A 144,179-nucleotide genomic window follows, 5' to 3' on the forward strand; every position below is an offset into this window, starting at 1 on the left:
AGAGATATTGTGGTCAATCGGCTATGACACTGAACCAGTCCAAAATACTATCATTGGTTCCTAATTTGAATGGAAGTTTGCGGACGATCACAACCTCTGAGGTCCCTGCGGTGAATCTTGAATGTGGCCGGGAATTTCACTACAGCTTCCTGTCGAGAGATTGTGGGACTGGACAATCGTTGGAAGGTGTTTTAAATTATTGAAAGAAATGATCACTTAAACGTTCAGTAACATGACGGAAGACTCCTTAGAATAATAAAAAACATAAATGGAGAATAAGTGAACAATTACACAGGAACAGAAACACCCAGTAAACATTAACAGACTCAAGGAAACACGCTGCAAACATTAACAGTCGCTCCGAATGGCCCTATAAATAATAACCGTCTCACAGGAACGCACTGTAAACATTAACATTCACAGAAACCACCTGTAAACATTAACAGTTTCACCGAAACGCCACATAAATATTAACAGTCTCACAGACACACTCTGTAAATATTAACAGACTCACAGAAACACTCTGTAAACATTAACAGTCTCACAGAAACAACCTGAAAACATTAACAGACTCACAGAAACAGATTGTAAATAACAATATGCTCGCAGAAAGACACTGTAAATATTAATAGAATCACAGAAACACTGTAAACTTTAACAGACTCACACAAATACACTGTAAACATTAACAGACTGTCAGAAACACTGTAAACATTGACAGATTCAAGGAAACAGCCTGTAAACATGAACAAGTCTCACAGATACACGCAGCAAGTATTAAAATACTGACATCATTCCATACTAATACATTGCCAGGCACTTCTTGTCAGCAACGAATCACTCCCAGAGACCCCCAAGATCTGTTAACAAAATGACAGAAGCATCCTGTAAATATTACCGTTGATGAACAGACACCCTGTACCAACAACAACGCTGCCAGAGACTTCCTGTAAACAATAACATACTCCCAATGACTCATGAATAGAAACACACCGATAGATTACAGAGATTAATATTAACATTCTCACTGAGACACTCTGTGCTTCATGGCCCACGGCCAGAGACACCCTGTGAACTGTAAAACACTCCCACTGATGCCAGGGATATTAAGAACCTGACAGAGACACAGGTGAATATTAACAACAATAACTCCCATTTATGCAGCGCCTTTAACGTAGTAAAACGTCCCAGGTCGTTTCACAGGAGCGATTATCTAACAAAGTTTGACACCGAGCCGCCTAAGTAAATATGAGGACAAGTGACCAAAAGCATCGGTAAAGAGGTAGGCATTAAGGAGCGTTTTAAAGGGGGAAAGAAAGGGTGAGAGGCAGACAGGTTTTGCGAGGGCACTTCAGAGGTTCGGCAGCTGAAGGCATGGCCGCCAGTGGTGGGGGGATGAAAAGCGGTGAGGGGATGAAAAGCGGTGAAAGGCAAGAGGCCAGAATTGGAGGGGCGCAGAGATCTCGAAGGGTTGTCGGGCTGGTGGAGGTTACAGAGATAAGGTGGGGCGAGGCTGCAAATGGGTTTGAAGACAAGGATGAAAATTTTAAAATCGAGGCGTTGCTGGACTGGGAGCCAATGTCGGTCAGCGAACACAGAGGGGCGGTTGGAGAACGGGACTTGATTCGAGTGAGAATTTGGACAGTAGAGTTTTGGATGAGCTCAAGTTTGCAGAGGGTACAAGGTTGGAGGCCGGCCGGGAGGGCATTGAAGTAGTTGATTCTGGAGGTAACAAAGGCATGGATGAGAGTTTCAGCAGCGGGTGAGCTGAGGCAATGGGTGGAGACCGGCGATGTTACAGAGGCGGAAGTCGGCGGTCTTGGTGATTGAGAGGATATGGGGTCAGAAGTTCATCTCAGATTCAAACTGGGCGCGAAGGTTGTGAACGGTGTGGTTCAGCCACACACATTAGCCAGGGAGAGGGATGGCGTCAGTGTCTAGGGAATGGAGTTACTGGCAGGGACAGAAGACAAGGGCTTCAGTATTCCCAAAGTTTAATGGGAGGAAATTTCTGTTCAACTAATACTGGATGACGGAGAAGCAGCGTGACAAAGCAGAGGCAGTGGAGGGGATGGGAGAGATGGTGGGGATGTGGAGCTGGGTCTTGTCAGCAGCCTGAACTGGTTCCTCCCGGACTGAGCAGGATTACGATTGCAACAACACATCATCAGTGGTGTGAAAGTAAGCTGTCTCACGACGGTCTAATCCGAGCTCCCGTTCAATATTCGAGTGTGAACAATCCAGCGCTGGGTGAAGTCTACTTCACAATGAGAGGAACAGCCGACATCGAAGGATCAAAAAGCGACATCCCCACGAGCGCTGGATCGCCACAGGCCGTCTGGAACCTGACGTTGTGTTTTCGGATGATGTCGGCGAGGCGCAGCATGTAGAGGAGAAATAGGCGGGGGCCAAGGAGAGATCATTGGGTTTTCCAGAGGTAAAGATGGAGGAGCAGGAAGAGAAGCCGTCGCGGGTGATTCTCTGACTCGACTGGATAGATGGGAAAGGACCAGGCGAGGACAGTCCCAACTCGGCAAAGAGTGAGGGGAAAGAGCGAACCAAAGTCAGAGGGAGAGAGAGAGACACACAGTGAAAGAAGTGGTGAGAAATAGAGCGGGACAGATTGGAGATAGTGTCGCAGAGAGAGAGGGGGAGAGAATTAAACAGAAACAGAGAAAAGCTGTGACACAAACTCAAACAAAGTACGAGAGAAAAAGAGCATCGCACATTGGTCAAGAATTAATCTAGAATCGCAAATAAGACCCGGTTCAACAGGCCCCCGTGAACCCTATTTTTAAACCTCCTTTTATTACCTCCTTTTTATACCAATTTTATTCCCCTTTTTAAATCCACTTCAAATTGTCATTTGAAACTTCATTAAACCCCTTTTAATCCCTTTTAAACCTCATTTTTAAACCCAACTATTGAAGCCATTTTGCCCCCTTTTTAAACCCATTTTTTGGAGAGATTGTCTTTCTCCAAACTCTCCCACTGTGGTTCCTTTTGAAACCCATCTCTTTCTCACCAAGCTTAGTCTCTCTCCGGAAACCTTTTTAAACCCGTTTAAAACCTCACTAACCTCCTTTTAACTATTTAACCTCATACACCGCTTATTACGATCGTTTTTAAAACTTTTCACCTCTTAAACCAAAATTTTACCACCAACCCCCTTTTAAACTTTCACCCCCGTTTAACTCATTTTGACCACTTTCCTACCCTTTGAACCAGTAACTTATTCAACGCGTTTCAACCCTCTTTTTAACCCGTTTATAACATTAGTCCCCTTTTAAACCCTTTTTAAGCTCTTTAACATTCTTCTTAATCCCCTCCTGTGAGAGAAGCAAAGCGACCCCCAGACATTGAGCACAATGGAGGTTTGCAGACTGGAGGAGGGGGCAGGGGCTCTGGCATCGGTGCGTCTCACAGGAAGTGACCTCACCGCGTAAGACACTGACGACTCACATGGTCGACTGCAACGCTGCTGACCAGCCCGCTCCGCATCCGACATTTTGTCCATACCCAGAAGTGACCTCGTCACGTCGATGCCAGCTCAACATGTCCGCAGCCGGGCCCAGCTGGGCTCCGCCTGCTGCCCCGCACCCGAGTGACCGGTTGAGGATTCACCTGGTCAGGTGAAGCCATCTCCCAGAGTGCAACGCGGCCAGAGCTGTGGTTCGATCGGGGCTTGTCTCGGCCGCGCTGCATTATGGGAAGGCGGGGTCGTCATCTCCGCATCCGTCCAACCAGCTCCTGAAATCCGCAAAACCGCCGCCCTCCAACGTGGACAGGCACCGAAAGGAACTGGAGTTGGGATTCAAACCCCGGGAGGCAACCAGGATCGCTCTTCGGCTCCTTCCAACCACCTGAACACATTGCCCACCCCATAAACTCCTTCCCACTCCCTCAAGCCCTTCCCCAAACACTGAACGATTTCCCTTAACAGCTTCCCAACCCCTGAAGCTCTTCCCACACTTTGAATTCCTTATACTCACAATGAGCCCCTTCCCATTCCCTGAACCCCTTTTCAACCCCATGAACGAATTCTTGATACACTCAACCGCTTCTCCTCCCCTAAACCCCTTCCCATCCCCTGAACCCCTTTTAACCCGCTGGTATGATTCCAACATCTTCCCCAACTCCTCACCATCCCCTGAACCTCTTCCCACTCCCTGAACACCTTCCCACTCCCTGAACGCCTTCCCTCCCACTGATACCCTGCCCCACCCGCTAAACCATTTCCAATACTCTCGACCACTTCTCCTCCCCCTGAACACCTTCCGACCCAATAAACCCCTTCCCGAGCCCATTAATCCCGAATCCCTTCCCAAACCCTTGAACCACTTTCCCACCCTCTGAATCCCTACCATCCACTTCCCACCCTTGAAGCAGTTCCCCACACCCTGATCCTCTTCCCCAACACCTGAACCCACAAGGATCTGCGCTGGGGCATCAACTTTTCAGTCTATTTATTATTGACATGGATAACACAATAGAGAGCCATTTATCCAAGTTTGCAAATGACACAAGGATTGATGCCATAGCAAGTCGTGTACACGGGAGCAGAACATTACAAAGAGATATTTGTAGATTCAGGGAGTGGGCAAAACCGTGGCAGATGGACTTCAAACCAGTTAAATATGAGGTCATCCATTTTGGACCAAAAATGAGTAGATCCTAGAATTTATTTAAATGGCTGTCATTCCCTTGAGAATCGAAGCTTCTAATTCTAATGGAAGATCTAATTGAAGCGTTTCAGATGATAGAGAGGAATTGTTTCCTCTGGTTTGAGAGTGCAGAACAACGGGAATAACATTAAAATTAGGGTGAAGTCAGATAGAACTTCTTCAAACAAAGGGCAGTGTAAATCTGGAACTCTCGCCCCCAAAAGCTGTTGAGGCTGGGGATCCATTGAAAATTCCAAAACTGTGATTTATGGACTTCTGTTAGGCACGGGTATTATGAGTTATGGAACCAATGCGGGTAGATGGAGTTAAGATTCAGATCAGCCATGATATATTTGATCGAAACAGGCTCGAGGAGTTGAATGGTCTACTCTTGTTCCTTTGTCCCTTGGTTCCTATGTTCCCTTGTAACTATGTTCCAATGGAGGAGGGGTGGAAGTGATTATCCTCGGGGTCAGTGCTGGGCCCAGATCCCCACTCCGTATATATCGACTGTTCGGATTTGCAATCGCCATCACAATCGGAACATTTGCTGATGACACAAAATTAGGAGATTTGACAGCCAGTAACGAAAATTTAAATGAGTTCAGGAAGACATTGATGGTTTGGACTGGAATGGATTGACAGGTGCCAGATGTCTTAATGTGTAGAAGTATGAAGCACATTGAATAATGGTCCAGCAACACCTCGAATTTAAAATTTCCATCTTCGTGTTAAAATCCTTCCAGGGCCTCGTCGCTCCCTGTCTCTGTATCCTCCTCCAGCCCTACAACATCCACCCCCTCCCGCCCCCGCCCGAGGTCTCTGCACTCCTCCAATTCTTGCCTCTTGTGCATTTCCGATTTTCATCGTTCCACCATTGGCGGCCGTGCCTTCATCTGCCTAGGAAGTAACCTCTGGAATTCCCTCCCTAATCCTCTCCGCCGCTCTACCTCTGTCTCCTCCTTCAAGACGTTCCTTAAAATCGACCTCTTTGACCAAGCTTTTAGTTAACTGTCCTAATGCCTCCTGATGTGGCTCAGTGTCAAACTGTGTTTGATAATGTTCCTTTCATGGGACTTGGGAAGTTTTGATATTTTAAATGTGGTATATAAATGCAAGTTGTTGTCGATTATAGATATCGAATCATAGACTCACAGAATGGTTACAGCACAGAAGGAGGCCATTCGGCCCATCGTGCCCGAGCCTTCTCTTTGTAAGAGCAATCCATTTACTCCCATTCCCCTTCTCTTTCCTTGTAACCTGACTATTTTTTTCCCTTAGAGTATTTGTCCAATTCATTTTTGAAAGCCACGATTGAATTTGCTTCCACCGCCCTTTCAGGCATCGCATTCCAGATCATAACTACTCGCTGTGTAAAAAAGTTTTTCTTCATGTCGCCTTTGGTTCTTTTGCCAATCACCTTAAACCTGTTCCCTCTGGTTCTCGACCCTTCCGCTAATGGAAACAGTTTCTCTTTATTTACTTCATCTAAACCCTTCATGGTTTTGAGCACTTACCATCTCCTTTCAAGAGATAGAGGCGGAGGGGACTAATTCGGTTATTCCAGTGATATGGGCCCAGGCAGATGAAGGCAAGGCAGCCAATGGTGGAGCGATTAAAATCAGGGGTTCACAGGAGGCCATAATTTGAGGAACGCCGTGATCTCGGAGGGTTGCCGGGCTCAGGGTGGTTACAGCGATTGGGAAAGGCAAGGCCGCGGAGGGATCTGAACACAAGGATGAGAATTTTAAAATCGAGCATTGACGGACCGGGAGCCAATGTAGTTGAGCGAGCACATGGATGATGGACATTTTAAAAGCTAAGCACCGTGTGCAGGATTGGAGGGACAGGGCGACTCGGGATAATTGGCCTAGGGCAGTGAGAATATCTCTTGAGCATTCAGATATTCAGCAGCTCAAAGTGGCAGGGAGATGAGATCTGTGTGTCAATTTATCCTGGCATGTGCAAAATCCATCGTCTCTCAATGACCAATATATTTCTTCACCTCTCCCTGCTTTCCTGGAAAGCGTTTTATTTTCCGTCGCTGCATTTGCTTCGAACATCTAATTCCCCCGGCATCTGGAGGAACAGAGGAAGATGGATTAAAATAATAGACAGAAGCAGAAGGAGGTGGCAGGTGAAACTGGCAAAAAATGTGAGTGTCACTTGCTTCAAATGAGGCCTGAGAGGCCGGGGTTGCCTTGCACCTTTCCAAGGAGATGCGTTGATCAGGTAGGTGTATTTTGGAAATGGAAACAGTTGCACCAGCAGCTTGTGATAGTATTTCCCCTCACTGTCCATTCCATATTCATGCCTACCCGCACTTGGTGCTTTCATTCTCTGAACACGTATTTCGTGTTCTGACAGTAAAAGCCAGCTTGTCTGGGGCGAAAGTGACCTGAATTTCAAAGGAACAATTAGGAAAAGCAGCGTTGGTCGGCTTGAAAGCAGTAAAATTGCAGCAGGTTCCATGGTGGTGAGGATTCGGATGCAGGTCGGGTAGGTTTCCTGGAAGGAACATAATAACAAGACTGAAAAATCACCTCCAGCCAAATGCACCAACAATTGTTCCGTCTTTGTAAAGGACTGAACGTCAGGACTGGGATTCAAACCCACGGCTCCACGCGGCCTGATACGCAGACGCCTGAGACTCCTGACTCCTGGGTGCAGTGGTCAGATTCTCTCATTTCCACATTAAAACCGCTCCGCCGCCCTATCCCCGTAGCCCTGCAATTTGTTTCCTTTCAAGTACTTTCCAATTCCCTTTTGATGACCATGATTGAATCTGCCTCCAACACTCCCTCGGGCAGCGTATTCCAGGTCCTCACCACTGGCCGCTGAAAAACGTTTATTCTCATGTCACCTTTTGTTCTTTTGCCAATCACCTTAAATCTGTGTCCTCTGGTTATTGATCCTTCTGCCAATGGGAACAGTTTCTCTCTATCTACTCTGTCTAGCCCTTTCATGATTTTGAATACCTCTATCAAATCTCTTCGCATCCGCCAATGTTCCAAGGAGAACAACCCCAGCTTCTCCAGTCTATCCACATACCTAACGTCCCTCATCCCTGGAATCATTCTAGTAAATCTCTTCTGCACCCTCTCTAACGCCTTCACATCCTTCCCAAAGTGCAATGCCCAGAACTTGACACAATACTCCAGTTGTGGCCGAAACAGCGTTTAATAAAGTTTCTTCATGACTTCCTTACTTTTGTAATCTATGCCTCTATTTATACAGCCCAGGAATCCGTGTGCTGTTTAAACCGCTTTCTTATCCTCCCTGCCCCCTTCAATGATCTGTGCACATAAACCCCCAGATCTCTCTGTTCCTGTGCCGCTTTTAGAATTGTGCCCTCTAGTTTATATTGCCTCTCCTCGTTCTTCAACCGAAAAGCATGACTTCGCATTTTTTTGAGTTAAATATCATCTGCCACGTGTCCTACTATTCCACCAGCCTGTCTATATCCTCTTGAAGTTTATCACTTTCCTCCTCACTGTTTACTACACTTCCAAGTTTCACTGTTGATCTGACAGTGGAACACTAACCGATGAATTAAATACTTATTGATTTACTCTCTGCACTCTTCCTCGCCTTGTTTTGAGGCTTCCTTTATAAAGAAAAGCTCAGGAAGTGAGGTGGAATCTTTGGAGAAAGAAACTGAGTTAACGTTTCAGATCGAAGAACTTTCGTCAAAAGTCTTGACGAATTTTCACTTTAATTTTAGATTTGCAGAAACCGCAGTATTTTGCTGTAAACAACCGAGATTGGCTTCACGCAAATCAGAATTCTTCTTGACAGACAAGGTCCGAAGGGAGGATTTACTGGTTACAGGAGAGCTGGCTCAATGTGACATGGATATTTCTGCAGTGAGCGACACCAGACTCTTTCCTTGTTTCCACAATGAATGTCGCTCTCTTAATTTTATTCACATTCCAACAGGATTCTGTGGATTTCTGAGCGATCATGAAAGGATCCCGCAGCGCTGCCTCCGTAAATAACAACAGTTCCAAGCCGCATTTCGAATGCAGCAACAAACCCATCAGTTTCTCGCTGATCCCCAGCTCCCGGAGTGAGTGAGGCCGCGATCGGTGCAATATTCAGACCGCCTGTCCGGCCTCGCTGATGTCATCACCCGCTGCCGACGGAAAGCATCGAATCCAGTCTCAGTCCGCGCGTTACTGCTCCTCCCCAGGAAAAAAATATATCACGGCGCAACCAAACCTCCACATACACCGAGATCAGGCACAAGAAAATCCGGGAAGCTTGGACCCTGGTCACTCGGTCTCCCACCAAGATTTACCGAGAAACAGAATGAAATTATCATTGGCCCACTGCGGGAAAACCAGTGTCAGCAGCGTAAGTGGTTTGGAGTCAGGACGGCTGAGCGATCTCAGGCGCTGCGCTCAGGTCGCAGTCTCTCCTCGAGGCGCAGGTTCGAATCCCCCTTCTGACATCTGGTTCTGAACACGCACCAACCTGTTCCTCGACCGGAGTTGATTTTTACGAGGAGTTTTGAAGAAGAAATTGTTTCCACTGGCAGGTTGGTCGGTGAGCAGAGGAAACAGATTAAAGATAATTGGTCAAAGAACCAGAGATGGATGATGGGGAGAAATTCCGTTTCCGAAGCGAGCTGTTATGATCTGGAATGCACTGTACGAAAGGGTGGAGGAAGCAGATTCAATTGTGACTTTCAAAAAGGGAATTGGATAAACACTGGAAGGGCAAAAACTTGCAGGGCTGTTGTGAAAGAGCAGGGGAGTGGGACGAATTGGAGAGCCGACATCGCCATGATGGGCTGAATGGCCTCCACCTGCGCAAAAAGATTCAACGAACGGTGAGGCGTAAAACTCCCAACGACCAGAAGATGGTACCTTTGCCTAAAACATTCTCGCTCTCCCCAGAGGACTGTTGGAATCATAGATTCTTAGAATGGTTACAGCGCGGAAGGAAACTCGTCGGCCCGTCGAGTCCGTGCCAGCTGTCTGCAAGAGCAATCCAGCTCGGCCGACTCCCCCGCTCTATCCCCATAGCCCTGTTCTTTTTTTCCCTTCAAGTACTTATCCAATTCCCTTTTGAAGGCCACGATTGAATCTGCCTCCACCACCCCCTCAGGAGGGTGATCATTCCTGTTCACCACCACTCACTGTGTAAAAAAGTTTTTTCTCATGTCGTCCTTATTTTTTTTTGAAAATCACCTTCAATCTATGTCCTCTGGTTCATGACCCCCCCCCCCCCCCCCGCGCGCCAATGGGAAGTTAATCTCTATCTACTCTGTTCAGACCCTTCATGATTTTGAACACCTCTATCAAATCTCCTCTCAATATTCTCCACTCTGAGGAGAAAAACCCCAGTTTCTCCAGTCTATGCATGTATCCGAATCCGTCATCCCTGGATTCACTCTAGCAAATCTCTTCTGTACCCTCTCTAAGGCCGTCACATATTTCCTAAAGTGCGATGCCCAGAACTGAAGACAATCCTCCAGTTGTGGCCGAACCAGTGTTTTATAAAGTTTCATCATATCCTCCTTGCTTTTGAACTCTATGCTTCTATTTATAAAGCGCAGGATCCTGTATGATTTCTTAACCGATTTCTCAACCTGCCCTGTCATCTTCAATGATCTGTGCACATATACCCCCAGATATCACTGTCCGATGAAATGCAGCCAAATTTGATCGTCCACATTTAATAATAACTTTGGTAACATCAGTGATTCACTTAATATTGAACTTTCCTGTCTCCCTCCAACCACCCCCTGCAGGTACTGACTGTCGCTGAGGGACGGCCTCCACAAAGATAGGATGCCTTCTTGGCCCTTCACCCCAAGGGCCTGAACTTGTGTCTCAGAAAGGAGACTCGGTGTTAGCACCTACCGCACTTTCCACCAGGGGGCACTGCTGACCAGGAGTGATCGAGTGAGAGGGGGAGAGATGGGGAGAGAGAAAGACAGATGGAGGGAGAGAGACAGAGACAGAGCGAAAGAGAGAGAGAGAGAGACGGAGAGAGAGACAGAGAGGGAGAGATAGAGAGAGACGGAAAGAGAAAACCCGACAGAGAGACAGAGAGGGGGATAGAGACAGAGAGAGAGAAAGTGAGAGAGATAATGAGAGACTGAGAGGGGGTGAGAGAGGCAGATCGAGGGTGAGGAAGATACAGAAAGGGAAAGACAAACACACACGCACACATGGAGTCAGAGAGACAGAGATATAGACAGTCAGAGATAGAGATAGATTTGGAGACAGATACAAAGAGGGAGAGGGAGAGATACAGATAGAGTGACAGATAGACAGACAGTGAGAGAGAGGCCGTAGAGGGAGAGAACGAGAGAGGAAAGACAGACAGAGAGAGAAGGGCACACACGCAGAGAGTGACAGAGACAGAGAGTGAGAAAAATAGTGAGAGAGAGGGGGAGACAGAGAGAGGGAGAGAGAGAGAGAGAGAAAGAGATAGAGACAGAGTCTTATGGAGGGACAGAGACGTAGAGAGAGACAGAGTTCAAGGACATAGAGAGAGACGGAGTGAGAGAGACAGAGAGAGAGAGACAAGGAGTTGTAGAAAGAGATTGAGAAAGGGTGAGGCAGAGAGATAGAGAGAGACAGAGAGAGGCAGAAAGGGACAGAGAGAGAGGAAACAAATCTGTAATGATGAACAAAAACAAAGAGAGAGAGCGAGAGAAAGGCAGATAGAGAGACAACGAGCGAGAGAGAGAGAGAGAGAGAGAGAAATAGATAGCGAGAGATAACGAGAAAGGGAGCGAGAGACAGAGTAGAGAGTGGGAAGAGGGGGAGTCAGTGAGAGAGAGAAAGACAAGAGGGGAGACAGAGAGAGAGAGAGAGAGACAGAGAGAACCACACAGGGAACGATATGGACAGACAGAGGAAGAGTGTGTGGGAAAGAAAAATACAGACAAAGAGAGATAATGAGCGAGAAACATAGAAACATAGAAAATAGGATGAAGGGTAGGCCATTCGGCCCTTCGGGCTTGCGCCGCCATTCAAAATGATCATGGCAGATCAATTAACTCAGTACCCTTTTCCCGCGTTTTCCCCATATCCCTTGTTCCATTTAGGATTAATAAATATATCTATCTCCTTCTTGAATATATTTAATGAATTGGCCTACACTGCCTCCTGTGGTAGAGAATTCCACAGGTTCACCACCGACTGAGTGAAGAAATTTCTCCTCATCTCGGTTCTAAATGGCATACTCCATATCCTGAGACTGTGACCCCTGGTTCTGGACTCCCCAGCATTCGGGATCAATCTCCCTGCATCTAGTCTGGCTGGTCCTGTTAGAATTTTATATGTTTCGATGAGATCACCTCTCATTCTTCTAAACTCGAGTGAATATAGGCTTAGTCGACCCAATCTCTCACGCGTCAATCCTGCCATCCCAGGAATCAGTCTGGTAAAGCTTCGTTGCACTTCCTCCATGGCAAGGACATCCTTCCTCAGATAAGGAGACCAAAACTGCACACAATGCTCCAGATGCGGTCTCACCAAGGCCCTGTATAACTGCAGTAAGACATCCCTTGTCCTGTATTCAAACCCTCTTGCAATGAAGGCCGACATACTATTTGACTTCCTAACTGCTTGCTGCACCTGAATGCTCGCTTTCAGCGAATCGTGTGCAAGGACACCCAGTTCTCGTTGCACCTCCCCTTTTCCCAATCTATCACCATTCAGGTAATAATCTGCTTTTCTGTTTTTATAAGGAGCTCTGAACCTGTACTCCTAGATCTCTTTGTTCTATAACTGTCTTCAAAGCCCTCCCATTAACGGAGTAGGTCATGGCCCGATTCGATCTACCAAAATGCATAACCTCACATTTATCGAAATTAAACTCCATCTGCCATTAATCGGCCCACTGGCCCAATTTATCAAGGTCCCGTTGCAATCCTAGATAACCTTCTTCACTGTCCACAATGTCACCAACTTTGCTGTCATCGGCAAACTTACTAACCATACCTCCTAAATTCTCATCCAAATCACCAATATAAATTACAAATAAAAGCGGACCCAGCACCGATCCCTGAGGCACACCGCTGGTCATGGTCCTCCAGTCCGAAAAACAACCCCACACAACCACCCTCTGTCTCCTATCGTCAATCCAATTTTGTATCCAATTGGCTACCTCACCTTGGATCCCGTGAGATTTAAACTTATGTAACAACGTACCATGCGGTACCTTGTCAAAGTCTTTGCAAAAGTCCATGTAGACCACGTCTACTGCATAGCCCTCATCTATCTTCTTGGTTACCCCTTCAAAAAACTCAATCAAATTCGTGAGACATGATTTTCCACTCACAAAACCATGCTGACTGTTCCTAATTAGTCCCTGCCTCTCCAAATGACCGTAGATCCTGTCTCTCAGAATACCCTCTAACAACTTACCCACTACAGATGTCAGGCTCACCGGTCTGTAGTCCCCAGGCTTTTCCCTGCCGCCCTTCTTAAACAAAGGCACAACATTTGCTACCCTCCAATCTTCAGGCACCTCACCTGTAGCTGTCGATTATTCAAATATCTCTGCTAGGGGAAGCGTAATTTCCACCCTAACCTCCCATAACGTCCTGGGATACATTTCATCAGGTCCCGGAGATTTATCTACCTTGATGCGCGTTAAGACTTCTAGCACCTCCCTCTCTGTAATATGTACACTCCTCAAGACATCACTATTTATTTCCCCAAGTTCCCTAACATCCATGCCTTTCTCAACCGTAAATGCCGATGTGAAATATTCATTTAGGATCTCACCCATCTCTTGTGGTTCTGCACATAGATGGCCTTGTTGATCCTTAAGAGGCCCTACTCTCTCCCTAGTTACTCTTTTGCCCTTTATGTATTTGTAGAAGCTCTTTGGATTCTCCTTTGCCTTATCTGCCAAAGCAATCTCATGTCCCCTTTTTGCCCTCCTGATTTCTCTCTTCACTCTACTCCGGCAATCTTTATACTATTCAAGGTATCCACTTGATCCCAGCTGCCTGTGCATGTCATATGCCTCCGTCTTCTTTTTGACTAGGGCCTCAACCTTGCCTTGCCACCTATAAAGATTTCTATATGTTCACACCCTGGTCGCTCCAGTTCTGCACCCACTTAATTCATATTGCTTCGCCTTATTCTCCCTTTCAAAATGCATCACTTCACAATTAAATGTTAGCTGCGTGAATTTATACATATTTACAGGTTGTTTCTTTGAGTTTGTCCCTGTCTATATGATAGTTGTGTGATTCTGCAAATACTGACAGGTTGTTTCTCTGATTGTGTTTATCTATATATGATAGTTGTGTGAGTTTATACATATTTACAGGGTGTTTCTATGAGACTGTTAAAGTTTACAGTTTTATTCTGCGAGACTGCAAATGTTTCGATTGGGTTTCATTGAGTGTTCAGATGTTTCCAGGGTATTTATCTCATATGTTAATATTTTATACGTTTTCCTTTGATTCCTTGGTGTCAATCCTTTGCTCCTTTTATTTTTCCATCCCCTCTGTAAACACCATAATATGTTTGGCTGGGTAATGTCACTCTTCAGAAACACGTTGTTGTTGTCTTGTTTTAGTTCAAGGCCTGAGTCCGGAGTAGCTCATCGTTGCATCGCCGGGATCCTTGCTTGGTAAGATTCTGCTAGTTTAGGAAAAGTTATTTGTCGTGAAATTTGTACCCTGATGGCTTGGGATGGAATAAAACAGAGAACCAGGTTCTGCGATCCAGCTTTTTTCTGCAGTTATTCCTTGCTTTTCTCTGTTATTATCTCGTATTTGTTCCTCCGCTTTAGCTCAATACAGGAGGAGGAACTCCGCTCTATCTGTTTTCTCCTCGGTATTTTATGGGCAGATGAAATATTTCGCATTCGCTTACCTTCAATTTAAAAATGTGGATTATCTGTTAAGCTATGTTCTAATGTAGAAAAGTGTTATTCTAACAACAAGTCTGTTTGTTAAATGACTGTGATTAATGTCAGTTGCAATGACGCTTAATTATGTGACTTGGGGATTTCTCCCTGCTTTATATAAAGAACTCTCTTCGCCGTTTCAACTCATACAGTCAGTTCATTGCTTTCAGCAAAAAAGCCATCAGGCACTCTCACAGAATTAAAATCATGGATTGGCGGTTCGATCTTCAATACTTTTTGCATCAAATTCGGATAATAAATGTATTTCAGGATATACAGAAGATTTACTATCCCCTCCTCGCTGCTGCTGGTGTTCCTCGTAAGTTTCTACGTCCAGTTATTAATTCAATAAACCATGTTTAACTGTAATATTATTCTTGCTGTTTACCTTGGGACATACAGTTTTTAATGCCATTCTGTGTTATAATTTTTTGTGTCTTTGTTAACATATTGATTGATAAATATACTGGCATATCTTTGCTGCTATTGGTGTGGCGGGTAAATCTCTATATCCAGTTGTGAATTCTGAAAATTATGCTTAACTGTGTTTCTCTCCTTGTCATTTCCCAATCTATCCAGGCTTCTATCGGCTATTGATACTGCACGTGATACCGTGTTACCAAGATTCAAATATTCTGTATCAAACTTCAGCAATGATATTGGACGAGTCTATTTTTTGAACAACTTTCAGTCTGCTATCTGCACTGAACGTTTCTAACAGATCAGACGAATGTGCTGTTGGCTTTGGACACTTTCCACCTTCTGCTCTCCATGGTAACTTGCACAGAGTCACAGGAGCAAATCCTGGCACATCACAAACACGCCTTTAAATGTCTGAAAATATCCGCAAATGGTTCAATTCCAGTCATAGTATCATAATAGGCACATCACCGGAGGAGGACATTCTGTCCATCGTGCCTGTGCTGGCTCTTCAAAAGAGTTATCCAAATAGTACCATTCCCCTGCTCTTTCCCATAGCGCTGTATTTTTTCCCTTCAATTGTTTGTCTGATACCCTTTTGAAAGTTACTGTTGAATTGCCTTCAGCCATCCTTTCAAGCAGTGAATCACAGATCATTACAACTCGCTGGGTGAAAAAAAATGTTTCCTCAAGTCGCCTCTGGCTGTTCTACAGATCACCTTAAATCTGTGTCCTCTGGTGACCGACAAGGAAACAGTTTGTCCTTTTTGACACTTCCAAATGCGTTGATGATTTTGAACAGTCAGTGTCTCATTTCCTAACATCTCCAGTTCTTTATTAGTGTCAAGGTTTCTGCCGGTTAGAATATGATTACAAGTATAATTTACATTCTCACAAAATGTTCATTCAGTTACATTGCTATATATTTATTTCTCATCTTTGTTTTGAAATTACAGTTGAAACCTACGCCCGTCTGGCACAATTGAGTGAATCTCTCAGTGAGTCCCAGAGTGACCCTCTATTGTCTTCTTCTGTACTTTAGGATAAGCGATCACAGCTGATGGGAACTGAAGTACTGAGGATAAGGAAAAAATTTGACAACCCCCCGTCTATTTTTCCATTCACGATTTTCAAACAATGGTGAAAAAAGTACCAGTACAAACCTCTCCCAATTATATTCGGATACTTTACAAAATCAATCACCGACCACATTGCCTATTGGATAATTCGTCTGATTTCGACAATAATCAATGCAATTAATGGAACATTACATGGTCAATGATATCACACTATTTGAAGTCACAGCCCATTCTTACTGATGTTATTGTGATGTTAGTTGGAAAATCTTCCTTTCACTGAGCTGCAATTTGTGTATTTCAACACAAATGTAGACAAATCAATCTTTAAAACACTTTTTACGCCTAGTTATCTTTAGAACTGCAGTGCACTTGTATTTATTATCTTAAAATTTACATGAGTGCATTTTAAATACAATTACTTGTAATTATTGCATGTCAAGGTTGCATTTTCTGCAGTTTACTGTTGCATTCATTTCAGATCTCAATATAATGAAACCGCATTAATAATCTAACCAGGAGCAGGAATCCAAGTGGCATTTTCCACTTCCCTAATACAGGGCACAGAAGCGAATCGCACCGCTCCAAATGTTGACTGATCCCGGGACACGAAGGATTCCTGAGAATTTCTGGTGTTTCAGTCCCCGTGACCTCGGGTGGTGTTTTTATCTGCTGGGCTGTAGGCAGCTGTAATTTAATCTCTCATTGATCTTACACCTGTTACTTTCATCATGTATTTATTCCCATTTATTTATTGTGTTCACGGATTATGTTAACAATAAACCCTCTCGTCAGCTCCAAAGGTAATGGAATTAGATTCTATTATTGAATGTCAGGAATGAGTTGCAGATTTCACTCTGAACTCCTTCAAACTGCTTTTTTGTTCTCAGCCTATTGGATAATTTCCCTGTTAATTTGCCTTCCTTACAGTTAACTTAGTGACGATTGTGATCCTGTCTCGGGGAAAGTGCGGTCTCTCCAAATGTGTCACTCGCTACCTGGTGTCGATGGCAGCGGCGGATCTACTGATCGTTATCATCGATCTGATATTCAGGCAGATTCCGATTGTTTATTCCGAACAATTTATTTTTCTATTGTACATTCCCGTGTGTAATATCCACGCCGTCCTGCTTTATGCAGCTACAGACTGTTCTGTCTGGTTCACAGTCACTTTCACCTTTGATCGATTTGTGGCCATTTGTTGCCAAAAGCTGAAAACTAAACATTGTACCGAGAAAACGGCGGCTATGGTTCTAGGAACAGTGACTGTGCTGAGCTGTTTGAAGGACATCACCTGGTACTTTATGTATACGGGTAAATATGAACTTGATAATGACCCGTGGTTTTGCTCTGTTACGCCCGAAGTTACTGATTCACAATTGTGGACAGCAATCGAACTGCTTCATTATATTCTCACTCCGTTTGTCCCGTTTGTTCTGATTCTGCTGCTCAATGCTTTAATCGTCAAAAACATTTTAGTGGCAAACAGAGCCCGCAGGAGACTCCGGGGCCACGACAGTGGGGAGAGTGCGAGAGACCCAGAGATGGTGAGCCGAAGGAAATCCATCATTTTACTGTTTGTTATCTCGGGGAATTTCATCCTGTTATGGGCAATGCTTATGATGCAATCTGTATGGAACCGTATGTATTATGTTCTTGGTGTTTTTTCAGCTCTTCCTAGATTTGTACAAGAAGCAGGATTTATGCTGCAACTTCTTAGTTGTAGCACAAACACTTTTATTTATGCAGTGACCCAGACTAAATTCAGAGACCAGTTGAAAAATGTGGTGAATTATCCCTTCACTGTAATTGTTAAATTCATTAAATAACGGGTTGAGACGCAGGTTTTTCTGAATAGAACTCAACTCTATTTAATATTGTGTCCAATCCAATCTACCCCGGTTTCATCCCAGAGTGACCAATGATCTGGAGAGAGGGAGTCTCAAATTTAAACCGGGCCATTAAAAAAATCTGCCTGCGCACAATCTAAGGTGACTTGTCGAATGAACGAGTACGAGTACAATCCCAGAGTTCGTCCTTCAAACACTTACATTCCCAGAGTTCGTCTAGTAAACACTTATATTCCCAGGGATCGTCAAGTAAACACTGACATTCCCAGGGATTGTCCAGTAAACACTTACATTCCCAGGGATTGTCCAGTAAACACTTACATTCCCAGAGTTCATCCAGTAAACACATACAATCCCAGGGATTTTCCGGTAAACACGTCAATTCCCGGAGATCATCCGATAAACTCTTATATTCCTAGGTACCATCCAATAAACTTACATTCCCAGTGACTATCCAGTAAACACTTACATTCCCAGTGACCATACGATAATCACTAATATTACAAGGGAGCATCTGGTATTCCCTTAAATTCTCAGGGACCATCTGGTAATCATTAACATTCTCAGGGAGCATCTGGTGAACACTTCAAATCCCAGGGACCATCCGGTAAACACTTCAAGGGACCAGAAACCATCCGATAATAAAAACGGTCATTCCCAAGGACCATCCTGTAAACATTTAGATTACGAGCGACCATCCAGTAAATAATTGCATTCCCGTTTATCATCCGGTTAACCCTTAAATTCCCAGAGACCATTTGGTATTCACATTCCTTCCCAGAGACCATTCGGTCAACACATCCCTTCCCAGAGACCATTCGGTATTCACATTCCTTCCCAGAGACCATTCGGTCAACACATCCCTTCCCAGAGACCATTCGGTAAACACATCCCTTCCCAGAGACCATTCGGTAAACACATCCCTTCCCAGAGACCATTCGGTAAACACATCCCTTCCCAGAGACCATTCGGTAAACACATCCCTTCCCAGAGACCATTCGGTAAACACATCCCTTCCCAGAGACCATTCGGTAAACACATCCCTTCCCAGAGGCCATTCGGTAAACACATCCCTTCCCAGAGACCATACGGTAAATAATTACATTTCCAGGGACCATCCAATAAACACTTATGATCCGAGGGACAAGCCGGCAAACACCTAAATTCTACGGGACCATCCCAGAAACACTTTTATTCCCAAGGACGATCCGTTAAACATTTAAATTTCCAGGGACCAGCCGGCAAACTCTTACATTCTAAGGGACCATCCCTTAAACAATAACCTTCCCAGGGACCATCCGACAAACATTTACATTTCCAGGGACCATCCGTGCATTACTTACATTTCCAAAAGACATAGGGTAAACATTTACGATTCACATAACCTTCCGGTAAACAAGAACATTCCAAGGGGCCATCGGTAAACACTGACATTCCGAGGGGCCAGCCAGCAAACACTTAACATCCAAGGGACCATCCAGTAAAAACTTAGATTCCCAGCCACCATCCGGTCAGCACTTACATTCCCAGCGGCCATCCGGTAAACACTGCTATTCCCATGGACCACCCGGTCAACACTTATATTGCTAGGGACCGTCCGGTAAACACTTACATTCCTAGAGACCGTCCGGTAAATATTTACATTCCTAGGGACCGTCCGGTAAATATTTACATTCCTAGAGACCGTCCGGTAAATATTTACATTCCTAGGGACCGTCCGGTAAATATTTACATTCCTAGGGACCATTCGGTAAAAAAAATGACAATTCCCAGGGACCACCCGTAAACACTCAAATTCTCAGGCACATTCCGGTAAACACTTCAGTTTCCAGGTACCATCTGGTAAACACATTCTCAGGGGCACCCGGTAAACACTTACATTCCCAGGAACCATCCGGCGCCTACAAACCTTGGACCTGCTTTAGCTCCCGCCCCATTCACACACTGGTCACCGGCACCTACAGTCCCAGGATCTCCTCTACCTCCTGCCCCATTCACACACTGGTCACCGGCACCTACAGTCCCGGGATCTCCTCCACCTCCCGCCCCATTCACACACTGGTCACCGGCACCTACAGTCCCGGGATCTCCTCCACCTCCCGCCCCATTCACACACTGGTCACCGGCACCTACAGTCCCGGGATCTCCTCTACCTCCCGCCCCATTCACACACTGGTCACCGGCACCTACAGTCCCGGGATCTCCTCTACCTCCCGCCCCATTCACACACTGGTCACCGGCACCTACAGTCCCGGGATCTCCTCTACCTCCCGTCTCATTCACACACTGGTCACCGGCACCTCCAGTCCCGGGATCTCCTCTACCTCCCGCCCCATTCACACACTGGTCACCGGCACCTACAGTCCCGTGATCTCCTCTACCTCCCGCCCCATTCACACACTGGTCACCGGCACCGACAGTCCCGGGATCTCCTCTACCTCCCGCCCCATTCACACACTGGTCACCAGCACCTACAGTCCCGGGATCTCCTCTACCTCCCGCCCCATTCACACACTGGTCACCGACACCTACAGTCCCGGGATCTCCTCTACCTCCCGCCCCATTCACACACTGGTCACCGGCACCTACAGTCCCGGGATCTCCTCTACCTCCCGCCCCATTCACACACTGGTCACCGGCACCTACAGTCCCGGGATCTCCTCTACCTCCCGTCTCATTCACACACTGGTCACCGGCACCGACAGTCCCGGGATCTCCTTTACCTCCGGCCCCATTCACACACTGGTCACCGGCACCTACAGTCCCGGGATCTCCTCTACCTCCCGCCTCATTCACACACTCGTCACCAGCACCTCCATTTCCTGGATCTCCTCTTCTTCCCGCCCCAATGACAGACTGTTCAGCGGCACCTTGAGTCCCGGGATCTCCACTACCTCCCGCCCCAATAACACACTGGTCAAAGGAAACTACATTCCCGGGATCTCCTCTACCTCCCGCCCCATTAACACACTGATCACCGGCACCTACAGTCCCGGGATCACCCCCACCTGACACCCCAATAACACACGGGTCACCGGCACCTACATCCCGGGATCTCCGCCACCTGACGCCCCATTAACGCACTGGTCACCGGCACCTGCAGTCCCGGTATCCCCTTTACCTCCCGCCCCATTAAGACACTGGTCACCGGCACTTCATTAATTTTATTTCCCTGTTTATTTTATTTCCTTGTACGTTCTCCAATATGATCAAACATTTGGTGCAATTAGTAGCCTCATATTATTTTACAACTTATAACTGCATGAGATGTAAACATTCACAAACGCTGTAAATTGAGTTCATAGACAGCATCAGGTTACAAATGTTTCATTGATTGCTGGATACACAGTCTTTGCAGCATCGCGGCCTGATGGAGAGAGGATCAGACTCTCTTTGACACAGGACTGACTCTGTTCTTAGAAAGTCTTCAGATCTTCACATTGGTCAGCGGCAACTGTAGTCCCGCGACCTCCTCTACCTCCCGCCTCATTCACACACTGGTCACCGGCACCTACAGTCCCGGGATCTCCCCTACCTCCCGCCTCATTAACACACTGGTCACCGGCACCAACAGTCCCGGGATCTCCTCCACCTCCCGTCCCACTAACACACTGGTCACCGGCACCTACAGTCCCGGGATCTCCCCTACCTCCCGTCCCACTAACACACTGGTCACCGGCACCTACAGTCCCAGGATCTCCCCTACCTCCCGCCCCATTAACACACTGATCACCGGCACCGACAGTCCCGGGATCTCCCCTACCTCCCGCCCCATTAACACACTGGACACCGGCACCGACAGTCCCAGGATCTCCCCTACCTCCCGCCCCATTCACACACTGGTCACCGGCACCTACAGTCCCAGGATCTCCCCGACCTCCCGCCCCATTCACACACTGGTCACCGGCACCTACAGTCCCAGGATCTCCCCGACCTCCCGCCCCATTCACACACTGGTCACCGGCACCTACAGTCCCAGGATCTCCCCTACCTCCCGCTCCACTAACACACTGATCACCGGCACCTACAGTCCCGGGATCTCCCCTACCTCCCGCCCCACTAACACACTGGTCACCGGCACCTACAGTCCCGGGATATCCTCTACCCCTCGCGTAATTAACGCAGTGGTCACTGGCACCTTCATCGTTTCATAATATAAGAGTAGGTAAATCACAGGATGAGGCCATTCGGCCCATCCTGCCTGTGACGGCTTTTAGAAAGAGCTTTCCAATTAGTCCCATTCCCTGCTCTTTCCCCATAGCCCTGATGTTTTTTTCTTTTAAGTATTTATCCAATTATCTTTTGAAAGTTATAATTGAATCTTTTTCCACCATCCTTTCAGGCAGAGCATTCCAGATCACAACAACTCGCTGCGTATAAAAGTAGTATAATTTTATGTCACAGCACAGAAGGAAGCCATTCAGCCCATCCTACCTGTGCCGGCTCTTTGAAAGTGCGATCCAATTAGTCCCATTCCGCTGGTCTTTCCCCATAGCACTGTATTTTTCCCCATCAATTATTTTCCAATTTCCTTGAGAAATATTGGATTGAATCTGCTCCCGCCAATCGTTCAGCCAAAGCATTCCATGCCATAACAACTCTCTGCTTAAAAAAAGTTTCCTCATGTCGACTCTGTTTCTTTTGTCAATTAATTTAAATCTGTATCCTCTGGTTTCAAATACGTCTGTCACTGGAAACAATTTCCGCTTATTTATTCGGTCAAAAACTTTCATGACTTTGAACACCTTTAGCGAAGAGTGCTGGCTTTTCTAAGTGCCAATTAATGCTTTCCAGGGTTATTGTATTCAATTTTTTGAACAGGCGTGTAACATTTGCAATTCTCCATTCCTCTGGCACCGCCCCCATATCTAAGGAGGATTTGAATATTGTCGCCAGAGCCTCCGCAATTTCTACCCTGACTTCCATCAGTAAATTGGGATGCATTCCATCTGGACCGGGTGACTGTTCTACTTTGAGTACTGCCAACCTTTGAAGTACCTCCTCTTTATCTATTTTAGCCTGTGCAATATCATTCCTACCTCCTGCTTGACTGCTACATTGGCAGCGTCCTCTTATCGAGTGAAGACCGATGCGAAGAATTCATTTAGTACCTCAGACAGAACTTCTGCCCACACAGGAAGATCTCATTTTTGTCTCTAATCGGCCCCACCCTTCCATTACCTATCCTTTCACTATTAATATGTTCATAAAATACGATTGTATTCCTTTTTAATATTGCTCCTAATCTATTATCACATTCTCTCTTTGCTCCAATTATTCTACTTTTCAGATTTAGTTTGGTTCTCTACTGTGTTATGAACCGTACACGTGTCATAAACCTCCTTTATCTGTTTCATTTTAATGTCCACATCTTTAGTCTTCCAGAGAGCTCTCGCTTTCGATGTCCTTCCTTTCCCCCGTGGGAATGTGTCAACTCTGTACCTGAACTCGCTCATCGTTCAAGGCCTCGCATTGTTCAATTGCTGCTTTGCCTCCCAATTCATGATTCCAATTCACCAAGGATTTTCAAAATGGAATTGGATAAATATTTAAATGGAAAATATTTAGGACCACAGGGAAAGAGCGGGGGAATGGAACTATCTAAACTCCGCTTATTAGAGCAGGTACGGGTTAGATTGGCCAAATGACCCGTCCTCTGCTGAAACCATTATAAAATTCGATAAGGCAAGGTCTCTTTTCAACTGAATGAAATTAGCCACCCTCCAGTTAAGTATTTTTATACTTGGTTGTTCCATGTCCTATTCAATAACGATTGTAAACCTAATAATATTGTGATCATTGTTCCCCAGGTGCTCCCCCAATGATACATGCTCCACCTGCCCACTTCATTCCGCAGAACTAGGTCCAGGACTGCTTCCTTCCTCATTTGGCTGGAAACACACTGATCAAGAAATTGAGTACATTTCAGGAAATACTCCACTGTTTGCCATTTACACTGTTACTGTCCCAGACTATATTTGGGATAATTCAAGAACCGCATTATCACTACTCTATAGTTCTTTCATCTTTCAGTTATTAGCCTGCCATTTGCACCTCTATCTCCTTCCCACTATTTGGTGGCCTGTAATATACACCCATGAGTGAAATCGCTCCTCTTTTGTCCCTTAATTCTAAACAAACAGATTCTGTCGTTGACCCCGCACTACATCATCCCTTTCCAGTGCTAAAATACTTTATTTGATCAAAACTGTCTTCGACCCATTCCTTTCTTCCCTTCCCTATATTTCCAGAATAGCGTATAGCCCAGAATATTAAGTATCTAATCCTACTCGCCCTTGAGCCAGGTTTCTGCGATTACCACTATATCATAGTCCATGAGGCGACTTGTGCATGGAGTTCACCAACCGTATTTTCCACGCTACCAGTAATTACACACACTCACTCCAAACACATCGTAGACTGCCTCATCACTTTGGCTCACTGCTTGATTCCTCCTATGTCTGTACTACTATTTACTCTACTGAAATTTGTCTCTCCCAGTCCTCTGTGCACCTTGTTACTCCACGCCAATGTTTCGTTCTGGTGCCCACCCATTGCCAAATTATTTAAAACCCTCCCCGACAGCACCAGTTAAACTCCACGCAAGGAAATTTGTTCCAGCTCTATCGAGGCGCAAACCGTCCAGCTTGTACAGATCTCTCCTGCCCCAGAACTGATCTCAATGTCCCAGGAACCTGACGCCATCCCTCCTGCACCATTGCTCCAGCCACGCATTTACCTGACTTATCTATGTGTAATTTAGTGCAAAATGTCTATAAATTAAAATCGCTTATCTAAAATTTTAGAGAACAAATCTAACTTCAAGCAGTGGATGAATCATTTGAAACCATGTATTTATTAAAGCAGCTTTTATTTATTTAAAGTGACATTCTTGTGATCGAAAGCAGCTATTCTTATACACGATATAGATAATTTAAACCAGCTTGTGGCAATCGATATCTATCACCTAATTTGAAAGCACTTGTTCCATTGTTTCTTATTATTTATATGTCCATGTTCAAGGTAACGGGACACTGACCAGTTCAATGGGAGTAAGGAGACAATGGATGTTCTTAAATGGACATTTATTCCTCACTCCCTCCAATTATATCCTGCTCTTTCACCGAGCTCAGTTGGTCGCTCCATTGCATCTGAGTGGGTCGTGGATTCGTTCTCCACTCCAGATGCTTAAGCCCACAATCTCGGTCGCCAATGCCGAGGGGGTGCTGCACTGTCGTCGGTGCCGTCTTTCGGATGAGACGTTAAACTGAGGCCCCCTCTGCCCTCTCAGGTGGATGTAAATGATCCCACGGCCACTGTTGGAAGAAGAGCAGGGGAGTTCTTTGCGGCGTCCTGGCCAACATTTATCCCTCAACTAAAATCACGAAAAACAGATCATCTGATCATTCTCCCATTGCTGTTTATTTGACCTTTTGGCTGCCACGTTTCCAACATTAGAACAGTGACTATTTTCATTGGCTGTGAAGCGCTTTGGGACTTCCCGATGCCCTGAAAGGCGCTAGATAAACGCAAGTTATTTCCTTCTGTTGCCTGAAGACTGCGTGTGATCTTTCCTCCGAACTTGTTCAACAGTCTCTCACGGGAATATCTCCGGATTCTCTCTACTTCATATACTTGGGATAATGGCCAGGTACTCAAATTGACAGGATATGAATGGTGGTGTCCCACAGGGATCTGAGCTCGGACCACAAATATTCACTGTGTTTATTAACGACTTAGATGTCGGGGTAGGGAGCCACATAGGCAAATTTGTCGATGACATAATGATAGGCAGCATTTTAAAAGTGTAGATAGAAGCATAGAATTACCGAGAAATATTAATAAATTAATTAAATGGGCAAAACTGTGGCAAATGGATCACAATGTAAGGTACTGTGAGGTCATCCATTTTGGACCTAAAATGATAGATCAAAGTACTTTCTATATGATGGAAAGCTCGAACCTGTGGAACTCCAACGAGACTTAGGGTTCCATGTACATGGATCATGAAAATATCATGGGCAGGTCCAGAAAATAATCAAAAAGCCTAATGGAATGCCAGCCTTGATTCTAGAGGACTAGAACACAGGGGGTACAAGTTACGATACAGCTACACAAAGCCCTGGTTAGACTACAGCTGGAGATCTGTCTTCAGTTCTGGACACCGCACCTTCGGCAGGATATTTTGGCCTTGGAGGGAGTGCAGCGTAGATTTACTAGAATGATAACTGGACTCGAAGGGTTAAATTATGAGTTGAGATTATACAAACTAGGGTTGTATTCCTTTGAATTTAGAAAATTACGGGGTGATTTGATCGAAATTTTCAAGATGTTAAGGGTAACTGATAGAATAGATGGAGAGAAACTATTTCCGCTGGTTGGGGATTCTGGGACGAGGGGACGGAGCCTACAAATTGGAGCCAGGACTTTCAGTAGTGAAGTCAGGAAACACTTGTACACGCAAAGCGTGGTATAAGTATGGAACTCTCTTCAACAAACGGCAGTTGATGTTTGTTCAATTGTTGATTTTAAATCTGAGATTGATAGATTTTTGTTAACCAAAGTTATTAATTGACTTGGATATGAATGTAAAAGGTATGATCAGTAAGTTCGCTGATGATACAAAGATTGGTAGGGTGGTAAATAGCGAGGAGGATAGCCTCAGTCTGCAGGACGATATAGATGGGTTGGTCAGATGGGCGGAACAGTGGCAAATGGAATTTAATCCGGAAAAGTGCGAGGTGATGCACTTTGGAGGGACTAACAAGGCAAGGGAATACACAATGAATGGGAGGACCCTAGGCAAGACAGAGGGTCAGAGGGATCTTGGTGTGCAAGTTCACAGATCCCTGAAGGCGGCGGAACAGGTAGATAAGGTGGTAAAGAAGGCATATGGGATACTTGCCTTTATTAGCCGAGGCATAGAATATAAGAGCAAGGAGGTTATGATGGAGCTGTATAAAACACTGGTTAGGCCACAGCTGGAGTACTGTGTGCAGTTCTGGTCGCCACACTACAGGAAGGATGTGATCGCTTTGGAGAGGGTGCAGAGGAGATTCACCAGGATGTTACCAGGGCTGGAGCGCTTCAGCTATGAAGAGAGACTGGGAAGATTGGGTTTGTTTTCCTTGGAGCAGAGGAGGCTGAGGGGGGACATGATTGAGGTGTACAAAATTATGAGGGGCACAGATAGGATGGATACTAAGGAGCTTTTTACCTTCGTTGAGGGTTCTATAACAAGGGGACATAGATTCAAGGTGAAAGGCGGGAGGTTTAGAGGGGATTTGAGAAAGAACTTTTTCACCCAGAGGGTGGTTGGAGTCTGGAACTCACTGTCTGAAAGGGTTGTGGAGGCAGGAACCCTCACAACATTCAAGAAGCATTTGGATGAGCACTTGAAATGCCATAGCTTACAAGGCTACGGACCAAATGCTGGAATATGGGATTAGAGTAGACAGGGCTGATGGCCGGCGCGGACACGATGGGCCGAAGGGCCTCTATCCGTGCTGTATAACTCTATGACTCTATGACTCTATGACTCTATTTGTGGCTAAGGCGAGTATATGGAGTTAGGTCACAGGTCAGCAATGATTTCATTAAATGACGGAAAAGGCTAGAGGGGGTAAAAGGCCTACTCCTGTTCCTATAATCCTTCGAAACCAAGAGAGGTGATCCCAGGCTTCAGTCTGTCCTCATCCAGCAGAGAGAGCTGGTCTTCCGCTGAACGTTCCTCACAGAAGTTGTCTCTACATTTCAAACACTGTCAGTATTGGATTCACGGACAGGGCACAATGAAAAGGAAACTTTCTTGCTGCTCACCTTCTGAATCCAGGACTTTGGCTTTTTGTTGGATCCTCCACTGTGAACTGGATATAGTTATAAAACAATGTTAGGCAACACCTTTATAAATCGCTGGGTTTGGCCTCGGCTGGAGCATTGTGTCCAATTCTTGGGCACTACACATTAGGAAAGCCTTGGAGAGGATGCAGAGGAGATTTAATGGTATAGGTCCAGGGATGAGGGAGTTCAGTTACGTGGGGAGACTGGAGAATCTGGAATTGTTCTCCTTGGAGCAGAAAGGCATAAGGAGAGATTGTCGAGAATAGAGCCAATGATAGGCGACTTCAACCGGAAAGAAAGTCGGTAACCAGAGGAGACAGATTTAAGATAATCAGCTAAAGAACCAGAGTGCGACGATGAGGAGAATTCTCCTTTGTTAGCGAGCTGTTATGATCTGGAATGCACAGCATGAAAGGGTGGCGGAAGTTGATTCAATTGTGACTTTTCAACCGGAATTAGATAAATACTTGAAGGGCTAAAATTTGCAGTGCTATGGGGAAAGAACAGTGGAGTAGGGCTAATTGAATAGCACTTTCAAAGAGCCGGTCTCAACAGAAAGGGCCGGGTGGCCTTTTCCTGTGATGTGGGATTCAACGAACGATGAGGTGTAATACTTCCTGCTTCCAGACAACCTTTGTCTGAAACATTCCTGCTCCCACCAGAGGCCTGTTGTTGAAATCCAGCTGAGTTTAACCCTCCGCATTCAACAGTAACTCTGGTAACATTAGTGATTCACATGATTTTGAAGTTTGCTTTTTCCCAGCCTCCCACCCCCATAGATACTGACTATCCTTGAGGGACGGGCTCCACAATGACAGGCTGCCTCATTGGTATTTCACCCCAAGGGCATAATCTCCTGTGTCAGAATGGACGCACCGTGTCAGCACCTACTGCACCTTCCACCAGGGGACCCTGCTGACCAGGAGTGATGGAGAGATAGAAGGGGAAGAGAGGGAGAGCGTGTGAGAGAGGGTGACAGAGTGAGGGAGCAAGGCAGATAAAGATAGAGAGAGAGGGTGACAGAGACAGAACGAGAGAGAGAGAAACATAGAGACATAGCGGGACCGAGAGAGACATGGAGAAAGGGGCTGATAGAGAGAGAGAGAGAGACAGAGACAGAGCGAGCGAGAGAGACGGAGAGAGGAACAGATAGGGAGATAGATAGAGAGAGGGGAGAGGGAGAAAGAGCGAGAGAGAAAGGGAGAGAAAGACAGAGAGACGGAGTGAAACAAAGAGAGCTGGAGATAGAAAGACAGTGAGAGAGACAGATTGCAGGAGGAGAGAATGGGAGATAGAGGGTGAGAAGGAGATCGAGAGAAAAATACAAACACTCACACACACACACATGGAGTCGGAGAGAGACAGAGAGAGAGAGACATAGAGATGGGGAGACAGAGAAAAAGAAAGAGAGTGGAAGGAGAGAGTAGGAGATAGAGGGTGAGAAGGCAACAGAGGGAGAGAAAGACACACACACACGACATCAGAGAGAGAAAGAGACAGAGGGAGACCTAGAGATGTGGAGGCAGAGAGAGAGCAACAGATAGAGAGAGGGAGATGTCGAGAGACAGAGAGAAACCGAGAGAGAGAGAGAGAGCCTTTTAAAGGGACAGAGGCAGAGAGAGAGGCAGACAGACAGAGAGACAGACAGAGAGACAGAGGGAGAGAGAGACAAGGAGTTCGACAGGGAGAGTGAAAGATAGATTGACAGTAATAGAGACAGACAGGAGTGGGAAGGAGAGGGAGATAGAGGGTGAGAAATAAACAGAGAGAGAGAAATACACACATACACAGAAATTAAAGAGAGACCGAGAGAAAGGGAGACAGAGCGAGAGGCACATATAGCGTTAGACAGGCAGAGAGAGCGAGGGATAGAGGCAGAGGTAAAGAGACAGAACGGGAGAGAGAGACCGAGAGAGAAACGGAGAGATAGAGAGAGACCGGAGAGGGAGAGGGAGTGAGAGAGAGACGGAGAGAGACAGAGAGAGAAAGAGAGAACGAGAGAGACAGACAGAGACAGAGCGAGATAGAGAGCGAGAGTCTCATAGAGGGACTGAGACAGAGAGAGAGGGGGAGAGAGAGATTGAGTGGGACACAGATAGAGAGAAAAGGAGTGGGACAGAAAGAGTGAGACAGAGAGAGAGAAAGAGAGAGACGGAGAGGTAGAAAGAGGGAGAGACAGAGAGAGAGGGAAAAGTCTGTAACGATCAACAGAAATAAAAAGTGAAAGAAAGAGAGATAGACACACACACAGAGCCAATCAGAAAGTGAGACAGATAGCGAGAGATAGAGAGACGGAGAGCGAGAGACAAAGCAGTGAGGGGGCAGAGGATAGTCAGGGAGAGAAGAAAGACAAGAGGGAGAGACAGGGAGAGAGACAGAGATGGGGACAGAGTGGGAGAAAGGGTGAGAGAGAAAGAGAGAGCCAGAGAGAGAGAGAGACAGAGCTCGATCGGGAAAGAGAGAGGGGATATCGAGGCAGAGAGAGACAGAGCGAGAAACAGATAGAAAGTCACAGACAGCGAGAGTGAAAGGGATTGGAGCAGACACACAGAAAGAAAGACAGGGATAGTGTTACAGAATCATTGTCAAAAAGGGAGAGAGCGGGACAGAGAGAGACAGTGCTGCGTTAGGAGACAACTCTCTAATCATCAACAGAAACAAAAAGAGAGGGGGAGAGAGAGACATAGGGAAAGCGAGAGATGGAGAGAACAGAGAGGGGGACGGGATGACAGTGAGAGAGAAAGTCAAGAGTCGGAGACGGAGAGAGATACAGAGCGAGAGTGAAAGAGAGAGTAGAGACAGAGACAAAGTGCTTGGAGGGAGAGAGAGACACAACAGACACAGAAAGACGGAGAGACCCAAAGAAATGGAAAGGGAAAGAGTTGAGGTGGAGGCAAGAATGAGAAAGTAAACTAAAGACAGAGAGGGAAAGCCAGGGAGAGAGGGAAATAGAAAGATAGAGAGAGTGGTGAGAGAAAGAGGAAGACACACAGAAAGGAGGGAGAGAAAGAAAGACAAGATGGAGGGAAAGAGGGATAGTGAGAGATTGAGATTTAGAGAAAGAGACAAGAGGGAGAGAAAGAGAGAATAGAAAGAGACAGCGAAAAGAGGGAGAAAAAGAGATAGAGAGAAAAAGGAGGGAGACAGAGAAACAGAGATAAGGGCAGAGAAAGAGAGAGATGCAGGGCAGAGAGAGTGTGACCAAGAAAGTGAAACAGTGTCAGATAGAAAAAGAGACAAAGAGAAACAGAGACAGAGAAATACATATGAACAGGCAGAGAGAGACAGGGAGACCGAGATGGGGAGAGAGAGAGAGGCAGATGGAGAGACAGAGATAAAAGGAGAGAGAGAGGTAGCGACAAGGAGAGAGACAGAGAGAGAGACACACACGGAATTACATAGAGAGACAGAGAAAAATAGAGACAGAGAGAGATAATGAGCAAGAGGATGAGAGAGTGAGCGAGGGACAGACAGAGAGAGGGCGAGAGAGAAACAAAGGTTAACAAGCAGAGACAGAGAGGGAAACGGTTGAGAAAGAGTGAGGAAGAAAAACGGAGCGACAGGTAGATAGAGAGACGGGGACACAGGATGACAGAGAGTGAGTCAGAGAGAGATAGAGATCTGTGTCTTTTTCTGTTTAAAAGAGGTGTGTGATCAGTCCCCGATCATACCGTGTCTGTTAAAAAGGAGTGTGTGTAACATGAGCCAGAAACATCTCTAATCTCTGCAGAAATGTGTGAAATAGGCCTGAAACATCTCCACTCATTGCAAAATGTGCAACATGGACCTGGATCACCTGTCATCTTCACAACAATTGGTAACATAGGCCTGAAAAATCTGTAATCTCCACAGTAATGTATCGTATAGTTCTGAACCTCATCTAATATCTACAATAACCTGTAACATAGGCCTGAAACATCTGGATTTTCGCAAAAATGCGCAGCAAAGACCTGAGATATCTGCAATATTTCTAACAATGTGTAACTTTGTTCTGAACGTCTCTAATCCCTGCAACATTGTGTAACATAATCCTGGAACATCAATAATCGCTCCATCAATGTGTAACACAGGCCTGACCTACCTGTTTCAGGCCTATGTTATACAATGTTACAGAGTTTAGAAATGTTTCTGGCCTAAGTTACACAATGTTACAGAGTTCAGAGATGTTTCAGGCCTATGTTATACAATGTTAAGAGTTTAGAAATGTTTCAGGTCTATGTTATACAATGTTAAGAGTTTAGAAATGTTTCAGGCCTATGTTACACAATGTTACAGAGTTCAGAGATGTTTCAGGCCTATGTTATCCAATGTTAAGAGTTTAAAAAATTTTCAGGCCTATGTTACACAATGTTACAGAGTTTAGAGATGTTTCAGGCCTATGTTATACAATGTTACAGAGTTTAGAGATGTTTCAGGCCTATGTTATACAATGTTACAGAGTTTATAAATGTTTCAGTCCTATGTTATACAATGTTACAGAGTTTAAATATGTTTCAGACCTATGTTATACAATGTTACAGAGTTTACAGATGTTTCAGGCCTATATTATACAATGTTACAGAGTTTACAGATGCCTCAGGCCTATGTTATACAATGTTACAGAGTTTAGTGATGTTTCAGGCCTATGTTTCAGTATGTTACAGTGATTACAGATGTTTCAGGCCTATGTTATACATTGTGGAAGATATTACAGATGATTCAGGCTTATGTTGCACATTTTTGTACAGCACTTTGTTGACTTTCCCTTGTATCACTGCATCTTTCGAGTTGATTTCCTTTTGTCACTTTACTCTATCAGATTTTATGTTGTTTCCATTTGACATTCACTTGCCGATGTTTCTGAACAATCGTTGTTTTGAAGGTTACTGGTTTGTCTTTCAGCAGGTTACAGTTGTTCATGAGATTCATTGCCTGAAACGGAAGAATCTGGGCTGGGGAATCGTTTTTATTTTTGTCTCAAACCCCCATTGAAAACAAAACAAAGTGCGCTGAGGACTTTCTCAACCTGTTATTTTGCACCGGACTCGGGCCGAGGAGCAGATCTCAGCTCCGGCTGAAATCTCCGTTTTGCTGAAACAGACGGACAAGCTGAATTTAAAGCGGCGCCGACAGCTCCAGGTGGTCGGGGAGGGGGGGCGGAAAGTGCACGTGGAGCGAGGTTCGCTGCAGTACGGAAGGTACCGAAAAACTGATTCCTGCACCGGATAGTGAAAAAGCTGCTAGGTATATTTTGCATGAACTGAATGTTACAATTTGGGGAAATGTTCAGATAAACGCAGCTGCAATAACATCTTTATTCTCAAACAGCCAGTGAAATAAACGTCAGCTTTGAAAAGCAAAGTCCGATCAAAAAAATGTGAGCAAATGGTGATTGCATTCTAGTGTTTAAAAGGGGTGTACTGTCAGTCCCGGATCACTCTGTGTCTGTTTAAAAGGGGTGTACTGTCAGTCCCGGATCATTCTGTGTCTGTTTAAAAGGGGTGCACTGTCAGTCTCAGATCAGTCTGTGTCTGTTGAAAAGCGATGTGCTGTCAGTCCCGGATCATTCTATCTCTGTTTAAAAGTGATGTGCTCTCAGTCCCGGATCATTCTGTCTCTGTTTAAAAGCGATGTGCTCTCAGTCCCGGATCATTCTGTCTCTGTTTAAAAGCGATGTGCTCTCAGTCCCGGATCATTCTATCTCTGTTTAAAAGCGATGTGGTCTCAGTCCCGGATCATTCTGTCTCTGTTTAAAAGCGATGTGCTGTCATTCCCGGATCATTCTGTGTCTGTTTAAAAGCGATGTGCTCTCAGTCCCGGACCATTCTGTCTCTGTTTAAAAGCGATGTGCTCTCAGTCCCGGATCATTCTATCTCTGTTTAAAAGCGATGTGCTCTCAGTCCCGGATCATTCTGTCTCTGTTTAAAAGCGATGTGCTCTCAGTCCCGGATCATTCTGTCTCTGTTTAAAAGCGATGTGCTCTCAGTCCCGGATCATTCTGTCTCTGTTTAAAAGCGATGTGCTCTCAGTCCCGGATCATTCTGTCTCTGTTTAAAAGCGATGTGCTGTCAGTCCCGGATCATTCTGTCTCTGTTTAAAAGCGATGTGCTCTCAGTCCCGGATCATTCTGTCTCTGTTTAAAAGCGATGTGCTCTCAGTCCCGGATCATTCTGTCTCTGTTTAAAAGCGATGTGCTCTCAGTCCCGGATCATTCTATCTCTGTTTAAAAGCGATGTGCTCTCAGTCCCGGATCATTCTGTCTCTATTTAAAAGCGATGTGCTCTCTGTCCTTGATCATTTGGACCGATTCTCTGACCCTCTCCATTCACGGGCCGCGCTCCACGTTTGAAGCCCGAGCTGAGCGAGTGTTGTCTCCCATTGTGACGTCAGAGGCGCAGCGACAGGATCCCGAGACTCAGTCACCCGGTCCCACGAGCACTGATTCTGCACGATATCCGGGGCTGAATGTTCCCCAATGGAGCATTGTCTCAATGTACAGACAGGAATGGACAGAGCAGCACTCAGTCTGGGCTACAATTGGACACTAGTTCAATGTACAAACAGGAAGGGCTCAGTCTGGGGCTCAGTCTGGGCTACAGTGTGACACTGGTTCAACATACATACAGGAAGGGAACAGGATACGACTCAGTCTGGGCTACAGTGTGACACTGGGTAAATGTACAGACAGGAAGGGAACAGGATAGGACTCAGTCTGGGCGACAGTGTGACACTGGGTAAATGTACAGAAAGGAAGGTCCCAGGGTAGGACTCAGTCTGAGCTACAGTGGGTCACTGGGTCAAAATACAGACAGGAAGGGAACAGGATAGGACTCAGTCTGGGCTGCAGTGTGAACTGGGTAAATGTACAGAAAGGAAGGTCCCAGGGTAGGACTCAGTCTGGGCTGCAATGAGACACTGTGTCAATGTACAGAGAGGAAGGGCCGAGGCTGGCGCTCATTCTGGGCTTCAGTGGGACACTGGGTCAATTTGCAGACGGAAAGGGCCCAGGGCGGGTCTCAGTCTGGGCAGCAATGGGACACTCAATGTACAGAAGGGTCCAGGAGGCCCTCAGTCTGGGCTGCAGAGGGACATTGGGTCAAGGTACAGACAGGAAGGGCCCAGGGCAGGTCTCAGTCTGGGCTGCAGTGAGACACGGTGTCAATGTACAGATAGGAAGGGCCCAGGGTGGCGCTCAGTCTGGGCTGCAGTGGGACACTGGGTAAATGTACAGACAGGAAGGGATCAGGCTGGGTCTCAGTCTGCGCTGCAGTTAGTCACTTGCAATCGGACTCAGTGTTCCTGGGTTTGTGGAGTGAGAACACCCAAGGTTCCCGGTGACTGCTGGAAAGTGCACCTGTGTGGGTCTCCCATTGCCCCCTCAGTGTTGGATGAGAATGTATTCATAAATCTCAGATTGGCTCCTCAGTGAGGGAGGAGGTTTAACCCGCTGTACTCTTGAGGAGGAGTGGGGATCTGGGGTTAAAAGAGATTGGATTTTTTATACCCGGTTTACGCGGGAAGTAAATCACCCGAATGGCACGAAAACCGGGATCCAGGGGGAGGCGTTGTTATCCCGATTCGGAGCATCAGACCGACCACTGAGCCGCTGATATAATGTGGCGGGTGAATGTGGCATGGTATTGGCGATTCGAGACTGTTTCAAAGTGCAAGTCCAGTTGGTATAAAGCAGCGCTAGTATCGTTAAACTAAAAAGTACTGATATTACTGAGAGTATCTGTGTTGATTATATTGCTGATATTACTGAGAGTATCTGTATTGATTATAGAGCTGATATTACTGACAGTGTCTGTATTGATTATAGAGCTGATATTACTGACAGTATCTGTCTTGATTATAGAGCTGATATTACTGACAGTATCTGTACTGATTATAGAGCTAATGTTACTGAGAGTATCTGTATTGATTATAGAGCTGATATTACTGAGAGTAACTGTATTGATTATAGAGCTGATGTTACTGAGAGTATCTTTCCTGATTTTCGAGATGATACCACCGACAGTATAAGTTTTGAGTATAGAGCTTATACTTCTGAGAGTAGCTTTATTGATCATAGAGCTGATATTACTGACTGTACCTTTGCTCAATATAGCGTTGATATTACTGACTGTATCCATGCTCAATATAGGGCTTTTATTACGACAGTATCCCCGATCATTTTCGGGCTGATAATTCTGACACTGTGTGTTGATGAAAGAGCTGGTGTAATAAAAATATTCACTGACTGACAAAGAATTTTACAGATCAGGAACAGCCCACTTGGCCCAACAGGTCTTTGTCTGGATTTATGTTCCACACGAGCGTTCCCCACACTACTTCTTCGCATCCTATCAACTTATCTTTCTATTTCTGGCCCCCTCGAGTATTTATCCACCTTCCCCTTAAATGCATCTGCACTTTTCGCCTCAACCATTCCACGTGGTAGCGAGTTGCACATTCTAACCACTCTCTGGGTAAGATGTCTCTCCTGATTTCGTACTTGGTTTCATTAGTAACTACCTAATATTCATGGCCTCTAGTTTAGGACCGCCCTCAAGGGGTAACATCTTCTCTAGGTCCACCCTATGGAAATCATTTTGAATATAAAGACCTCCATCAGGTCGTCTATCAGTCTTCTCCTAAATAGAGAACAGAGCCACAGCCTGTTAAGTCTTTCCTGATATTGCTGGTAAATAATGCATTGAACCAGTGACTCCAGGAATTAAAAGAAAGTAATGGCAGGAAGGAACACCCAGGCCACAATCTTCTCCCCTAGGACCGGATTAATGCCGGCAATGTCGGCACAATCCAGAGCACGTTAGAAGGGGAACTTAAAACTGCACCAATAAAATATCCGGAGCCGGCAGGCCGTGTTTGTGCATTGCTGCGGTTCAAGCAGATCAGTTAGAAGGACTGCACTGTCAAACTCACAAATTAAAAAACAACTTTCTGTACAATTGTTGTCTTGTCCTGCCAGGTGGGTGCGGGAGAACTGCTGGGACTCGCCCGGCAGAGGCGGAGACTCCGAAACGGCGCCAGAGAGTTCGATGTTCTGACCTGTCTCACTGTTTGTCGACTGAACGACAAGATTCTTATGATAGCGTGGGTTTGGGTGGGGGGTGAATTGAGATCCAGAATCCTGGACACATCAGGTCAGCATCTCGGCAGATACAAAAAGCATCAATTTCAGGACCTTAGTATTTAAAATCTATAGAGACAGAATCTCTTGTTCTGAACTTTTAACCGTCCCCGAAATAAAATCGCAGGTTGGTTTCAGGGTTTCACTGTTTAATTCTGACTGGACACAGGGTGGAACAATGGGTGTGTTTACTATATTTAACAAAGTTTACCTTCGATTCCCTTGCACCGATTATCTGATCTTTTCAGTTGACCCAGAATCTACAACCTATTGGAGGATGACATTCCGCATGTCCAGTAAACTTTGTGTGAAAAAGTGCGTCCAGGTTTCACACCTGAAGGGCCCAGCGCTAATTATAGTGTTGTGCCCCCTTGTCCTGGGAACCTCCATCAGAGGAAATGACTTCTCTGTAACTAATGAGTGTGGTGTATTATATTTTGGTAGGAAAAGTAATGAGGCCACATACTGCTTGGATGATAAGTGTCGAAATAGTGTAGAGGAGCAGAGGGTTCTGGGGGTAAAGATATAGAAATCACGAAATGTGACGATGCAGGTTAATAAGGCCATTAAAAAGCAAATCAAGCACTGAGGTTCTTTCCAGATGGATAGAATTGCAAAGCAGAGAAGTTATGTTAAAGTTGTATAAAACCTTGGTTAGGCCACACTTAGATTACTGTGTACAGTTCTGGTCTCCATATGATAAAAAAGGATATAGTGGCACTGGAGAAGGTGCAAAAAGGATTTACTAGGATGATACGAGAACTGAGAGGTTATAACTATCAGGAAAGATTGATCAACATGGAGCTCTTTTCTCTGGAAAAGGGAAGATAGAGGGGTGACCTGATAGAGGTCTTTCAGATCATCAAAATTGCGGGAGAAACCAGAACTAGGGGCCATAAATAAATGATAGTCACTACTAAATCCAATAGGGAATTCAGCAGGAACGTCTTTCCCCAGAGAGTAGTTAGACTATGGAACTCACGACCACAAGGAGTCATTGAGGCGAGTCGCCTAGATGAATGTAAGGGAAGCTAGATAAACATCCGAGTGAGAAATGATATGGTGGGAGGAGAAGATGAATTAAGGAGGGAGGAGTCTCGTGTGGATTATGGACCAGTTGGGCCGAATGGAATGTTTCAATGCCGTACGTTCGATGTAATTCTGTGCAATTCTCTATTGAATCGTTTTATCAATTTATAAATCTCAATTAACGCACCCAGAGTCCATGCAAACCTATCATTTACCAACACTGTCCACGTAACAATGTACTTAATGAGATATCAACCCACCATTTAAGCACAATGTCCATTTAACGGTGTATGAAATGATATATAAACCCACCATTAACCCACACTGTCCATTAAACAATGTATTTAATGATATATAAACCCACCATTTAAGCACAATGTCCATTTAACGGTGTATTAAATGATACATAAACCCACCATTTCCCCACAATGCCCATTTAAAAGTGCATTTAATGTTACATAAACCCACCATTTACCACACTGTCCATTTAACAGTGTATTTAATGAGTAATAAACCACCATTTACTCACATTGTCCTTGTAACTTTGTATTTGGTGATATTTAAAACCATCATTTACACACACTGTCTCTTTAACAGTGTATTAAATGATATATAAACCCACCATTTACCCACACTGTCCATTTAACAGTTTATGTAATTATGACCACAATCTGTCCCTGTGATTGATCACAACAATCCGTCCATCCGAATTATCACCACAATCTATCCCTGTGATTGATCACAACAATCCGTCCATCCGAATTATCACCACAACCTATCCCGGGGATTGATCACAACAATCCGTCCCTCGGAATTATCATCACAATCTGTCCCTGGGATTGATCACAACAATCCGTCCCTCGGAATTATCACCACAATCTGTCCCTGGGATTGATCACAACAATCCGTCCCTCGGAATTATCACCACAACCTATCCCTGGGGTTGATCACAACAATCTGTCCCTTGGAATTATCACCACAATCTGACCCTGGGATTGATCACAACAATCTGTCCCTCGGAATTATAACCACAATTTGTCCTCAAACGCTTTCTCTCTTCGGACCTCTGAAAATGAGTGAAATTCGATCCTTATACCGATCACAGCACAGAAATGGTCCTTTCCGGATTTAACAATTTAACTGTTGTATCTTCAGAATATTTACTATGATAAATGTAACTGGGGAAAGACAGTGCTCATTCCACAAGTGACAGAGGTGGTTGATGCTCAGCGACAGCTGAATTCGGCGGTTAAATGGTTAATGTCCTCACTTTCAGAAACAGCCTCTCCTCAGCTCACTGACGAAACACTGTCTTTTGGCCCCAGGTTTGAAAGCGCAAACATCAGAAAATCGATGGGACTTTGAGCAAACAATGTCCCTGATGCAAATGTAACAATTTATTTCGAACCAAGTATCTTTTTTTTACTGAACCTCCCTGGAAAAAGAAGAGAAGAAGTAAAATTTATAACTGACTTTGTTCGCAATTGGCAGCGAATCGTCAAACCGGTTCGATTAGATTCCACCAGAAAGGCCGCTCCCTGTTCTGAAACAAATGAGGAATGTTTGTGTTGAAATTCACCCTGATGTCTGGCAGCAGCTTTCACAGAAGGCGGAGCTCTGAATCTCACATAACAAGGATCAGATCAAATTCCCAAGTTGTGAACTGCTAAAATAAAGCAAGGAACTTGTACTCGATTGGTTTCAATGAAATAACAAGGATATAATTTGCGAAATCTGCACGGACAGTGAGAGAGGGAAAATCCTCGCGGGATCAAGGTAAGGTTCATGTTGTGTCAATTTGTTTTATGAATTAACTTTTTCTGCCCCTTCCTCCTTTCGAAAGCCGATTTCCCGCGGTCTGATATGTTCCCCGGCGTATGGAGCTCTCTTGCTCGCGGATGGAACAATTCACTAATTGTTCGCTGAGACACGAACTGAAGGTCGGCTATTTTATACCGGGAATTTCAGGGCTGATCCCTTCATGGGCCCCACCAATCTCCCCACAGACACATTTTAAAGCGGTTACAGGACAGAAAGCAGGAACACGAACTCTGGAGATTTACACAACCGTAGTCCAGCGGTGCCTCCTCCCCAACTTAGAAATTGATATTCAGTAAACAGGGGTGAGAAACTGACCTTTCTCAATCTATATGCATTCATTTGTAAATGTGACACTGGCTTTTTTTACTCACTGAATCGTTTTCTGCACGGTACACTTTTATTTAACTGACGAAAGACTGTTGGAACATACAGTTCAACTTCGTAAAGTTTTAACACAGTCGCAATGGCCGATTATCGCGCTCTACCGGGCACCTGGAAAATCAGCCGATTACAACTACGAGCAGGTCGGAGGGTCCATCACTAATCTTTATATAAAAAGTAACCACTGAAATTACCAACAGGTGGGAGGGACCATCACTAATCTTTAGAGAAAGATTGATACTGAATTACAAACAGGTAGGAGAGTCCATCACTAATCATTATATAAAAAGTAACCACTGAATTCCAAACAGGTGGCAGGGTCCATCACTAACCTTTATATAAAAAGTAACTATTGAAATTACCAACAGGTGGGAGGGACCATCATTAATCTTTATACAAAGAGAAACACTTGAAATTACGAACAGGTAAGAGGGTCCATCACTAATCTTTGTATGTAAAGTAACTCCTGAAATTACCAACAGGGAGGTGTGTGGATCACTTATCTTTATTTTAAAAGTAACTATTCTATTACAAAAGGTAGGAGGCTGCATCGCTAATCTTCGTTTAAAATGTAATTACTGAAATTACCAACAGGTAGGAGGGTCCATCACTAATATTTACATAAAACGTAACTACTTTAATTACCAACAGGTCGGTGGGTCCATCACTAATCTTTTTAAAGAAAATAACTAATGAAATTACCAGCAGGAGGAGGGTCCATCACTAATCTTTATATAAAAAGTAAGCATTCAAATTACCAACAGTGAGGATGGTCCTTCAATAATCTTTATATAAAAAGTAACGACTGAATTCCAAACAGCAAGGAGGGTCCATCGCTAATCTTTAATGAAAATTAACTACTGAATTACAAACAGCTACCACGGTCCATCAATAATCTTTATATAAAAAGTAATTACTGAAATTACCTACAGGTAGGAGGGTCCATCACTAATCATTATATAAAAGTAACGACTGAATTACAAACAGGTGGGATTGTCCATCACTAATATTTATTTTAAAAGTAACTGCAGTTATTACCAACAGGTAGGAGGGTCCATCACTAATCTTTATAGAACAGTAACTAGTGAATTACAAACAGGGAGGAGGGTCCATCACTAATCTTCAGATAAAAAGTAACTACAGAAATTACCAACAGGTAGGAGGGTCCATCACTACTCTTTATATATAAAGTAACTCCTGCAATTACGAAGAGGGAGATTTGTCCATCACTTGTCTTTATTTAAAAAGTAATTATTGAATTACAAATAGGTCGGAGGGTGCATCGCTAATCTTCTTTTAAAAAGTAATGACTGAAATTACCAACAGGTAGGACAGTCCATCACTAATCTTTAACTAAAAAGTAACGACTGAATTACAAACAGGAAGAAGAGTCCATCGATAATCTATATATGAAAAGTAACTAATGAAATCACCAACAGGTAGGAGGGTCCATCACTAATCTTTATATATCAAGTAACTACTGAATTACAAACAGCAAGGAGGTTCCATCGCTAATATTTAATGAAAATTAACTACTGAAATACAAACAGCTACCACGGTCCATCAATAATCTTTATATAAAAAGTAATTACTGAAATTACCTACATGTAGCAGTGTCCTTCAATAATCTTTACATGAAAAGTAACTACTGAACTAGAAACAGGTTGGAGGGTGCATCACTAATCTTTGTATAAAAAGTAACTACTGAAATTACAAACGTGTAGGAGGGTCCATCACAAATCTTTATTTAAAAAGTAACTACAGTAATTACCACCCGGTAGGAAGGTCCATCACTAATCTTTATGTAAAAATAACTACTGAATTACAAACAGGTAGGAGGGTCCATCACTAATCTGCACACAAAAAGTAACTACAGAAATTACCAACAGGTAGGAGGGTCCATCACTAATATTTATATAAAAAGTAACCATTCAAATTACCAACAGGTTTGAGGGCCCGATCTCCAGTCTTTATATATAAAAGCAAGTAACTGCTCAAATGAATCTTGTGTTTGATTACACTAATGTAATTAGTGTAGGTGTAAATTTAAATTTTTGTTGCTGTTGTCCGTTTAAAGCACTAGTGTGAGCGTGACTGAAACAACAGATAATTGCATCTTACAAGGTCTCAAACTTGGTTGTACATTTATGGTAGAGAATAACTTCAACTATAGTTTGCAGAAATTTCCTGACCGACATGAACCGCTTTTACATTCAAACAGTGTGGAAAGGAAAGCACCGGTACTGATAGTTTGATTGGTTGCTTTTGCATTTGCGCACACATACAGCAAGGCGCACACAAAATGGAGAATTATGATTATAAAACAGCCGTCAAATCTTCAACTTAGAAATTTGTGGTGTTTTGTGAGATTATAAAACCCCTAAAGATAACGCAAAGATAAATGTGCAGCATCTGTTTAAAGTTACACGATTCATAATATTATACATTAGTGTTGATATTATTGAACGGAAATTCCTCACCTCCGACAGTGCTCATTAGTCAGGTGCTGATACCATGAGAGATACGGTAAATATATTCAAATAGAAGCACCAACCATAACACAACTCCATGTACACACGGACAATGTCACTGTCCATAGAGAGCAGAAAAATCACACCCAGCTCCAAACTGTGTATGCAGATAGGTATCAGGTTCATAAAATACCGGAATTTAATATCAAAACTCAACACATTAAAAATATTAAAAATAAATCTGTGAATAAAATAATACAACAGCGCCAGACTGGGTAACACCGAGTGAAGGATCATTTAATTCATCACCTCGCTCCATATTGCCCTCCAGAATATTCACTACCTCAGGAATAAGTCTGGTGCTGGCCTGCACGGTGAGTAAACCTGACCAATTGGTGCTCCCAGTGCAGAATCTCGGCCGGCTACAACTGGGTTGTGAAGATCAGTGGGTCTCATTGGGTTTCACTGGGCAGCTGTCTTTGCCGCACCTCATGTGGAGAGTTGATCCTTACAGTCGGGAAATGCTAGATTCCAGAGCGAACAGCTGTTGTACTGATGGGGGAGGAGGGACTTGATATCGCGACAAGGCGACGTTTTATCATTCTCATTTCAATATTTCACTCTAACCCTCCTATTAATATATTTATTACAGAGCATCAGAATCTTGGAACGCCTGTCACCTCCATGGCTGAAGGACCAAACAGGGGAGAAGACCCAACATCTTCAACAAGAATGAGAATAGACACCGGTAGGTTCAGAACAACCTTTAAAATATCAATTGTGTCCTGATAAAGGGTCCAGCTCACGAACAAGAACCTGCAGCTCACACAAGAAGAGAAAACCGAGCAGATATTTTGTGGATAGAGAGAAGTGAGTGAACATCGAGTGGGGCAGTGCAGTCACAGGTCGAGGGACATCAGTACTGGAACTGTCCGGTAGATAACTGGTGTTAGGGACTGCAAGGTGGATAGAGATAGTGACTCAGGCTGGCCTTCCTGATTAATAGTGTGACACCACGGAGTAGGGGGACACCCCGAGGGGCGCAGGTGTGACAGGCAGGTTAGGCACAGGAATAGGAGCGCGATAGTGTTGCGAGATTCTATAGTCAGGCGAGTAAACAAACTGTTCTGCAGCCCTGAGCAGGTCCCAATTGGTAAGTTGCCTTCCTGGTATCAGAGCGAAGAACTTCCTGGAACAGGTTGGACACTCTCTGGGAAGGAAAGGAGAGAGGAAAATAGTCATGGCCGGAACGAATAACAAGGAAAGAGCTCCGTTTATAGAATGAATATTAACTCTGGAGCCCAAGACTGAACAACAAGGCCTGAAGGTGGTGATCTCTGGATTGTTTTGCGCTGAGCTGCTTAAGGAGGACAATATGAGGCAGGTCAATGTCCGGCTGCAGGGCTGGAGCAGGAGGGAAGGGTTCATGTTCTTGGGACACGAGGGTGAGTTGAGGAAGACGGGAAGGGACGGTTAAGATCTGAATCGACAAACAACAATAGGGTGAGTTCAGGACGAAGGGAACGGATATATAAACCCATAATTTATCGACATTGTCCGATTAACAGTGTATTTAATGATAAATGAACCTACCATTTACACACACTGTCCATTTAACAGTGTATTTAATGATATATGAACCCACCATTTAACCAGAATGTCCTTTCAACAGTGTATTTAATGATATATGAACACACCATTTACCCACACTGTCCATTTAACAGTGATTTAATGATATATAAACGAAACATTGACACACACTGTCCATTTAACATTGTATTTAATGATATATAAACCCACCATTTACATACACTGTCCATTTAACAGTGTATTTAATGACATATGAACAAACCATTTACCCACACTGTCCATTTAACAGTGTATTTAATGAGATATAAACCCAACATTCACCCACACTGTCCATTTAACAGTGTATTTAATGATATATAAACCCACCATTTACACAGACTGTCCATTTAAAAGTGTATTTAATGATATATAAACCCACCATTTACCCACACTGTCCATTTAACAGTGTATTTAATGAGATATAAACCCAATATTTACACACACTGTCCATTTAACAGTGTATTTAATGATATATAAACCCAATATTTACCCACACTGTCCATTTAACAGTGTATTTAATGATATATAAACCCACCATTTACACACACTGTCCATTTAAAAGTGTATTTAATTATAAATAAACCCACGATCTATTGACATTGTCCATTTAACAGTGTATTTAATTATATATAATCCCACCATTTACTCGCACTGCCCATTTAACAGTGTATTTAATGTTATATGAACGCACCATTTACCCGCACTGTCCATTTAACAGTGTATTTAATAATATATAAACCTACCATTCACACACACTGTCCATTTAACAGTGTATTTAATGATATATGAACACACCATTTAACCAGACTGTCCATTTAACAATGTATTCAATGATCTTTGAACCCACCAATTACACACACCGTCCATTTAAAAGTGTATTTAATGATAGATGAACCCAGCCTTTGCACACAATGTCCATTTAACAGTGTACTTAATGATATATGAACCAACCATTCAACCACACTGTCCATTTAACAGTGTATTTAATGATATATTAAACCACCATTTACATACACTGTCCATTTAAAAGTGTATTTAATGCTAAATGAACGCAGTATTTACACACACTGTCCATTTAAAAGTGTATTTAATGCTAAATGAACGCAGTATTTACACACACTGTCCATTTAAAAGTGTATTTAATGCTAAATGAACGCAGTATTTACACACACTGTCCATTTAACAGTGTAATTAAGGATATTTAAACCATGATTTACCCACACTGTCCATTTCATAGTGTATTTTATGATATCTAAACCCATCGATTGCACACACTGTACATTTAACAATGTATTTAATGATATATAAATCAATCATTTACCCACACTGTCCATTTAAAATGTATTTAATGATATATAAACCTACCATTTACCCACACTGTCTATTTAACAGTGTATTTAATGATATATGAACCCACCAATTACCCACACTGTCCAGTTAACAGTGTATTTAATGATTTATAAAGTGTCCATTTACCCGCACGGTCCATTAAACAGTGTATTTCATGATATCTTAACCCATATTTATCCACACTGTCCATTTAAAGGTGTATTTATTGGTATAGAAAGCCACCATTTCCCTGCACTGTCCACTTAACATTGCATTTAATGATATATAATCAAATATTTATCCACACTGTCCATTTAACAGTGTATTTCATGATCTGTAAACTTACCATTTACAAACACTGTCCATTTAACAGTGTCTTTAATGATATATGAACCGACCATTAAACGAGACTGTCCATTTAATAGTATATTTAATGATATATAATCCCAACATCGACTCGCACTGTCCATTTATCAGTGTATTTAATGATATATGAACCCACCAATTACCCACACTGTCCAGTTAACAGTGTATTTAATGATAAATAAACCCACAATCTATTGACATTGTCCATTTAACAAGTGCTTTTAAAGATATATGAACCCAACATTTACACACACTGCCCATTTAACGTGTATTTAATGATATATAAACCCACCATTTACCCACACGCTCCATTTAACAGTGTATTTAATGATCTGTAAACTTACCATTTACAAACACTGTCCATTTAACAGTGTCTTTAATGATATATGAACCGACCATTAAACGAGACTGTCCATTTAATAGTATATGTAATGATATATAATCCCAACATCTACTCGCACTGTCCATTTAACAGTGTATTTAATAATATATAAACCAACCATTTACCCACACTGTCCATTTAACAGTGTATTTAATGAGATATAAACCCACCAATGACCCGCACTGACCATTTAAATGTGTATTTAATGATATATAAAGTGTCCATTTACCCGCACTGTCCATTTAACAGTGTATTTAATGATATCTGAACATATATTTATCCACACTGTCCATTTAAAGGTGTATTTAATGTTATATAAAGCCGCCATTTACCTGCACTGTCCACTTAACATTGCATTTAATGCTATATAATCCCATATTTATCCACACTGTCCTTTTAAAAGTGTATTTAATGATATATAAACCCACCATTTACCCACACTGTCAATTTAACAATGTATTTAATGATAAATAAACCAACAATCTATTGACATTGTCCATTTAAACACAGGGCCCACTCTGAATACATACTGCCCACTCAGAACAAAGGCCCCACTCTGAATACATACTGCCCACTTTGAACACAGGCCCCACTCTGAACTTAGACCCCACTCTGAACAAAGTCACCAATCTGAACACAGGCCCCACTCTGAATACATACTGCCCACTCGGAACACAGACCCCACTCTGAACATAGAGTCTAATCAACACATCGTCATCAGACTGAACGCAAATCCCAGTCTGAACACAGAAACCCACTCTGAACACAGACCCCACTCTGAAGATTCCTGTCTTCGTGTAGACAGAGCTTTATTTTACATCTGGACGATACTTTCATCTCTCCCCACTTCTCCTTCAACCCCCGTGGCTCCACCCACGTTTGGAACATTACTTCTGTCATTTACATTCCCCCGACCTCTTCATTCGGAATTCTCCTCTCCTCCACTTTTATTCTTTCTGCAAAACTTCTTTAAATCTGCTTTTTATTTACCACATTTTACCTGCCTGACTCAGTAACTGTAAAATTTTGCTCATTTTCTAACTGAATTCTTTACTTTGCACACCAAGGAACAAAGCCACGTCATCGACAGAATGTATTTTCTTGCGGGACACAGATTGCTCAAGGGGAACGGAGCTGTCTGTTTTGTTGAATTACGAATTCAATCAATATTCTGTCCGAAACTGTGAGGCAGGACCTTGTGTCAAATTGGGAGAAACACTCTGAACATTCACCACTGAGACTTAAAGATCTCAGGTAAAATTGCTATTTGGAGTTCAGAGCCTAACGTGTTTCGTGCCAGTAATGAAAGATGTCCTTATTAGTGCCGGAAATGGTAAAGTTTCTCTTAGGTGCCAATCAAGTGCCTTCAAAAAACTGTTTCAAACCTCCAAAGTATTCCCTCCATCTCTCTCTTTAACCTCCACTCTCTCTCTCTCACCTTCTGCACACAGTTGAATACTTTGTAAAGCAATCTGAGATATCTATTCACAAACAAAGCCTGACACTGAACACAGACCGACACTGAACACTGTCCCCACTCTGAACCCAGACCCCACTCGAAACACAGTCCCCACTATGATCACAGACACCACTCCGATCACTGTCCCCACTCTGAATCCAGACCCCACTCTGAACCCAGACCCCACTCGAAACACAGTCCCCACTATGATCACAGACACCACTCCGAACACTGTCCCCACTCTGAACACAGTCCCCACTATGATCACAGACACCACTCCGATCACTGTCCCCACTCTGAATCCAGTCCCCACTCCGAACACTGTCCCCACGATGATCACAGACACCACTCTGAACATTGTCCCCACTCTGAATCCAGATCCCACTCTGAACACAGGCCCCACTATGATCACAGACACCACTCCGATCACTGCCCCCACTCTGAACCCAGGCCACATTCTGAACACTGTCCCCACTCTGAACCCAGACCCCACTCTGAACACAGACCCCACTCTGAACACAGACCCCACTCTGAACCAAGACCCCACTCTGAACACAGGCCCCACTATGATCACAGACACCACTCCGAGCACTGTCCCCACTCTGAAAACTGTACGCACTCTGAACACTGTCCCCACTCTGAACACGGACCCACTATAAGCACGGACCCCACTCTGGACACGGACCCCACTCTGTGCACCAACTCAACTCTGAGCACGGACCCCACTCTGAGCACGGACCGCACTCTGAGCACGGACCCCACTCTGAGCACGAACCCCACTCTGAGCACGCACCGCACTCTGAGCACGGACCGCACTCTGTGCACGGACCCCACTCTGAGCACGGACCCCACTCTGAGCACGGACCGCACTCTGAGCACGGACCCCACTCTGAGCACGGACCGCACTCTGTGCACAGGCCCCAATCTGAGCACGGACCCCATTCTCTGCACGGGCCCCACTCTGAGCACGGACCCCACTCTGTGCACGAACTCAACTCTCAGCACGGACCCCAGACTGAGCACGAGCCCCACTCTGAGCACGGACCCCACTCTGAGCATGGAGCGCACTCTGAACACAGATCCCACTGTGAACACAGTTCCCCCCTCTCAAAACTATGAGCACGGAGCACAATCTGAACACAGACTCCACTCTGAACACAGACACCACTCTGAACACAGACACCACTCTGAACACAGACACCACTCTGAACACAGACACCCCACTGTGAACACAGACACCACTCTGAACACAGACTCCACTCTGAACACAGACACCACTCTGAACACAGACACCACTCTGAAGACAGACCGCACTCTGAACACAGACCCCACTCTGAACACAGACACCACTCTGAAGACAGACCGCACTCTGAACACAGACCCCACTCTGAACACAGACACCACTCTGAACACAGACACCACTCTGAACACAGACACCATTCTGAACACAGACACCACTCTGAACACAGACACCACTCTGAAGACAGACCGCACTCTGAACACAGACCCCACTCTGAACACAGAAACCACTCTGAACACAGACACCACTCTGAACACAGACACCACTCTGAACACAGACACCACTCTGAACACAGACACCACTCTGAACACAGACACCACTCTGAACACAGACACCACTCTGAAGACAGACCGCACTCTGAACACAGACCCCACTCTGAAGATTTCTTTGTTCGTGTAGAGGAAACTTTATTGTACATCTGGACGATGCTGTTCCTCTCTCCTCACTTCTCCGCCCTGTGTCAGAGGAGGGGAACACTGTGAACATTCACCCCGGGAACTAAATACATGAGATAAAATTACTGTGCGGAGTTCAGGCCTTGAAATATTTAGTGCCATTAATGCAAAGATGCCCTTAATATATCCTGAATTGGTAAAGAGGCTGTAAGGTGTCTGCAAGTGCCTTCAAAAGCTGCTTTAAAACCAATTTGTTCAGAGAGCTTTGTCTCTATCTGACTCTTTAAGCTGCACTCTCTCACACAGTATGCACTCAGTTGAATCCTTTATGAATTAGTCTGAGTTATTGATTGATAAACAAAACCTGACAGTGAACACAGATCCCACACGGAACAGAGACTCCTCTCAGAACACAGCCCAATGTCGGAACACAGACCCCACTCCGAACAAAGACAGCACTCTGAACACAGGCCCAACTCTGAACACAGGCCATCTCTGAACACAGGCACCACTCTGAACACAGGCCCCACTGTGAACATGGACCCTACTCTTAACACATACACCCCACTGTGAACACAGACCACACTCTGAACACAGACACCACTCTGAACACAGACACCCCACTCTGAACACAGACTCCACACTGAACATGGACCCCACTCTGAACATAGACACCATTCTGAACACAGGCCCCACTGTGAACATGGACCCTACTCTTAACACATACACCCGACTGTGAACACAGACCACACTCTGAACACAGACCACACTCTGAACACAGACACCACTCTGAACACAGTCCCCACTGTGAACATGGACCCTACTCTTAACACATACACCCCACTGTGAACACAGACACCACTCTGAGCACAGACACCACACTGAACATGGACCCCACTCTGAACATAGACACCACTCTGAACACAGGCCCCACTGTGAACATGGACCCTACTCTTAACACATACACCCCACTGTGAACACAGACACCACTCTGAGCACAGACACCACACTGAACACAGACCCCACTCTGAGCACAGACCCCACTCTGAGCACAGACACCACACTGAACACAGACCCCAATCTGAACACAGACCCCACTCTGAACAAAGACGCCACTGTAAACAAACAACCTACTCTGAACAAAGATCCCACTCTGAACACAGTCCCCACTCTGGACACAGACCTCACTCTGAAGATTCCTGTTTTAATATTGACGGAACTTTATTGTACATCTGGACGATGCTGTTCCTCTCTCCTCACTTCTCCTTCACTCCTGTGGCTCCACCCACATTTGGAACATTGTATATGTCAATTAAATTCCCCCTCCTCTTCATTCCGAATTCTCCTCTCCTCCACTTTCGTTGTTTCTGCAATTCTTCTTGAAATCTGCTTGTTATTTTCCCCATTTCACCAGCCTGACTCAGTTACTGAAACAGTTTGGTCCTTTTCCAACTGAATTGCTTACATTGCATACCAAGGAACAAAGCCACCTCGTCAACAGAATACGATTTCGTAAGGTACACAGATTTCTCAGGGGCAACGGAGGTATCTGTTTTGTTGAATTTCGAATTCAACCAATATTCTTTCCGAAACATATTGTGAGGCAGGACTTTGTGTCACATGAGGGCAAACACTCTGAACATTCACCCCTGAGACTTAAAGATCTCAGGTAAAATTGCTATTTGTAGTTCAGAGCCGAACATGTTTCGTGCCAGTAATGAAAGATGTCCTTATTAGTCCCGGAAATGGTAACGTTGCCCTCAGGTGCCACTCAAGTGCCTTCAAAAAACGGTTCAAACCATGTTCTTCCTAGTTATTCCCTCCATCTAACTCTTTAACCCGCACTCTCTCTCTCTCACTCTCTCACCTGCTGCACGGAGTTGAATTCTTTGAAAAGCAATCTGAGATATCTATTTACAAACAAAGCCTGACACTGAACACAGACCCCACTCTGAACACAGTCCCCGCTATAATCTCAGACACCACTCTGAACACTGCCCCTACACTGAACCCTGCCTCCATTCTGAACACTGCCCCCACTCTGAGCACGAACGCCATACTGTGCACGGACCCCACACTGAGCACGGACGCTACACTGAACACGGACCCCACTAAGAACACGGCCCCCACTCTGAGCAGGAAACCCAGTCTGTGGACACACCACACTCTAAGCACCAACGCCACGCTGCACGGACACCACTCTGAGCACAGACGGCACTCTGAGCATGGAGCCCAATCTCAATACAGATGCCACTGTGAACACAGTCCCCGCTCTCAACACAGAACCCAATCTGAGCACGGACTCCACTCCGAACACCGACTCCACGGTGAACACAGTCCCCACTCTGAACACAGACATACTCTGGCACAGACCCCACTGTGAACACAGTCCCCACTCTGAACACAGACCCGCTCTGAACAAAGACCCCACTCTGAGACAGAACCCACTCTGACACAGAACACACTCAGACAAAGAACCCACTCTGAGACAAAACCCACTCTGAGGTATAACCCACTCTGACACAGAACCCACTCTGAGACAGAACCCACTCTGACACAGAACCCACTCTGACACAGAACCCACTCTGAGACATAACCCACTCTGAGACATAACCCACTCTGAGACAGAACCCACTCTGAGACAGAACCCACTCTGACACAGAACCCACTCTGACACAGAACCCACTCTGACACAGAACCCAGTCTGACACAGAACCCTCTCTGAGACAGAACCCACTCTGACACAGAAGCCACTCTGAGACAGAACCCACTCTGACCCAGAACACACTCTGAGACATAACCCAATCTGAGACAGAACCCACTCTGACACAGAACCCACTCTGACACAGAACCCAGTCTGACACAGAACCCACTCTGAGACAGAACCCACTCTGACACAGAACCCACTCTGAGACAGAACCCACTCTGACACAGAACCCACTCTGAGACAGAACCGAGTCTGAGGTATAACCCACTCTGAACAAAGACCCCACTCTGAGACAGAACCCACTCTGACACAGAACACACTCAGACAAAGAACCCACTCTGAGACAAAACCCACTCTGAGGTATAACCCACTCTGACACAGAACCCACTCTGAGACAGAACCCACTCTGACACAGAACACACTCAGACAAAGAACCCACTCTGAGACAGGACCCACTCTGAGACAGGACCCACTCTGAGACAGAACCCACTCTGAGACAGAACCCACTCTGAGACAGAACCCACTCTGAGACAGAACCCACTCTGACACAGAACCCACTCTGACACAGAACACACTCTGAAAACAGACCCACTCTGACAGAAAACATACCATGAGACATAAGCAACTCTGAGACAGACCCCACTCTGACCCAGAACACACTCTGAGACATAACCCACTCTGAGACAGAACCCACTCTGAGACATAACCCACTCTGAGACAGAACCCACTCTGACACAGAACCCAGTCTGACACAGAACCCAGTCTGACACAGAACCCACTCTGAGACAGAACCCACTCTGAGACAGAACCCACTCTGAGACAGAACCCACTCTGAGACAGAACCCAGTCTGAGGTATAACCCACTCTGAACAAAGACCCCACTCTGAGACAGAACCCACTCTGACACGGAACACACTCTGAGACATAACCCACTCTGAGACAGAACCCACTCTGACACAGACCCCACTCTGACACAGAACCCAGTCTGAAACAGAACCCACTCTGAGACAGAACCCACTCTGAGACAAAACCCACTCTGACACAGAACCCACTCTGAGACATAACCCACTCTGAGACAGAACCCAGTCTGAGGTATAACCCACTCTGAACAAAGACCCCACTCTGAGACAGAACCCACTCTGACACAGAACGCACTCAGACAAAGAACCCACTCTGAGACACAACCCACTCTGAGACAGAACCCACTCTGAGACAGAACCCACTCTGAGACAGAACCCACTCTGAGACAGAACCCACTCTGACACAGAACACACTCTGACACAGAACACACTCTGAAAACAGACCCACTCTGACAGAAAACATACCATGAGACATAACCAACTCTGAGACAGACCCCACTCTGACCCAGAACACACTCTGGGACATAACCCACTCTGAGACAGAACCCACTCTGACACAGAACCCACTCTGACACAGAACCCAGTCTGACACAGAACCCACTCTGAGACAGAACCCACTTTGAGACAGAACCCACTTTGAGACAGAACCCACTTTGAGACAGAACCCACTCTGACACAGAACCCACTCTGACACAGAACCCACTCTGAGACATAACCCACTCTGAGACAGAACCCAGTCTGAGGTATAACCCACTCTGAACAAAGACCCCACTCTGAGACAGAACCCACTCTGACACAGAACATACTCAGACAAAGAACCCACTCTGAGACATAAGCCACTCTGATGTATAACCCACTCTGACACAGAACCCAGTCTGACACAGAACCCACTCTGAGACAGAACCCACTCTGAGACAGAACCCACTCTGACACAGAACCCACTCTGACACAGAACCCACTCTGACCCAGAACACACTCTGAGACAGAACCCACTCTGAGACAGAACCCACTCTGACACAGAACACACTCTGAAAACAGACCCACTCTGACAGAAAACATACCATGAGACATAACCAACTCTGAGACAGACCCCACTCTGACCCAGAACACACTCTGAGACATAACCCACTCTGAGACAGAACCCACTCTGAGACAGAACCCACTCTGAGACAGAACCCACTCTGAGACAGAACCCACTCTGAGACAGAACCCACTCTGAGACAGAACACACTCTGAGACAGAACACACTCTGGGACAGAACCCACTCTGAGACAGAACCCACTCTGAGACAGAACCCACTCTGAGACAGAACCCACTCTGTGACAGAACACAGTCTGAGACAGAACCCACTCTGACACAGAAAACACTCTGAGACAGAACCCACTCTGAGACAGAACCCACTCTGAGACAGAACCCACTCTGACACAGAACACACTCTGAAAACAGACCCACTCTGACAGAAAACATACCATGAGACATAACCAACTCTGAGACAGACCCCACTCTGACCCAGAACACACTCTGAGTCATAACCCAGTCTGAGACAGAACCCACTCTGAGACAAAGACCCCACTCTGAGACAGAACCCACTCTGACACAGAACACACTCTGAAACATAACCCACTCTGAGACAGAACCCACTCTGACACAGAACCCACTCTGACACAGAACCCAGTCTGAAACAGAACCCACTCTGAGACAGAACCCACTCTGAGACAAAACCCACTCTGACACAGAACCCACTCTGAGATGTAACCCACTCTGAGACAGAACCCAGTCTGAGGTATAACCCACTCTGAACAAAGACCCCACTCTGAGACAGAACCCACTCTGACACAGAACGCACTCAGACAAAGAACCCACTCTGAGACACAACCCACTCTGAGACATAACCAACTCTGAGACAGACCCCACTCTGACCCAGAACACACTCTGAGACATAACCCACTCTGAGACAGAACCCACTCTGACACAGAACCCACTCTGACACAGAACCCACTCTGAGACATAACCCACTCTGAGACATAACCCACTCTGAGACAGAACCCAGTCTGAGGTATAACCCACTCTGAACAAAGACCCCACTCTGAGACAGAACCCACTCTGACACAGAACATACTCAGGCAAAGAACCCACTCTGAGACATAAGCCACTCTGATGTATAACCCACTCTGACACAGAACCCAGTCTGACACAGAACCCACTCTGAGACAGAACCCACTCTGACACAGAACACACTCAGACAAAGAACCCACTCTGAGACAAAACCCACTCTGAGGTATAACCCACTCTGACACAGAACCCACTCTGAGACAGAACAGACTCTGACACAGAACACACTCAGACAAAGAACCCACTCTGAGACAGAACCCACTCTGAGACAGAACCCACTCTGAGACAGAACCCACTCTGAGACAGAACCCACTCTGAGACAGAACCCACTCTGAGACAGAACCCACTCTGAGACAGAACCCACTCTGAGACAGAACCCACTCTGACACAGAACACACTCTGACACAGAACACACTCTGAAAACAGACCCACTCTGACAGAAAACATACCATGAGACATAACCAACTCTGAGACAGACCCCACTCTGACCCATAACCCACTCTGAGACAGAACCCACTCTGAGATAGAACCCACTCTGAACATAACCCACTCTGAGACAGAACCCACTCTGACACAGAACCCAGTCTGACACAGAACCCACTCTGAGACAGAACCCACTCTGAGACAGAACCCACTCTGAGACAGAACCCACTCTGAGACAGAACCCACTCTGAGACAGAACCCACTCTGAGACAGAACCCAGTCTGAGGTATAACCCACTCTGAACAAAGACCCCACTCTGAGACAGAACCCACTCTGAGACAGAACACACTCTGAGACATAACCCACTCTGAGACAGAACCCACTCTGACACAGAACCCACTCTGACACAGAACCCAGTCTGAAACAGAACCCACTCTGAGACAGAACCCACTCTGAGACAAAACCCACTCTGACACAGAACCCACTCTGAGACATAACCCATTCTGAGACAGAACCCAGTCTGAGGTATAACCCACTCTGAACAAAGACCCCACTCTGAGACATAACCCACTCTGAGACAGAACCCACTCTGACACAGAACGCACTCAGACAAAGAACCCACTCTGAGACAGAACCCACTCTGAGACAGAACCCACTCTGAGACAGAACCCACTCTGAGACAGAACCCACTCTGAGACAGAACCCACTCTGACACAGAACACACTCTGAAAACAGACCCACTCTGACAGAAAACATACCATGAGACATAACCAACTCTGAGACAGACCCCACTCTGACCCAGAACACACTCTGAGACATAACCCACTCTGAGACAGAACCCACTCTGACACAGAACCCAGTCTGACACAGAACCCACTCTGAGACAGAACCCACTCTGAGACAGAACCCACTCTGAGACAGAACCCAGTCTGAGGGATAACCCACTCTGAACAAAGACCCCACTCTGAGACAGAACCCACTCTGACACAGAACATACTCAGACAAAGAACCCACACTGAGACATAAGCCACTCTGATGTATAACCCACTCTGACACAGAACCCAGTCTGACAGAGAACCCACTCTGAGACAGAACCCACTCTGACACAGAACCCACTCTGAGACAGAACCCACTCTGAGACAGAACCAACTCTGAGACAGAACCCACTCTGAGACAGAACCCACTCTGACCCAGAACACACTCTGATACAGAACCCACTCTGAGACAGAACCCACTCTGACACAGAACACACTCTGACACAGAACCCACTCTGACACAGAACCCAGTCTGACACAGAACCCTCTCTGAGACAGAACCCACTCTGACACAGAAGCCACTCTGAGACAGAACCCACTCTGACCCAGAACACACTCTGAGACATAACCCACTCTGAGACAGAACCCACTCTGACACAGAACCCACTCTGACACAGAACCCACTCTGACACAGAACCCACTCTGCGACAGAACCAACTCTGACACAGAACCCACTCTGAGACAGAACCCACTCTGACACAGAACCCAATCTGAGACAGAACCCAGTCTGAGGTATAACCCACTCTGAACAAAGACCCCACTCTGAGACAGAACCCACTCTGACACAGAACACACTCAGACAAAGAACCCACTCTGAGACAAAACCCACTCTGAGGTATAACCCACTCTGACACAGAACCCACTCTGAGACAGAACCCACTCTGACACAGAACACACTCAGACAAAGAACCCACTCTGAGACAGAACCCACTCTGAGACAGAACCCACTCTGAGACAGAACCCACTCTGACACAGAACCCACTCTGAGACAGAACCCACTCTGAGACAGAACCCACTCTGACACAGAACCCACTCTGACACAGAACACACTCTGAAAACAGACCCACTCTGACAGAAAACATACCATGAGACATAACCAACTCTCAGACAGACCCCACTCTGACCCAGAACACACTCTGAGACATAACCCACTCTGAGACAGAACCCACTCTGAGACAGAACCCACTCTGAGACAGAACCCACTCTGACACAGAACCCAGTCTGACACAGAACCCAGTCTGACACAGAACCCACTCTGACACAGAACCCACTCTGAGACAGAACCCACTCTGAGACAGAACCCACTCTGAGACAGAACCCAGTCTGAGGTATAACCCACTCTGAACAAAGACCCCACTCTGAGACAGAACCCACTCTGACACAGAACACACTCTGAGACATAACCCACTCTGAGACAGAACCCACTCTGACACAGAACCCACTCTGACACAGAACCCAGTCTGAAACAGAACCCACTCTGAGACAGAAGCCACTCTGAGACAAAACCCACTCTGACACAGAACCCACTCTGAGACATAACGCACTCTGAGACAGAACCCAGTCTGAGGTACAACCCACTCTGAACAAAGACCCCACTCTGAGACAGAACCCACTCTGACACAGAACGCACTGAGACAAAGAACCCACTCTGAGACAGAACCCACTCTGAGACAGAACCCACTCTGAGACAGAACCCACTCTGAGACAGAACCCACTCTGACACAGAACACACTCTGAAAACAGACCCACTCTGACAGAAAACATACCATGAGACATAACCAACTCTGAGACAGACCCCACTCTGACCCAGAACACACTCTGAGACATAACCCACTCTGAGACAGAACCCACTCTGACACAGAACCCACTCTGACACAGAACCCACTCTGAGACATAACCCACTCTGAGACAGAACCCAGTCTGAGGTATAACCCACTCTGAACAAAGACCCCAGTCTGAGACAGAACCCTCTCTGACACAGAACATACTCAGACAAAGAACCCACTCTGAGACATAAGCCACTCTGATGTATAACCCAGTCTGACACAGAACCCACTCTGAGACAGAACCCACTCTGAGACAGAACCCACTCTGAGACAGAACCCACTCTGAGACAGAACCCACTCTGAGACAGAACCCACTCTGACACAGAACCCACTCTGAGACAGAACCCACTCTGAGACAGAACCCACTCTGACACAGAACACTCTCTGAAAACAGACCCACTCTGACAGAAAACATACCATGAGACATAACCAACTCTGAGACAGACCCCACTCTGACCCAGAACACACTCTGAGACATAACCCACTCTGAGACAGAACCCACTCTGAGACAGAACCCACTCTGAGACAGAACCCACTCTGAGACAGAACCCACTCTGAGACAGAACCCACTCTGAGACAGAACCCACTCTGAAGCAGAACCCACTCTGAGACAGAACCCACTCTGAGACAGAACCCACTCTGAGACAGAACCCACTCTGTGACAGAACACACTCTGAGACAGAACCCACTCTGACACAGAAAACACTCTGAGACAGAACCCACTCTGAGACAGAACCCACTCTGAGACAGAACCCACTCTGAGACAGAACCCACTCTGACACAGAACACACTCTGACACAGAACACACTCTGAAAACAGACCCACTCTGACAGAAAACATACCATGAGACATAACCAACTCTGAGACAGACCCCACTCTGACCCAGAACACACTCTGAGACATAACCCACTCTGAGACAGAACCCACTCTGAGACATAACCCACTCTGAGACATAACCCACTCTGACACAGAACCCAGTCTGACACAGAACCCAGTCTGACACAGAACCCACTCTGAGACAGAACCCACTCTGAGACAGAACCCACTCTGAGACAGAACCCACTCTGAGACAGAACCCAGGCTGAGGTATAACCCACTCTGAACAAAGACCCCACTCTGAGACAGAACCCACTCTGAGACAGAACCCACTCTGAGACAGAACCCACTCTGAAACATAACCCACTCTGAGACAGAACCCACTCTGACACAGAACCCAGTCTGAAACAGAACCCACTCTGAGACAGAACCCACTCTGAGACAAAACCCACTCTGACACAGAACCCACTCTGAGACATAACCCACTCTGAGACAGAACCCAGTCTGAGGTATAACCCACTCTGAACAAAGACCCCACTCTGAGACAGAACCCACTCTGACACAGAACCCACTCTGAGACAGAACCCACTCTGAGACAGAACCCACTCTGAGACAGAACCCACTCTGAGACAGAACCCACTCTGAGACAGAACCCACACTGAGACAGAACCCACTCTGAGACAGAACCCACTCTGACACAGAACACACTCTGAAAACAGACCCACTCTGACAGAAAACATACCATGAGACATAACCAACTCTGAGACAGACCCCACTCTGACCCAGAACACACTCTGAGACATAACCCACTCTGAGACAGAACCCACTCTGACACAGAACCCAGTCTGACACAGAACCCACTCTGAGACAGAACCCACTTTGAGACAGAACCCACTTTGAGACAGAACCCACTCTGACACAGAACCCACTCTGACACAGAACCCACTCTGACACAGAACCCACTCTGAGACATAACCCACTCTGAGACAGAACCCAGTCTGAGGTAAAATCCACTCTGAACAAAGACCCCACTCTGAGACAGAACCCACTCTGAGGTATAACCCACTCTGACAGAGAACCCACTCTGAGACAGAACCCACTCTGACACAGAACACACTCAGACAAAGAACCCACTCTGAGACAGAACCCACTCTGAGACAGAACCCACTCTGAGACAGAACCCACTCTGAGACGGAACCCACTCTGAGACAGAACCCACTCTGAGACAGAACCCACTCTGAGACAGAACCCACTCTGAGACAGAACCCACTCTGAGACAGAACCCACTCTGAGACAGAACCCACTCTGACACAGAACACACTCTGAAAACAGACCCACTCTGACAGAAAACATACCATGAGACATAACCAACTCTGAGACAGACCCCACTCTGACCCAGAACACACTCTGAGACATAACCCACTCTGAGACAGAACCCACTCTGAGACAGAACCCACTCTGAGACATAACCCACTCTGAGACAGAACCCAGTCTGACACAGAACCCAGTCTGACACAGAACCCAGTCTGACACAGAACCCACTCTGAGACAGAACCCACTCTGAGACAGAACCCACTCTGAGACAGAACCCACTCTGACACAGAACCCAGTCTGAGGTATAACCCACTCTGAACAAAGACCCCACTCTGAGACAGAACCCACTCTGACACAGAACACACTCTGAGACATAACCCACTCTGAGACAAAACCCACTCTGAGACAGAACCCACTCTGACACAGAACCCACTCTGAGACAGAACCCACTCTGAGACAAAACCCACTCTGACACAGAAACCACTCTGAGACATAACCCATTCTGAGACAGAACCCAGTCTGAGGTATAACCCACTCTGAACAAAGACCCCACTCTGAGACAGAACCCACTCTGAGACAGAACCCACTCTGAGACAGAACCCACTCTGAGACAGAACCCACTCTGAGACAGAACCCACTCTGAGACAGAACCCACTCTGACACAGAACACACTCTGAAAACAGACCCACTCTGACAGAAAACATACCATGAGACATAACCAACTCTGAGACAGATCGCACTCTGACCCAGAACACACTCTGAGACATAACCCACTCTGAGACAGAGCCCACTCTGACACAGAACCCACTCTGACACAGAACCCACTCTGACACAGAACCCACTCTGAGACATAACCCACTCTGAGACAGAACCCAGTCTGAGGTATAACCCACTCTGAACAAAGACCCCACTCTGAGACAGAACCAACTCTGACACAGAACATACTCAGACAAAGAACCCACACTGAGACATAAGCCACTCTGATGTATAACCCACTCTGACACAGAACCCAGTCTGACACAGAACCCACTCTGACACAGAACCCACTCTGAGACAGAACCCACTCTGACACAGAACCCACTCTGAGACAGAACCCACTCTGAGACAGAACCCACTCTGACACAGAACCCACTCTGACACAGAACCCACTCTGACCCAGAACACACTCTGAGACAGAACCCACTCTGAGACAGAACCCACTCTGACACAGAACACACTCTGAAAACAGACCCACTCTGACAGAAAACATACCATGAGACATAACCAACTCTGAGACAGACCCCACTCTGACCCAGAACACACTCTGAGACATAACCCACTCTGAGACAGAACCCACTCTGAGACAGAACCCACTCTGAGACAGAACCCACTCTGAGACAGAACCCACTCTGAGACAGAACACACTCTGAGACAGAACACACTCTGAGACAGAACCCACTCTGAGACAGAACCCACTCTGAGACAGAACCCACTCTGAGACAGAACCCACTCTGAGACAGAACCCACTCTGTGACAGAACACACTCTGAGACAGAACCCACTCTGACACAGAAAACACTCTGAGACAGAACCCACTCTGAGACAGAACCCACTCTGAGACAGAACCCACTCTGAGACAGAACCCACTCTGACACAGAACACACTCTGAAAACAGACCCACTCTGACAGAAAACATACCATGAGACAGAACCAACTCTGAGACAGACCCCACTCTGACCCAGAACACACTCTGAGACAGAACCCACTCTGAGACAGAACCCACTCTGAGACATAACCCACTCTGAGACAGAACCCACTCTGACACAGAACCCAGTCTGACACAGAACCCAGTCTGACACAGAACCCACTCTGAGACAGAACCCACTCTGAGACAGAACCCACTCTGAGACAGAACCCACTCTGAGACAGAACCCACTCTGAGACAGAACCCAGTCTGAGGTATAACCCACTCTGAACAAAGACCCCACTCTGAGACAGAACCCACTCTGACACAGAACCCACTCTGAGACATAACCCACTCTGAGACAGAACCCACTCTGAGACAGAACCCACTCTGAGACAGAACCCACTCTGAGACAGAACCCACTCTGAGACAAAACCCACTCTGACACAGAAACCACTCTGAGACAGAACCCAGTCTGAGGTATAACCCACTCTGAACAAAGACCCCACTCTGAGACAGAACCCACTCTGACACAGAACGCACTCAGACAAAGAACCCACTCTGAGACAGAACCCACTCTGAGACAGAACCCACTCTGAGACAGAACCCACTCTGAGACAGAACCCACTCTGAGACAGAACCCACTCTGAGACAGAACCCACTCTGAGACAGAACCCACTCTGAGACAGAACCCACTCTGACACAGAACACACTCTGACACAGAACACACTCTGAAAACAGACCCACTCTGACAGAAAACATACCATGAGACATAACCAACTCTGAGACAGATCCCACTCTGACCCAGAACACACTCTGAGACATAACCCACTCTGAGACAGAGCCCACTCTGACACAGAACCCACTCTGACACAGAAGCCACTCTGACACAGAACCCACTCTGACACAGAACCCACTCTGAGACATAACCCAGTCTGAGACAGAACCCAGTCTGAGGTATAACCCACTCTGAACAAAGACCCCACTCTGAGACAGAACCAACTCTGACACAGAACATACTCAGACAAAGAACCCACACTGAGACATAAGCCACTCTGATGTATAACCCACTCTGACACAGAACCCAGTCTGACACAGAACCCACTCTGAGACAGAACCCACTCTGACACAGAACCCACTCTGAGACAGAACCCACTCTGAGACAGAACCCACTCTGACACAGAACCCACTCTGACACAGAACCCACTCTGACCCAGAACACACTCTGAGACAGAACACACTCTGAGACAGAACCCACTCTGAGACAGAACCCACTCTGACACAGAACACACTCTGAAAACAGACCCACTCTGACAGAAAACATACCATGAGACATAACCAACTCTGAGACAGACCCCACTCTGACCCAGAACACACTCTGAGACAGAACCCACTCTGAGACAGAACCCACTCTGAGACAGAACCCACTCTGAGACAGAACCCACTCTGAGACAGAACACACTCTGAGACAGAACACACTCTGAGACAGAACCCACTCTGAGACAGAACCCACTCTGAGACAGAACCCACTCTGAGACAGAACCCACTCTGAGACAGAACACACTCTGAGACAGAACCCACTCTGACACAGAAAACACCCAGAGACAGAACCCACTCTGAGACAGAACCCACTCTGAGACAGAACCCACTCTGAGACAGAACCCACTCTGAGACAGAACCCACTCTGACACAGAACACACTCTGAAAACAGACCCACTCTGACAGAAAACATACCATGAGACATAACCAACTCTGAGACAGACCCCACTCTGACCCAGAACACACTCTGAGACATAACCCACTTTGAGACAGAACCCACTCTGAGACATAACCCACTCTGAGACAGAACCCACTCTGACACAGAACCCAGTCTGACACAGAACCCAGTCTGAGACAGAACCCACTCTGAGACAGAACCCACTCTGAGACAGAACCCACTCTGAGACAGAACCCACTCTGAGACAGAACCCACTCTGAGACAGAACCCACTCTGAGACAGAACCCACTCTGAGACAGAACCCACTCTGAGACAGAACCCAGTCTGAGGTATAACCCACTCTGAACAAAGACCCCACTCTGAGACAGAACCCACTCTGACACAGAACACACTCTGAGACATAACCCACTCTGAGACAGAACCCACTCTGAAACAGAACCCACTCTGACACAGAAACCAGTCTGAAACAGAACCCACTCTGAGACAGAACCCACTCTGAGACAAAACCCACTCTGACACAGAACCCACTCTGAGACATAACCCACTCTGAGACAGAACCCAGTCTGAGGTATAACCCACTCTGAACAAAGACCCCACTCTGAGACAGAACCCACTCTGACACAGAACGCACTCAGACAAAGAACCCACTCTGAGACAGAACCCACTCTGAGACAGAACCCACTCTGAGACAGAACCCACTCTGAGACAGAACCCACTCTGAGACAGAACCCACTCTGAGACAGAACCCACTCTGAGACAGAACCCACTCTGACACAGAACCCACTCTGACACAGAACCCAGTCTGACACAGAACCCACTCTGAGACAGAACCCACTTTGAGACAGAACCCACTTTGAGACAGAACCCACTCTGACACAGAACCCACTCTGACACAGAACCCACTCTGACACAGAACCCACTCTGACACAGAACCCACTCTGACACAGAACCCACTCTGAGACAGAACCCAGTCTGAGGTATAACCCACTCTGAACAAAGACCCCACTCTGAGACAGAACCCACTCTGACACAGAACATACTCAGACAAAGAACCCACTCTGAGACATAAGCCACTCTGATGTATAACCCAGTCTGACACAGAACCCAGTCTGACACAGAACCCACTCTGAGACAGAACCCACTCTGACACAGAACCCACTCTGAGACAGAACCCACTCTGACACAGAACCCACTCTGACACAGAACCCACTCTGACCCAGAACCCACTCTGACCCAGAACACACTCTGAGACAGAACCCACTCTGAGACAGAACCCACTCTGACACAGAACACACTCTGAAAACAGACCCACTCTGACAGAAAACATACCATGAGACATAACCAACTCTGAGACAGACCCCACTCTGACCCAGAACACACTCTGAGACAGAACCCACTCTGAGACAGAACCCACTCTGAGACAGAACCCACTCTGAGACAGAACACACTCTGAGACAGAACACACTCTGAGACAGAACCCACTCTGAGACAGAACCCACTCTGAGACAGAACCCACTCTGAGACAGAACCCACTCTGAGACAGAACACACTCTGAAAACAGACCCACTCTGACAGAAAACATACCATGAGACATAACCAACTCTGAGACAGACCCCACTCTGACCCAGAACACACTCTGAGACATAACCCACTCTGAGACAGAACCCACTCTGACACAGAACCCACTCTGACACAGAACCCAGTCTGACACAGAACCCACTCTGAGACAGAACCCACTTTGAGACAGAACCCACTTTGAGACAGAACCCACTCTGACACAGAACCCACTCTGACACAGAACACATTCTGAGACATAACCCACTCTGAGACAGAACCCAGTCTGAGGTATAACCCACTCTGAACAAAGACCCCACTCTGAGACAGAACCCACTCTGACACAGAACATACTCAGACAAAGAACCCACTCTGAGACATAAGCCACTCTGATGTATAACCCAGTCTGACACAGAACCCAGTCTGACACAGAACCCACTCTGAGACAGAACCCACTCTGACACAGAACCCACTCTGAGACAGAACCCACTCTGAGACAGAACCCACTCTGACACAGAACCCACTCTGACACAGAACCCACTCTGACCCAGAACACACTCTGAGACAGAACCCACTCTGAGACAGAACCCACTCTGACACAGAACACACTCTGAAAACAGACCCACTCTGACAGAAAACATACCATGAGACATAACCAACTCTGAGACAGACCCCACTCTGACCCAGAACACACTCTGAGACATAACCCACTCTGAGACATAACCCACTCTGAGACAGAACCCACTCTGAGACAGAACCCACTCTGAGACAGAACCCACTCTGAGACAGGACCCACTCTGAGACAGAACACACTCTGAGACAGAACACACTCTGAGACAGAACCCACTCTGAGACAGAACCCACTCTGAGACAGAACCCACTCTGTGACAGAACACACTCTGAGACAGAACCCACTCTGACACAGAAAACACTCTGAGACAGAACCCACTCTGAGACAGAACCCACTCTGAGACAGAACCCACTCTGACACAGAACACACTCTGACACAGATCACACTCTGAAAACAGACCCACTCTGACAGAAAACATACCATGAGATATAACCAACTCTGAGACAGACCCCACTCTGACACAGAACACACTCTGAGACAGAACCCACTCTGAGACAAAACCCACTCTGAGACATAACCCACTCTGAGACAGAACCCACTCTGACACAGAACCCAGTCTGACACAGAACCCAGTCTGACACAGAACCCACTCTGAGACAGAACCCACTCTGAGACAGAACCCACTCTGAGACAGAACCCACTCTGAGACAGAACCCACTCTGAGACAGAACCCAGTCTGAGGTATAACCCACTCTGAACAAAGACCCCACTCTGAGACAGAACCCACTCTGACACAGAACACACTCTGAGACATAACCCACTCTGAGACAGAACCCACTCTGAGACAGAACCCACTCTGAGACAGAACCCACTCTGAGACAGAACCCACTCTGAGACAGAACCCACTCTGAGACAGAACCCAGTCTGAGGTATAACCCACTCTGAACAAAGACCCCACTCTGAGACAGAACCCACTCTGACACAGAACACACTCTGAGACATAACCCACTCTGAGACAGAACCCACTCTGACACAGAACCCACTCTGACACAGAAACCAGTCTGAAACAGAACCCACTCTGAGACAGAACCCACTCTGAGACAAAACCCACTCTGACACAGAACCCACTCTGAGACATAACCCACTCTGAGACAGAACCCAGTCTGAGGTATAACCCACTCTGAACAAAGACTCCACTCTGAGACAGAACCCACTCTGACACAGAATGCACTCAGACAAAGAACCCACTCTGAGACAGAACCCACTCTGAGACAGAACCCACTCTGAGACAGAACCCACTCTGAGACAGAACCCACTCTGAGACAGAACCCACTCTGAGACAGAACCCACTCTGACACAGAACACACTCTGAGACAGAACCCACTCTGAGACAGAACCCACTCTGACACAGAACCCAGTCTGACACAGAACCCACTCTGAGACAGAACCCACTTTGAGACAGAACCCACTTTGAGACAGAACCCACTCTGACACAGAACCCACTCTGACACAGAACCCACTCTGAGACATCACCCACTCTGAGACAGAACCCAGTCTGAGGTATAACCCACTCTGAACAAAGACCCCACTCTGAGACAGAACCCACTCTGACACAGAACATACTCAGACAAAGAACCCACTCTGAGACATAAGCCACTCTGATGTATAACCCAGTCTGACACAGAACCCAGTCTGACACAGAACCCAGTCTGACACAGAACCCACTCTGAGACAGAACCCACTCTGACACAGAACCCACTCTGAGACAGAACCCACTCTGACACAGAACCCACTCTGACACAGAACCCACTCTGACCCAGAACCCACTCTGACCCAGAACACACTCTGAGACAGAACCCACTCTGAGACAGAACCCACTCTGACACAGAACACACTCTGAAAACAGACCCACTCTGACAGAAAACATACCATGAGACATAACCAACTCTGAGACAGACCCCACTCTGACCCAGAACACACTCTGAGACAGAACCCACTCTGAGACAGAACCCACTCTGAGACAGAACCCACTCTGAGACAGAACCCACTCTGAGACAGAACCCACTCTGAGACAGAACCCACTCTGAGACAGAACCCACTCTGAGACAGAACACACTCTGAGACAGAACCCACTCTGAGACAGAACCCACTCTGAGACAGAACCCACTCTGTGACAGAACACACTCTGAGACAGAACCCACTCTGACACAGAAAACACTCTGAGACAGAACCCACTCTGAACACAGGGCCCACTCTGAAGATTCCTGTGTTAGTGTAGACAGAGCTTTATTGTACATCTGGACGATGCTGTTCCTCTCTCCTCACTTCTCCTTCACCCCCGTGGATCCACCCACCTTTGGAACATTAAATGTTTCATTTACATTCCCCTCTCCTTTTCATCCCCGAATTCTCCTCTCCTCCAATTTAGTTATTTCTGTAAATCTTCTTTAAATCTGCTTTTAATGTTCCCCACTTTACCAGCCTGACCCAGTAACTGAAATATTTTGGTCATTTTCCAAATGAATTGCTTACTTTGCATACAAAGGAACAAAGTCACCTCAACAACAGAATGAGTTTTCATAAGGGACACAGATTGCTCAGGGGCAACGGAGGTATCTGTGTTTTTGACGTTCGAATTCAAACAATATTCTGTCCAAAACAAACTGTGAGACAGGACTTTGTGTGACATGAGGTGAAACACTCTGAACATTCACCTCTGGGATCTACAGATCTCAGGTAGAATTGTTCTGTTTTGCTCAGACCCGGACATGTCTCGTGCCAGTAATGAAAGACATCCTCAATAGTCCCTGAACTGATAAAGTGGTTCTAAGGTGCCATTCAAGTGCCGTCAAAAACCTATTTAAAACCTATTTCTTCCATGTTATTTTTCTCCACCTATCTCCTGAACACGCACTATCCCTGCCACACACTCTGCGCGCTGTTGAATTCTTTGTAAAGCAATCTCCGATGTCTATTTAAAAACAAAGCCTGACACTGAATACAGATCGAAACTAAACATTGTCCCCACTGTGAAAACTGTCCCCACTCTGGGAACACAGAGCCCACAGGAAGCGGGGTGGGCGGCGGTTTTATCAATGTTGCTGTGAGAGCCGGTGTTCTTTATAAGTCCGTGAATTGGCAGCGTTGCTGTGTGGTGCCGATCATGTGGACGCAAAAGAAAACCTATTTCTTCAAAAGGCTTTTCCTCCATTTTCTCTTCAACCCGCACTCTCTCCCATATTCTGCGTGCAGTCGAATTCAATGTAAAGTAATCTGAGGTGTCTATTTATAAACAACGCCTGTCACTGAATGCCAACCACCACTGCATAAGAACCATATTCTGAACAGAGACCCCTCACTGAACACAGACCCCAATCTGAACACAGGCTCCACTCTGAACACAGACCCCACTCTCTACACGGACCCGACTCTGAGCACAGACCCCATTCTGAAGATGTCTTTGTTAGTGTACAGGAAACTTTATTGTACATCTGGACGATGCTGTTTCTCTCCCCTCACTTCTCCTTCAATCTCCATGGCTCCACTTACCTTTGATACATTACTTATGTCATTTACATTTCCCTCTCCTCTCCGTCATCGAATCTTCCTCTCCTCCACTTTATTTCTTTCTCTAAGTATGCTGTAAATCTGCTTTTTATTTTTACCATTTCAGTAGCTTTTCTCTATAAATATAAGACTTTTGTCAGTTTTTAACTTAATTCCTTACTTTTGATTCCTAGCAACAAAGCCACCTCATCGACAGAATATATTTTCATAAGGGACAGAGATTAATGAGGGGGATTGAAGAATTCTGTTTTGTGAAAGGCGCAATTCTCACAAAATTGTATCCAGAACAAACAATGAGACACCGACCTTTGTCACATGAGGGGAACACTATGAATATTCACCCCGGGTCCTCAATACCTGAGATTAAAGTAAAGTGCAGAGTTAAAATATTCAGTGCCATTGATATAAATAATCCCTTAATATGGCATAATTGGTAAAGAGCTTGTAAGTCCTGAATTGGTTCAGAGACCACACTCTGAACGGAGACCCCACTCTGAAGATTTCTGTTTGAGTGTTGACGGAGCTTTATTGTACATATGTTCAGTGCTGTTCCTCTCTCCTCACTTCTCCTTCATCCCCGTGGCTCCACCCACATTTGTTACATTACTAATGTTATTTCTGTTCCCCCTTCCTCTTCATTCCCCAAACCTCCTCTTCTCCACTTTAGTTCTTTTTGCAACTCATCTTTTAATCTACATTTTATTTTTCCCATTTTACTTGCCTGACTCAGTATCTAAAACATTTTGGTCATTCGCCCCACTCTGGACACAGACCCCACTCTGAACACAGACCCCACTCTCGACAGAGACCTCACTCGGACCACAGACCTCACTCTGCACACAGACCCCACTGTGAAAATTCTTCTGTTAGTGTTGATGTAGCTTTATTGTCCATCTGGAAAATGCTGTTCTTCTCTCCTCACTTCTCCTTCAACCCCCGTGCATCACCCACCTTTGTTACACTACTTATGTCATTTACATTCCCCCCTCCTCTTCATTCCGACATCTCCTCTCCTCCACTTTTGTTCTGTCTGCAAATCTTCTTTAAATCAGCGTTTTATTTTTCCCATTTTACCTGCCTGACTCAGTAACGGAAACATATCGGTCATTCTCCAACTTCATTCATTACTTTGCATACCAAGGAACAAAGCCACGTCATCGACAGAATATATTTTCATACGGGACACAGATTGCTCAGGGGGAACGGAGCTATCTGTTTTGTTGAATTTCGAATTGAACCAATATTCTGTCCGAAACAAACTGTGAGGCAGGACCTTGTGTCACATGAGGAGAAACACTCTGAACATTCACCCCTGGGACTTCAAGATCTCAGGTCAAATTGCTATTTGGAGTTCAGAGCCTAACATATTTCGTGCCAGTAATGAAAGATGTCCCTATCATTCCCGGAAATGGTAAAGTTGCTCTCAGGTGCCAATCCAGTACCTTCAAAAAAATGTTTGAAACCTTTTTTCTTCCAAGGTATCCCCTCCATCTATCTCTTTAACCCGCACTCTCTCTCTCTCTCTCACACACCTTCTGCACGCATTTGAATTCTTTGTAAAGCAATCTAAGTAATCTATTTACAAACAAAGCCTGACACTGAACACAGACCCCACTCTGAACACAGTCCCCACTCTGAACACTGTCCCCACTCTGAACACAGACCCCACTCTGAACATAGACCCCACTCTCAACACAGACCCCACTCTGAACACAGACCCCACTCTGAACACAGACCCCACTCTGAACATAGACCCCACTCTCAACACAGACCCCACTCTGAACACAGACCCCACTCTCAACACAGACCCCACTCTGAACACAGACCCCACTCTCAACACAGACCCCACTCTGAACACAGACCCCACTCTCAACACAGACCCCACTCTGAACACAGACCCCACTCTCAACACAGACCCCACTCTCAACACAGACCCCACTCTCAACACAGACCCCACTCTCAACACAGACCCCACTCTGAACACAGACCCCACTCTGAACACAGACCCCACTCTGAACACAGACCCCACTCTGAACACAGACCCCACTCTGAACAGTGCCCCCACCCTGGAAACAGAACCCACAGGAAGCGGGGTGGGAGGAATTGTAATCAAGTTCGCTGTTTGAACCGTTGTCCTTTATAAGTCCCTGAATTGGAAGAGTTGCTCTGAGGTGCCGATCATCTGCCCTCAAAGGAATATTTAAAGCCTATTTCTTCAAAGGGCATTTCCTCAATTGTCCCTTTAATCCGCACTCTCTCACATATTCTGCGTGCAGTCTTTGTAAAGTGTCCTGAGGTATCAATTTATAATCAAAACCTGACTCTGAATACCAACCACCACTGCATAAGGACAATACTCTGAACACAGACCCCCCACTGAACACAGAACCCAATCTGAATACAGGATCCACTCTGAACACAGACCCCACTCTCGACACGGACCCTACTCTGAGCGAAGAGACCATTCTGAAGGTGTCTTTGTTAGTGTACAGGCGACTTCATTGCACATTTGGACGATGCTATTCCTCTCCCCTGATTTCTCCTTCTCCATCCATGCCTCCACTTACCTTTGTTACATTACATATTTCATTTACATTTCCCCCTCCTCTTCGCCATCCAATCATCTCCTCCACTTTATTTCTTTCTCTTAGTATGCTGTTAATCTGCTTTTTTAATTTTCCCTATTTTAGCTGTTTTTCTCTGTAAAAGAACACTTTGGTTAGTTTTCAACTGAATTCGTTACATCGGATTCCGAGTAACAAAGCCACCTCATCGTTAGTATATATATTCATAAGGGACAGAGGTTGCTGGGGGGGGAGGAATTCTGTTTTGTTGAAGGCGTAATTCTCACGAAATTGTGTCCAGAACAAACTATGAGGCACCGCCCTGTGTCACAGGAGGCGAACATTATGAACATTCAAAGCCGGGACCTAAACACCTGAGATAAAAGTGCTGTGCGGAGTTCAGGCCTTGAAATATTTAGTGCCATTAATGTAAACATGTCCTTTATAAGTCCTGAATTTGTAAAGAGGCTGTAAGGTGTCTGCGAGTGCCTTCAAAAGCTGATTTCAAAGCAATTTGTTCAGAGAGCTTTGCCTCCATCTGTCTCTTTAAGCCGCACTCTCTCACACAGTATGCAGGCAGTTGAATACTTTATAAATTATTCTGAGTTCTCTATTGATAAACAAAGCCTGACACTGAACACAGATCCCAAACGGAACACAGACTCCTCTCAGAGCACAGGTCCCACTCTGAACACAGACCCCACTCTGAACACAGGTCCCACTCTGAACACAGACCCCACTCTGAACACAGGTCCCACTCTGAACACAGACTCCACTCTGAACACAAATCCCATTCTGAACACAAACTCCACTCTGAACACAGGCCCAACTCTGAACACAGACTCCACTCTGAAAACAGGCCCAACTCTGAATACAGACCCCACTGTGAACACAGACCAAAGTCGGAACACAGACCCAACTCTGAACACAGACTCCACTATGAACAAAGATCCCATTCTGAACACAGACCCCACTCTGAACACAGACTCCACTATGAACAAAGAACTCATTATGAACACAGACCCCACTCTGAACGCGGACCCCACTCGGAATAATGACCCCATTCTGAACAAACCCTACTCTGAACACAGACCCCTCACTGAACACAGACCCCAATCTGAATACAGGCTCCACTCTGAACACAGACCCCACTCTCTACACGGACCCGACTCTGAGCACAGACCCCATTCTGAAGATGTCTTTGTTAGTGTACAGGAAACTTTATTGTACATCTGGACGATGCTGTTCCTCTCCCCTCACTTCTCCTTCACACTCCATGGCTCCACTTAACTTTTATACATTACTTATTTCACTTACATTTCCCCTCCTCTCCATCATAGAATCTTCCTCTCCTCCACTTCATTTCTTTCTCTAAGTGTGCTGTAAATCTGCTTTTTATTTTTACAATTTTAGTTGCTTTTCTCTCTCAATGTAAGACTTTGGTCAGTTTTTAACTTAATTCCTTACTTTTGAATCCTAGCAACAAAGCCCACACGTCGACAGAATATATTTTCATAAGGGACAGAGATTAATGAGGGGGAAGGAAGAATTCTGTTTTGTTGAAGGCGCGATTCTCACAAAATTGTATCCAGAACAAACTATGAGACACCGCCCTTTGTCACGTGAGGGGAACACAATGAATATTCACCCCGGGACCTCAATACCTGAGATAAAAGTAAAGTGCAGAGTTAAAATATTTAGTGCCATTAATGTAAAGATGCCCTTAATATGTCATAATTGGTAAAGAGGTTGTAAGTTCTGAATTGGTTCAGAGACCACACTCTGAACGCAGGCCCCACTCTGAAGATTTCTGTGTGAGTGTTGACGGAGCTTTATTGTACATCTGTTCGGTGCTGTTCCTCTCTCCTCACTTCTCCTTCATCCCCGTGGCTCAACCCACCCTTGTTACATTACTTATGTCATTTCTGTTCCCCCTTCCTCTTCATTCCCCAAACCTCCTCTTCTCCACTTTAGTTCTTTCTGCAACTCATCTTTGAATCTGCATTTTATTTTTCCCATTTTACTTGCCTGACTCAGTATCTAAAACATTTTGGTCATTCTCCCCACTCTGAACACCGACCCCACTCTGGACACAGACTCCACTCAGGACACAGGCCCCACTCTGAACACAGATCCCACTCTAAACACAGACCCCACTGTGAAAATTCTTCTGTTAGTGTTGATGTAGCTTAATTGTACATCTAGAAAATGCTGTTCTTCTCTCCTCACTTCTCCTTCAACCCCTGTGCTTTACCCACCTTTGTTACACTACTTATGTCATTTACATTCCCCCCTCCTCTTCATTCCGACTTCTCCTCTCCTCCACTTTTGTTCTTTCTGCAAATCTTCTTTAAATCTGCGTTTTATTTTTCCCATTTTACCTGCCTCACTCAGTAACTGAAACATATTGGTCATTCTCCAACTGCATTCATTACTTTGCATACCAAGGAACAAAGCCACGTCATCGACAGAATATATTTTCATACGGGACACAGACTGCTCAGGGGGAACGGAGCTATCTGTTTTGTTGAATTTCGAATTGAACCAATATTCTGTTCGAAACAAACTGTGAGGCAGGACCTTGTGTCACATGAGGGCAAACACTCTGAACATTCACCCCTGAGACTTAAAGATCTCAGGTAAAATTGCTATTTGGAGTTCAGAGCCTAACATATTTCGTGCCAGTAATGAACGACATTCCTGTTATTCCCGGAAATGGTAAAGTTGCTCTCAGGTACAAATCAAGTGCCTTCAAAGAACTGTTTAAAACCTTTTTTCTTCCAAGTTATCCCCTCCATCTATCTCTTTAACCCGCACTCTCTCTCTCTCTCTCTCTCACCTTCTGCACGCATTTGAATTCTTTGTAAAGCAATCTGAGATATCTATTTACAAACAAAGCCTGACACTGAACACAGACCCCACTCTGAACACAGTCCCCACTCTGAAAACATTCCCCGTTATGAACACATTCCCCATTCTGAACATTGACCCCACTCTGAACACAGACCCCACTCTCAACACAGACCCCACCCTGAACACAGACCCCACTCTGAACACAGTCCCCACTCTGAACACAGGCCCCACTCTGAACACAGACCCCACTCTCAACACAGACTCCACTCTGAACACAAATCCCATTCTGAACACAGACCCCACTCTGAACACAGACCCCACTCTGAACACAGACCCCACTCTGAACACAGACCCCACTCTCAACACAGACCCCACTCTGAACACAGACCCCACTCTGAACACAGACCCCACTCTGAACACAAATCCCATTCTGAACACAGACTCCACTCTGAAAACAGGCCCAACTCTGAATACAGACCCCACTGTGAACACAGACCAAAGTCGGAACACAGACCCCACTCTGAACACAGACCCCACTCTGAACACAGACCCCACTCTGAACACAGACACCACTCTAAACAAAGACACCGCTCTGAAGATTTCTGTGTTAGTGTTGACGGAGCTTTATTGTACATCTATTCCAAAGAAAAAAAGAACTAGTATTTTCAATCTTTACTCATAGCGAAAATTCTCCAGCTCTGGCAACATCCTCGCAAATCTCTTCTGTCCCCTCTCTAGTGCAATCACATCTTTACTGTAATGTGGTGACCAGAACTGCAGCAAGTACTCAAGCTGTGGCCTAACCAATGTTTTATGCGGTTCTAGCATAACCTCCCTGCTCTTGTATTCTATGCCTCGGCTAATAAAGGAAAGTATCCCGTATGCCCTTTGAACCATCTGATCTACCTGCCCTGTTACCTTCAGGGATCTGTGGACATGCATTCCAAGGTACGTTGATTCCTCTACTCCTCTCAGTATCCCCCATTTATTGTGTAATCCCTTGTCTTGTTTGCCTTTCCCAAATGCATTTCCTCGCACTTCTCTGCATTGAATTCCATTTGCCACTTTTCTGCCCACCTGACCAGTCCATTGATATCGTCCTGAAGTCTACAGCGTTCCTCCTCACGATCAACCACACGGCCAATGTTTGTATCATCTGCAAACTTCATGGTCAGCTGCTCACATTCAAGGCCAAATCAATAATATGTACCACAAAATGCAGGAGACCTGCGACTGAGCCTTGCGGGACCGGAATAGAAACAGCCTTGCAGTCGCAAAAACAACCGTCAACCACGGTAGGAACAACTCGGGATAAATACAGAGCAAAGCTCCTTCTACACTGTCCCTTCAACACTCCCAGGGCAGGTACAACAGAGGTTAGATACAGAGTAAAGCTCCATCAACACTCTCCCATGCTCTGTGTGTGGGTGTCAGTCCCACACCGGGTGAGATCTACGAACAGAGGCCGGGATGTGCCTGGGCCTTCCACAGAGATCACTGTCTACCCCATTCTCGGTAATTCCACCTCCCTGTGATGCTTTGATCCTGATTCTCTCTCTCTCTCTCTCTCTCTGTCATTCTACCCTCTCTCTGACCAAACTCTATCACTCGCTCTGTCCACGTCTCTCCCTCTCACTGTCTGTCTCTCCCCTGTTTCTCTATCTCTCTTTTCCCTCTGTCGGTTTCTCTCACTCTCCCCCCTGTCTTTATCTATCTTCCCCTCTTTCTTTTTTTAGCTTCATGTGCTCTCCTTCTCTTCCTCTTGTCTCTGTCTCATCCCCTCTTCCCTCTCTCAGTCTCTCTCTCTCTCTACTCTCTCTCTTTCTCACCTAACTCTTTCTCTCTCTCTCTCTCCCACTCTCTCTCCCTCTACCTTCTCTGTCTCCTTTTACTCTCTCTCTTTCCTTCATTCTCACCCTACTCTCTCTCTGTCTCTCTCTCTCTTTCCTAATCGCCCTACCTCTACTCTGTCTGTCTCTCTCTACTCTCCCTATTTCTCTTGCCCTGTACTGTCTCTGCCTGTACCTTCTCTGCCTCCTTTCACTCTGTCTTTTCCTCTCTTTCTCACACTACTCTCTCTCCCTCTTCCTTCTCTGTCTCCATTTACTCTCTCTCTCTTTCTCTCTTTATTACACCACTCTATCACCCTCTACATTCTCTTTCTCCTTTTACTCTCTCTCTCTTTCTCTCTTTCTCACCCTACTCTCCATCTCTCTCTCGCTCGCTCTCCGAGTCGCTCTACCTCGACTCTCTCTCTCCCTCTCTCCACTCTCCCCATTTCTCTTGCCCTCTACTCTCTATCTCTGTACCTCTCCTCTCGGTGATAATAAACGAATTGGCTAATGATCTAGAGCGGAAATGAGGTCACACTTTTCACTGAGGTTTATCATGATTTGGAATGCATCATCTGAAAGAGCGGTGGAACGATATACCATCATCACTTTCAAAGGGCAATTGGACATGTCCTTGAAGAGGACTAATTTGCAGGGTTGTGGGTGAAAAGCTGGGGTGTGGGACTAAATTGCGCAGTTCTTTCAAAGAGCCAGCACAGGTATGACGGGCCGAATGTGTGGTAACATTCCTGGATTCCGTTGACTGAACAGCCCAGAAACAGGCCATTCAGCCCAACAGTTCCATGCCAGTGTTGATGCTCCAAACGAGCCCCCTCCACTCCTTCTTCGTCTAACCCTATCAACATGTCGTTCTATTCCTTTCTTATCTCATTGAAACATATAAAATAGAATATAAGATCTGAGGGGGTTTGACAGGATAGATGCTGAGAGACTGTTTTCCCTGGCTGGAGAGTGTAGAACGAGGGGGAAGAGTCTTCGGATCAGGGGTCGGCCATTACGACTGAGATGAGGAGGAATTCCTTCACTCAGAGGTTTGCGAATCTTTGGAATTCTTTCCCCCAGAGAGATGTGGATGCTCAGTCGTTGAGTATACTCAAGGCTGAGATTGATAGAATTTTGTACTCTAAGGGAATCAAGGGGTTTGGGGATCGAGATGGAAAGTGGAGTTGAGGCAGAAGATCAGCCATGATCTGATTGAATGGCGGAGCTGGCTCGAGGGACCATGGACCTAATCCTGCTCCCATTTCTTATGTTCTTGTGATCTTACTCACTCATGTGTTTATCTCGCTTCCCCTTAAATCCATCTTTGTTATTCGTCTCAACTACTCTTTATGGTAGCAAGTTTCACGTTCTCATCACCATCTGGGTAAGGAAGTTTCTCCTGCATTCATTATTCGATTCAATTCGATTTATTAATGACTATCTTATCACAATGACCTCTGGTTCTGGTCTCCCGGCAAGTGGAAACATCTTATCTACGTCGACCCTATTAAGCACATAATTAATCTTAAAGATCTCTATCACGTCACTCCTCAGTCTTCTCTTTTCGAGAGAAAAGAGCCCTAGCTTGTTCTCTCTTTCCTGACATGTGTAACCTCTCAGTTCTTTGGTATTGTTTCAGAAAACTGTCCTAGATGCACTCTAGAAATGTATTGCCCTTATGTCCCAGTCTAGGTGAAAATTAAAATCTCCCTTCATAACTGCTTTGCCCTAGCTACAGGCTCCTCTGATATCCGTATCTCTGTGTAGGGTCAATAATTCCTGTTTGAAGTATTTGCTTCATTAATTGAATGCATTTCATGCCCCAGTTCACCTCAGTTGGTTGTGATCTCCAGTGTGATCGAGCCGTCTACGGGATCATGCTCTGAACAGCAACTTGATTCTCTGATCTGGGACTGACAGCACACCCGTTTTAAACAGACACAGAATGATCCGGGACCGACAGCACCAACATAAAAATACTTTTTCAGTGCTCTAAGCAACTGAGCTAACCGGCCACTTCCTAGAAGAGCTGCTGACACTTTCAGTTTACTTTGCAACGTTGGCGTTCCCGGGAAACGAATCCTCTGTAGCTGCCTCTCAAAGAAACTGCTGGAGGGTAGAAATTTATGAAGATATACAACATGGGCCTGAAAAATCTGTAATCTCTGCAACAACGTGTCGCACAGGCCTGAAACATCTCTAATCTCTGTAACATTGTATAACTTAGGCCTGAAACATCTCTAAACTCTTTAGCATTGTATAAAATAGGCCTGAAACATCTCTAAACTCTGTAACATTGTATAACATAGGCCTGAAACATCTCTAAACTCTTTAGCATTGTATAACATAGGCATGAAACATCATTAAACTCTGTAACATTGTATAACCTAGGCCTGAAACATCTCTAAACTCTGTAACATTGTATAACATATGCCTGAAACATCTCTAAACTCTTTAGCATTGTATAACATAGGCCTGAAACATCACTAATCTCTGTAACATTGTATAACATAGGCCTGAAACATCTCTAAACTCCGTAACATTGTATAACATAGGCCTGAAACATCTCTAAACTCCGTAACATTGTATAACATAGGCCTGAAACATCTCTAAACTCTTTAGCATTGTATAACAAAGGCCTGAAACATCATTAAACTCTGTAACATTGTATAACATAGGCCTGAAACATCTCTAAACTCTGTAACATTGTATAACATAGGCCTGAAACATCTCTAAACTCTTTAGCATTGTATAACATAGGCCTGAAACATCTCTAATCTCTGTAACATTGTATAACATAGGCCTGAAACATCTCTAAACTCTGTAACATTGTATAACATAGGCCTGAAACATCTCTAATCTCTGTAACATTGTATAACATAGGCCTGAAACATCTCTAAACTCTTTAGCATTGTATAACATAGGCCTGAAACATCTCTAATCTCTGTAACATTGTATAACATAGGCCTGAAACATCTCTAAACTCTTTAGCATTGTATAACATAGGCCTGAAACATCTCTAATCTCTGTAACATTGTATAACATAGGCCTGAAACATCTCTAAACTCTGTAACATTGTTTAACATAGGCCTGAAACATCTCTAATCTGACCTCTCTCTCCTGCTCGCTGATCGACTCTTTAATATCTCAACTAGTCTGGTCTCTCTCCCACCCGCCCCACTCGGGCAGTCAGCAGCATGATTCGAAGTACCGAGAGCAACACTTTCATCATACACAAACATATACAGTCACATGCACACACATACAAACACATATAGGCACATACATTCACATAAAGGCACATCCGCACACATCAATTCGCAGTTGCACACACACATACACACGCACATGCACATACACATGCATACAGACACATACACACATATACATGCATATACATACATATAAAGGCACAGACACACACATAAGGACACAAAACAAACATAACATACATATATAAAGGCACATACATACATACACACACATACAGGCACACACACAAATAATGGCACCTACACACACACACGGGAACATACACACATACATACACATTCACACACGTAAAGCCACATACACACTTCGATATACACACACAGAAAGGCACACACACACACACACAAATACTCTTACATACTCATTCAGGCAAATACACACACATAAAAGCACATACACACACATACACACATAGAGGCACATACACATACATCAAGGCACATACACAGACATACACATACACAAACATAAAGGCATAGAATCATAGAAAGTTAAAGCACAGAAGGAGGTCATACGGCCCACTGCGTCCGTACCAGCCGACAAAGAGCTATCCAGCTTAATCGCACTTCCCAGCACTTGGTCCGTAGCCCTGTAGGTTACGGCACTTCAAGTGCTCATCCAAGTGCTTTTTAAATGAGTTGAGAGTTTCTGCCTCTACCACCCTTTCAGGCATTGAGTTCCCGACCCCCACCCACCCTCTAGGTGAAATCTTTTGTCCTCAACTCCCCTCTAATCCTTCTACCAATTACTTTAAATCTATATCCCCTGGCACTGACATCTCTGCTGAGAGAAACAGGTAATCTCGATTCACTCTATCAAGTCCATCATTATATTATATACCTCAATTAAATCTCCACTCAGCCTCCTTTGTTCCAAAGAAAACAACCCCAGCCGAGCCAATCTTTTCTCATAGCTAAAATTCTCCAGCCCTGGCAATGTCCTCGTAAATCTCCTCTGTACCCTCTGGAGTGCAATCACATGCTTCCTTTAATGTGAGAACAGAACTGTATGCAGTTCTCAAGCTTTGGCCGAACCAATGATTTATACAGTTCTAGTATAACCTCCCTGCTCTTATACTCTATGCCTCGGCTAATAAAGGAATGTATTCCATATGACTTCTTAAGCACCTTACCCACCTGTCCTGCTCCCTTCAGGGATCTGTGGATACGCACTCCAAGGTCCCTTTGTTTCTCTACACCTCTCAATATCCTCCCATTTATTGTTTATTCCCTTGCCTTGTTTGCCTTTCCCAAATGCATTATCTCACACTTCTCTGGATGGAATTCCATTCTCCACTTTCCTGCCCACCTGACCAGTCCATTAATATCTTCCTGCAGTCTACAGCTTTCCTCCTCACCGACAAGTACACGGCCAATTTTTGTATCACATGTAAACTTCTTGATCAAGCCCCCACATTCAAGTCCAAGCCATTAATAGATACCACAAAAAGCAACGGTCCGAGTATTGAGCCTTGTGGAACCCCACTGAAAACAGCCTTCCAGTCGCAAAAGCACCCATCGACCATTACCCTTTCCTTCCTGCGACTGAGCCAATTTTTGATCCGATCAATCACTCTCCCTTTCATCACGTGGGCTTGTACTTTTTGACCAGCCTGCCATGTGGGACCTGGTCAAAAGCCTTGCTAAAATCCATGCACACAAGATCAAACGCGTTACCCTCATTGACCCTCCTCGTCACCTGCTCAAAAAATTCAGTCAAGTTAGTCAGGCACGACCCTCCCTTAACAAATCCATGCTGACTGTCCTTGATTAATCCGTGCCTTTCTGAATGACGGTTTACGTTATCCACAGAATCGATTCAAATAATTTGCCCACCGCCGAGGTAAGACTGTTTGGATATATTACTCTATCTATCTCTTTCTCCCTTTTTAAACAATGGTACAACGTTAGCAGTCCTCCAATCCTCTGGCACACACGTGTAGCTAGGGATGGTTGGAAAATGATGGTCAGAACCTCCGCTATTGCCTCCCTTGTTTCCCATTACAGCCTGGGATACATTTCATCCAGGCCTAGTGTTTTATCTGCTATAAAAGATGTCACTCTCCTTAATATTTGCTCTCTCACTATGTTTACTCCATCCAATATTTCACACTCCTCCTCCTCCTTAACTTCAATTCCTGCATCATTCCTCTCCTTGTGAAGACAGAAGCAAAGTATTCATTAAGAACCATACCCACAATTTCCACCTCCACACATAGGTTATCGAATAGCCCGTACCTTTTCCTTAGTTATCCTCTTGCTCTTTATGTATTCATAAAATATTTTAGGGTTTTACTTAATTTTAATTGCCAATATTTTTCTTTGCCTTCCTAATTTCCTTTTTAATTTCACCTATTTAATTTAATTTCACTTTCCAAACATCCTCTCGGCTTACTGCTGTATTGAGCTCTTGGTGTCTGTCATAAGCTTCTCTTTTTTGCTTTATCTTAACCTGGATGCTCCTTCTCATCCACGAGGCTCCAGATTCGGCAGTCCCAGCCTTTATCTTTGTGGCAACACGTTTACTCTGAAACCCTTGAATCTCTCCGTTTAATGCCTCCAACTGCTCTGACACTGATTTACCTTCAAGTAGCTGTTTCCATTCCACTTTTGCTCAATCACTTCTCAGCTTAATAAAATTGGCCTGAACCCAATATTGAACATTAACTCCTGTTCTATCTCTCCCCCACCCTACTTCATCTAACCCTATCAGCATGCCCTTCTATTCATTTCTCCCTCGTGTGCTTATATAGGGATTTAAAAGGGATTTGGGTGTCCTTGTAAATGAATCATAGAAAGTTAGCATGCAGGTAAGACAATCAATTAGATAGGCAAATGGCATGTTAGCCTTTATTGCAAGGGGATTGGGTTAAAATAGTAAGGAGGACTTGCTACAATTGTACACGGCACTGTTGAGATCACACCTGGAGTACTGAGTACAGTTTTGGTCTCCATACCTAAGGAAAGACAAAGTTGCCTGAGAGGAGGTGAAACGAAGGTTCACAAGGTTAATTCCGGCTCCCTCGATTCATCTATGTTTGTGGAAATACGCTTGGCAGAATAGCAGGTATTGCTTGCCAGCTGTTCAAAAATTTCAGATCAAATTAGAAAATGATCAAACAGATTCAGTTACAGAGATGGACTGTCAAAAATAAGGGAAAACAATGTCCAGAAGATTTATAGAGAGAAGCAAATCAGAGGCATGGATAATTCCTGGATAAAGAAGAGTGTGTATATGTCACTTGAAGATGGAAGGTAATAAAATGAGTTCAGGAATCGAGGTTGAATGAGATGTGGAGGCGGAGGTGCAGGAGAAGTTAGAAGCAAAAGCAGGCTTCCCTCTCGAGCAATGGCAAAGTCTTCCAGGACCCCAGGCCACTGGTGGGCCTTGCACATCCTGAGCAGCTCATTTGCGAACTAGGGGTGCAGAAGCTGTGATCAGCTTATGCAATGTGTTCAGAGTACAGGCTGGGCTCAGTGTGAAATTGTTTGTGTTTGGACAGTCCTGTTGCATCAGGGATCTTAACCTAGAACGAAGACACGGACAGAGAGAGAAAGTAAGTGACAGACAGATAGGAAAAAGTGACTGGTGAAAATAAGAGAGAGAGAGACTTAGAGAGAGAGAGAGAGAAGAGAGGGTAGGAGAGAGAGAATGAGGCAGAGAGATAGAAAGGAGGGAGGGAAGATATAGCAGCAGAGATGGAAAGGAAGAGAATGAGGCAGAGATAGAAAGAGGAGAGAGAGACAGGAAATCGACAGAAGTGGCGAGAAACAATGAGGCAGAGAGAAGAAAGAGGGACGACACAGATGGAGTGAGGGGGAATGAGAGCGAGGCAAGAAGAGGGAACGTGAGATAGAGAAGAGAGGAAGGCAGGAAGTGTAAGAGAGAGGAGGCAGAGTGAAATAAGCGAGAGGTAGAGAGAGAGGGATTGAGAGAAAGAAAAGAGAGTCCCCGTAAAGGTGAATGAAAGATAGAGAACGAGGCAGTGAGTGACAGGGCCAGAGATAAAGAATCAGAGGCAGAGAAAGATGAAGCATAGAGAGAAATAAAATAAGTCAAAGAGGGAAAGAGTGAGAGAAAACGAGACCGAGGGATTTGGCAGAGGCAGGGAGAGAGAGAGACAGAAGGTGGAACATATTTTATCCCTGCTTTCCTACACAGTTAAATATTTCTTATATTTTTTATTCTTCTATATTAAGAGCGTTGTTGGGTTATAATCACAGATTTTGAACCCATAAAATTTTGCTCAGTAAGTATTGATTTTGAGACAGTTACTGATGTCAGAGCAGGTTCATCCAGAAGCATCGAGTTATACTGCCAGCTACACATGGGTCTCTGGTCAATCGCCCCCTGCATTGACAGATCAAACTCTTCCAGGTCAGGTACATCAAGGGTCAGATAGAGAGTAAAGCTCCCTTTACACTGTCCCCATCAAATACTCCCAGGGCAGGAACAGCACGAATTGGATAAAGAATAAAGCTCCCTCGACACTGTCCCATCAAACATTCCCAGGGCAGGTACAGCACGGGTTAGATTCAGAGTAAAGCTCCCGTTTCAATGTCCGATCAAGCAATCTGATGGGCCTGATGCAATGTGTGTCTCCTTCCAATCTGCCTGAAAAAACCCGTTCAAGTGAGATATCTTGAACCTTGAATGGTCAGAGTGCTGACACTCTGGGACACCTGTCTTATCTCAGTAACTTTCTGACTGTGTTATTAGGCACTTTCAGAGATTCCCTGCTGTGGTCTCCTCTTCCCATTACCTCCGATTCCAACATATTCCCGCAGCCTCATAAGACCCCTGAACACCCCATCCTCGGACACAATGATCCTAAAGAGAAACAAGACACGGATATGAAGCAGTGATCAATGCAGTGAGATTTATTTCTGAGTACAGCCCATTATTCAGACAGCAGTAATACAGGGTCAGGGGTTGTGGGACCTACACAATCAAACAGAGCCTGCTCCCCGTGAACGAAGGTTTAATTCAGTGAGAATTTGGAGAGCTCGGGCTGGTGAGAATCCATCACTGGATCTTTCACTCGTTCGGTCTACAACAATGGAACCCAACGCCGCAGAACAGCGGCAGAGTCTCCTCGTTTGTGTTAAAGGGGCCTTCACGACACATTGCTCCAAACGAGCTGCAGCTTTCCTTGTGCACTAAAATCCAAAACGAAGAGTTAATTAATTGACCGTTCTGAACACAGAGGGAGGGAGAACAATGAGAAAACATGAAGCTGAGTCTGTCCGTGTTACTGGGACTGACTCTGGACCACACATGAACCTCAGCTCATTTGTACTACATTAAACCTCACACTGACCCCTCCCCGACCTGTACAGACTCACTCTTTGTTCTCAAGGGCAGCCCAATAGTTTTTCCACAGAATGAAGCCCACCGTTCCCGCTATATGAGACTAGAGACAAAGAAAAGAAAGATCTGACATTTATATAGAGTCTACACCGTTAACAGAAGGGCCCAAAGAGTTTCACAGACAAAGGATTATTTCTGAAGTACCGGCACTGTTTTGTAACCAAATTGCTCACAGCAAAGTCCCACAAACAGCAAATCAGATTTGACAGTGTGGGGAGTTTCTGGTGATGTTAGTTGAGAGAGTGATGTTGGTCCAAGACACCATGAGACCTCCCAGCTCTTCAAATAATGCGACAAAGTGTATCCTGCCCCATGAACAGGTAGACAGGGTCTCCGTTTAAAGATTAATCCAAAAGGTGACACCTCCAACAGTGCAGCACTCCCCCAGTGCTGGGCAGTATGTACTGGAGTGGGACATCAGCCCATAACTTGTTCACTCAACTCCCAACCTGAGGTAAACTGACACTCGGCCACTGAAAATTGATCGTTTCACCGCTTGACTCCTCTACTTAGTTCGTGTCCTCATATTCTGATCTTTATGAAGGCTGCAGAATTATTAGGATTCAGAAACCTGTTTTGAAACCCTTTTGATCCAATCCCCTCCCCTCATGTTCTGAAAATCTGACTCATGTCCGAGGAGCGGTTCCACAGACGCCTCCAGTATCGCTCCCAATTCACCATTCTTCATCTGTGCGTATGAGCAGTGAGTTTGGGGGAAATGGGCTGAAGGAGTTCCCGATCCCGTCCACACTCTCACACTTTGTAGCAGGCAGCACTGATCGGGAGCAGGGACTGTGAGTTTCTCCCTCCATAGTACCTGTGTACTGAGGCCAATTACAGAGTCTCCCAAACAGGTCAATGCTCCGGATGAGATCCACTGACTTGGCACCGGCCAGTAATTTGCGCTTTAATTCCTGGTCTGTTTGGAACATCACAAAACCCCCACTATTCCCACTCCCCGCCCAGGTACCGACTAAATAATCGGGGAATTTACCTGTGGAACTGGTTCAGGATAAATTCTTCAATCATTCTTAAATTAATATTTAATTAACCAATCAAACCGTGAGTTTCAGGCAGAGAATAAAATAGTTTAAACAAAACTTGGTGCTGAGAGATCAAAGTAAGTTACGTTAGCCACCTCCGCCAACCCAATAAAGTGGAGCTCGAGGTTTCTCCATTCCAGCAGTGATGGACTGAGTCAGCACCAGGACTCCAAATACCAAGAGCAGAACTTTCATCATCTTCCACTGAGTTCCTCAGAGTCAGGATCAGACGGCTGGAGTACACAAGTTCTGTATCTAGACTCAGAGAGTTTGCTGTATTGATAATCTCATACACGGGGAGGGATTCTCTGAAAATATCCGGAGAAAAAGAATTTCCCTTCTGTGTGACCGTCGATCAGTTGGCAGCTTGCCTCAGTTGGCAGTTCTCAATCTTTCAGATCACAAGGTTGTGTTTTGGCCCCACTTCAGGTTTAAAACATGAGCTCATCTGATAGGTTGTGCCAGTTACACAAGCAGGACATTTAACCCTTAACTCGACCCCAAGGATTGCATTCACATCAACTCTGAATCAGACCCCTCACTCGTGCCTGCTCCCCGTGCACTTTAATTTGCCAATTGGACTGATGTCTCCTGCGGCGAGCCCCTCTCGGGCAGTGATGGACTGAGTCAGCACCAGGACTCCAAGTACCGAGAGCAGCGCTTTCATCGGATCTGGCACAGAGAGTTTGTTGCATTTTATCATCACACACACGGGGACTGACTGGTCTCCGAAAATATCCTGGGAAAAGTGTTTTCCTTTCTGTGTGACTGCTGGTCAGTTGGCAGGTGGACTAAGTTGGCAGTTCTTGATCTTTCACATCACAAGTTAGTGAGCTGTGGCCCAACTTAAAGGCTTAACATTTGAGTTCAGGTGATAGAATGTGACAGGTACACGAACAGGACATTTAACTCATCAACTCCAACTACAGTATTCTCTCCACGTGAAGTCTATATATAACCCATCGATCCTGCTCACTCCCCTTGCTCTTTAATATTTCACAGACTGATCTGTGTTCCACCAGTAAACAGACACAGAATGTTCCTGGACTGACTGCACATCGCATTAAAAGGGCACGGAATGACCCGGGAATGGCAGCACACCCCTTTTAAACAGACACAGAATGATCCGGGACTGACAGCACATCCCATTTAAACAGACACAGAATGATCCGGGACTGACAGCACACCCCTTTTAAACAGACACGGAATGATCCGGGACTGACAGCACACCCCTTTTAATCAGATACAGAATGATCCGGGACTGACAGCACATCCCTTTTAAACAGACACAGAATGATCCGGGACTGAGAGCACATCCCTTTTAAACAGACACAGAATGATCCGGGACTGACAGCACTTCCCTTTTAAACAGACACAGAATGATCCGGGACTGACAGCACTTCCCTTTTAAACAGACACAGAATGATCCGGGACTGACAGCACACCCCTTTTAAACAGACACAGAATGACCCGGGACTGACAGCACATCCCTTTTAAACAGAGACAGAATGATCCGGGACTGACAGCACATCCCTTTTAAACAGACACAGAATGATCAGGGACTGACAGTACATCCCTTTTAAATAGATACAAAATGATTCGGGATTCAAGTTAAGGATGAGTGTGAAATATTGGATGGGATAAACATCGTGAGAGAGGAAGTATTAGGGGATTCGTATCTTTGAAACTGGATAAATCAGCAGGGCCGGGTGAAATGTATCCCAGGCTGTTGAAAGGAAGCAGTCAGGAAATAGGGGAGTATTTTACAATCATTTTACAAACTCCACTGGATACAGGCCTAGTGCCGGAACATTGGAGGACTGCTAACATTGTACCGTTGTTCAAAAATGGAGCGAGGGATAGACCGATTATTACAGGCCAGTCAGTCTAACATCAGTGGTTGGCAAATTATTGGTATCAATTCTGATGTACGGGATAAAGTATCACTTAGAAAGGCATGGACTAATCAAGGACAGTCTGCATGGATTCGTTAAGGGGAGATCGTGTCTGATTAACTGGATGGAATGTTTCAATGAGGTGACAAGGAGGATCAATGAGAGTAGCGCAATTGATATTGTCTACAAGGATTTTAGCTCGGCTTTCGACAAGGTCCCACATGGCAGATTGGTCAAAAAGTAAAGGCCCATGGGGTCCAAGGGAGAGTGGCAAATTGGATCCAAAATTGGCTCTGTGAGAGGAAGCAAAGTGTAATGTTTGATGGGTAGTTTTGCGACTGGAAGGCTGTTCCATTGGGGTGACGCAATGTTCGCTACCAGGTCCTTTGCTTTTTGTGGTATACATTAACGATTTGCACTTACACGTAGGGGGCATGAATAAGAAATTTGCAGAAGACACAAAGGTTGACAGTGATGAGGAAAGCTGGAGACTGCAGGAAGATACAAAGTACTGGTCAGGTCGGCAGAAAAGTGACAAATGGAATTCAATCCGGAGAAGTGCGAGATAATGCACTTGGGGAGAGCAAACAAGGCATGGGAATACACAATAAATGAAATGATACTGTGAGTTATAGAGGAAATGAGGGACCTTGGAGTGCATGTCGACAGATCCCTGAAGGTAGCAGGACTGATTGATGAGGTGGTTAAGAAAGCATATGGAATGTTTTCCTTTGTTATTCTAGGCTTGGAATATAAAAGCAGGGATGTTATGCTGGAACTGTATAAAACAATGGTGAGGCCACACCTTGAGTACTGCGTACAATTCTGATCACCACATTGGAGGAAGGATGTAATTGCACGAGAGAGGACGCAGAGGAGATTTACGAGGATGTTGCCAGGATTGGAGAATTTTACCTATGATGGCAGATTGGATAGGCTGGTGTTGTTTTCCTTGGAACAGAGGAGGCTGAGGGGTGATTTGATTGAGGTGTACTAAGTTATGAGGGGCCTCGATAGAGTGGATAGGAAGGATCTATTTCCCTTAGCGGATGGGTCAATAATCAGGGTGCATAGATTTAAAGTGATTGGTAGAATGATTATAGCGGAAATGAGGATTCTTTTTTCACCCTGATGGTGGTGGGTGTCTGGAACTCACTGCCTGAGAGGGTGGTAAAGGAAGAAAGCATCAACTCATTACAAAAATGCCTGGATGTGCGCCTGAAGAGCCGTGACATTCAGGACCACGGACAAAATGCGGGAACGCGTGGCTTGTTTCTCTGCTGGCGCGTACACGATGGGGAGAATGGCCTCCTTCTGTGCCGCATTTTTTCTATGATTCTATGATTCTAGGCATAGAATGATCTGGGACCGAGAGGACACGCCTTTTAAACAGACACAGCTTCTTTCGGGACTGACAGCACACCTCTTTTAAACAGGCCCAGAATGATGCGGGACTGATATATATTAATCACCTGGACTTGAGTGTACAGGATATAATTTCACAGCGAGCAGAAGAGACGAAACTCAGTAACACGGTAAACAATGTAGATGATAGTAACAGGAGGACACATACGGACTGGTGAAATGGGTCCATCCATGGCAGATGTAATTTACCGCATAGAAGTGTGAAGTGATACGTTTGCTAGAAGAATGAGGAGAGGCAATATAAATTTTAAAGGACGTGCAGGAACAGAGCGATCTGTGGCTATACGTGCACAAATCTCTGAAGGTGGCAGGACAAGTTGAGAAGGCTGTAATACATGAGAGATCCCGGACTTTATTAATAGAGGATAGAGTACAAATGGAAGAAGAATATGCTAAACCTTTGTAAAACACTACTTAGGCCTCAACAGCAGTATTGTGTCCAATTCTGGGCATCACATTTTAGGAAGGATGTCAAGACCTCAGAGAAGGTGCAGAAGAGATTTACTAGAATGATTCCTGGGAGGAGGAACTTCAAATATGTGGAGAGACTGGAGAAACTGCTTTACTCTCCTTAGAACAGAGAAGGTTAAGGGGTGATTTGATCGAGGTATGCAAAATCATTAACGGTCTTGACAGGGTAAATAATTAGAAGCTGTTTGCAGTGGCAAACGGGTCGGTAACCAAAGGACTCAGATTTTAGATAATCGGCAAAAGAGCCAGTGAAGACATGCGGTATTTTTTTTCGCAGCGAGTTGTAATGATTTGGGATGCGCTGCCTGAAAGGGTGGTGGAAACAGATTCAACAGTAACTTCCATACTTATGTGTAAAAGGGAATTCGATAAATTCTTGAAGGGTAAAACAATGCAGGGCTTTGAGCAAAGAGCTGTGTAATGAGATTGGTTGAATAGGTCATTCACAGAGCTGTCACAGGCACGATGAGCTCTAGTCTTTGAAAATAAATGTGTAACATCGGCCTGAAACATCTCTAATGTACACCACAATGTGTAACATAGGCCTGAAACATCTCTAGTACATACAACAATGTGTAACATAGGTCTGAATCATCTCTAATGTATACAACAATGTGTAACATAGGCCTGAAACATCTCTAATCTCTACAACAATGACAAACACAGGCCTGAAACATCTGCTAACGCTACAACAATATGTAACTTAGGCCTAAACCATCTTTAATCGCAGCAACTATGTGTAGCATAGGATGGAAACGTCTCTGATATTTGCAACAATACATGAAATCGGTATGAAATATCTCTAATCTATGTATCAATGTATAATATCGGCCTGAATCGGCCTGAAATGTCTAGCATAAGACTGAAACATCTCTAACCTCTGCAACAATGTGCAACATAGGCTTTAAACAAAGCTTGTAACAAAGATCTGAATCATTTACAATGCCTAAAACAATGTGTACCATAGGGCTGAAACATCACTAATCTGTAAAACAAGGTGTGACATTGGCCCGAAACATTTCTACCCATTGCGACAATGTGCAACAAAGCCTTCAAATATCTGGAATCTTTGCAACAATGTATAACATTATCCTGAAACAGCTGGCATCTCTACAACAATGTGTATCATCGGCCTGAAATATCTGCAATCGTTACAGCAATATATAACATGGGCCTTAAACATCACTAATTCATACAACAATATATAAAATGGACCTGGAACATCTCTAATCTCTACAGCAATGGATAACATAGGCCAGCAACAATGTAGAAAATGGGCCTGATGCAACTCTAATCATAGAAACATAGAAACAAGAAAATAGGAGCAAGAGTAGGACATTCGGCCCTTCGGGCCTGCTCCGCAATTCAAAATGATCATGGCTAATCGTCTAACTCAGTATCCTGTTCCCGCTTTTTCCCCATATCCCTTGATTGCTTTGGCATGAAGAAATATATCTATTTCCTTCTAAAATTCATATAATGATTTGGCCTCCACTGCCTTCTGTGGTAGAGAATTCCACAGGTTCACCACGCTCTCTGTGAAGAAACGTTTCCTCGTCTCGGTTCCAAATTGCTCACCCCGTATCCTGAAACTGTGACCGCTGTTTCTGGACTCCCCAGCCATTCGCGAACATCCTCCCTGCATCTAGTCTGTCTAGTCCTTTTAGAATTTTATATGTTTCGATGAGATCACCTCTCATTCTTCTAAACTCGAGTGAATATAGGCCGAGACGACCCAATCTCTCCTCATACGTCAGTCCTGCCATCACAGGAATCAGTCTGGTAAACCTTGGTTGCACTCCCTCCATGCCAAGAACATCCATCCTTAGATGAGGAGACCAAAACTGCACACATGCTCCAAATGTGGTCTCACCAAGTCCCTGTATAACTGCAATAAGACATCCCTGCTCCTGTACACAAATCCTCTTGCAATGAAGGCCAACATACCATTCGCCTTCCTAACTGCTTGCTGCACTTGAATGTTCGGTTTCAGCGACTGGTGTACAAGGACACCCAGGTCTCGTTGCAGCTCCCCTTTTCCCAATCTAACTCCATTCAGACAATAATCACTGCAAAACTGTACAACAAAGGGTTAAAACGTTTCCAATCCCTACAGTAATGTGTAACATAGGCCTGAAACATCTCCAATCTCTGCAACAGTGTATAACTTACACCTGAAATATATCTAATTTCTACATCAATGTGTAACATAGGCCTGGAACATCTCTAATCTCTACAACAATGTGTAACATTGTCTTGACGCATCTGTAATCACTACAAAAATGTATATCTTAGGTATAAAACATTTATAATCTCGTCGTCAAAGTATGAAATAGGGCTGGCACATCTCTAATCTCAACAACAATATGTACCATAAACCAGAAACATCTCTAATCTCGGAAAGGATGTCCGATATAGTTCTGAAACGTCTGTAAACTCTACAACAATGTATAACATCGGCCTGAAACATCTCTAATCTCCAGAACAATCTGTAAAATAAGCCCGAAACATCTGTGATCTTTGCAACAATGTATAACATGGCCCTGTCACTTTTATATGTTGTAATACTATGTAACACATTGTTGTCGAGATGAGAGATGATTCAGGCCTATCTTATACATTGTTGAAGAGATTAGATATGTTTCAGGCCTATGTTATCCAATGATTCAGAGATTGGAGATGTTTCAGGCCTATGTTAGACATTTTCAGAGATTAGAAATGTTTCCAGGCTATGTTATAGATTGTTTTAGAGCTTAGAGATGTTTGAGGCACATGTTACACATGTTTGTATGGGTTACAGATGTTTCAGGCCAATGTTACACATTATTGTAGAGATTGAAGTTGTTTCAAGCCTGCTTTAGACATTGTAGTAGAGATAAGACATCTATCAGGCTGACGCTGTACATTGCAATAGCGATTACAGACGTTGCAGGCCTGTGTTACACGATATATTCATAACATGTTTCAGGCCTATATTACACATTCTTGTAGAGATTAGAAATGTTTCTAGCTCATGTGATACATTGTCGTTGGGATTGCAGATGTTTCAGGCCAATGTTACACATTTTTCTGGAAATTAGTGATATTTCAGTCACATGTTGCAAACATTACAGATGTTTCTGACCTATGTTACAGGTTGTTGCAGAGGTTAGAATTGTTTCATGCCTATGTTATACATTGTTGCAGAGATTGAAGGTATTTCAGGCTTAAGTTAGGCCTTGTTGCAGAGATTTGAAATCTCTGCCTTCTATCTCTGTTATGCATTGTTGGCGAGACTAGATATGTTTCAACCTTATGTTATTCATTGTTCTTTTGATGACAGATGTTTCAGGTCCATGTTATACATTGTTGTGAAGATTACAATGTTTCATGTCTATGTTGCTAATCTTTGCAATGAGCTGAGGTGTTTCAGGCCTATGTTACAGATTGTTGCAGAGATGAGAGATGTTTCAGGTTGATGATAGAAACTGTTGTTGAGATCAGAAGTGTTTCAGCCCGATTTTTGCATTGACGTAGAGATTGGACATGTTTCAGGCCTATTTTATACATTGTTGTGGAGATTAGGTGTATTTCAGGCTGATGTTATACTTTGTTGTTGAGATTAGCGACCCTTCAAATTTATCATGTGAATTGTTGTAGAGATTAGTGATGTTTCAGGCCGACGATATACCTTGTTGTAAACATTACACATGTTTCAAGCCTATATTACACATTGCTGTGGAGATTGGACATATTTCAGGCTTATGCTGTGCATTGTTATAGCGATTACAGATGTTTCCTGCCTATGTTACACGTTGTTGTAGCGATTGCAGATGTTTCCGGCCTATGTTACCCATTTTCTAGAAATTAGAGTTGTTTCAGGTCTATTATATACATTGTAGTAGAGGTTAGAAATGTATCAGGCATATGTACACATTGTTGCGGAGATTAGAGATGTTCCAGACCCATTGTGGTAGAGATTAGAGATGTGGTTACTCATTGTGGTAAAGATTAGAGACTTTTCGGGCCCATGATACACATTGTTGCAGCGATTACAGATGTTTCTGGCCCATGTTATACATTGCTGCGAAGATTGATGATGTTTCAGGTCAATGTTGCACATTTCTGTAATTAATAGATGTGCTTCAGGCTTACCTTACACTTGTTGCAGAGATCATATATGATCCGGCCCTGTTGCAGAATATTGCAGAGATTAGAAATGTTTCACGTCTATTTCATATATTGTTGCAGTGACAACAACTTTTTGTTGAGATTTCTGTAATGAATAGAGACTTCTCAGGTCGCACATTGGTGTAGCGATTGCAGATGTTCCAGGCCTTTGTTACATAATGTTGTAGCGATGACAGAAGTTTCAAGCCCATGTCACACATTTTTGCAATGAATACACGTGTTTCTGTCCTACCAGGTCTTGGGGACCTCAAGTGGCCACAGGGGTAGAACTGCAACTGAAACCCGCAGCAAAGAGCACACAGCACAGGTAAGCTTTCCCATTCCTTGTCAGAACAGAATCAACACTTCCCTTAGGGCCTGAACTTGCAGGTTAAAGTGAGTCCCGTGGGAAATAGTGGGCAGTTGAAACTCCGGTCATTGAGATACATCTCCTTGGAAAATGAGTGTCTAAATGGCGTAGAAGCACAAAGAGTCTAAGGAATATAGATTCATAAATCATTAAATGTGGCAATTCTACAACGACAACAACTTTCATTGATACAGTGCCTTTAACTCTGCGTTACCAAACAAAATTTGATGTAATTTTATAATGAATTCTGAAAAGCCGAGTTGCAGCACTCAAAGCAAACTTCAACAAGAGTCTGGGTGTCACAGAGAGTCTAATCTTCGGCCGCTATGGATCTGAAGTTCTTACTTAAAATGAATGTTGGGTTTTCAAACACAGTCCTTGCTGAGAGGTTGGATTTGTGCCAAACCGGGCCTTAAATGGGCAGACCGGCTGTCACGTGTCGATCAAGAACATCCAAAAACATCTTTAAAACCACTCTCTCAATCACTGAGGGAGAAGGAAATATGCCGTTATACTGATAGGATTAGATGAAGTCAGTTGGGACGAGGCTCGTGTGGAGCATAAACACCGGCATAGATCAGTTGGGCCGAATGGCCTGTTTCTGTGCTGAACATTCTGTGTAATTCTATGTTATTCCTTCCTTCTGCTTGGCTTCGTTCTTCGAGGGGATGCGAATTCGACAATGTTGAAAACGAAGAGTCAACTTCTGTAAGTAAACTTCAATGGGAGATCCTCTCTCGCCAGACAGACTGAAGTCTGAGTTAGAAATGGCAGGGTGTAAAACACATTCGGAAGATGTTACATCCTGTGTCGGAAACGACCGCGGCAGGACTCGAGCCGAAAATCTTCTAATAACAACACGATTGATACGGAACTCAAACGCCTTGTCTATTAGGCCGCGTGGCCACTGACTAGGGAATAAATATATTGGAGAGAATTCTGAGCAGTTTCAGGGCCAGTGATCTCCAGGGGGAAAAGATGAAAGAAAGTTAACAGGTTTTTAAAAAATGGAAAAATCCGCTCCGAACAGGGTTAGAATCTGCCCGAGGAAACCCCAGTGGATTTTGAATTCAACGACCTGAACCTATCGGCCATCGTAGCTGAAATCACACAGACACTCAAAGAGAACATTGCAGTGCTGGAGAGAGAGGATGTCCTGGACGGGTCAGGGAGTTAAGAAATAAAAGAGGTGCCATTACACTACTGGGTCTATTCTATCGGCCACCAACCAGTGGGAAGGATATAGAGGAGCATATTTGCAGGGAAATCACAGAGAGGTGCAAAAGCCATAGAGCAGAGATAAATGATGGACTTCAACCAACCTAATGTCGACTGGGGTAGTAATAATATATGCGGCACAGAGGGGGAGGAATTTTTGAAATTTATTCAGGACAACTTTCTTATCGAGTACATTTTCAGCCCAACTATGAAGGAGGCATTGCTGGACTTGGTTCCATGGAATGAGGTGGGCCAAGTGGGGCAAGTGTCAGTGGAGGAGCATTTAGGGAGCAGCGATCATAGGTTTAGAATAGCTAAGGAAAAGGACACAGACAACTCTAAAGTGCAAATACTCAATTGGAGGAGGGTCAATTTCAATGGATGAGAACAGATCTGGCCTGGGTAAATTGGAATCAAAGATTGGCAGGCAAAACTGTAATTGAACAGTGGGCGGCCTTTAAGGATAAGATGGTTCGGGTACAATCTCGGCACATTCCCTCCAGGCAGAAAGGTAGGGCAATTAAAGCCAGAGCTCCCTGGCTGACATAAGTTTGAGAGTAAAATGAAACGTAAAAAAGGAGCACATGACAGATGTCAGGTTGATAAAACAAGTGAGAACCAAGCAGAATATAGAAAGTTCAGAGGGGAAGTGAAAATGGAAATAAGTGGGTGAAAGAGAGAGACAGAGCATGAGAATAGACTGGCGGCAAACATAAAAGGGAATCCAAAAATCGACTGCAGGCATGTAAACAGTTAACAGGTAGTACGACGAGGGGTGGGGCCGATTAGTTACCATAAAGGAGATCTACTCATGGGCAGAAGGTGCATTAGAGATTTATTGATTGATTCCAGTGATGAGGGACTTTAGTTACGTGGATAGACTGGAGAAGCTGGGATTGTTCTTCTTGGAACAGAGACAGTTGCGAGGATATTTGATGGAGGTATTCAAAATCATGAAGGGTCCAGATAGAGAGAAACTGGCGTAAGGGTCAAGAACCAGAGGAGATAGATTTAAGGTGATTTGCAAAAGAACTAAAAGTGACATGAGGATTTTTTTTTTACTCAGTGAATGTTTCGGATCAGCAATGCACTGCCCGAGGGGGTCATGGAGACAAATTCCATCATGGCCTTGAAAAGGGAACTGGAAATGTAATTTAAAGGAAAAAATGCAGGGCTACGGGGAAAGGTCGGCGGAGTGGGACTAGCTGGATTGCTCACTCCATCAAACTCTCTCTTTGCCCCCCTCTCCAACTATCTCTCTTTCTCTGTCTAACTCTTCTCTGCTCTCTCTCTGTCACTCTTTGTGTCATTTTTGTATTTTTCTCTCTCACTGTCTTCCCGTTTGTTCCCTCCCTGCTCTGTGTCTCTCTTTGTCTCTCTATCTCTCGCTATCTGTCTCTCTCTATCTTTCTCTCACTCTCTCCTTTCATTTTCTGGTGATCATTACAGATTTGTTTCGTCAACCTGCACAGTCTTTGTCTGTCTCTCTGTGTCTCTTTCCCCTTCCCCCTACAGACTCTCTCTGTCTCTTTCTCTCGGTTCCTTTGTCTCTCTCTGTCTCTCTCTCTGTCCCATTTTCTTTCTGTCACTCTCTCTCTCTCTCTCTCTCAATTGGCTTCTCGCTTTGTCTCGTTATGTATCTTTGTATGTCTCTCTGTCTATCTCTCTCTCTCTCTGTCTCTGTCTCTCTATATGACTCCATCTCTGACTCTCTCCTCTATTTCTCTCTCTGCCTCTCTGTGTCTCTCTGCCCCTCCGTGTCTCTCTCTCTCTGTAGTTTTATCTTTTACCGTCTCTCTATCTCTCTATGTCTCTCCGTCTCTTTATCTCTCTCCCGGACCTCCCTCTCCGACTGTCGCTCTCCTTCACCCCAGCCCCTCACTCTCCCTCTCTTTCTACCTCTCTTTCTGTCTAACTCTCTCTGTCACTCTGTGTTTGTGTGTTCATCACTCTCTCGGTCTTTTTCCATCTCTCTGCCTCTTCCTCTACCTCTCGCTTCCCCTTCCCCGGCTAGGGAATCGAGAAACTAGACAGGGTAGGTGCTGAGAGGTTGTTTCCATTGGCTGGAGAGTTTCGAATTAGGGGCATAGTCGCAGGATAACTGGTCGGCCATTTAAAACGGAGCTGAGGAGGAATTTCTTCACTCAGAGGGTAGTGAACCTTTGCATTCTCTCCCACAGAGGGCTGTGGATGATCAGTCGTTGAGGAGTTGAGGTAGAAGATCTGCCATGATCTGATTGAATGGCGCATCAGGCTCGAGGGACCGAATAGCCGACTCCAGCTGCTATTTCTTATCTTCTTATGATCTTACATTCTCTACCTCTCTCTCTACCACCACCTCCCTCTGTCTCTGTCTACCCCCCTCTCTCTCTCTCTGTCTCCGTGTGTGTATGTCTGTCTCTTTATCTTTCTTTCTCTTTCTCACCTTCTATCTCTCCACCCCTCTCCTTTCTGTCTGTCAGTCTCTCTCTCTCTCTCTCTCTCTCCCACTCCGTGTCAGCAGTGACTCCTGCTGGAAAGTGCGTTCGGTGCTGACAACGAGTGTCCCCTGCAGAGATAAGGTCCTTGGTATGAAGTTTCAGTTCGGCAGCCTGGGTCCGTGGAGCCCGTCCCTCAGCGACAGTCGGTATGTGTATGGCGTGGGAGGAGGGATAAAGGAAAGATCAATTTCACGTGTATCACTAATGTTACCTGAGGAACTGTGAAATGTAAACTTAGCTGCATTTCACCAGCAGTCCAGTGGGCGGGAGCGGGAATATTTTAGACAAAGGTACCATCTTCTGGTAGCACGAAGTATTACACCGCAGCGTTTGATGAGTCTGAAAGCACAGGAAGAGGGCATTCAGCCCATCGTGCCTGTGTCGGCTCTTTAAAAGAGTTATCCAATTAGTCCCACTCCCCTGCTCATTCCACATAGCAATGCAACTTTCTCCCCTTCAACTATTTATCCAATTCCCTTTTAAAAGTCACCAATGAATCTGCTTCCTCCGCCCTTTCGTGCAGTGCATTCCAGAACAAAACAACTCGGTGCACAAACGAAAATCCTCATCATCTCCACTCTCTGGTTCTTTGGCCAATTATCTTAAATCTGTGTCCTCTGGTTAGCGGCCTTCCTGCCAGTTGAAATAATTTCTCCTTCTGAACTGCAGCAAAACACCTTTTAAATCTGAAGACCACCAATAAATCTCCCATTAACCTTTTCTGCTCCAATGAGAACAATTCCAATTTCTCTAGTCTCTCCGCGTAGCTGAGCTGCCTCATTCCTGGATCTATACCAGTCAATCTCATTTGCACCATCTCCAAGGCCTTGACATTCTTCCTAAAGTGTGGTGCCCAAGAATTGGACACAGTGCTACAGCCGCGGTCTCACCCAGTCATTTATAAAGGTGTTGTTTAGGGACAGGAGGAGGCCATTTAACCCCTCGAATCTGCTCCGCCATTCAATAAGATCATGGCTGATCTGTGACCTAACTCCATACGCCCTCTTTAGCCCCATATCCCTTAATCCCTAAGGTTAACAAAAATCTATCAATCTCAGGTTTGAAATTAACAATTGAGCTGGCATCAACTGCTGTATATGGAAGAGGGTTCCAAACTTCGTCCAGCCTTTGCGTGTAGAAATGTTTCCTAACTTCACTCCTGAAAATCATGGCTCTAATTTTTAGTCTGTGTCCCCTAGTCCCAGACTCGCCAACCAGCGGAAATAGTTTCCCTCCATCTACCCGATCAGTTCCCGTTAATATCTTGAAAATGTCGATCAAATCACTTCTTAGTCTTCTAAATTCCAAGGCATACAATCCCTGATTGCGCAATGTCTCCTCGTAATTTAACCATTGGAGTCCAGGTATAATTCGAGTAAATCAACGCTGCACTCCCTCTAAGGCCAATATATCTTTCCTTCGTGCGGACCAGAGAAGTGAATACTGTATTCAGGAGTGGTCCAACCGGGGTTTTGTACATTTGTAGCATAACTTCTACCACATGTAGTCTAGTCCACTGGATATAAAGGCCACAATTTCCAAGAGCCCTTTGATTATTTTCTGTACCTGTCCATGACATTTCAATAATCTACATATAAAGTCTCTTTGGCCCTTCCCTGTTTAGAGCTTTTCACCATTTAGAAAGTACTCTGATCGATCCTTTTTAGGTCCAAAGTTGATGACCTCACACTTGCTTGCATTGAAATCCATTTGCCACAGTTTTGTCCATTCACTTAATCTGTGAATATCTCTCTGTAGTTTTTTGCTTCCAGCTACACTGCTGACAATGCTGCCTGTCTTTGTGTCATCGAGAAAATTTGTATATGCCGCTCTCTATCCCGTTATCTAAGTCGTTAATAAATACAGTGAATAGTAGAGGCCCCAATAGAGATCACTGTGAGACACCACGAGTCACATCCGGCCAAATTGAATAACTGCTCATTATCCCAAAGATACGGAGCAGAGGGAAAATCCCGAGATATTTCGATGAGAAACTGTTGAACAAATTTGAAGGAAAAATCACATGCAGTTTTCAGGTGAAAGAAAGATTTGAATTTTAAAGCCACTTTCACGTCCTCAGGACGTCCCAAAGCGCTTTATCGCCAATGAAGGTAGTCACTGTTGTAATGGAGGAAATGCGGCAGCCAATTTGCACAGAGCAAGGTCCCACAAACAGCAATGTGAGAATGATCAGATAATCTGTTTTTAGTGATGTTGGTTGAGGGATACATATTGTCCCAGGACACCAGGGTGAACTCCCCCTGCTCTTCCTCCAACGGTGGTCGTGGAATCTTTTATGTCCACTTGAGAGGACAAATGGGGCCTCGGTTTAACGTCTCATCTGAAAGATGGCACCCAGGACAGTTAGGCACTCCCTCGCTACTGGCACCGGGAGTGCCAACCTAGATCATGGGCTTAAGTCTCTGGATTGGGAAATGAACCCACGACCTACTGACTCAGAGGTGATAGAACTACAAACTGAGCTCGGTGAAAGGGCAGGATATAATTGGAGGCAGTGAAGATTCAATCTGCATTTTCAAGTCATCCATTCTCTCCTTACTCCCATTGAACTGGTCAGTGTCCTGTGAATTTGAACATGGGCATATAAAGAATAAGAAACACTAGAACAAGTATTTTCAAATTAAATGATAGAGATCGATTGCCACAAGTTGTTTTAAATGATGGATATCGTGTGTAAAAATGGCTGCTTTCGATAACAAGAATGTCATTTTAAATAAGTAAAAACTGCTTTAATAAATATATGGTTTTAAATGATTCATCCACTGCTTGAAGTTATATTTGCTACCTTAGATTATATACATGTTGTTTGGATTTATAGGGAGGCCATTTGATTCATACTTAATATTTTAAATTATACAATAGCTGATTTGAAATATAAAAATAAAACATTAAATTGTTTGCTGTTTATACTTAATGAAAAACTCTGTAATATTGATATACAGGGCACGGGGATGGGCGCCAGGATGTAGCATTAGAAATGAGAAACAATGTCCACACAGAATTGGGAGAGACTAGAGTAAGAAATAATACATTATTAGGTGGGATTAGACTAAGAGAGAATACGAGAAGGTCTAAGGTAGGTTTAGAGTGCCTGTGTGTAAACGCACCAATCAAGGTAAATAAGGTTGGTGAGCTGCAGACGCAAATAGCCACGTGGTAATATGGTGTTGTGGCGATAACAGAGACCTGGCTCATAAAAGGGCAGGATTGGGTACTAAATATTCGTGGATACAAGGTGTTCATGAAAGGTCGTGAACGAACAAAATGACACGGGGGCGGGGCGCTGGTGGCAGTATTAATGAAGGAGAATATTGCAGTGCTGGAGAGAGAGGATGTCCTTGAGGGGTCAAGGATAAAATCTGTTTGGTTAGAGTTAAGAAACAATAGAGGTGCTATTAGACTACTCGGTGTATTCTATAGGCCACCGTATTTTGGGAACGATATAGAGGATCAAATGTGCAGGGGAATTACAGAGAGGAGCAAAAACTACGGAGTAATGATAACTGGGGACTTCAACTATCCTAACATAGACTGGGATAGTAATAGTGTGAAGGGCAAAGAGGGGGAGGAATTATTTAAGTGTGTTTCCGAGAATTTCCCTGATCACTATGTTTCTGGACCAACGAGGAAGGAGGCATTGCTGGATCTGGTTCTGGGCAATCAGGTGGAGCAAGTGGAACAAATGTCAGTGGGGGCACATTTAGGGAACAGTGATCATAATATCCTAAGGTTTAGATTATTGATGGAAAAGGACAAGGAACAGTCTGGAGTAAAAATCCTGAATGGGAAGTGGGCCAATTTTGGTGAGTTGAGAGCGGATCTGGCCCTGGGAAATTGGAATCAACGATTGGCAGGATAAACTGTTATCGAACAATGGGCAGCCTTTAAAGAGGAGTTGGTTCGGGTACAGACTATGTACATTCCCACAAGGGGGAAAGGTAGGGCAACCAAAGCCAGAGCTCCCTGGATGACGAGGAGAGGCTATATAAACTAAATGGTACAATACTGAAGGGGGTGCAGGTGGAGGGAGACCTGGGGGTATATGTGGACAAATCTTTGAAGTTAACAGATAGGTTGAGAAAGCGCTTAAAAAAGCATACGGGATCTAGGGCTTTATAAATAGAGGCATAGAGTACAACAGCAAGGAAGTTATTTTCAACCGTTATAAAACACTGGTTCCGCCGCAGCTGGAGCATTGTGTCTAATCCTGGGCACCGCACTTTTAGAAGGATGTGAAGGCCTTAGAGAGGATGCAGAAACCATGTACTAGAATGGTTCCAGGGATGAGGGGACTTCAGTTCCGTTGATCGGCTGGAGAAGCTGGGATTGTTCTCCTGAGAGTAGAGAAGGGTGAGGGGAGATTTTACGTGTTCAAAATCATGAAGGGTTTACATAAAGTAAGTAAAGAGAAACTGTTCCGATTGGCCGGAAGAGTCGAGAAACAAACGACACAGATTTTAGGCGACTGGCAAAAGAACCGAAGGCGACATGAGGAACAACTCTTTACACAGCGAGTAGTTATGATCTGGAATGTCCTGTCTGAAAAAGTGGTGGAAGCAGATTAAATCGTGGCTTTGAAAAAGGAATTGTATAAATAGTTGACTGGATAAAACGAACAGGGTTACGAGGATAGAGCAGGGGAATGGAACTAAATCGATTGCTCTTACAAAGAGCAGGCACGGGCACGATGGGCGAAATGGTCTCCTTCTCTGCTGTAACCATTCGTTGATTCTGTGATTCTATATCTATAATCGACAATAACTTGCATTTATATAGCACATTTAACGTAGTAAAACGTCCCAAGTCGCATCACAGGAACATTATCAAACACAGTTTGACACTGAGACACATAAGGAGGCATTCGGACAGTTAACTAAAAGCTTGGTCAAAGAGGTAGATTTAAGTAACGTCTTAAAAGAGGAGACAGAGGTAGAGAGGCGGAGCGGTTTAGGGAGGGAATTCCAGAGCTTACGGCCTAGGCAGCTGAAGGTGCGGCCGCCAGTAGTGGAGCGATGAAAATCGGGAATGCACAAGAGGCAAGAATTTGAGGAGTGCAGAGTTCTCGGGGTGGCGGGTGATGTAGGGCTGGAGGAGAATGAAGAGAGAGGGAGGGGCGAGGCCATGGACGGATTTAACTCGAGGATGGGGAATTTAAATTCGAGGCATTGACGGACCATTATTCAATATGCTTCATACTTCTCCACATTAAGCGGCATCTGCCACCTGTCAATCCATTCACCAAACCATCAATGTCCTCCTGAACTGATTTAAATTTCCGTCACTGGTTGTCAAATCTCCTAATTTTGTGTCATCAGCAAATGTTCCAATTGTGCTCCAGATTCCCAAATCCGAATAGTCGATATGTACGGAGCGGAGAGGTGGGCCCAGCACCGACCCCGAGGATAATCACTTCCACCTCTCTTCCATTGGAACATAGTAAATTAGGAACGTAGGAACAAGAGTAGACCATTCAACTCCTCGAGCTAGTTTCGATCAATTCGATCCTGGCTGATCCGAATCTTAACTCCGTCTACCCACATTGCTTCCATAACTCATAATACCCGTGCCTAACAAAAGTCTATAAATCTCAGTTTTGGAATTTTCAATTGATCCCCAGCCTCAACAGCTTTTGGGGGCGAGAGTTCCACATTTACACTGCCCTTTGTGTGAAGAAGTTCGATCTGACTTCACCGCTGAACGGCCTGGGTCTAATTTGAAGGTTATTCCCGTTGTTCAGCACTTCCCCACCAGAGGAAACAATTCCTCTCTATCATCTTATACACTTTAATCAGATCTTCTATTCGAATTAGAATCTTCTATTCTCAAGGGAATGACAGCATTTAAAGAAATCTTCGGATTGATCGTTTTTTAGGTCCAAAATGGAAGATATCAGACGTAACTTCTTTGAAGTCATCTGCCACAGTTTTGCCCACTCACATTATCTACAAATGTCTCTTTGTAATTTTCTGCTCCCATGTACACGACATGCGATGCCATCAATCCATGTGTCATTTGCAAACTTGGGAAAATGGCTCTCTATTGTGTTATCCATGTCAACAATAAATATACTGAATATTTGAAGCCTCAGTGCTAATCTATGTGGGTTCAGGTGTTCGGGAAGGGGATCAAGGTGTGGGGAACTGCTTAAAGGGTGGGAAGGGAATGGGAGGGTTTCAGAGGGTTGGAAAGAGATTCATGTGTTTGGGAAGGGATCATGGAATCTTGGGCAGCGGAATGGGTTTATTGGGTGTGCAGGTGTTCAAGAGGAGGGGAAGGGGTCGAGAGTATTGGAAATGGTTCATGATGTGGGGCAGGGTTTCAGAGGGAGGGAAGGGGTTCAGGGAATGGGATGTGGTTCAGGGGATGGTAATGAGTTAAGGAAGATGCTCAGGTGGTCTAAATCATATCAGCGGGTAGAAAGGGGTTGAGGGGATGGGAAGGGGTTTAGGGGAGGAGAAGCGGTTGAGTGTATCGAGAATTGGATCATGGGGTTGAAAGGAGCTTCAGGGGATGGGAAGGGGTTCGTTGTGAGAGTAAGGAATTCAGAGTGTGGGAAGGGCTTCAGGGGATGAGAAGCTGTTCAGGGAACTCATTCAGTGTTTGGGAAAGGGCTTGAGGGAATGGGAAGGGGTTTATGGGCTGGTGAATGTGTTCAGGTGGTTGGAAGGAGCCGAAGGGCGATGCTGGTTGCCTCCCGGGGTTTGAATCCCAACTCCAGCTCCTTTCAGTGCCGGTCACCATTGGAGGGCGGCGGTATCGCCAATTTGAGCAGCTGGTTGGACGGATGCGGCGATGGCGACCACGCCTTCCCACAATCCAGCGCGCGGAGAAAATCCCCGATCGAACCACAGCTCTGGCCACGCTGCACTCTGGGAGATGGCGTCACATGACCACATGACACCTCAACCGGTCGCTCGGCTGCGGGGCAGCATGCGGAGCCCAGCTGCTCCCAGAGGTGGATACGTTGAGCTGGCATCGACGTGGCGAGCTTACTTCTGGGAAAGGACAAAATGTCGGTTGCGGAGTGGGCGTGGCAACAGCCTTGGAGGCGGCCATTTTGGGTCATCATTGTCTTACGCGGCGAGGTCACTTCCTGTGAGTCGCACCGAGGCCAGAGCCCCTCCCCCCTCTCACTGTCTGCAAACCTCCATTTTGCCCAATATCTGGGGAACGCTTTGCTTCTCTCACAGAAGGGGATTAAGAATAATGTTGAAGAGCTTCAAAAGGGTTTAAAAGGAGACTAATGTTATAAAGGGGGTTAAAAAGACGGTTAAACGGGGTTAAATTTGTTATTGGTTGAAATGGTATTAAAGAGGTTAAAAAGAGGTCAAAATAAGTTAAAAGATTAAAAAGGGGGTTAAACTTTTAAAAGGGGGTTGGAGGAAAAAACGTGGTTCAAGAGGTTAAAAGGTTTAAACAGGACAGTTGTAAGCGGTTTAAGGAGGTTAAATTATTAAACGGGCGGTACATGTGTTTAAAAGAGGTTAGGAGAGAGACTGTGAGCTCGGTGAGAAAGAGATGGGTTTCAAAAGGAACCACAGTGGGAGAGTTTGGAGAAAGACAGTCTCTCAAAAAAATGGGTTTAAAAAGGGGCCAAAATGACTTAAATAGTCGGGTTTAAAAATGAGGTTTAAAAGGGATTAAAAGGGGTTTAATGAAGTTTCAAATGATAAGTTAAAGTGGATTTAATAAGGGGGGATAAAAGTGGTAAAAAAAGGAGGTTTAAAAAGAGGGTTCAGGGGGCCGATTGAACCTTGTCTTATTTGCGATTCTATATATTAATTCTGGACCAGTGTGCGATGCTCATTTTCTCTCGTGCTCTGTCTGAGATTGTGTCACACCTTTACTCTGTTTCTGTTTAATTCTCTCCCCCTCTGTCTCTCCAACTCTCTCATCTATCCCGCTCTATTTCTCACCACTTCTTTCACTGTGTGCCTCTCTCTCTCCCTCTCACTTTGGTACGGTCTTTCCCCTCACTCTTTGCCGAGGAGGGAATGCCATCGCCTGGTCCATTCCCACCAATCCAGTCATCGTCAGAGAATCAACTGCAATGGCTTCTCTTCCCGCTCCCGCACCTTTACCCCCGGAATCCCGCATTGCTCTCTCCTTGGCCCCCGCCTATTTCTCCTCCACATGCTGCGCCTCACCGAGATCATCCGAAAACACAACGTCAGGTTCCAGACGGCCTGTGGCGATCCAGCGCTCGTCGGGATGTCGCTTTTTGATTCTTCGATGTCGGCTGTTCCTCTCATTGTGAAGTAGACTTCACCCAGCGCTGGATTGTTCACACTCCAATATTGAACGTTAGCTCCGATCAGACCGTCGTGAGACAGCTTATTTTCACACCACTGATGATGTGTTGTTGAAAAAGCAATCCTGCTCAGTCCGGGAGGAACCAGTTCAGGCTGCTGACGAGACCCAGCTCCACATCCCCACCACCTCTCCCGACCCCTCCATTGCCTCTAATTTGTCAGGCTGCTTCTCCGTCATCCAGCATTGGATGAAAAGAAATTTCCTCGAATTAAACGTAGGGAAAACCGAAGCCGTTGTGTTCGGTCCCTGCCACGAACTCCATTCCCTGGACACTGACTCCATCCCTCTCCCTGGCCAATGTGTGAGGCTGAACCACACCGTTCACAATCTGAGCTCCCTATTTGACTCTGAGATGAACTTCTGACCCCATATCCTCTCCGTCACCAAGACCGCCTACTTCCACCTCCTTAACATCGCCCATCTCCACCCCTGTCTCAGCTCATCTGCTGCTGAAACCATCATCCATGCCTTTGTTACCTCCAGACTCAACTACTTCAATGCTCTCCCGGCCGGCCTCCACCCTTGCACCCTCTGCAAACTTGAGCTCATCCAAAACTCTGTTGCCGTAATTCTCACTCGAATCAAGTCCCGTTTTCCCATCACCCCTCTGTGTTCGCTGATGGACATTCGCTCCCGATTCAGCAACCCCTCATTTTTAAATTTTCATCCTTGCCTTCAAATCCATTTACGGCCTCGCCCCACCTTATCTCTGTAACCTCCACCAGCCAGACAACCCTTCGAGATCTCTGCGCCCTTCCAATTCTGGCCTCTTGCCATCCCCCGCTTTTCATCGCCCCACCAAGGCGGCCATGCCTTCAGCTGCCTGACCTCTGAATTGCCCTCGCTAAACCTTTCAGCCTCTCAACCTTCTTTTCCCCCTTTAAAACGCTCCTTAAAACTTACCTCTTCACGATTAATTTGGTCACTTGTCCTAATATTTCCTTCGGCGGCTCGGTGTCAAATTTTGTTTGATAATCGCTCCTGTGAAACGCATTAGGACGTTTAACAACGTTAAAGGCGCTGTATAAATGGGAGTTGTTGTTGTTAATATTCACCGATGTCCCTGTCAGGGTGTTAATATTGCTGATATCAGCGGGAGTGTTTTACAGTTCACAGGGTGTCTCTGGCCTTGGGCAATGAAGCACAGAGTGTCTCAGTGAGAGTGTTAATATTAACCCCTGTAATCTATCGGTGTGTTAATATTCATGAGTCATTGGGATTATGTTCGTGTTTACAGGAAGTCTCTGGCAGTGTTTTGGTTGTTACAGGGTGTCTGTTCATCAACGGTAATATTTGCAGGAAGCGTCTGTCAGTTTGTTAACATATCCTGGCAATGTATTAGTATGGAAAGATGTCAGTATTTTCGTACTTGCTGCGTGTATCTGTGAGACTTGTTAATGTTTACAGAGTTTTTCCTTGAATCTGTTAATGTTTACAGTATTTCTGTGATTATATTAATATTTACAGGTCTTTCAGTGAGTATGTTATTATTTACAACTAGTTTCTGTGAATCTGTTCTTTACAGGTTGTATCTGTGAGACGGTTATTATTTACAGGAAGTTTCTGTGAGTGCATTAATGCTTATAAGGTCTTTCTGTGACACTTGATATTTACAGGGTGCTTCTGTGGGACAGTTAATATTTTTAGGGTGTTTCTTTGAAACTGTTAATGTTTCCAGGTGGTTTCTGTGAATGTTAATATTTACAGGGTGTTTCTGAGAATGTTAATATTTATATGGTGTTTCTGTGAAACTTTTAATGATTACATGTTGTTTCTGTGAATGTTAATATTTACAGGGTGTTTCTCTGAGACGGAATTTATTTACAGGGCCATTCTGTGCGACTGTGAAAGTTTACAGCGTGTTTCCTTGAGTCTGTTAATGTTTACCGGGTGTTTCTTGTAAATGTTCACTTGTTGTCTATTTAATTTGGCTGATATTCAAAGGAGTCTTCCGTCATGTTACTGAACATTTAATTGATAATTTCCTTCAATAATTTAAAACACCTTCCACCGATTGGACAGACCCACAATGTCTCGACAGGAAGCAGTCGTGAACTTCCCGGCCACATTCAAGAACCACCGCAGGGACCTCAGAGGTTGTGATCGTCCCCAAACCTCCATTCAAATTGGGAACCGATGATCGCATTTTGGACTGGTTCAGTGTCATAGCCGATTGACCCCAATATCTCGATATCACAGACCCCGGGGGCGGAGCGGGTAGAACAGAATATGAAAGAGGATTGAGTTCTGATGCTGGGAATTCTTCCGTTCTTCTCATCATTTAATGATGTTAACAATCAGAGAAAAGGGATATTTCAGCATATTCTTCAACTGCTCTCTGAATTTAGTCTGGGTTACAGCATAAATACAAGTGTTTGTGCAGCAACTCAGGAGCTGGAGCATGAATCCCAGTTCCATGAGAAAGATCGGTGGAATTACAATCGGACCTATGAAATCCAACACCCGCATCCATATAGAATACAACATAAACATCGCCCATAACAGCATGAAATTCCCCGAGATGACGAACAGTAAAATAATGGACTTCCTTCGACTCGTAATTTCTGGGTCACTGGGACTCTCTTCGCTGCTGTGGTCCCGGAGTCTCCTGCGGGCTCTGTTGGCCACGACAATGTGTCTGACGATTAAAACATTGAGCAGCAGAATCAGAACAAATGCGACCCCCGGGGTTAGAATATAATGAAGGAGTTCGATTGCTCCCCATGCCCGGGAATATTTAACACGACCTTCTACAGCACAAAAAAAGGGAATGTTGCCAAGAGTATACCCACGCGATAACATAAAGTACCAGGTGATGTTCTTTAAACAGCTCAGCACAGTCACTGTTCCCAGAACCACAGCCGCCGTTTTCTCGGTGCAATATTTAGTTTTCAGTTTCTGGCAACAAATGGCCACAAATCGATCAAAGGTGAAAGTGACGGTGAACCAGACAGAACAGTCTGTCGCTGCATAAAGCAGGACGGCGTGGATATTACACACGGGGATGTCGGTCAGGAAATGAAATTGTTCGTAATATGCAGTCGGAACCTGTCTCAATATCAGATCGATGATAACGACCAGTAGATCCGCCGCTGCCATGGCCACCAGGTACCGAGTGACACATTTGGAGAGGCCGCACTTTCCTCGGGACAGGATCACAATCGTCACTAAGTTAACTGTAAGGAAGGGAAATAAACAGGGAAATTATACATCAGGCTGGGAGCAAAAGCAGCAGTTTGATGAAGTTCGGGGTGAAATTTGTTGATTTGTTACTGCATCCAGTGATGGATCTGATCGTTATACTTGTGATACGGCTTTCAACTGGAGACAGAGTTTAAATATAATAATAGTGATTGGACTGGGAAATAGAGAAACAAACAGGGATTTCTGCTGGAATCAGGAGTGGATTGAGAACTAAATAAAAGAACGGAATTAAATTACACATGAAAGATAATCGGTTTCCAATGAATCACATCCCCCTGTAAATATTGATAGAGCCTTTGATCCACGTGTAAATATTAATACAATCTGTGATTCCAAAGTAAACTTTGTCATAATCTGTGGACCCACTTGTCAAATTCGTACCGTCACTTTAACTCTTGTCGATATGGCCACAGATTCTCGGCGCCACGATAAACATTCGGGAATTCCATAGATCCAACTTTAATTATTGGTAAATTCTCCGGATCCCGTGTTAATGTGGTATAGTCCCTGAAAGTTTGTTACAGTCACTAATTCCCCAATTAATGTTGATCTTTCCATTCAGTCTCCAGACCGTGTCAGTCTGGATAAGGGTCAATGGACAGTGTCAATATTTCATGCAGTAAAATAATCTTAGAGCACACAAGAAGGACACTGGGCCCACCGTGCCCGTGCCGGCTCTTTTATAGAGTCACCCAGTTAGTCCCACTCCCCTGCCCTTTCCGTATAACCCTGAAAATGTTTCCTTTACAAGTATATGTCCAATTACCTTTTGAAAGCTACTGTTGAATCTTCTTCCAACACCTTTCAGACAATGCATTCCAGATCATAACAAGTCGCTGCATAAAAAAAAAATCTCCTCATCTCCCCCTGCTTCATTTCCCAATGATCTTAAATCCGTTCCTTTGGTTACCGACCCTTCTGCCAGTGGATACAGTTTCTACTTTTTTAATCTCTCAAAACCCCTCATTATTTTGAACACCTTTATTAAATCTCCCCATGGCTTTTTTCTGCTCTAAGTGAACAATCCCAGCTTCTCTAGTCTCTCCACATAATGAAACCCTTCATCCCTGCTACCATTTTAGCAAATGGCCTCTGCACTCTTTCTTTGACTAACTTTCTAAAGTATGGTTCCCAGAATTGGGCGCAATACTCCAGCTGAGGCCGAACGAAGCAGTGGCAGAGCGTTTACATATTCAGGCAGACGCCAGAATGCGTCAGTGTTTACATGCATGGGTGAGTCAATATTTACAGGGTTACCAGGGAGCGTGCCCATTCAGGCAAACCCCGTTTGCGTTGATATTCTACAGATTCTGTAACAATAATTCAATGCAAACCTAGGACACAGGACCAGGAGTGGGCCATTCAGCCGCTCGATTCTGTTCACCATCCAATTAGTTCATGGCTGATCTGCATCTCAACACCTTTTAAACCCCTTTTGATCCATATAATTTGTTAATAAACAAAAGGCTATCGATTTCATTCTCGAAAATGTCAATTGATCCAATACACACAGCCGTTTGGGGAAGAGTGTTCAAGGTTTCCACTACCCGTTGGGTCAAAAAGTGCCTCCTGATTTCGCTGCGAAATGGAATAATTTGCCCTCTACTTTTGGTATCCCCCAGAATAGAAAAAAATTGTCGGAATCTACGCGATTCAATCCATTTATGACTTTAAACACGTCGATTAGATAACTTTTGAGATTTTAAACTGAAGGTAATACAAAAAAGTTTATGCATCCCACAAGTACTGACACGCACAAAGGAACATCCAGTAAAGAGTGAGAATCACTTGAGAATAACGTATAATTACTGACACACAAATAGAAAGATCCAGCAAATACTGACACTAAATTAAAAACAATCTGTAAATACTGACACTCAGCTAAGAGCATCCTGTAAATACTGATACTCAGCGAGAGACATCCCACAAATACTGATACTCAACCATGAACATCCTGTAAATACCGACAGACACCTCGGAACATCCCATGAATACTGACACTCAACCAGGCACATCCTGTAAATACTGACACTCACTCAGGAAAATTGTGTAAATAATGATACTCACCTAGGAACATCCTGTAAATACTGACACTCATATGGGAACATCCTGTAATTACTGACACTCACCCAAGAACATCCTCTAAATACTGACATTCACCTCGTAACAATCTATAAATACTGACACTCACCTAGCATCATCCTGTAAATACTGACACTCAGCTAGGAACATCGTCTAAATACTGACACTCACCTAGTAACATCCTGTGAATACTGACACTAACCGAGGAACATCCTGTAAATACTGACAGTCAAACAGTAAATTCCTGTAAACACTGACACTCAGCTTGGAACATCGTCTAAATACTGACACTGACCTAGGAACAATCTATAAATACTGACACTCACCTAGTAACGTCCTGTAAATACTGACACTCAGATAGGAACAATCTATCAATACTGACACTCACCTAGGAACATCCTGTAAATACTGACACCCAGGTAGGAACATCCTGTAAATACTGACACTCACTCAGAAAAATCCTGTAAAAACTGTAAATCATCACGCACTCAGGAACATCCTATAAATACTAACACTCACTCATCAACATCCTGTAAAATATGACACTCAATAAGCAACTTCCTGTAAATAATGACACTCGCCCAGGAACATCCTGTAAATAATGACACTCGCCCAGGAACATCCTGTAAATACTGACACTAATCCAGGAACATTCTGTAAATACTAACACTCCAACAGGAACATTCTTGAAATACTGACACTCACCCAGGAACAGCTTGCAAATCCTTACGCTCAATAAGGAACATCCTGAAAAAAATGACACTCACCGAGGAACACCCTGTAAATACTGACACTCACCCAGGAAGATCATGTAAATACTGACACTCCCCTCGGAACAGCCTGTAAATACTTACGCTCACTAAGGAACATCCTGAAAAAACTGACACTCACCGAGGAACATCCTGTAAATACTGACACTCAAACAGGAACATCGTCTAAATACTGAAACTCACCAACGAACAATCTATAAATACTGACACTCAGGAGCATCCTGTAAATGCTGACACTCACGCACGAACTTCCTCTAAATACTGGACCCACAGAGTATTATCCCATCAATGATGACATTCACTCAGAAATATCCTGTAAATACAGATACTCACCAGGTACATCCAGCAAATACTGACACTCACCCAGGCACATCATGTGAATACTGACAATCACTAAGGAACATTCTGTAAATACAGACTCTCACTCAGGATCAACCTGTAAATATGGGCACTCATTCAGGAATATATTGTAAATACTGACACTCAATCAGAAAAATCCTGTAATTACTGACAATGACTCCGGAACCTTCTGAAAATAGTGACACTCACTCAGGATAATCCAATAAATAATGACTCTCAGGCAGGATCATCCTGAAAATAGTGTCACTCACTCAGGATCATCCTGTAAATACTGACACTCAGTCAGGATCATCCTGTAAACAGTGGCACTCACTCAGGGACTTCCTGTAAATAATGACTCTCAGTCAGGATCATCCTGTAAATAGTGGCACTCACTCAGGGACATCCTGTAAATACTGACACTCAATCAGAAAAAATCCTGTCAATGCTGCGACTCATAGAGGAAAATCCAGTAAATACTGACACACAATCAGGAACACCCTGTAAATAATGGCATTGACCCAGGAATAATCTGCAAATACTGACACTCACCCAGGAGCAACCTACAAATAATGGCACTCACTCAGAAACATCCTGTAAATATTGACACTCACTCAGTAACATGCTTTAAATACTGAAACAAATTCAGGAACATCCAATAACCACTGACAGTCACTCAGGAACAACCTGTAAATGCTGACACTCCACAAGGACATTCCGTTAATAGTGAAACTCTCAGGAAAACCCTGTAAATACTGACACTTATCCAAGAACAATGTTGACAATGTTGACAATGAGCCTGGAATGATCTGTGAATAATAACACTCACTCAGGGATATCCGGTAGATACTGACACTCACTTAGGAACATCCTGTAAATGTTGACACTCACTCAGGAACATTGTGTAAATAAAGACACTCACTCAGGATGCTCCTTGAAACATTGACACACACTCACGAACATCCTATAAATGCTGACACTCACCTGGTACATCCTGTGAATAAAACATCAAGCAGGAAGATCATGTAAATACTGACACTCACCCAGGAACATCCTGTAAATACTGACACTCACAAAGGAACACCATGTACATACTGACACTCACTCATGAACATCGTGTCAATACTGACCCTCACAGAGGAACATCCTGCAAATACTGACATTAACCTGGTTCATCCTGTAAATAACGATACTCACCCAGGAAGATCCTGTGAATTCTGACACTCACACAGGAACATCCTGTAACACAGAAATGCACTCAGGGACAACCTGCAAATACTGCTACTGACTCAAGGGCTTTTCTGTAAATACTCTCACTTACTCGGGACGTCGGGTTAAGACAGACGCTCATTCTGGAACATCGTGTAAATACTGACAGTCGTAAGGATCATCCTGCAAATTACGTCACTGAACCAGGAACATCCTGTAATAACTGAGAATCACTTAGGAACATCCTGTAAGCAAAGACACTCACTCAGGAACATCCTCCAAATACAGACACTCACTCAAGAACATCCTGTAAATACTGACACACACTCAGGAACATCCTGTAAATGCTGGCATTCGCCCAGGGTCATCATCTAAATAAAGACGCTCACCCAGGAACATGCTGTAAATATAAACATCATGCAGGAAGATCCTGTAAGCACTGGCACTCACACAGGAACATTCTGCAAATATAGAAACTCGCTCAGGAAAAAGCAGCAAATACTGACACTGACCAAGGAATAATCCGTAAATAATGACACTCACTCAGGAACATCCTGTAAATACTGGCACTCACTCAGGAACATCCTGTAAAAACTGACAGTGAACCAGGAATAAACTGTAAATACTGACATTCAGCCTGGAAAATCCTGTCAATACTGACATACACTCTGGAACATACTGTAAATACTGAAACTCATACAAGTACATTCAGTTAATACTCACACTCTCTCGGGAAAAACCTGTCAATTCTGACAGTAACCCAGGAACAACCTGTAAATACTGATAATGACACAGGAATGATCTGTAAATAATGACACTCACTCAGGAATATCCTGTAAATACTGACACTCACACAGGTACATCCTGTAAGCATTGATAGTCATCCAGGAACATCGTGTAAATACTGGCACTGACTCCTTTAAATACTCACACTCACACAACAACACTCTGTAATATTGACACTTACCCAGGAACATTCTCTAAATACTAACACTCACTCAGGAACATCCTGTAAATATTGACATTCACTCAGAAATTTCCTCTAAATACGGACACCCTCACAGCTACATCCTGTAAATAGTAACACTCCATACGGTACTTCCTGTAATTACTGAGACTCATGCAGGAAAATCCAGTGAATAATATCACTCGCCCAGGGACATGCTTCAATTACTGGCACTCATGCAGGAACATTCGTTAAATACTGACCATTACGAAAGAACATCCTGTAAATACTGATACTCACTGAGAAACATCCTATAAATCCTGGAACTCGCCTACGAACATCCCACGAATACTGAAACGCAACTCGCATCATGCTGTATACACTGACATACTCCCAGACCCTGTGTATATAGTGGCATACTCCCAGACGCTGTGTATATAGTGACATACTCCCAGACCCTGTGTATATTCTGACATACTCCAAGACCTTGTCTATATAGTGACATGCTTCCTGTACTATTTATTAATAATTACATTCTCCGAGGATTCTATGGCATCTCTGAGACACTCCAAGGTTCAGAACTTGATTTTAAACATTTCCGGGGACTCCCTGCGAAACTTGTCTCACTGTACGAACCCCTGTAAATTCTCATCCACTCCGAAAACATTCTGTAATTACTGACAACTTCAATTACACTACTTGTGAATTTTGACACAATCCCAGGGATTATATATCAATATTGACACTCTGTCCGGGACACACTGTAAATACTGACACACCCCAAGGGCCCTCTTAAAGCAACCTCGCACTCAGGCACCCGATCATAGAGCTTCACTCCCAGGGACCCATGTTGAATTAAATCTCACACCCAGAAGACCTGCTTAAATACATCTCCCATCCTCGAAACCCCAGAAAGTAATTGAGGCTCAGCAGGCGACCCTGGAATTATATCTTCCATCCCGAAAACCCCATATCTATATCGAGACTTACCAAGAGACCCTCGAATTAAAACTTCCATCCCGAAAAAACCCATATAGATTTAGAGACTTAACAGGAGACCCTGTAATTATATCTTCTTTCCCGGAAACCCCATATCGGTGTAACTACTTACCAGGAGACTCCACAATTATATCGCCCTTCCCAGAAACCCCATATCGATATAGAGACTTACCAGGAGAACATGTAATTACATTTACCCTCCCAGAAGATCCATATAAATTATAATGAATGAGCAGGAGTTCCCGCAATTACATCTCCCAACCCAGAAAACCCATATAGATAAAGGGACATGCCAGTAGATATCAGAATTACATCTCCCATTCTGGAACCCGACATAGATATAAAGACTTAGCAGGACATCTCCGCAATTACAAAGACCTAAGAAGAGTGCCCGTAATTAGATCACCCATCCCGGCAACCCCATATCGATATAAAGACTTAACAGGAGACGCATGTAATTACATGTAACATCCCAGAAATCCCCCATAGACATTCAGAATTAGCAGCAGAACACCGTAATTTTATCTCCCATTCCAGAAACCCCATTTTGGTGCAGAGTCTTACGAGGAGACCCCAAAATTACATCGCCCATCCCGGAAAACCCATATTGATATAGAATCTTACGTGGAGTCCCCGTAATTACATCTCCAATCACGGAAAACCCATACAGATATAGGGCCAGACAAATAAATCCTGTAATTATAACTCCCATTCCTGATACCCTATAGAGATTTACAGACATCCAAGGAGACCGAGTTTCCATCCTGGAAACCATATATCGATATAGACTTACCAGGGGATCCCTTAATTGCATTTCCAATCCTGGAAACCCCATATAGATATAATTTCTCAGCAGAAGACCTCCGTAATTATATCTCCCATCGGCGAAACTCCATATCGATATAGAGACTGAAGAGGACAGCCCAGAATTACATCTCCCATCCCGGATAAATCATGTAGCTATGGAGACTTAGAAGGAAAACCCGTAATTACCTTACATCCAGGAAACCGACATAGATATAGAGGTTTACGAGGAGACCCCGTAATGACATCTCCGATCCCGACAATCCCATATGGATATAGAGACTTACCAGGAGACCCCGTAATTACATCACGCATCCTGGAAACACATGCAGATATCAGACTTAGCAGGAGACCCCGTAATTACATCTCGCATTCTGGAAACACAAAAAATGTAGAGACTTACAAGGAGACTCAGTAATTACATCGCGCATCCTGGAAACACATGTAGATGTCGGACTTAGCAGGAGAACCCGTAATTACATCTCGCATCCTGGAAACACATGTAGATAAAGAGACTTACCAGGAGACGCTTAATGACATCTCGCATCCTGGAAACACATGTAGATATAGAGATTTACCAGGAGACCCCGTAATTACATCTCCTTCCCAGAGATCCAATATAGATATAGAAACTTACCAGCAAACATCGTAGTTACACATTGCGTCCCGAATACCCCATATACATATGAAGGCTTTGCAGGAGCTCCAGGAGAAGTGAAGGTGAGGCAGTAAATTACGAGAACAGTAATACAGTGAAAGGTAGTTTTCAAAACTAACAGCTGGATATAGAGGCTTATCAACAATGGCATCATCAGCGAGGAGCAGACAGTAAACGGGAAGAACAGTATTACAGTGAAACACGTGTTATAGAATTAATAGCTGATATAGAAGTTCCCAGGGACACCGACAGCAGCGAGGAGGGAATTGTAAATGACAAGAATAATAATACAGTGAAACCTGTTTTATAGAGTTAATAGGTGAATATAGAGAATAACCAGGAACACTAACTGCAGAAAGGAGGGGATGGTAGCTCACAAGAAATGTAATACGGTAAAACGTGGGACATATAAATAATAGCTCGATATAGAACTCACCACGATCTCCAAAATCAGCGAACTGGAAGCAATAAATGAGAGGAACTGGCGTACAGTTAATCGTGGATTATAGAATCGATAGGTTAATATGGAGAATTACCAGGTGCAGCAACCACAGCAAGGATGGGGAAGTAAATGAGAAGAACAGGAATACAGTTAAACATGGTTTAGGGAATTAATAATATAAAATATTACCAGGGACACCTGTAACAGCGAGGATGGGATAGTAAATCTTTTGAATAATCCGAAGTGCCAAATATATCCGAACAGCTAATCTTAGTCTATCATAATTTGCAGAAAGATAATCAAACTCCCAGGAGAAACTCCTGCCCATTGTTGTAACATTCCAATCTATTGTAACCAGATTATGACCCATTGTTGTAACATTCCAATCTATTGTCCTCAGATTGTGGCCCATTGTTGTCACATTCCAATTTATTGTTCTCCGATTCAGACGCTTTCTCCCACTCTCTGTCGAGCCGCTGATCCCTGTTCAGGCCGGAGGTGGTACTTCACCTGACATATGGGATAACACATTGCACGGAGCTCCATATTTATTGCAAAGGGAAACTCTCCAGTGAAACAATTAGGGCCCGTGGAGGCTGACTTGAATTACAGTCACTGAATAAACAGGTTCAGTTAACGCCTTTCAAACCAATACATTTTATATCACAACATATATTTATCCAAATATTTCACAGTTGTAAATCTAAAAGCTCAGCACATTATTTTAACTAATATTTGAAAGAACAGCAACTATGAGACCCGCAATCTGACAGCATCGGTGTGAAGCGAGAGCAGCTTCAATTACAGATTGCAGATTATTTCTGAACGTGATTTATTAATTAATTTCATTTAGTTTCTACCCAGTTCTAAAGGGTTGGGTTCACACTGAATCATTTTATCAGTCAGCTTGCAGACCACCCTGCCAATATTGGTGTAATCTCAGGATACCCCGTCAATATTTGGAAATCAAAGGATTATCTTGCAAATATTGGTACCGTCTCTGGATCTAGAGTCATAGAGTCATAGAGTTATACAGCACGGATAGAGGCCCTTCGGCCCATCGTGTCCGCGCCGGCCATCAGCCCTGTCTACTCTAATCCCATATTCCAGCATTTGGTCCGTAGCCTTGTAAGCTATGGCATTTCAAGTGCTCATCCAAATGCTTCTTGAATGTTGTGAGGGTTCCTGCCTCCACAACCCTTTCAGACAGTGAGTTTCAGACTCCAACCACCCGCTGGGTGAAAAAGTTCTTTCTCAAATCCCCTCTGAACGTCCCGCCTTTTACCTTGAATCCATGTCCCCTTGTTATAGAACCCTCAACGAAGGGAAAAAGCTCCTTCGTATCCATCCTATCTGTGCCCCTCATAATTTTGTACACCTCAATCATGTCCCCCCTCAGCCTCCTCTGCTCCAAGGAAAACAAACCCAATCTTCCCAGTCTCTCTTCATAGCTGAAGCGCTCCAGCCCTGGTAACATCCTGGTGAATATCTTCTGCACCCTCTCCAAAGCGATCACATCCTTCCTGTAGTGCGGCGACCAGAACTGCACACAGTACTCCAGCTGTGGCCTAACCAGTGTTTTATACAGCTCCATCATAACCTCCTTGCTCTTATATTCTATGCCTCGGCTAATAAAGGCAAGTATCCCATATGCCTTCTTTACCACCTTATCTACCTGTTCCGCCGCCTTCAGGGATCTGTGAACTTGCACACCAAGATCCCTCTGACCCTCTGTCTTGCCTAGGGTCCTCCCATTCATTGTGTATTCCCTTGCCTTGTTTGTCCCTCCAAAGTGCATCACCTCGCACTTTTCCAGGTTAAATTCCATTTGCCACTGTTCCGCCCATCTGACCAACCCATCTATATCGTCCTGCAGACTGAGGCTATCCTCCTCGCTATTTACCAACCTACCAATCCTTGTATCATCAGCGAACTTACTGATCATACCTTTTACATTCATATCCAAGTCGTTAATGTAGACCACAAACAGCAAGGGACCCAGCACCGATCCCTGTGGTACCCCACTGGCCACAGGCTTCCAGTCACAAAAACAACCTTCGACGATCACCCTCTGCCTTCTGCCACTAAGCCAGTTTTGTATCCAAAGTGCCAAGGCATCCTGGATTACATGGGCTCGTACCTTCTTGACCAGTCTCCTGTGGGGGACTTTATCGAAGGCCTTACTGAAATCCATGTACACCACATCCACTGCGTTACCCTCATCCACACGCCGAGTCACCCCCTCAAAAAATTCAATCAAATTAGTCAGACATGATCTTCCCTTGACAAAGCCATGTTGACTATCCCTGATTAATTCTTGCTTCTCCAAGTGGAGACTAATTTTGTCCTTCAGAATTTTTTCCAATAATTTTCCTACCACTGATCTTAGGCTCAATGGCCTGTAGTTCCCCAGTTTTTCCCTACTCCCCTTCTTGAATAATGGTATTACATTAGCGGTTCTCCAGTCCTCTGGCACATCCCCTGTGGCCAGAGAGGTTCTGAATATATGTGTCAGAGCCCCCGCAATCTCCTCTTTTGCCTCACACAGTAGCCTGGGATACATTTCGTCCGGGCCTGGGGATTTATCCATTTTTAGGCCTGCTAAAACCGCCAATACCTCCTCCCGCTCGATTTAATATGTTCGAGAATATCACAGTCCCCCTGCCGTATTTCTATGTCCACATCGTCCTTCTCCATAGTGAAAACAGATGCAAAAAATTAATTTAGAACCCCTCCTACATCTGCCGGCTCCACACACAGATTGCCATTTTTGTCCCTAATGGGCCCTATTGTTTCCCTAGTCATCCTCTTACCCTTAATATACTTATAAAACATCTTAGGATTTTCCTTTATTTTGCTCGCCAGTTTATCGCCAGCTCGCCAGCTACCTTTAAGTATCGGTAATTTGTTGGATTGTACTGTATATATTAACACAGTCTATTGGTCTCCCTGCAAATATTCCTATCGACGACGATAACGGCTTTGGATAATTCTAAAATTATTGGGCCATCTCAAGATTTCCCAGTATTATTGAAACATCTCTGGATAAACCACATAAATATTGGCACCATCTCTGCATCCCTCTCTAAATCCTAACAAACTGTCTGCATCCCATGTAATTATTAGTCCAGTCTCTCCATGCACAATGAATTTCAGTGCAGTCTATGGAATCTATTGTAAATATTGTTTTTTTTCTGGATCGCTTTGCAATCGTTGTAGAGTGTGTGGTTCCCCTGAGATAAGAATTACAGCCTTAACCTCTCATTATTTAATGGCAAGAACTCTGTAGCCTTTGCAAATATTGGCAGAGTCTCTAAGTTTTCTCCTTATATATTTGAACACTAACAACATCCATTCTAAATATTGGTGCTATCCATAGACCATAGGGACTGACTAAGTGTACTCTCCACGGTGCACCGATACAGATGAACATAAGATATCGGAGCATCATTAGGCTATTCGACCCCTTGAGCCTGCTCCGCCATTCAATCAGATCATGGCTGATCTTCTACCACAATTCCGTTTTCCCGCCCGATCCCCAAATACCTTGATTCCCTTAGTTTCGACTGTACTCAGCGAATGAGCTTCCACAGCCCGCTGGGTACAGAAATCCAAAAAATCACAATCCTGTGAGGAAAGATTTTATTCTCATCTCAATCCTAAATGGCGGACCAAACTCCAGAGAAAAAATGCCCAATCAAAACAATTTCTCCTCAAAGGACAACCCTCTCATCCCTGGAATCAATCTCGTGAACCTTCGTTGCACTGTATCTAAGGCAAGTACATCCTTCCTTCGGTAAGGAGGCCCAAACCGTATACAGGAAATCAGGCGTGCACTAAACACCTCTTTAATTGCAGCAAGATGTCCTTCCTCTTATACTCCAACCACATGCCATCAAGCCTTACATATCATTTGCTTTCCTTATTGCTTGCTGTCCCTGCATTTTAGCTTTTTGTGATTCGTGTATAAAGACACCGATATCCCTCTGAATATCAATATTTACCAGTCTCTCACATTTTAAATAATATTCTGCTTTTCTATTCTTCCTACAAAGTGGATGATTTCACATTTCCCCACATTATACTTCATCTGCTGCCGATTTGCCAAATAACTTAAACTGCCTTTAACCCTTTGCATCCTCTAAGTGTCAATCTCATAGCTTACTTTCCCACCTAGCTTTGTACCGTCAGCAAACTTGTCTACATTACACTCGGTCGCCTCATCTCAGTCATTAATATAGATTGTAAATAGATGAGGGCCATGGACTGATCCTCGCGGCACCCCACTCGTTAAAACCGGCCAACCCGAAAATGAACTGTTTCTTCTTACTCTGTGTTTTATGTCTGTCAGCCGATCCTCAAACCATGCTAATATATTACCCCCCGACTCCACGAGTCTTTATTTTGTATGGAAACCTCTTTTGATGCACCTTATCAAACGCCTTTATAAAATCCAAACATGCCACATCCACTGGTTCCCCCATATCTGCCCTGCTGGTTAGACCATCAAAACACTTTGATAGATTTGTCAAATACGATTTCCCTTTTATAAAACCGTGTTGACTCTGGCTCATCACATTATGATTTTCTATGTGTCCTTTCATCACAGCCCAATCAAATATTCTAACATTTTCCCTACCACTGATGTCAGGTTAACTGGCCTGTAGTTTCCTGTTTTCTCTCGCCTTCCTTTCTTGAACAGCGGGGTTACATTTGCTGCCTCAGAATCGAGGGAATTCTGGATGATGAAAACAAATGCACCCACTACCTCTGCAGCCATCTCTTTTAAAACCCGTGGATGAAAGCCATCAGGTCAAGGCGATTTGTCGGCTTTTAGTCCCATTAATTTATCCAATACCTTGTCTTTACTAATCTTAATTTCTTTAAGTTCGTCACTCTCAATGGACCCCTGGTTCACCACTACTTCCGGTACCTTTTGTGCCATCTACTGTGAAGACAGATACAACATATTTGTTCAGCGTCTCTGCCATTTCCTTATTCCCCATAATAATTTCTCCTGTCTCTGCCTCCCCGAAAACCCATCTTTTCTAAGCAGTATTGTGTGCAGCATTGCAATGTTGGGGCAAGACTACCGGAACTGATGTGTGGTGCAGTGATCGTACAGTGGTTACACACGTGTTAATAAAGGGTATAAGGATAAACTCAACAACCACTCAGTTTAAACTCGGGAGTGGGGAAACTTTTAGAAACAATAAATATGGACAAAATTAATAGTCATTTGGACAAGTGTGGATTAATTAAGGAAAGCCAGCACGAATTTATTGAAGGCCAATCATGTTTGACGAACTTGATTGAGTTTTTTGAAGGGGTAGCAGAGAGGGTCGATGAGGGCAATGCGGTTGATGAGGTGTAAATTTACTTCAAAAGGCGTGTGAAAATTGCCGCATAATAGGCTCGTCATCAAAGTTCAAGCCCATGAAATAAAGGGGACAATGGCAGCATGGATACGAAATTTGCTCAGTAACAGGAAACAGGGAGCGGTGGTGAACGGTTGTTTTTCCGATTGTCGGGCGGTGTACGGTGATGCTACCCGGGGGTGGGTACCAGGACCACTACTGATTTTGATATTTATTAATGAATTGGATGTGGGTGTAAAGGCCACGATTTCAAAATTTGAAGATGACACAAACCTTGGAAGGGGAGTGAACAGTGAGGAGGATAGTGATAGAGTTCAAGAGGATAGAGACAGGCTGGCGGCATGAGCAGACACGTGGCACATGAATTTCAACGCAGAAAAGTGTGGAATGATATATTTAGAATCATAGAATCATAGAAGTTTACAACATGGAAACAGGCCCTGAGGCCCAACATGTCCTTGGCGCCCAGTTTATACCAATAAGCTGTTCCCAATTGCCTGCACTTGCCCCATACCCCTCGATACCCATCTTACCCATGTAACTGTCCAAATGCTTTTTAAAAGACAAAATTCTACCCGCCTCGACTACTGCCTCTGGCAGCTCGTTCCAGACACTCACCACCCTTTGAGTGAAAAAATTGCCCCACTGGACCCTTTTGTATCTCTCCCCTCTCACCTTAAATCTATGTCCCCTCGTTATAGACTCCCCTACATTTGGCAAAAGATTTTGACTATCTACCTTATTTATGCCCCTCATTATTTAATAGACTTCTATAAGATCACCACTTAACCTCCGACTCTCCAGGGAAAAAAGTCCCAGTCGATCTAACCTCTCCCTATAAGTCAAACCATCAAGTCCCGGTAGCATCCTAGTAAATCTTTTCTGCACTGTTTCTAGTTTAATAATATCCTTTCTATAGTAGGGTGACCAGAACTATACACAGTATTCCAAGTGTGGCCTTTCTAATGTCTTGTACAACTTCAACAAGACATCCCAACTCCTGTATTCAATGTTCCGATCAATGAAACCAAGCATGCCGAATGCCTTCTTCACAACCCTATCCACCTGTGACTCCACTTTCAAGGAGCTATGTACCTGTACTCCCAGATCTCTTTGTTCTATAACTCTCCCCAACGCCCTACCATTAACGGAGTAAGTCCTGGCCCGATTCGATCGACCAAAATGCATCACCTCAAATTTATCTAAATTAAACTCCATCTGCCATTCATCGGCCCACTGGCCCAATTTATCAAGGTCCTGTTGCAATCCTAGATAACCTTCTTCACTGTCCACAATGCCACCAATCTTGGTGTCATCTGCAAACTTACTAACCATTCCTCCTAAATTCTCATCCAAATCATTAATATAAATAACAAATAACAGCGGACCCAGCACCGATCCCTGAGGCATACCGATGGTCACAGGCCTCCAGTCTGAAAAACAACCCTCTACAACCACCCTCTGTCTTCTGCCGTCAATCCAATTTTGTATCCAATTGGCTACCTCACCTTGGATCCCGTGAGATCTAACCTTATGTAACAACCTACCATGCGGCACCTTGTCAAAGGCTTTCCTAAAGCCCATGTTGACCACGTCTACTGCACAGCCCTCATCTATCTTCTTGGTTGCCTCTTCAAAAAACTCAATCAAATTTGTGAGACATGATTATCCTCTCACAAAACCATGCTGACTGTTCCTAATCAGTCCCTGCCTCTCCAAATGCCCGTAGATCCTATCTCTCAGAATATCCTCCAACAACTTACCCACTACAGATGTCAGGCTCACCGGTCTGTAGTTCCCAGGCTTTTCCCTGCCGCCCTTCTTAAACAAAGGCACAACATTTGCTACCCTCCAATCTTCAGGCACCTCACCTGTAGCTGTCGATTATTCAAATATCTCTGCTGGGGAACCCGCAATTTCCTCCCTAACCTCCCATAACGTCCTGGGATACATTTCATCAGGTCCCGGAGATTTATCTACCTTGATGCGCGTTAAGACTTCCAGCACCTCCCTCTCTGTAATATGTACACTCCTCAAGACATCACTATTTATTTCCCCAAGTTCCCTAACATCCATGCCTCTCTCAACCGTAAATACCGATGTGAAATAGTCATTCAGGATCTCACCAATCTCTAGTGGTTCCGCACATTGATGACCTTGTTGATCCTTAAGTGGCCCTACTCTCTCCCTAGTTACTCTTTTGCCCTTAATGTACTTTTGGAAATTCTTTGGATTCTCCTTTGCCTTATCTGCCAAAGCAATCTCATGTCCCCTTTTTGCCCTCCTGATTTCTCTCTTAACTCTACTCCAGCAATCTCGATACTCTTCAAGGGATCCACTTGATCCCAGCTGCCTATGCATGTCATATGCCTCCTTCTTCTTTTTGACTAGGGCCTCAATCTCCCGAGTCATCCGAGCTTCCCTACTTCTACCAGCCTTGCCCTTCACTTTATAAGGAATGTGCTTACCCTGAACCCTCTAACACACATTTGAAAGCCTCCCACTTACCAGACGTCCCTTTGCCTGCCAACAGACTCTCCCACTTAACTTCTGAAAGTTCCTGTCTAATACCATCAAAATTGGCCATTCCCCAAATTAGAATTTTAAGTTTTGGGCCAGACCTATCATTCTCCATAGTTATCTTAAAACTAATGGACTTATGATCACTGGTACCAAAGTGATCCCTCACTAACACTTCTGTCACCTGCCCTTCCTTATTTCCCAAGAGGAGGTCAAGTTTTGCCCCCTCTCTAGTCGGGCCATCCACATACTGAATGAGAAATTCCTCCTGAATACACTCAACAAAGTTCTCTCCATCCAAGCCCCTAATGCTATGGTTGTCCCAGTCAATGTTGGGAAAGTTAAAGTCCCCTACTATTACCACCCTATTTTTCTTGCAGCTGTCTGTCATCTCCATACATATTTTCTCCTCAATTTCCCGTTGACTATTTGGGGGTCTGTAGTACAATCCTATCAAAGTGATCTCTCCCTTCTTATTTTTCAGTTCTACCCATATAGACTCAGTGGGCGAACCCTCGGATATATCCCCTCTCACTGCTGCCGTGATGTTCTCCCGAATCAAGAACGCAACTCCCCCTCCTCTCTTGCCTCCTGCTCTATATTTCCTATAGCATCTGTACCCTGGAACATTGAGCTGCCAGTCCTGCCCCTCCCTTAGCCATGTTTCAGTAACAGCTATAACATCCCAGTCCCATGTACCCATCCATGCCCTGAGTTCATCTGCCTTGCCCATCAGACTTCGTGCATTGAAATAAATGCATTTTAATCTAGACTTCCCTTGGTCTTTGCCCTGCTTTCTCAGCCCATCTGTCCAGTCATGTTTTGTACACTCTCCCTTACTGCCTTTTGTTTCTGTCACCACTTTACTTCCCACTGACTTCCTGCATCGGTTCCCATCCCCCTGCCACATTAGTTTAAACCCTCCCCAACAGCACTAGCAAACACTCCCCCCAGGACATTGGTTCCAGTCCTGCCCAGATGCAGACCGTCCAATTTGAACTGGTCCCACCTCCCCCAGAACCGGTTCCAATGGCCCAGGAATTTGAATCCCTCCCTCTTGCACCATCTCTCAAGCGACGTATTCATCCTAGCTATTCCTGTCATTCCTACTCTGACTAGCCCGTGGCACTGGTAGCAATCCTGAGATTACTACCTTTGAGGTCCTACTTTTTAGTTTAACTCCAAACTCCCTAAATTCAGCTTGTAGGACCTCATCCCGTTTTTTACTTATATCGTTGGTACCTATATGCACCACGACAACTGGCTGTTCACCCTCCCCCTCCAGAATGTCCTGCAGCCGCTCCGAGACATCCCTTACCCTTGCACCAGGGATCAACATGCCATCCTGGAGTCTCGGTTGCGTCCGCAGAAACGCCTGTCTATTCCCCTTACAATCGAGTCCCCTATCACTATAGCTCTGCCACACTTTTTCCTGCCCTCCTGTGCATCAGAGCCAGCCACGGTGCCATGAACCTGGCCGCTATCACCTTCCCCTGGTGAGTCATCTCCCCCAACAGTATCCAAAACGGTATACCTGTTTTGGAGGGAGATGACCGCAGGGGACCCCATGCACTGCCTTCCTACTCTTCCTCTGTCTGTTGGTCACCCATTCACTATCACCCTCAGTAATTTTTATCTGCGGTGTGACCAACTCACTGAACGTGCTATCCACGACTTACTCAGCGTCGCGGATGCGGCAAAGTTTATCCATCCGCAGCTCCAGAGCCGTCAAGCAGCTGCAGCTGGACACACTTCCCGCAGGTGAAGGAACCAGTGACACAGGAAGTATCCCTGAATTCCAACATCCCACAAGAGGAACATGACACGGGTCTGCGATCTCCTGCCATGACTTAACCTTTAAATTAGCTTAACAACATCTGCAATGTCAAGAAAAAAAAAGTAAAACTACTTACCAGTCACTATCCAATCACTTACCTGTTGGCTTTAACTTCATAACTCCAGCAGCTGCATTCGCTCGATCCTCCTCCTCGTCAACTTGCTTGCCCTCCTCACAGATCCTCCTGTTTTTTTGGTTGCAGGAGGAGGGAGAGAGGGAAACACAAGTGTTGTGTTTCGGGTTTAACTGCTCCTCGACACCAGTTCTTCTGCTACCCACTGTTCAGTGGAGGTGACTGAGCCGACTTCTCCCAGAATGCCCCTCTGTCTCCTCTGCTGGCTGGATGCTTTTCCTCCTGGTAGTCACTGAAGGGTTTCTTCTGCTACCCACTGTTCAGTGGAGGTGACTGAGCCGACTTCTCCCAGAATGCCCCTCTCTCTCCGCTGCTGGATTTCGGTCGGAAGAACGAGGAGAAGCAATATAAACTAAAGCTTATGAACTGAAATGGGTGCAGGTACACAGAGATCTGGGAGTATATGTGCACAAATCGTTGAAGGAGGCAGGGCAGGTTGAGAAAGCGGTGATGAAAGCATATGGGATCGTGGGCTTTATAAATAGCGGCAGAGTACAAAAGTAAGGATGTTATGATGAACCTTTGTCAAACATTGGTTCGGCCACAACTGGAGTATTGTGTCCAGTTCTGGGCACCACAATTTAGGAAGGATGTGAAGGCCTCAGAGAGGTTGCAGAATAGAATTACCGGGATGATGCCAAGGATGAGAGACATCAGAGACGTGCATAGACTGGAGAAGCTTGGGTTGATCTCCTTCGAGGAGAGAAGTTTGAGAGGAGATTTGATAGAGGTATTCAAAATCATGAAGGGTCTGGACAGAGTTGATAGAGATAAATTGTTCCCATTGGAGGAGGGGTCAAGAACCGGAGGACAAAGATTTAAGGTGACTTGCAAAATGATCAAAGGCGACATGAGGGAAAATTTTTTTGCACAGCGAGGCTTCACATCCTTCCTAAAGTGCGGTGCTCAGAACTGGACACAGTACTCCTGTTGTGGCCGAACCAGTGTTTCATAAAAGTTCATCATAACTTCTTTGCATTCGTACTCCGTGCCTCGATATAAAGCCCGGGATCCCGTATGCTTTGTTCAAACTTTTTTATGATGTGGAGATGCCGGTGATGGACTGGGGTGGACAAATGTAAGGAGTCTTACAACACCAGGTTATATATAACCAGGACTGTAACCTGGTGTTGCAAAACTTTTTTACACAGCGAATGGTTGTGACCTGGAATGTACTGCCTGAGGGGTTTGTGGAGGCAGAGTCAATCGGGGCTTTTGAAAGGGAATTGGATAATTCCTGCAATGGAAAAATTGCAATGCCACGGGGATAGGGCGGGGCAGTGTGACTCGTTGTATTGCTCTTGCTGAGAGCCGGCACGGCCTTTTCCCGTGCTGTAACCATTCTCTGATTCTGTGCTGAATTACTGAACATCACGACCAGAATAAGAACCCACGCAATCTGAATAACTGGCCTTAGACCCTGCGGCCATCCTCGCTCCTGGGTGTAACATTCAAATCCATTAATCAACCGGTAACGTTCTGTTTTAGATTGCCGGAAAGCCGAACAAGGTTCGCGAGTCGCCATCAAAAATGTAATATATGGTTTGTGTTTTGTCCATGTTGATCGTCATCCATTCTCATTCTACAGACGGTATTTTGGAACTTGGTTAAACATGTTCCGTGTTTATGTCACCATGAATCTTAAAATAATTTAAATTCTCCACCTCACTAAAACACAACAGTAACTATTGCCCCCATTCGATCTTGCAACCACACCAAGTGCCGCCTCAATTAAAAAACCTGAACGAATACCGCCACCCTTTCCGCCACTCTTGTACAACCTCTAGTGTGTAAATACAAAGTGTGAGTGTGTTTATTTGAATGTGATATTTATGTAATAGCAGCCTCTAATCCCTCCGTGTCTATGGAAAGATGGTGACGAAAGTCGAATTGCGCCCTCACAATACTGGAGCATCAATGTCCGGGCACAGGCCACTTGACCACGCTCTCTCCCAGTGTTGTCCAATGGAAATTGCTGATTAACCGCAGGTGTGGTTATGGCGACACCGTTTTATCCACAGGAACGGATTTTAGTGGAAAACATCTCCCACACACAATGCAGGGAAATGGGCCTGTGATCTCAAAAATCATATTCGCAGGCGGTTTGCATGTGAACTTCAACCTTAATGTGTTTTTGATAACATGATAAATGAAATTCAGAGTGTTCGAGTGTTGTTTCGTCGTTGTGAGTGTTTTACTTCCTTGGTTACTGAATGGTGAAAGATGTTCTGAAATACACACATGTGAAGTCCATTTCCCTGTATTGTCAGGGCGCGATTCGACTTTCGTCACTAACAAACTTTCCATAGACACGGAGGGATCGGAGGCTGCGATTACTTAAATATCACAGTCAAAAAAACACACTCACACTTTGTATATACACACTTGAGGTTGTACAATAGTGGGGGGGCTCTAGTTAAGTTTCTTTAAATGAGGGGCACTAGTTGGGGTTGTATGATATAGTGGAGCAGTAGTTACCGTTGTGTTTTAATGAGGTGGGGAATTTCACAAAGGTTGCACCAGAGTCCTGGTGTCATAAACACGGAACATTTTTAATCAAGTCCGAAAATACCGTCTGTAAAATGAGAACGGGAGACAATTCCGCACATGCAAAACACAAAAAATTTTTAAAGTTTTGACTGTCTCGGTACCATGTTAGGATTTCCTTCAGTCTGAAACAAAAAGTTATCGGTTCATTAATGGCGATTAGAACAATTATTCATCTTTTTTTTACCGAGTTTAATGAGTTATGTGTAATTAATACAATAAACTCTTTTGTAAAGGTTAATTCCCTGAACGGGAATCGAATCCACCTCCCGCATTGAAAATATTTGGATCCCGCTCTTCTCTTCTGAGTTGCTCCGATAATAATTTACAGAGCTGAGTTTCCGCAGTGTAGCGGTTATCACTTTTACCTAATATACAGTAAGTTCACGGTTCGAAATCGAGTAGCATCATTTTGCAAACGATCTTCATTGAAAATAAATCAATTCAAACGGTGGAAGATTTCACTTGGGGGGTTAAATATGAATAAAATACCATATTACACAGCCCCGGTATATTCTTTATTTCTCTGTACAGTTCTACACACAGTCCAACACGACACACATACCGGCAGTATCTCTACTTCACTCCCGTTTCCTGCTCTGAAGATGCGGAAAGCTCCTCTAAAAGCTGCACATTTCGACTGGTTTCAGTTGATCTGTGAGAGAACATTCAAGGATCCCGCAGCGCTGCCTCCCTTAATAACAATAGGGTGTAACTGCATTTCAGCCGCGGCAACAAAGCCATCAGTTTTTCGCTGTTCCCCAGCTGCCTGAGTGAATGATGCCGCGACAAGCAGCAACATTGAGGCCGCCTGTCCGGCCCCGCTCTCTCCAATCACCCGCTGCCGGTGGAAAGCAGCAAATGCAGCCTGAGACATCTCATCACTGCTCCTCCCTGGGAAACAAGATAGCACGGCCCGGTCAAACCTCCACATACACCGAGCACCTGGACAGCAATTACTGGGGAGATTGTATCCCAGTCGCTGAACCATTTAGAGAACCTCCGGTGCTGTGTTCAGGTCGCGTGGAGACGTCCCTCTAATCCTGCACACGGTTCTTCGCTTTGAAACTGTCCATCACCACTGTGCTCGCTCACCTCCATTGGCTCCCGGTCCGCCAATGCCTCGATTTTAAAATTCTCATCCTTGTGTTCAGATCCCTCTGCGGCCTTACCACTCCCTTTCGATGTAACCTTCCACAGACCTACAACCCTCCGAGATCACGGCGTACCTCAAATTATGGCCTCTTGTGCACTCCCAAATTTTATTCGCTCCACCAATGGCGGTTTTTCCTTCAGCTGCCTGGGCCCAAATCTCTGGAATACCCGACTTAAACCCGTCCGCCTCTCTCTACTCCTTTATGACGCTCCTTAGAAACTAACTTTTTGACTAAGTTTTCGTTCACCTGTCCGAATATCTCCTTTTGTGGATCAGTGTCAAATTGTATCTGATAACGCTCCTGTGAAGCTCCTTGGGACATTTTATTGTGTCAAAGGCAACAGCAATTAATGTTCTTGTTAATTTTAAGTTTTCTCACCATTTAAAGAAGTAAGGATATGACAGTCAGCTTGGTAACTCCGAACCGTCCATTGCTGCACCCGATTCACCGTTTCCATCACCAGCCCAGTGGGACCCTCTCGAGAGAATGTATGTAGTGAGACTGAGGGTATCTCACAGGGTGAAGCACCGAGCACCAGAGTCAAGGAGGAGCTGCAAGTAATTCTACGTTTCTCCCCTGGGGAGGCCGAGAAACAACTGCCCTTGGCTGAGTGGCCCAAGGCCGCAGATCTCAGGACTCCAGTCTACAACAGAACTTCGAATTGTTCGCACAGGCTGAATGGCCAGGGCGTGGAGACAGTCACCTCCCACATTCTGGAGATGGACGATCAGTTGTAGAAGTTCAAGAGCCGCATTTGTAAAACAGCACAGGAGGAATGTAAGGCCGTGCAGAGCACCCTGGACAATGAGGCAGTCCAGGCGATTCCTGCAACAGCAAGGGGTCTGGTGGAGATTCTTCTGGAGTGGCAGCCATGACCGCTCCAACAGATTACTGGTGTGATGCCCTTAATAGCATCATATCTCAGGGCTTCCCCAGCTTCATTGTAACAATGTGGTCTGTCTCAAGCTGAACTACAGCCCAACCGAGCCCATTCCCAGCACCAATGGCCTGCAAGGAATGTTTGCAGATGTCACTGTTTCTGATGACGTGGATACTGAGGTTGTTTCATTCCAGTGTGTGGTTCTGGGCCGAACCCAATAGGCATTACATGCACAAGTGAGATGAGAGCAGAAACAGGTCCTGCAAGAACATCAACATCCCATCATTCCAAGTCCCATTGCTGCTGATGTGTTGGACCAAACACAGAATGGCTGTAGACAAGATAGGTTACGTTACATTGAAAACAGGGATAAAACCGAGGAGCCCGGACATAAACAGTGTATTGATACAGGAACAAAGTGTTTGACTGTTCGAGATGTGGAAAGTGACTTGACACTTTGAGCTGCTTGATAGATCATCTGTGAGTTCAATCTAGAGCGATCCTGCAGAGTGCCGCGGTTCAGGTCAGAGGCTGGTGGCTACACCCAGGTCCGCTGATCTCTCTACTTAACTTAAGTCCCTCATCCCTGATATCTTCCTGATAAACCTCCTTTGTAACCTCTCCAATTCCTTGACATCCTTCCTAAAGTGTGGTGCCCAGAATTGTACCACATACTCCAGCTGAGGCCTAACCAGTGATTTGTAAAGGTTCAGCATGGACTTCCTTGTTTTTGTATTCAATGCCACTGTTTACAAAGCCAAGTATCCCATACGCTTTCTTATAAACTTACCCTATTCTGTGACTATGCACACCCAGGTCCTCTGTAATTGCATCCCCTCCGCCTCAAAATAATATAATTTACATCATCGTGCCCCTCTCCATGTTGTTCCTCACAAAGTGCATCACTTCACACTTATCCGCATTAGATTGCATCTGCCATGTGACTGCACATTTTACCAGTCTGACTATGTCCTCCAGAAGAATTCTGCTAATTTTCCTCATTATTCACTCCATTTCAAAGTTTACACATCGAGTTGATGTAATCTGGAATGCACTACAAGAAGCGGTGGAGGGTGGAGATTCAATTGTGACTATAAAAAAGGGAATTGGAAAATAATGGAAGTGAAAAAAATTGCAGGGCTATTATGAAAGAGCTGGAGAGTGGGACTAATTGGATAGCCGAAAACGAGCCGACATCGCGATGATGGGCTGAATGGCCTCCTCCGGTGCTGTGAGATTCAACGAAAGTTGAGGTGTAAAACTCCCTGTTACCAGAAGATGGCATCTTTGCCGAAAACGTTCTCGCTCACCCCAGAGGATTGTTGGAATCAGAGATTCAGAGATTGGTTGAAGCACGGAAGGAGGCCATTCGGCACGTCGAGTCGGTGCTAACATCCTGCAACAGCAATCCAGCTAGAACCACCCCTCCGCCCTATCCCGGTAGCACAGATTTTTTCCCCTTCAAGTGCTTATCCAATTCTCTTTTGAAAGCCACGATTGAATCTGCCTCCACCACCCCCTCAGGAGGGTGATCATTCCTGATCACAATCACTCGCTTTGTAAAAAAAGTCAGGAGGGGAGAGAGATGGAGAAAGAGGGTGAGGAAGAGACAGAAAGAGAAAGACAAACACACACACGCACACAGCGAGTCAGAGGGAAAGAGATACAGAGAGAGAGACAGAGAGACGAGGAGGCAGAGAGACAGAGATTGAGATAGAGAGAGAGGCAGATTGAGCGAGATAGAGGGAGAGAAACAGAGAGACCAAGAGATAGAAAGACAGAGAGAGATAGAACGTAGAGGGAGAGAACGAGAAGGAAAGGAACTGAGAGAGAAGGACACACACGCAAAGAGTGACAGAGACAGAGAGTCACAGAGAAAGAGAGTGAGAGAGTGGCGAGACGGAGAGAGAGACGAAGAGTGATGGAGAGAGAGACACAGAGAGTTAGATGGAGAGACACAGGGAGAGAGAGAGAGAGAGACAGAGACAGAGACAGACATAGAGTCTCATAGATGGACAGAGACATACAAAGAGACATAGTCAGAAACAGGGGGAGAGAGAGAGAGACGATGAGAGAGACAGAGAGAGAGAGACAATGAGAGACACAGAGAAAGAGAGAGGGAGACAGGGAGAGTCAGAGAGAGAAAGGGAGAGAGACACAAAGAGAGACGGACAGAGATACAGTGAGACAGAGAGGAAACAAATCTGTAATGATTAACAGAAACAAAAAGAGAGAGTGAGCGAAAGGCAGACAGAGAGACAGCGAACGAAAGACAGAGAGAGACCAAGGGAAGAGGAAGATAGCGAGAGATAAGAGACAGAGAGCAAGAGACAGAGAAGAGAGGGGAGCAGAAGGGCAGTCAGTGTGAGAGCGAAAGAGAAGAGGGAGAGACAGAGAGAGACAGAGAGTGAGAGGGGGACAGAGAGAGAGGGAGATGGGGAGAAAGTCAGAGCGAAAGGGAGAGAGAGGGGAGATAGAGACAGAGAGAGAAACAGAGAGAGATTCACGGACAGAGAGAAAGAGAGAGACAGAGAGAGGCACAGCGAGAGAGACACACAAAGAGAGACAGAGAGAGTGTGACAGAGTCAGAGGGACAAAAGGAGAGAGAGAGGCAGAGTGAGACAGAGAAAGACAGAGGAAACAACACTGAAATAATCAACAGAAACAAAAAAGAGGGGGAGAGAAAGACACTGAGAGAGTGAGAGGGAGAGCAGAGAGGGGGCAGAGGGGAGACACTGAGAAAGAAAAAGACAAGAGGGAGACAGAGTGATATATAGAGCGAGAATGAAAGAGAGAGTAGAGATAGAGAGAATAAAGACGGAGAGAGAGAGAGAGAGAGAGAGAGAGGTCGGAGAGAGACAAAGCAGACTAGAAAGACAGAGAGACAGAGAGGGACAGGGAAATTGTGGAGGCGGAGGCAAGATTGAGAAAGTAAAATAAAAACAGAGAAAGACAGGGAGAGAGAGAAATCGTAAGAGAGATAGAGAGAGTGGATAGAGAGGAGAAGTCACAGAAAAGAGGGAGAAAGAGACAGACATGGTGGAGGGACAGAGGGATCGTGAGAGAATGAGAGATAGAGATAAGAGAGAGAGAAACAGAAGAAGAAAAGAGACGGAGATAAGAGGGTGATAGAGAGATAGAGAGGAAAAAAGAGATAGAAAAACAAAGATAGAGGGAAGAGAAAGGAAGGGAGAGAGACAGGGCAGAGAAAAAGGGACAATGTAAGTGAAACAGGGTGAGAGAGATGAAAAGACAAAGAGAGACAGACAGGTAGATAGAAATAAGATGTAGAGAGACAGCGGGAAAAGCAAAAGTGCAACCCAGCTGATGAATTCGTAGCTAATGTCTCCCTATTCATATCTCTTCGACCTCACAGTGAAAAATTAGCAATTTTATTATACTTTTGGTTCAGTGGATAACCTGCGGATGCCGAGACAGTTGACAATGTAGCTTTCGAGCAATACATTCTGCAAAGTTTTACTTGATAATACAAGTCGTTCATTCAAAACGCATGTGGTAGAGAGTCTAATATTGATGACTTGAAATAGTTAGTGCTCAACTTGACATTGCTGTACATCGGATTAGAAAACGAGATTGGATGAACAGAAGTGGCCTGAAAGGCTGGGTGGTCTGCTGTGCGTTGCTGCGATTTATACATTGTCTGTACAGTAGTATTCGTGGTTCCCTGTTGTTTGAGGGGTATAATGTTGGCTTCAGGCGGTTTAACTGGTTGTGTATGTGAGCGGTCCCGGGTTCAAATCCCAATCAAATACGGCTGTCCTCCGACTCACAGTGAAAATTGACTCAATTCCTGATCCTGTTTCAGAGGACAGAATGCCGAGGTTTCGTCAACGCTACGCACGTGGAGAAAAGAAAATAGTCCAATTCACGCGATGTCATGAACGCAGATGAAAATGCTCCTGCATTGGGCGGAAATCAAACCCCAGCTTCCTGTGCGGCAGGCAAAAATTCGACAACGAAAACACCAATGTCCGAACGGCAGTTGTCTGCTTGGAAACTTGTCTGAAAGAACAGACAGTCTCACAGGCCGCAAATGACACTGTTTGCTGGGCACACGAATCGTGGCCGGCTCCAGTGGCGCAATCGGTTCGCGGACGGTACTGAAAAAACAGTATCAGATTCGAGCAAATGCCGAGGTTGTGAGTTCGAACCTCACCTGGAGCAGATTTACCTTTTGCTTCTGAACATTTCCACCTGAGCTGATATGTTTCATGAAGCATCTCCTTCTTCGTGTTTTCATGTGGGCACTTGGGGTCCTCTGGCCGGCCGTATCGCAATAGCAGGTGTGAGTTTATTTATTAATAGGCGGGAGAGGGGGCGATTAGCGACAGCATGAAATGGGAAAGGAGGCGGCACGAGATCTTTAAATCTAAAGAACCGAACACACAATTCTTCTTTTGGTGTTTGAAGTGTCGTGCAGGAAAATTCGGATTTATTTGCTCGAATAAATTAAATACTTTTTATCCCCCACCCTCTCCTTGCAGACACTTCCAGCATCATCTCCGTGGGCGGTAGAATGCAGAGACATTCAGCGCGACAAATCAATCCGTGCTGCCTCTTACCGAAACTCGGGAACAATGTGAACCATTTCAGCCTCTCAGATGCCGATGTCGCCAATTTCATCTCGTGCTGCAAGAACCCCTGGTCATTTCACAGTCACTGAATTTCGCTTCACTTTCGCCAAAGTTTACTCCAAGAGAGAACAACGAAAAATAAAGGAAAAGTGAGCGTTTCGTCATTGGTGGCAAAGCAAAATCGCTGCTTTCATTCCTTCCACCGTTGATCTTCCTTCAGGCTTTGAACCTTCTGCAATCTGCAATTTTTTCACATGACCAGGGACGAGAAACAAGTTGAATGTGAAAGTGGGCGCAACAAACTGGATCAAGCGGATAGGCGGGGCGGGATATTGCAAAACAAACAGCCAAGCCACGAGGAGCGGGTCAGCTGTTACATAAGAACATAAGAAATAGTTGCAGGAGTCGGACTTACGGCCCCTCGAGCCTGCTCCGCCATTCAATAAGATCATGGCTGATCTTCGACCTCGAATCCATCTTCCCGCCCGATCCCCATTTTCCTACACGACACTTCAAACAGAAGAATGTCTATTTCACCAAAAGAAGAAATGTGATTTCCGTTCTTTCGGTTTGAAGACGTCGTGCCGCCTCCTTTCACATTTCATGCTGTCGCCAATCGCCCCTCTCCCGCCTATTAACAAATAAACTCACACCTGCTATTGCAATAAGGCCGGCCAGAGGACCCTAAGTCCTCACATGAGAACACGAAGAAGGAGATGCTTCATGGAACACACCAGCGGTACCTTCAGATCCGGTGGAAATGTTCAGAAGCAAAAGACTCAAACATTCAAGGTGAGGCTCGAACTCACAAGGTCGGCATTTCTCGAGCCCTGATACTGTTATATCAATACCCGCGTTAACCGATTTTGCGACTGGAATCACGTCAGAGTAATAATCTCATCAAACACTCTCATTTTCGGTTTGTAAGATTGTCTGTTCTTTCAGGTAGGTTCCCAAGTGGACACATGGCGGCACCTGCCCGCTTGGGCGTTGGTGTTTTATTGGTCGAATTCTTGCCTGCCACACAGGAAGCGGGGGCTCGATGACCGCCCAATGCAGGGGCATTTTCATTCTGCATTCATGACACCGCGTGAATTGTGATAAATTCATATTCAGCTTCAATCTGCACAACATCTTGAGACATTTTCTTTTCTCCAGTTGTGTTGCGTTAACTTAACCTCGGCTTCTCTGCGCAAAGAGTGGGAGACGTTTGAAACGCTCTTCTGCAGATAATAGTTGATGGTAGCTCACTTGTGAATGTTAAATCAGAGATTGATCGATTTCTGTGAACCAAGGGAATTAAGGGATATCGGGCTAAGCCGGGGATATGGAGTTAGGTCACAGGTCCACCATGATCTCAGTGAATGGTGGAACAGGCTCGACGGGCTAAATGCCACTGCCAATTGCTGCCTCCTGATATGCGCCACCTTCTTCTGCCAAAAAACGGGACGTGTGTCTTGGTGATGTGCCTGTCATGGTTAAATAGCTGCCAGTGTGTGTGGCCTGTGAGTTGTGGGTGGGCGGCTTGCAACAGTGGTAACGTGTAAGGGTGAGAGGAAGCCTCTGGTTACAAGAGTTGAATACTGATGGAAAGAGTTTGTTGGTATGTGGGGGATGGTGGGTGTATTGCGTGGTTCAGCTTGTAGGAGATGCCACTTGAGAGTTGACCTCACTCACCTTGACGACTCATATCAAAGCATTGAGCTTCTTCCTGCAATGTATCCAAGTCTATGATGCTGTGGGACTTCGTCCCCCGCTGCCTCCCGCTGTCTTTTGGATATATGTCTGGACGCCTCTTGCCCCCCGACCCCCTCCAACCCTCGGGGATATAGAATGTCCCTCCTTCTGTCCACCTCTTGCACCAAGGTCTCTCAGCACCAGCAGGGAACTTTGGTGCATGCACTCTCCAGGCCTGGTACCAACTCAGATCGGCAGATTGGTGAGATCTGGCATGCAGATTGAAGGATGTGAGATTTAGTTGTGTTCAACCTTTGTTCAGTGTTTAAAGATAACTCATCATGTGTAAACATCGGGATGGAACCTGCATCTGTGTTTTACGTGTGCGATGTCTCATCTCCGTTCAGATTCCGTGCAGACAGTAGACTGTTATTTTCGCCAAATAAGAGGGACCAGCTGTCTTTGAGAGATCTCGAAGAAACAACCTGCCTTTAAGCGATTGTGCTCCCTCTGGTGGTGGAAAGCGCGTGTTGCATTGATTCCAAGTGCAAGGCCGAGAATGGAACGCTGATTGCAGGTGAGTCTTCCGTCCAGCGAATCTTGCGTCCAGCCAGCGCAAGGGTCATTGGGCGAGGAGAAACAGCGCATCACGCTACCCACGGCCAAAAACCGCCCTTATCCAATTTTCCCCCCAAACATTTCCTTCGTGCGCCAGTCGACTGGATCCGATATGGTACCTGGAACTTGGGGCCACAGGAAGAAAGATTGCATTTTAATATATTGAACAGGGCTCCGGGGAGAACGAATCACCTTTAAAGACGCAGACCAGGTGATTGGATCAGTTCGAGTTTTGACCTTAGTAATATTTTCCTTCCATATTTTTAACTTCTTCAGATTCAAACTGATCAGAAAACTGACAACTGAACTCTCAATGAATGTTCGATAAATCTGTCACTCAAAATAACCAATGTTACAACTAAAGAAATAAAACGGATTGAGACGGTTCACTTCACTTCACTGAAACGTCTAATTCCGGTTAAACCGGCGCGGCGGAGTCACAGCAGCTCATCGCTGATCTGCACCTCAACTCCATTTAGCGAAATAGAAACTGGAAATCTCATGTTTCGAGACGAGTTTGCTGATTTCCTGAAAAATGATTATCACTAAAACAGCAAAACATTCCCTGCCCTGATTAAACACACAGCAAGGGGATGTGTCGAATACAGAGCAAGTAACCCGCGATTTTATTGTTACACGGATAGAATACCGTGCTCAATATTAACATTAACACTGAGCGCCAGGTCTGGATCTGACCCGTTTACCCCGTGGTGCTGGACCCCGTCCGCGTTTATATTTCCCAAAAAAAGAAAATCAGAAACTAATTATCTCACCCAGCAGAATTGGGAATTGTTCGCATTTTACAGAACAGGATGAGGCCACTCGGCCCGTCTGGCTTGGACAGTAAATTCTGTTCACAGTCTCCGCTCTGTGTCTTTCTCCGTGTACATTTTTAGTTTACTGATTTGATATCCATTTTATGTCCCCTCTCTCTATTTTGCAGACCGGGTGGCAAAGAGATTCGCTTTGGAGGCTAAACATTTTGATCAAAGATTTGAACATTGTTTATTCTGATTGTAGGTTTCTCGGAGACCCAGCGGGAGTTCGGTTGTCAGTTTCCTGATCAGTCGGAAACAGTAGACCCAACTTGCTACAAGAAAGAAAACAATAAATGAACAACATCAATAAAGTGAAAGGAAGTGAAAGATGCAAACAGAGTCTTAACCACCCTGCCCCGGGTTTAAGATCTTTTGCTGAAACTTTGCAGCAGCGGCCGCGTGGCCTAATGGATAACGCGTCTGACTTCGGTATTAATCGGGGTGTTATCAGAAGATTGCAGGTTTCAGTCTTACCGCGGTCGTTTTTACAATCCTTCCAACGTGTGCCGTTACTGTTTTATCCCCGATCGTTCTTGCAGTGACTGACCTCTTTGAACGGAAATCCGTAAATACCTTTCCTGACAGAAGTTGACCCGACACATTCAACATGCTCGGTCACGGTGCTCGGGCAGGACATAGTGCAAAAGTGACTTTATTTCTACTGTTTGGATTCAGAAATGGTCGAATAATCCATTCTGCTCTTTACGTGTGGGTCCGAATCCCATCCGTGTCGTAATTGTATTGAACTTTTGTTGCGGCCCTCAGTCAGTTTTGGAGAATGAAAATGGGCTTGAATGATATTACTATCAATCCGACGCCGGTGTTTTAAGTCTGTGTCCCAGGATTGTTCATATTTTGTTTAAATGGAGAGGGACAATTGGAATTTTACACCTGCTGTAATGGGCTAAAGGTCGAGTAGAGAGGACGGATCGGAGATAGATCTCTCTGTCCTTCCTTGCTGCCTCTGGGGTTTACAGCGAATGAAAGATTAACGGGAAAAGCAAATGAAAAGGGAGCTGGCCAGAAGCGCTCCCGCGGTATTGGTCTGTGTTTAATCTCCACCATGAATGTTTAGCTCTACCCTAGAATCAGTTTGTCCAACGTCCTCACAGAAAGATTCGTTCCCTCCTGTCTAATTGATTGGGGAAAATACAGAATATCAGCGAACAGCTGAATTTTTATATTTAATGGAAATATAAAGGAGCAGGGGGCACTTTAACCTCACGGAGATGATTCGTTGCAATTGTCAACCCGTGGATGGGAATCTCCGGAACGAATTTAACTCGGCAGTCAACACAGAGAGGCTGGGAAGTGAACCAAGGGGTTCTGCAAGTAACAAATGTGGAGGAGGAAACGGGTGGAAAAATGGGAGCAACAAAACATGGAGACAAACAACATAAGCTAAAGGTACCGCTGGGATTTGAACCCAGGATCCCCTGTTTCCAAGACAGGTGCTTTAACCACTGAGCCACGGCGCCACATTTGCGCGGCTCTTTCCCAACGTTATGGCATTGATACCTGTGCCAAGAGACTTTGTTGAGTCTCTTCCTTCAATGCGTCTGCGCAATAACATCGATCTTTTGTTCATCGGTCTCTGCATGAGAAACCATGGATATCAGTAATGACCTTCTCTTCCTTATCCCCTGTCAGTACATCATATATCTAGCCCTATTCATCATGTTGTATTCCCACACTCACTCCACACTATCTGGTCTGATCCTATTACATTTCTCATCTCTTCCCACGAAATGTTGGTGAGTAATGTCTGTGATGCACCAGGTCCTGACCTCCTCCTGTGGGTGGCCTCCCACAACGACTGCACAATAGTTTAAAGTATGTGTGTTTTACATTAGGAAATGTGTACCAGCGCTAGTCTACCTGGTGTACCTATTCTCACACAAACGGCAATGTGGCTTCAGAGCATATCGATTTTAGAAAATCTTACTTGATGAGACAAGTTGTACATTCAAAATTTGGTGAAGAGAGGCTGATATTGTTTACTTGAAATAATTATTGTACAACACGATGGTGCTGAACATCGGAATAGAAAGCGAGACTGGATAGGCAGGAACCGTCTGAAAGGATGGCTCATCGGCTGTGGGTGGTGGCGAAATTTTTCAGTGGCTGTGTGTTTCAATTGCCAGCGATTCGTTGGTCGAGGGGTGTAAATCTCGTTTTGGGCCTTTCATTGATTGATAGTTGAGAAATCCGCGTTTCGAATACTTGCTAAACCTCACTCTGCTTTTGATCTGAGTCAATAATCATCAAATCGCTTCTCTCAGAGTTGTGGATGGCAGAAGCGCCTTTTTCCCAAGAAAGAATGCGGTGATGGAAAGAAGGAAGGAAAGCAGGAGAGTGAAACAAAAACGATTGAAAAGAAACAAAATGTTGCACCTGAGAGAAAGAGAGTGAGAAGGCAGGAGATAAAGCTGAGAGGCTGAAGTTTGTGACTTTTCTCAGTCATTTCTTGCTGCCTCATACTTCATTTGCCGTTATTGTCCAATTGCAAGTGATTGCGGCGCGATTAATGACGTAAATACAGCGAATTCGGCATCACGGTTGACGGCAACGGTGGGCTGAGCGACGAAAACAACTTTTATCGTTTAATCGAGTCTTCCGGACGAGCGGCGCAAATGTTCCAGAAATTATGGGCAATTCACCCCATCCCGTATCTCACTTGCTGCAACATTCACCTATCGACAATGGCGCACGTCGTGAATGCATCATTGTTGCTCGAGGTCCCAGCAATTGTCGGATTATAATGAAAGTGAAATAATTCTGGTCCGTCAAAATTTCGGCCTTGTTCCACTGCGGGTTACAACAGCCTTCTCTGTCCCTGCTCTGTCCACTTTTCCCAGTTATTCACACAGAAAATGAGCCTGGTCCAGTATTGTACCAACTTGGTGAAAGAGAAAATCTGTCTTCTTCACCCGGCGAGAACAAGCGTCGTAACAGCGAACCAAACCAAATGGTGGCCGAGCACAGGCCTGGAGATCTCAGTGAACCAGCCGTCGGTGACATTAACCTCCCGATCAGGTCAATAAACAGCAGACAGTTGTTTCTATCTCTCTGCCTGGTGCTGAATCCAGATATAAACGGTGGTCCCTGGGGCAATTGGTGAAAGCAGATGGAAACCGATCAGGGAGGAAACAGTGTCGGCGACCGAGACCAGACAGGGATCCCGAGCCACACGGGCTGGATCCAATCACTGAGCAGCTCATCGCTTCAACCACCTTCGCGCTTCACCCTCGGATCAGTTTCACCAAAACCGCTTCCTGTTTCTGGGTCAAATTCAATCTGATCGAGCGGATCAAAAAAAAAATCGAACTCATATTTCTCCAGTAGCGCAGTCGGCAAGATCTGGTTCCAGATCATATTCCTGATTCTTGGAACACTAATCCCTGACTCGCCAGCACGGGATGCAAAGACAATTCTGATTGAACATCAAAAACTGAGGGTTTTCAATAAAGTCCCGAGGACGAGATTTACTGCAGCGCTCACTGAAACCTCTGTGGGGAAACACCGTGGGATTTAGAGGAATCCTCAAAATATTAAGGTACCTGATTTCAGTGAACACTCGGGAATGTGCTCCCAATATTTCTGAGTAACTTGGATGAAGGAATATAGAGTTGTATATCCAAGTTTGCAAATGACAGTAAGATCGGAGGCACAGTTACCTGTGTGGGTGGGATCAGGAAGTTACAAAGGGACAGAAACAGATTAAGTGACACGCAAAACTGTGTTAAATGGAGTTCAATGTGGGGAGGTGTGAGGTATTTCACTTTGGATCCAATCAATCGGAAAAAGTTCTAAATGTCGAGATATTAGGAACAGCGGAGGAGCAAAGGGATTTGTGTGTCCATGTACACAAATCACTAAAATCTAGTGGACAATACAAAACGTAATGGGATGTTGGCCTTTATC

General features: G+C 45.0%; 1 long non-coding RNA gene and 2 other non-coding genes across 6 annotated transcripts; 2 read left to right on the forward strand and 1 right to left on the reverse strand.

Moving 5' to 3' along the window:
* The first annotated feature begins 39,476 nt into the window (after positions 1–39,476).
* LOC137315161 (uncharacterized) lies at positions 39,477–109,008 on the forward strand. 4 transcript variants are annotated; one of them, XR_010961336.1, is made up of 4 exons: positions 39,477–39,661; positions 43,211–43,306; positions 94,497–94,568; positions 108,665–109,008. It is a non-coding gene; the product is annotated as an uncharacterized lncRNA (long non-coding RNA). The 4 variants fall into 4 exon arrangements; XR_010961335.1 differs by lacking the exon at positions 108,665–109,008 and adding an exon at positions 98,009–98,214; XR_010961337.1 differs by lacking the exons at positions 94,497–94,568; positions 108,665–109,008 and adding an exon at positions 78,441–78,959.
* Positions 109,009–136,636: 27,628 nt separating this feature from the next.
* trnaf-gaa (transfer RNA phenylalanine (anticodon GAA)) lies at positions 136,637–136,732 on the forward strand. The gene is made up of 2 exons: positions 136,637–136,674; positions 136,697–136,732. It is a non-coding gene; the product is annotated as a tRNA-Phe (tRNA).
* A 4,928-nt stretch (positions 136,733–141,660) lies between these two features.
* Positions 141,661–141,733, reverse strand: trnap-ugg (transfer RNA proline (anticodon UGG)). Its single transcript has one exon. It is a non-coding gene; the product is annotated as a tRNA-Pro (tRNA).
* Between the last annotated feature and the right edge of the window lie 2,446 nt (positions 141,734–144,179).

This window comes from Heptranchias perlo, unplaced genomic scaffold (assembly GCF_035084215.1).
Source record: "Heptranchias perlo isolate sHepPer1 unplaced genomic scaffold, sHepPer1.hap1 HAP1_SCAFFOLD_54, whole genome shotgun sequence".
Lineage (NCBI taxonomy): Eukaryota > Metazoa > Chordata > Chondrichthyes > Hexanchiformes > Hexanchidae > Heptranchias > Heptranchias perlo.